The 111706-nt window shown below is 43.0% G+C and overlaps 1 protein-coding gene across 2 annotated transcripts; it reads right to left on the reverse strand.

The window, feature by feature from the left end:
* Positions 1-27650: 27650 nt before the first annotated feature.
* PTDSS2 (phosphatidylserine synthase 2) lies at positions 27651-93937 on the reverse strand. 2 transcript variants are annotated; one of them, XM_066631520.1, is made up of 13 exons: positions 93602-93937; positions 82871-82972; positions 60675-60757; positions 57975-58042; positions 55506-55640; positions 52182-52232; positions 49894-50007; positions 46329-46361; positions 45502-45620; positions 43245-43359; positions 41221-41366; positions 32817-33002; positions 27651-29910 (listed from the first exon to the last, which is right to left on the reverse strand). In XM_066631520.1, the coding sequence occupies exons 1-13, from the start codon at positions 93826-93828 to the stop codon at positions 29766-29768; spliced, it is 1524 nt and encodes a 507-aa protein (XP_066487617.1). In that variant the 5' UTR covers positions 93829-93937; the 3' UTR covers positions 27651-29765. The 2 variants fall into 2 exon arrangements, with proteins under 2 accessions (XP_066487617.1, XP_066487618.1); XM_066631521.1 differs by lacking the exon at positions 46329-46361.
* Positions 93938-111706: the final 17769 nt, after the last annotated feature.

The raw sequence follows: 111706 nt of genomic DNA on the forward strand, positions 1-111706 counted from the left end.
TTTGGGGGGAGAGGCGGAGAAGCTCTAGTCCTGCTTTTCCCTGTCCAATTTTGATTGGAGATGTTACATTTTTCCTTTCGGTAGTTTGGGCTCTTTGGAGTTGAGTTTGCTTATTAGCATGGTGTGGTTGGGGTTCTTGTAGGCTTTTTGGGAGGGGGGGTCCTGCATAAGCTTGCTTGTTCTTTAAGAGGTGTGGAGTTTAATTTGAATGGTAACAGAGTCTTAGGAAGGGTCTGTTTGCTGCTGGGTCACTGCCCACAGATTCAGACAGTGAGCTAGGCAGGCCAGAACTGAACCCAGGCAAGGGATGTGCACTGCTCAGCAAGGCTTTAACGTTTGCAAACTAAGTTGTTTGATGCTTGTCTCCTGCTGTGGCTGAGTGGTTTAGGGCAGCCTGTGGCCTGGTCAGGATGGGTTCTGGTTCTGTCTCTATCTCTTCTTTTCTGAACTCGTAGTTTTGTATTGCTGGCACTTGCAGTGGGTTGTGTGCTTGCTGTTTTGGCTGGCAGTCTGTTTGTTTGGGTGCTCTTGCTGCAGTTTTCTTTCTTTTTTGCTATTTAGGTGTTGCCATCTGGTTTTGCTTGGGGGGGTATCAGTCTTACCTCCTTTTATTGTTTGGATTACTTGGGCTTTGGAATTTGTTTGGCAATGTTGCCACAGCCTTCCATCTTCTACATTTTTAGAATTTCTGTTGCTGTGATAATGCCTAAAAGAAAGCTGAAATCTGGGGGCAATGCTGCTTGGAGGCTGGTTGGTGATCCCTTGGAGTTCAAGAGGCTACACTTACACTGCCTAAAATATTTCGGTAACATGACTTAAAAGAGCTTTATCCCCAAAGTTAACAACCACGTACCTAAAGAATTATGAAATGGAAAGGGCATTGAATTCTCCATAGGTTCAGGCAATCTCTAGGTGTTGAACATCTGTACATCTCTAGGATTACCTAGGTAAAAACAACAGACTCTGATGGCGGCAGCATGATTCTCAGTCAGTCAGGGATGTGGTCTGTGAACTTTGCAACTCACAAGAGCAATTCTTCTGCTTTATGGGCAACCCAACATATAGCCATGAACCGGAATCTCAGGAATTACAGCCCTTCTTTTTTATTGTTTATGTCAGAGCGTGTTTTTCACTAAGCATCAGACTGATTTGTTTAAATCTGATAAATTTAACTGGATTAAGCTATTCCACAGACAGACATTTTAAATCTTACCTAATTTGAATTTATTGCATTCATAAGTGAATTCAGATAAACTAAAAAGAGACACAATCTTAATCCAAATAATTCATATCCACATGGATGTATAATTTGGTTTTCCTAATCTATTTAAATTCACAGACCCATTTAATCTGCATTTGAACCTGCTTCTAAATCTCCATCTAATTTTACTTTCTTCCTAGGGGCTTGTGACAGTAATGCCTGACTACAAGAATCACTTTAACAAACAAAGCTTGTAGCATTATCTGGATGGAACAAGGCCTTGGCCTCCCCTCCCCACCCCATCTCAGGCACAACACCACTGTCAACTAAAGCAGCCAATCTATTTCTGCAGTGAGATAACCATTCTCTAATTTAAGGAACATATAAACTGCAAAATGGCACTCATGGTAAGGGATTGCAATATGACAATAGGGGACATGCTCATGGATGAGTCATAGATGGTATTGTTGCAAGGTGATTACGTTAATTGTTGTGTCCGCAGCAATTTTCAAACAAGCTCAAGGTGAGCTTGAAGAGCAAAGTTGAAAATAAACTCAAAAATAGACTCGGTAAGCAAGCTTGGTGAAAATGAGCAAACATTTATTCATTGCCAGCAATGGGCTTCTCTCGGTGGTTCAAAATGGGGAACACAGAGAGCTGTGGTCTCTCAGTGTCCCAGAGAAAAAGCATCTTTCCCTGCTGGGTTTTACCTTATATACCTGTAGGGTTCTTTGTCTTGAGAAAATCCCAATCTTATTCGTTAGAGCCCATGATGTCAGAAATGGGGATTTTTCATAACTCCTCCTTCCTAGTGCTATCATATTTCCAGAATGCACTGTTTTTCAGGACTCGCCAGGGGGCAGTGTGCATCCATCTTAATTTTCCTAATTACACTAATTTTGTAATTATGCGTTTTTTAATCAGTGTTTATACTTATTTTAATCATCATTTTATCCTCTTTTCCAATCTGATAATAAATATTTTATTTCTATTTTCCACACAAAGTTATAAAGTGATTTCTGATTTCTGTAAAATCTCAGTTCTTCTCTGATATAAGTTGCATTTTCAAGAAATATTTCTCTGGAGGCCTCTCTCTCATATTCCTGAGGCATCTCCCTTATCGGATTCTGCCAACATTGATATGTAGTTCCACTAGTTTCATATCTGTTCTGTCAACTTTGATATTGAACAGACTTTCTGCTAATGAGTCTGTGTCTACCAAGATTAACTATTCCTTATTATTAGAAATATTCTTAAATTCACTATCTATTCTGGCGCCTAGGAAAGTCTGGGCATTTTAGTTAGTTGTCAAATTTGAAATATTCCTGCTTAGATAAGAATTCCACATTCCAAAGTAGCTGTGTTGCCTTTATTTTGCAAGCCTCACTCTAAGGCAGACTCAAATCCTTTTAACTTAGTTTTCCCTTATTAATTTAACTAACATTCAGCAAAGAATATATTTGCTAACTTCTGAGTTTACAAACAATAAATTTTGTAACATTCTATGTGCTACTTTCCTTTTAAATGACTTTAGAACAGCTTTTAAGGTCCCTATTTGGTGCTGGAGCTTCTGAATTCAAACTGTTCAGAAGCTGGCATTTTAAACTCTCATTTGTGGACCTCATGTGGCTTCTGTTGACCTCTAATCTATTCTACTAATTGTTTTACACTTTTATACAAACAAAACACTTCTGCTGGTAGCAGAATCTGTCACTCTCTTCTCCTTTTATTGCTTGGCTAATTTGCTACTGTTTTAGAGATCATAAACTGTTTTAGGCATTTCAGTCTGCAGCCTAACTTTATTTTATTCTTAGTAGAGAAGCCCTACATAAATACAATTTGGAAATCCAAATTGCTTCTCTCTTGCCTATGAGGGCTGTCAGCTTCCAGATAATGACTTTATGACCTGAGGTATTAAGTTTTATTGATTCAGTAGCAGAATCTATAACTGATCTTAACTGATGGTCCAGCTACTTTGCTGTTTGCCTCAGAGTCTATAGAATGTCCTGTTTAAGCACTGCTAAGCCTCTCTTTAAATCCACATATTTGTTAATCTCTCATTAATATCTAATTCTCACATTAAACTTCCCTTAAAATTCTTCTAAAATCTCATTTTCCCCTTTGTTCTGAAAGCAGCTTTGAAACTGCTTTTCCTCTGTCTAAAGGGAGCCCATAGGTTTGGGGGGGGGGGGTTTACATTCTACTCTTTGAAGTCAGGCAGAGTCCTATATATTTCAGTTTGACAGTTAGCCTGCTAATTGCAAAGTCCCTAGCTTAGTATATCATCATGACAGCTTGTCTGATAACAGTTTAGGCACTGAATTTTACGATAATTGGGAAGGTCTCTCTCTGCCTTGTACTTTTAGAAAGTTCAATTACAGTTCATTCTGATTTTACTTTATTCCCTATTTCCAAACTTATTCTTTTATTCCCTAACTTATTTACCCATTTCCTCTACTTATTAAACTTCTCCTTTAATTTTGTTCTTATAAAAGAGCAATTGGGGAGGTATCCTTGATTCCTTCCCTAATAGACTTTCCCTTGAGGACTCCCAGCTTGCAGTCCTCCCTCTAAGGCTTCTGGGTAAAATGGATCTAAACTCTTCTTTTCTTGTGAACATGCTAACATACATATTTTCCCTCTAACATATCATTAGCATGACTATATCTTGCATCATGTACATTTGGTTCATACATACATTTGAACAAAACATCATGACATTTTACTATATTTACTTCTGGCCTGTTAGCATAAGTTTAGCTTCTCCCTTTGGCCTTGCCTTAGTATAGCTCAGGGCCCATGAGAGGGAGGTAAAGGGGGTAATTTGTACCTAAGCCCAGGGTCAAAAAGGGGACCCAAGAGCCAAAGGAGGGGGCCTGAAATTTCCTTGGATCTTAGATTTGCTGATCTCACCCAAACTTGCTGACTGCATGGGATACTGGGTATGCAGTGGCAGCTACCGCCGCTAGCCATATCTGCTTTTGCTTCCTCTCCACCCCTGTTCTGCCCATCCTCTTGTCACCCTCCCCTGCTCTGTTTCACCACCCCTCCCTGCCCCTCCCACACAGATGGCTATTGGGAATAATCTGCTCTATTGTTTCATATGCTATATTCATACAAAGTGTAATATTAGCAATTTGATTCTTAAAAAATAAATCTGCATTTCCTATATATAAAGCAGATCCTATATCTGCTTTGTACTTAAATGATATTTCTTCCCTCTTCCCAATAAGGAGATATCAGTCAACCCCTGTATCAGTGAGGATTCCATTCCAGAACCCCCTGTGGACAAGAGAAGGACCAGCAAATCTTTGCATCCACTGCAACAGAACATGTTAAAGCCAGCGCTAGTCCTCTGAGGGTACCCAGATCAGAGTATGGCCTGGCTTGGCTTAGGGATGGAACTGGGATTCCCACTTTCATGGTTACCCGGCTAAGGATGGGCAGAGCAATTTAGCTTCCTTGACCTCCTTTCCAGGACTGGCAGTGAAGAACCTGAGTGAGGCCAGGTTCTGAGCCAGGGTGATTCACCCAATGGGGTGCTCAGATAAGTCAACTGTCTCCTCCTAGTTTGGTGCCTGCACTAAAGGGGTGGAGTTTAGCTATGACCTGCTGCATTTGCCAACTGTTGACCAGCACTGTAATTCAAATAAACCATGGCCCTTTTTCACCCAAGATTTGTGTCAAGTGTGTTTTGTGGGGGTCAAAAGTGTGTTTTGTGTGTGTCAACCTGGCCAAAGGCTTCTGATTTCTCAGACCAAACTACTTCACTTGACCATACCTGATAAAACAAATACACACAGATAGGCTTTCGACTAACTAAAAAAACCACACACAACTCATTTATTATACAGAGACAGCAAACAACCAGTTATTCGACTGGTTTAGAACGGCGGTTGCATCTAAACCAAAAAAGCCTTACTAGTTCACACCAGCTAAACCAGTTGCAAGATCTGGCCTGTACATACAGCTGAAATGTAAATGTTTGATAAACTAAACCAGCCTGCATTGAGATGCATGCTGAGGTCCCAACCAAATTGGAAACCAGTTCAACGTGCCGTTCTTGTGAACAGTGCACAGGTGCAGAGAACTTCAACCTGGCCAGAAAAGGAAGGCTCACTCACCTTCTAAGGCAGTTTGTTGAGCAGCTGAATTTAATTCAACCTACAGTCTCACAGCATGCAGAGTAATCAATACGAGAAAACTGGTAATACACTGATGAGGTGATTGTTGAGTTATCCGTTTAATACACGTTCTTACATTTCAACACTACTTTGAATTTTCAGTCTGGGAGGGGAAAAAAATGGAACTAATATAACATGAAACATTCTATTGCCCCACACTTTAATTACAAAATACACTGACATTGATTTGATTTTTACATTTACTCAGGTTGCAGTTCTATCCATATTACTCCATTGAACACAGTGGGACTTACTTCTGAGTAGATATGTGCAGGATTGGGCTGTTAATGTCTTTAAACCAGTGGTTCTCAAACTGGTGGATCAAGACCCATGAGTTCATGTAACACTTCTCCCCATCCCTTTAAGGGGCGGGGGAAGAGGAGAGAGGTGTTAAGGGAGGTGAAGGGGGGTGCTTTCCACTTACTTTGAGCAATGTAGGGCTGCAGCAGGTGCTGAGATACCTGCACAGCCCTCTGCAGCGCTCCCCGACTCTTGGAATCTTCAGTAAATCGGGTGCAAAGCACTTCCATTTTGCAGGAAGTGCTTTGCACCCGTTTTTATTGCAGATTGAGCTCATGCAGAGTTCCTTTTCCTTTCCACTGAGCCGTACCTCCTGCAGCCCTATGTTGTTCAAAGTAAGTGGAAAGCACCCCTCGCCCCCCCTTAGCAAAGCGATCCTGGGGATTGTGTTGCTGCCCAAGCCCCTCCCCCACAGGAACTTACTGAGGGAGTAAAGCTCCCTCAAAGTTTGAGAAACGCTGCTTTAAACAAACCATTTATTTTAAAACATGCATCTGTGTGCGCATGTGCTATACAAAATGTAAGGACATTCACTAATATAGTAAAACACCACAATGTTGCACAGTTAGCATATGTACACTAGATTCTGTCCTGTCCCTTCCTCCTCCCAATCTTTGAAAGTCTCCCTGTATTATTACTGAATTCCACAAAATTATGATCAGAGATATTCATAAGTGTTGACATTTTTAGGCAGTGCTCCAGAGGAATAATGTTTTACTGGATTCTATAAGTTGTAATCAGTTATTGGAACTATCAGTTCCAATATTATAATCAGTTATAATAGCTATTGGAACTACATGTATCATTTTAGAATCATTTAACAAAGCACCTTACAGTAGCCATAAGCTATCAGAAGGAGGTTCTTGATTCACTTGCATTGCCCTGTAGCTCTCCTGATTTCAAAGCTGAAATTCTTGATCTACCCTGAAGAAAGCCCAGAGTTAGCCTGAAAGACTCAACTGTCCTTTTGCTTCTGCACTCTGCTTGGTGCAGCACAACTTAGTTTAGGGACAGCCCATATGCTGCAGGGAGGAAAGGTATGCATGTGGACAAAATCATGTTCCAGGCTTGGTGCTGCCTGGAAAACCCCTCCTCTGACTGAAATAGACTAACAAATGACTTACGGATATGGGGCATCTTGCCAATGTGAGGGGTTGAATTAGATGATATTTTGGTAGTTTTGAGCCAAGGGTATTTGCCAGGAACTTGTTTGCAATGCCAGGGTTTAGCTCTAGAATCAGTTAAGATGAAAGGAACCTGGAAGCATGTGTCAGATGAACTTATCTTGCTATGAAGTATCCACTCTAACCCAGAGATATCAAAGATTAGGGGGAGGGCTTCCTTATCAGACATCTGTGCAGGGAATACAGCATCCTTGCTATGTAGCAGGTAGCAAGAATATTGCGGACAGACAGACAAAACTGCTCTTGAGCAATGGCCACTTCGGACAAGATCGTGTTCCTACACGAGTATGCCTTCTGCATCAGAAAGTTATTCCCAAAGGAGTATCACATGTAGATCCAATAACACAAAAGTACAATTGGCCTAATAATATAAAACAGGCAGATATCCCTAATTAAAAGTTTTTTGTTTGTTGTTTCCCCCAGACAGGGCCTTCATGTGCCATCAGTTTCTACTGCTTTATAGAGACTGCAAATCTAAGGGTACAATACGACCTTCGTACATAAAGAAAACTAAGCAAATTCTATGCAATGTATTCCAGTGTTAGAATTATAAACATGAATTTTCAAAAGAGATACAAACTGATATCTTTCCAGAGATTCAACAGCTCAGAGGCTTGCTTGAACCAACGACACTTACAGCTGAATATAATTAAAGCTGCATGTCATAATGCCCTGACACAAATCTATGGTGCACCCACGCAAGGAATACTGTGTACAGTCCTGGTCATCACATGTCACAAAGGATATTGCAGCACTGGAAAAGGTGTAGGAGGAGGCAATCCAGAAGAGAGTTAGACCACTTTCTTTGTAAGGAAAACAGACAACCAAAGGGGACATGGTTGAGGCTGATAAAATGAGGCATGTGTGAAGAAAGGGATAGTGTTTTTGGTCCCCTCCTGCAACAGTAGAACCCAAGGTCATTCAATAAAACTGACTGGCAGAATATTGAGGGGAGACAACAGAAAGAATTTATTTGCCTAGTGCATCATTAAATTATAGAACTCATTGCCACAATGTGTGCTGATCGTCACAAGTTCAGATGACTTTAAAAGGGGATTAGATAAATTCACAGAGAAGTCTACCTATGGCCAGTAGAAATTATGACTTGGTCCTACCTCCTGGTTCAGTAGCAGTATGCCTCTGAATACCAGTTGCAGGTTAGCAATGGCAGGAAAGAGGAACACCTTCATCTCTTCCTTTTGAGGTCCCAGGCTGGAAATTGCGGGGAAACAAGATGCTGGTTTAGACAAGCCTTTGCTCTGATCCTCTGGGGCTAAAATAAGCAGGTGCTTTTCCTGGATCCAAACAAAGTGACAATGAGGATGGTGGATAGCCAAGGGGTATCCCTTGGTGAAAGTAGGTGACTTGGACCTCTTAGTATCTGGAGCTTTTTGTCCTGCAAATACCTTCATCCAGTTCATTTACTCTTTGGTCCAGATTGTATAAAACTGATATATTTGGGGGGGGGGGGAGAAGAGACTCACTGTTGGACAAAACCTAGTCCTATCTTTGGCCCATCCTTCACTTTTGCACTTCAATATCAGAAGCGTTGGTGCAAACCTGTTTAAGCCACACAATCAGCTAACAGTGGAAGCACCAGTTGTGGAAAACTGTTCCACAAAATTTTTGACCAATGTAAACTGCGGCCCCCCCTTACCGTATAAGTGGAGCAATACAGATTACCTGTGAGGCTTTATAGGGCAAAAAATGTAATTTAGTGCAGCCTCCAGTCTAGGGCCACAGTGAGTGATGGGCTTCTCTAAGAAAATGCAGACAGTCACTAGCACTGGTGACTGCTATGTATTTATACTGCTCTAATGTATTTATAATCTGTATAGGAGGCTTGTAACTAATCACTTGTAGCAAGTCAGACATGCCTCAGGTGATCATACAGGGCATTTGTAGTCAACAGGAATAGTGTTTTATTTGCTCTCTTTCAGATTTTTAAAATGATGTATAGTGTTGAGTTTGAGCAGCAGGTTAGTAAACCAATGTTGCAGGCTAGTCACTTTTGTGAACTAGTCTGCAAGCATCCTGCAGAGTATCAAAAAAGGTGCTAGGAGCTGTATCACAACTCGGACAGTTTTTACTAGTTTAAGAAAGTTCCCTATGGAAAGGTCCAAGAGTTCCCCCTCTGCCCTCCATCTAAGGTGTGTTACGTTGTGACAAGAGCATCATTGCCTTGGATCTCTTTCTAGAGGAGGAGGAAGGCAAGAAAAGATGGCATGAAGCCACTAAGACAAGTTTATATTTTACTTAATATAAAGCCAATATGGTGCAGTGGACACAGCACGAGATGGAGTGAGAAAATCCATAGTTGCCGAGGGTGGGAAAGTCTCAGATATGCTGAGCACCTAATGTGAGGGGTTGGGGAATAAAGTATTATTATTATTATCATCATCATCATCATCATCATCATTATTATTGATAAATTGCATAATTGCCGTGTTGAATGCTTGTCTGAAAAGAGGAGGACTCTAATCGGTAGTAAATAGTAAATTGTAATAAATAAAACAAACCTTAAGCGGGTTTTTCCCCCCATGGATTTTGTGGTGGGGAGTTCTTTCCCCTCCTCCCATAAAAAGCCTGTTCTTTATCCTACCAAACAGCATTTCTGAACATGGTCTTGAGAAATGCATTCCTATTCACCCTTGATGCCATATTGCACTTGCCTCCTCTCCCCAGGCAGCCAGTTTTCCTGGGAAGGCAAGAACTGTTCCTGAAGCCCCCAGATGTCCCCTGGGGAAACAAGCCATTGCGGGATGGGGGGAGGAGGAGAGGCAGCTGCATGAAATGTTAGCTTGAATGCGGAGGACACAGCGGGGTAAGCCGCTCAGACCCCAAGCCCAGCCTTCAGAAGGGTGGGCAATCCTGCAGCCAGGCGCTTCAAGGACCAAATGGTTTGATAGCACCTGCCCGTCCTGCCAGTCGCTGTCCCTTCCTATCTCGGCACACTTTGCTCTGTCCCCGAGATCCATCCACGAAGGGGAAAACGGCCCTGCAATCACATCCCCCCCCCCGGGCGAGAAAGGAGGGGTGGGGGAAGCCCTCGCCCTGCCAGGTCGCCGTCACCCTGACCTAGATCCCGAGGCTCGCGAGCTTCCCAGGACCAGCCAGAAGGGGCCAACTTCCAGGCAAGCTGGGCAACCGGCAGCCCAATCTTATGCCTGTCTACTCAGAAGCAAATCCCATCAATGCAATGCAGCTTACTCCCAGGAAAGTGTGGCGAGGATGACAGTCACAGAGCCCAATCCCATTACAGTCAATGGAGCTTACTCCCAGGAAAGTGTGGACTGGATGGCAGTCACAGAGCCCAATCCCATGCCTGTCTACTCAGAAGTAAATCCCATTATAGTCAATGGAGCTTACTCCCAAGTAAGTGTGGACAGGATCGTGGCCCAAGGGGGCAGTTGCTGCTGCCATTGCTGTGGTCCAACCAAGCTCAGGGGCTGGGGACTTCCCGGAGATGGTCCTCTTGAGCCATCCAAGGTGGCACACAAAGCATCCCCCCTCCCGGCTCAGAGTCGCGCGGCAAGGCGGGGTGCCCAAGCCCCCGGCAGCATCGGAGGGGTGCTCCTTGCACGCCACCCCGCATTCCTCCACAGCCTTGTCCCTGGATGCTGCCCACGCCCACGCCTGGCCCCCTGCTTGGCTCCGAAGCCCCCATCGCAGCCTCCGCCGCTCTAGGGCCCCCCAAAGCCCCCCTTCCCCGGCATCGAAAAGTTCTCCGGACCCCACTCTGGAAGCCCGGCTGGCAAACAGGCGCCCTCGGCTCCGCGGGCTGGACTCGTCCGGGGCAGCAGCAGCCGCACTCGCGGAAAGCAGCAAGCGCTCCCGCGCCACCCGGGACAGCATCCCTGCCTGCCTGCCTGCACCCCGGCAATGGAGGCGCGAACTTTACCAGGAGGCGCTGCTGCTCAAGCAGTGAGGGGGGAGGGCGAAGCAGCAAGTTTGGCAGGGAGCCTCCTCTCTGGAGCCATTCCGGGCGGCACCGCTTGCACGCCGCGGGGAGGCTCCCTGCCAAACTTGCTGCTTCGCCCCCCTCCGGCTACGCCACTGGTGGAAAGGCGGCGAGGGAGTTTCCAGCAGTGCCAAGAATGCAGCGCGCGCGCCTCAACGCCAAAGCAGCAGCAGCAGCAGCAATGCCCTGCCGACAGCCAGCTCCGCTCCCAGGGCTTTGTGTGCAGCAGCAGCGCCACTTACCTCCCCGGGAGTTTGGCGCAGCACTAATGACCTGCAAACTCTGCAGCTGGGCTCGTCCGGGCTCCTCAGCAGCAGCAGCAGCAGCAGCAGCCCGCCAGCGCTACACCGCTCAGCCCACGGCTGGAGGAGAGGCAAAGGCGCGCATTCTCGGAGCTCCTCCTGCCGCCGCCTGAGTCAGCCCCTCTCTCCTCCCGCTGGAGAGGAAGCGGCCGGCCGCCTCCCTGCCAGCAGCTGGAGTGGAGGAGGGCTGGCAGCGGGCTCAGGAACTCGGGGGGGGGGCGCCCCTGCTTCCGCCTCCCCGCCTCCCTTCCGAGACACCCCCTGCCTGACTGCGGGAGCGCCGCGCACCCCTGCAGTGCCTGGAGAGCTCGCCCGGCGCGCGCCTCTTCCCACCCCCAGGAGGGGGATCCCGGCTCCAGCTGCACGAGGTCCAAGGGGGCGGGGACAGTGGCCGGGGGCGGCGTGCCCTACGCCAGAGCGCACCCAGCCAGGCGCAAGTGTTCTGCCCGGGCAAGGAGCACATGTGCTTTGCTCCAGCTCGCCGCAGAGGTTGTGTGAAGGGCGAGGCGGGCGTCGCAGGGATGGGGCTGCTCTGAGGGCAGGGGCAAAGCGGAGGTCGGGGGTTGGCCGATGCACCTTTCCGTGCAAGAGGGAGGCAAGATCAAGGGAACTGCAAAGGCGCAGGCCCTCCTCTGCATCGGGTCTTCTTGGCAGAACCAGCTGGAGCCCCTGTGGCACTGACTGTACCTAAGGCAGAGAAACCACATGGCGCCCCCTGTGGTAAGCATCCAGTGATACTGAACCATTGACCACTGGTTGTCTTTTAATCACTCCCCCCCCCCCCCAAAAAAAAAAAAAATTGCCATGGGCGATTGGGACTCTCATCCTGACAATAAGGGCTGGCCTTGAATCTTGCCTGTTAGAAAGAGATGCTAACGTGTATACATTTATCCACACTTTGCTACTACTGTACCTTATTCTCATCATTTCTGCCCACCTTTGTGTATACGCAACAGGGACCAAATATGTACACCTGTGGGCAGGGCAAAAATGGGTTTAAATAACTCCCACAATATACCCCCTATAATTGGAGCTACAAATCCAGGCAGGCACAATAGCACTAGCAGTATGACATGTATCTTTCCTACTGTCTGGACCAGACTTTGGCTTTTCAGATGATTTCTGGGTGACACGTAATGGTGACACCTGGAAAGTTCTCAGTTCAAATCTTGCCTGAGCCATGATTGTACTAACTGGCGTAGCCCCCAGCAAACCACTCTTTTTCAGATTCACACACGCACTCTCTGTACACTATGCCTATAATAACACTAACCCACTTTACAGGATTTCATAAGAATTACTGGGACACTGGGAGGGTCAGGGGCAAATGCCCCAGGGCACCATCCAACAGGACCTGGCACCATGACCCCCTCCCTCCAGCGTCCCTTTTTTGTTTTTCTTTACAGGCCCATTTATAGGGGCTCAGAAGGTCTTCTGAAGGCCCAGGGGGGCACCTGCAGCCTCCCCGGTCCCCAGTCTTCTGAGGTCTACCAAAAGCCTTAAAATGTCACTTCCAATTTTCAGCAAAAACCTGAAGTGACATGTTTAACCACGTGACCAGTTGGGGTGGGGCACATGGGTGGGGCAGCATTTTGCAGTCCGTGCCCCACAGGGGCCAGAATCACAAGTGTATTGAGATTATGTATGTCAAACAGTTTGAATGCCCTAAACAAGCACTGTAGAAATACACATGGTTCTTACTTGACTATATTTATACAGTTTGGCTGTACTTGTCGTAAGAGGCGACTAAACAGCCACCGGGTAGATGAGACTCGTCAGCCTGGGAAGGCAGCTCATCTGAGAGAAGGAAAACTCTGATCCCAAACCTCCACTGCCTTGTGGCTACATCCAGTTATGGAAAAGGCTTCAGGAGTCAACCTCGAGGCAAAATCCGGAGCCGGAGTCCCTGAGGCAGTTCATGGCTGAACACAGTCACGTTCTGACAACTCCTGCGACGCTGCTGGAACCAACCCTATTGGCTTCTGCCTTTCCATTGGACCATTTCAGCGATGTGGAGAGGGGGGATTTGCTGCATGGGTAACAGTCTATCCTCCATACCTACTTTACCCAGGCTTCGCGCACTGGAGAGTACACTCTGTTCCAGAACCACCATTCAGAGCGTGACACCATAGTCTTCTGAGACTGAAGGATGCCAACAACATATTTTTATAGTTAATAAATTCATCACTTTTGGGGGCCAAGCTCCCACAGGCTGGAGCAAGGATGTCAAACTTATTTCATATAGTGGGCCAAGTAGTGTTTATGCACCTCACTTCTGCTGAGGTCTAGAAGTGACATCATTAAACAGGAAGTGATGTCATTAAGCAGATGATGACCAGAAATAAGCACAAGTAACTCATTAGCTGCAAATGACAGAACAGAAAATGTGCAAATCTTGATCATACCTTCAAGTTATGAGAGCCCAATTATCATGGTGGGAGACCCAATTATCACACAGGCTGCCCTTTTGGCAGCACTGCTTCTGCCACAGCATCACTTTGCAGTTCAGCAGCTGAGACGTGCTCTCTAAACTAACACCTCAGCAGAAGCAAGGCTGCTGAAAGTGGGAGGGCCCAATTGCAACAGGGACCAGATAGCTTCCAGGGGCCAGTGGCAGTCCTAAGCCCTGGTGCCACCCTCTCACCAATTGTGCTGGCTGCCTTCTAAGAGCTGGAGAGGCCATACACTGTGGGGCCATGACCACAAACTGCTGCCCCTCCCCACCAGTCATGCTCACTGCCTCCCAGCCAAAGGTCTTCTGAGAGCTGGAGAGGCCACATGCGGCCTCCCTCAACCTCACAAGGCCTTTGGAGGGCCTAAAAACATCACTTGTTTTCCCCAAGAAAATGAAAGTGACTTTTTAGACCCTCTGAAGGCCTTTGGAGTGTCAGGCTCTGCATGGGCTCTCCAAAGGTCTACGAGCAGGAGGCAGCTAGCACGACTGGTGGGGGGGGCACTGCCCCCCCAGACATTCTGACTGGGGTCACTTGACCCCCTGGACACCCCTAGGTACACCACTGCTGGGGGCCACATGTGGCCTCTGTCCCTTATGTGCAACACCCCTAGCTTAGAGAAACCGAGATAAAAGTTTAGTGTGAATGTTCTTCAACTCACCCACTAAGCCTGCTGCTGAGCACTTGGCTGAAATAACTTCCTGTTTTCTCCCCCCCCCCCCATACACAGCTCTTTATTGGCTCTTCCCTTTTAGATAAAAGGAAATGTGAAGTAGCTGTTGTGGTTTTAAATTGTCACTTTCAATTGCTTCTAAGCAAGGCACTGGGATTGGAGAGGCTTTCTACAGGATTTATTTGTCTAATGTTCTTCCACATGAATCTCTCCACCAGTAAGATGCTTCAGAGTAGCCCTCTTGCAGATTCTTACACAAATATTTTGCACCTGCTCTGTGTTTCTCACCAGACAGATGTTTATAGCTATGGTACAAGCCAGGGCAATTTCATTAACTTGAAGGAGTCTTTTGTATTATCTAACAGCACCAGCTCTTTCTGATAGAGAGTGTTCTCTCTGTTGTAAACAGTATTTATACCACATGACATTATTAGTAGCAGTCTAACATGTGCTTTTCAATTCCGGTTGGGTATAGCAATAATTCTGTCCCCAGAGTGTGGCAGAGAAGGAGGCAAAAATAAACTGTAAACACAGTATATTATAAAGATGAATTAAAATTGGCTATAAAGCTTTGTGCTTGTCAACTTTTCTTCTCCCAAACATTACACACAATCCTCACCATTCAATGCTAATGGTAAAAATGTCAAATATAATGCCAAGAAGTGTGTGATTTCAATTTACTGCAAATAAGAAAAGAGAGTTGATACCATCAACTTGAGAACTTAATGCTGGGTAATTGTTCATAGTTATTTAAATCAAATGCTTGTTGGCCAATACTTTCTCTAGATTAGATTTCCAGCATTTGATTTCTGAGGATCTGTAGTATCCACATAGCAAACAATCAACACCTGGCCATACATGTCATAATTCCAGCTGATGGATCCTACTCCATGCATTTTAAGTCTTTGTTTTTGGAGCTCTGCTTTTTCTGAAAATGTAAGCCTGTGTTTGATCACTGAGCCCTACTTGTTTCCAAAGAATTTTACTTTCTGTGAGTAGAATAGCTACTCCCACAGGGCCTTAAACCAAACCAACTGTTTTGCCTAGGCTTGCCAACTCTTGAAATAAAACCATTTGGTTCCTGGATAGGGCCTGGGGGTTTCACCCTCTATTTCAGGAGGAGGGTCTCAGGTTTGCAGCTGGCCAGAGAAAAGGTGAGCTGGTCTACTCCTGTGCCTTTAACAGATGTTTGTTCTATAGTACTGGTTCTCAACTTGTGGTCCAGGGACCACAGGTGGTCCACGAGGTCTCAGGAAAAAAAATCACCTTTGATCACTTCTAGTGTCTAGCCTTGTAAGCAACCTCCCATGGAAAGGAGGAAAGAGGATGGACTGCCCACAGCCACAATCACTGAAGTGTCAGCTGTGGCTGTGGGCAGGCCATTCTCCATCCTTTCTGACAGTCCATGGGGGAGCACTTGGTAGACAGACCACCAGAGAGGACAGAGACCAGACTCTTCACAGCCATGAGTGGTCCATGACAATTCCAATTTTTGTCTCAGTGGTCCATGGTCTTCTAAAGGTTGGGAACCACTGTTCTATAGAAATCAGCCTGTTTTTCATGACATGCATGGAACTAGTCACTTGCAAATTGCTGCAGATCAGATTGCTCTTAAAGGGCCAGCCACAGCAGCAGTTGATTAAAAAAATGGATTAGTTAACCTGAGGCAGAAGGAGGTCCCAGGGCAAAATCTCTCTTTCCCCCCCTCCCTGTACACAGAATTCCCTTTGCTTTTTTAAGGCAACTGACTCCAAAAATGACAGTTTGTAACCCAAGCTATAGCTTCTTGCCAAGGTATAGCTATCCTATCAAGAGGCTAATTCTTAATTCCTTGTTTCTCCAGGTGGCCTTGCCAAATTGTGACCAGGCAACAGCCAATGGCCAGCTTATAAAAGTTCATAGAATGTCCTCTGGACAATCAGGCTTCTCTTCTTATTTTTATGAGCTTTCATTCCATGTTTGAAAATGACAAAATGCCAAGATTTGTGACTGACATGCTAGGTTTTAGCCCCCAGGATATATAGAGGTTCTCCCTTGCAAGGAACATAATCCCACATTTGGCAAAGTCCTTTTTGTTCTTGAGGAATGAAGAGGCCCAAGCAGAAGAGTTTTGACTGAGCCACAGAGGGCCGGAAGGAAAGCGAGGAGGAGGCAGCGTCTCACCTTGCTTGCTGACTGGTGGCATAATTTAGTACTAGAGCAGAAGTGCGGAGCATTTGACTCAAAATGTTAGAGCCCACCTGTATCATACCAAAAGACCTTGCTAGCCAACCAGATGCCTCCAGGAAGCTCTCAGATCAGGGCCTGGAGGCAGTTACCCTTTCCCACTGTTGCCATCTACCAACTAGGGTTGCCAAATTCTGACTGAAGCCATAGATTTCCCCCCCCCCACACACACACACACATGATGGTATGTCATTTAGCCAGGGTGACCCTGCTAAAATTTATAGAATTGTTCACAGGTCTCTTCGAGATTGATGCTGATTCTGGGAGACTCCTGGCCACTTTTGGAAGATTGGCCACTAGCCTGCAAGTATCTTCAGATATGGAAGTTCCATATGGACATCAGACTTGTCCTTCATTAATTTACCAAATCCCCTTTGAAAGCCATCTTAGCTAGTAGCCACCATTACATCATGTGGCAGAGAATTCCATAAGTTAATCATGCATTAAAAGGAGTAAACACAGTGTAGGGTTTGCATCACAGTGTTTGAAATACTTCCTTTTCCTTTTTAAACCCACACTATATTTGTATTTTCCTTTTCATTATTATATAGAGCAGCAAAGCAACAGACAAATGTACAAAAAAAGGGCAGAGCAGCACATTTTCATAAAGATGATATCACAAAGGTCATAGAGAGAGACTATCAGAGCAGATCAAAATGTCCCATTTGACGTCCCATTTGAATCCTACTTCTGCTGTGAGCTCACTAGGTGACCTTAGACAATCTCTCAGGCCCAACTGCAATATGGAGGTGGTACCTTACAGAGTTTTTATATGAATCACATCCAGATAACATATGTGAGGCATTCTGGACACTTGAGAAGGTTATGCAAATGTTAAATCATGTTTGACTGTGTACTGTGAAATAAGCAGCTATGCTATATGTACACTGACCCTCCTATTCCCCCTGTTTTGACCAATAGATGCTGGCACCATTCCCCTGTGCTTTGGGAGGCAAGATTGGGAGGTACAGAATCAGCACACCTGAAGCCCCCCCAATCTCTCTGAAACTATTCATCTACAACCAATAATTGGAGGGTGTGTAGTTCATCAAGCACCGGATGACTGCCACAGACAATGCTTACAAACATAGCTTAGAATAAATACAATCAAAACATTGTAATGGGAAATGTGACTAATGGAAATTTTAATGGAAAATGGAAAGCCATTAAACAGAAATGTCTGTTTAGGTTTTTCAGCATAAAGATTATTGATTGATGTGGTTGGGAGGGAGCAGAAGAATAGTTTTCTGCCCACTTCTAGCAGAAATGCTATTTATCTGTTATTTATCCAAAAAGTTTTTAATTCCCTTGACCATAAGACACCAGGTCCAGACGAGTCACATGAGCATTAAGCTAAGTAAAGGGAGAGTGCCCCCCAGAGAGTTGAGGCCTTTAATTGAAACAGATACATGGAACTGTGCCTTTGGCAGACAAAACTGTAGTGTGAGCCGAGCGAAGCTAGAAATTTATAATCTGCAGTTGGTTCAAAAGGAAAAAAAAATCTTGTTTTGTCATAGCTCCTGTTCTCTAGAAGTGACAGAGCAACAATGCTGGAAACAAAGAGGGACCTGTTTTCAATTTTACTGCAGGTTGGGGCATGTGAAGCAGAAACAGAGAGCCAGAATAGTGTAGGGGTTTAAGTGCTGCATTTAATTTCCTGGGGAAACCTGGGTTTGAATCCCTGCTTAGCTACACAGTTTACCAGCTGAGCATGACTTAGTCACCATCTCTCAGCTGGACCTACCTCACAGGATTGGTTGTGAAAATTAAGAAGGGGAGGGGCTGTTGGAAGAAAGATAATACTTAGCTTTGTATAGCACTTTCTGAGCATGAAAAGGTGAATGAATTTGTTTGGCTTTCCAAGCTGTTTTTGCCTGATTTCCCAGTTCTGGTCACCACGGCAGGGTAACCACCCTCCACATTTGCAGCCTAGTTTGGGACTATCCCTGGCACCATGAGTGGAAGTGTATTATGACATGTGTTGGCATCCTTTAGTCTCGGAAGACTATGGTGTCACGCTCTGGAACAGAGTGTCCTCTCCAGTGCGCGAAGCCTGGGTAAAGTAGGTATGGAGGATAGGCTGTTACCCAAGCAGCAAATCCCCCCTCTCCACATCGCTGAAATGGTCCAATGGAAAGGCAGAGGCCAATACGGTTGGTTCCAGCGGCGTCGCAGGAGTTGCCAGAACGTGACTGTGTTCAGCCATGAACTGCCTCAGGGACTCCGGCTCCGGATTTTGCCTCGAGGTTGACTCCTGAAGCCTTTTCTATAACTGGATGTAGCCACAAGGCAGTGGAGGTTTGGGATCAGAGTTTTCCTTCTCTCAGATGAGCTGCCTTCCCAGGCTTGCGAGTCCCATCTACCCGGTGGCTGTTTAGTCGCCTCTTACGACAAGTACAGCCAAACCGAGGGCCTATTCTTATCCCCAGCCCCCAGGGGATATTATGACATACAGCAGTGTATTGTTTAAGAGATTGCCCTGCTCTCCAAGTGCCAGCTAAAGGACTAAAGAAGAAAGAATCGCATGCAAAAGCTTCATCTACCTTGTCTTGATGCAGTCCTTGCACCAACCCTGAAAGGTAAGTGTTATCCCCCTCTTGCAGTGGGGGAGGCTGAAAGGGAGTGGCTTGCCTAAGGCCATCTAGGGAGTGCATAACTGAAGTGTCTTCACTTAAATAATCACAGCTTGCCTGCAGACATATGAGAGCAGGGAGAAGGGGACAAGGCCTCCACAGCAAGGAGACATTGCTTTTCTGCCCTATCCGCCTGCATGTTCACTGCTGGAGAACTGCTGCACCTATAAACTGCAGCAGGCCAATGATTCCTCTTAGCTTATGTCAGCTGGGCATGCTTGTGTTCATGGTGTGACCGATGATTATACCTTAAGTTAAGAAGGAATTTTTGTCCAGGTCAAATTGATTAAAGAGGTTCAGGGAAATTTTCCTTGCAATCAATTCCAACAAGAATACACATACTGCAAAAAATGTGTTCACTACGGGGGGGCGGGGCTCAGCGATTCCTGTTTTGAGCTTTTCTTGGCAGAACCATATACTGCATCTTGCTTTTCCAACAAAAAGTTCTCAAAGGTGATTTTACACAGCAAAAAGGAATGAGATCATTCTCTCCAGAAAAGTGCACTATCTCAGGGGGAAAAAGGCATCAGCAACATACACTTGAAGAAGCCCTCTGCTGGGATGAAGAGGGACAGTTACTCTTCCCTTGATATATAGGAGGGCCACCACTTCAGGAGTTGCCTCCTGTGGAGTTAGTAGAGGTCAATGTTGCACCTAATTTCAAAACATAGTCTTTATCTGAAGTTGTACTTCTGAAATAGAGAGATCTCTTGTGTTCAAAGTGGAACACTGGCACAGAAAACAAGGCATCCAGTGATGTATCCTGGTTTCTACACAGGTCCAGTGCCAGGTGCATGAGGGCCCAGAAACTTGCATTATAAATCATAAACAAGTCTTTATGACGGGAGACATGAAACTTGGATTTGACAATTAAAGAAGCAGTTCACATCCACCACTGTTATAGAGACATCTCACTCCTGCAAGGGCACAATTGAAGCCTTAAGCTCAGCATTGGAACCCAATCCCATTCGCATCATTTTAGAAACCAGACCACCTGTGCTCAGTGTTGAATTTCTAAAAAGGGAAGCATGAAGTACACCCAGTGTCGAGAATTTGTACCCTCTATACTGGACTGGCCTTATGCTGCAAGGTACTCTTTCTCTAAACAGAACTACAGGCAGGGAGGACAAAATAAAATATACATTGTGCAGTCCTTTAAGGGCAAGGATAGGCTACAACATGCAATGGTACTAGGTGAATGACATGCATTTTCGCATACATTTCACATTCGTGCTTCACATACAGGTCCAGCCTATTTATACACAGATTTGACTCAACACAAATGGCCCCTGCAAATAAGAATGTGCTGATCCCTGGAGAAGGGGAAAAATGCACCCCTTTAAAATCAGTCTATGAAACTGAACAGTCCTTTAACAGCCTCCTTAATATGAGAGAGAGAGAGAAGCAGGCTAACAATCCATCAATCCTTCTCTCTCCTTTGGACCCCTCCCTTTCCCCAGCACATGAAAGAAAGGTGATCATTTTGCATTGGTGAAGGGAGGGGCTGAGTGAAGTGCTGATGGATTGTCTTCTTAATGACTCTTAGTCAAAAGGTTAGCAAGGATAATTTTCAATCACTGGAGCAAAAAAAACTTTTAAATTGATTTGCTATAGTGTGTTTTTTTTAATCCACGCAAGTGCTTGGAAAGGAACCCACACAAATAATTAGTCTCAACCTGTACTTCAAAGTGGAATACTGACACAGAAAACACATTTGGCTGTAGGCAGACTCCAGGGGCCAAGGATGCAGCAGCCCCACACTGTCCTCTTTGCACAACATCTTGTTAACCTTTTAAGACCATATGGGGGAATTAAAGGTTAATACTAACACACACCACTAAGGTGAGGTGAATCTTCAGATCAGCAAGGAAGGGCCATTTGCCAGACATTACAATTTGCTTCCACAGTGCAGCTCAGTAGTGCTTGCACTGTTGTAGCTAATCTTGGTTCAGTCGTTTAGGCAGTCTCATAGCATTGCACTTTTCCCCCAACTCCTAGGAGTTCAGTGCTTCTTAAATCCTTGTATATTAGCACCCCCTTGTGGGCGATGGGCACAATTGTTTACAGAAAATTAGTGATTATTTTTCAGTGAGATTTCAAACTGCTGCACTTGTCCTCATTCCTTAGAGATAAAAAGGTTTTAAATTGTTTTCCGCAGCAACTGATCTTATTACCAGTCTGACATTCTCACTCATTGGAGGCAATAAAAACTAATCAAAGTCACATATGTCCTCTGCCTGGATGATTGGAATGTTCATCATCACAATCAAGGCTGTAAAGAACAAAGCCGCTCCAACAGCACAATAAGTCAATTGCGCCTAGGAAAGAATGCATCTTCACAAAAGCAGTGACATAGTTTATCTTGACACAGTTTAAGTCTTTAATCTGGGAAGGGAAAAAGCAGGGGTGGGATAGGGAGGACAGTAGCATCCCGTCACCATCCCCCCCCCCAAAGCCTTTGGCCAAGAGGTAGCAGGGAATGGGCCCCTCCAGGAAACCACAATAGCTAGGGTCGATCCTGGCTAAAAAGGCTCAAGAATGTGTTCCGTATTTGAAATTTAATAGTGTGCCAAGGCCAAGTTCTTGATAATCTGTATGATTTGTTTCCTTGTTTTTATGCTATTATGATGGTTAGTTTTTAATACAACTGAAAGCTGCCGTGAGGACCTAAAAAGGAAGGTATACAAGGTTGAAAGAATGAAACTGGACTGTTCTAGTGCGCATTCAGGAAAATGTGTTGACTTCTGAAATCAGAACTCTACTTTCCCAAAAGGCCCTCTGCAGTGCAACATTTATAAGCTCTCAGTCCATAAGATTAATTCCCTATGGGACTGATTACATTCTGGCCAGCACCAAAGAGTGAACGGTAGGACGTGTTGTTTTGCAAATGACATTTTGTTTAAAGGAAAAGTGAGCATCTTCAGATTACGATTACAAAGAACACAATTCTAAGCAAAAGCAACTCGGAATGGCAACAAAATGGCATGTTTTCTAGATGACCTTGATACAAGTCAGGCATTTGGTGCAACCTGTCCATCAATTGAAACTGTATAAACATTAGTTGCAAAGTTTCAGTAGTCTAGTGTGGTTATTTGTATTGCCTCTAAATTATGGTATGCCTTCACAATAATTTATAAGACCTAGAATTTCTCAGGAAAAAACAGAATTCAAATTACATTTTGCAGATAAGCATGCATTTATTTAATCTGCATACTAGTATGACATAGTGATTGAGAAACTGAACTACAAACCCAATAGGCCCCATTCATAATTTGGCCTCTGCCAAGAATGCACTAAGTCGCTTTAAACAAGCAACTATCAGTGTACTGGTCTCAACATTCTTCTCTCATCCATTCAAAATATGGGGATGAGCCTGACCTACCTTACAGAAGTTTTGTATGGTTTAAGGGTGCAATCTTAACTTGCATTGGAAGTAGCGCGGGCCAGCAGGCCTGTGCTGCATCCAGCGCAAATTTGGGGCCGAAAGCAGCGCAGCCTGGGGCAAGGGGAAACGTTTCCCCTTACCCCATGCCATACCACAGGGGTCCCAATAGGTCTACTTGGATCTGCGCCACCTAATGAGGTGGTGCAGATCCAAGCAGAACAGAGCTGACAGGGGCCACTCCACACCGCCTGGGAACAGGGTTAAAATCTGGCACAACTGCCAGATCCTGGCCCCTCCTCCCACTCCCTGCCCACCCGCCCTGGGAATGCCCCCTGCCCATCCTCCCCTGCCCTAAAATGGCCCCTCCCGCCTCCTCCTTGCCCTCCCCATGCCCCCGCATTGGTTGACGCAACTCACCTCTGCTCCGGGGCCCATGTCAGCACAGGGAAGCCAGTGCACATCTATGTGCTGGCTTATCTCCCCTCAGAGTGGCACAAACGTTCCTTACAGCATTTTTGCAACACTCCCGGGCTAGTGCAAGGGACTTGCATTGGCTCAAGTTCAGGTTTGGATTGGGCCCTTAGTGAGATAGTGTATGTGAAGTAGTATACAATGCTAAATATTATGTATAATTATTATATTTTAAAATATAGCCTTTTAGGATTTGTAACTGGTACCTGAACTGGATCACTGGTTGAAAAGAATGAGTCTTATAAGACAATGAGTTTCAGTGGGTATATAGTAGTAGAGATGGGGCAGTAAATGACAGAAGTCATGGATCTTGTTTCTTGGCCATTACGCGCCATCCCGTAATCTCAAATCTTGGGGCAGTTTGCAGATGCTGTCTTCACATTTCCAAAATACAGTTAAAAACATGGTTTGCAACACATGTACCAAACACAGACACACTTGACCATGTTGCCGGGTATATCAGACACTGTATGGGGTACTTATCCCCAATATAATAATTGACTGTGGCTGGGGGGAGGAACCAGAAGAAGGTAGGGGCAGCCATGATACAAGGGGAGCAGGCTCTCTCGTTCATCCAGGAAGGAATGGATGCTTGATTGGCCAAATGAATGGCCTGATTTTTATCTCTGGACAAGGAGGGGGTTCCAGCAACAGTCTATCACTCTTTAGCTCAGGGAGAGGGCTAAGGAAGCAGACAAAACAGGGGGGATGCTTTTCCTCACTACAAAAGAGGAATGCCTTCCAAACTCATGGCTCATTTGAAGTGAAGGACTTCAGTATATCACTGATGGCAGATGGGATAGGAACATCGGGACAGTATTAAATGAGAACTCCAACACACACACACACCAGCACTTCCATTTTTTCCTGTGGAGCCCTGACTCAGACCGAGACTCACTTTTTGAAAGACTCTTCACTCAAGTCAAAATGACTCTAAACACAACTCTGGACAAGTTGTGATGGCCGCCCATTATGACTTGTGAGTGAGTCAAGTCAAAGAGCGGGAGGACACCCAGGACTCAACCTGACATTTGGCACTGTGACTCCAGCACACCCCTGCTTGGAACCCAGACTAGTTGTCAACTGGAACATTTCTCTTGCAGTGAGTAGACAGATTTCAGAGAAGTGCTGCCTTCTCTTAACACTTTTCTGAGAGGATCAGAGACCATCCCTTTACCTTTTCACAAAGCACCACTTTCCTAATGCAGCATGAAATCCTACAAGTAAATTGTAAGTAAGTAGCAGCTCCAGCCAAGTATTTCTCAATTCAAATTAACCAGAAAAGGTGCCAAAGCAGCAGAGATCATGAACATATTGCAAGAACATCTTGCAATATGTTCTTGGATTTATGGTCACTCAGAAAATGCAGTATCTCAGCTCTGGCACTGCTAAGGTTCTCTGCTCTTCCATCACTATTATAAGGAGATACTTACAACTACAGAGACAGTTTTTGCTAAAGGATGATAAACCAAGTGAGTTCTAGCACAGGGGATGTGGTTTCATTATGTCTCCCATCATTCGTAGACCCCATTACTATAGTGCTTACCTATAAAGTGCATCTCCTTCCATGCTGCCTTCTATGCCAGTCCATGCTAAACATTCTGTATTTTATAAGAATCTGAGGGTCCAATCCTATCCAACTTTCTAGCACTTATGCAGCCATGCCAATGGACATATGCTGTATCCTGCAGTGTGTGTGTGTGGGGGGTCATAGAGGCCTTCTCAAGGTAGGCAAATGTTTGTTCCCTTTTCTCAGGACTGCATTTTGGCTGCATTGAGGCTGGAAAATTGGATAGGATTGGGCCCTAAATGCCCAATTACTGAAATGCACCACTTATTCTGGACATGGTTTGAGGGCAGCTTGACCAGTCACTGCTCATCTTTGGTAGTGGATCTATTCGGCAACAAGGATAATTAAGGAGTACAAGATTCCAAGCTTGACCATGATTGTGCTCAGCACACTTTGGTAAGTCTCACTGTCTCCACATTTGATTCCTGATCTGTCAACAGGAAGTAGTACTGATCTCCTTCCACAATGCTGAGGAGTAAATAAAATGCAGAATAGCAAAAATGATTAGAAACAAGATTAACTAGGGCTCATTTTTTTTCTTCTATACATGCAGGTATTCAGATGTAAATGTTAGTACAATGTACAGATCTGTTTTTCTTACATTTCTAGGTCCCACTAACAATTATAGTACCCAAAAGTTATGTGGCTACTGGAACATCTTTAAGCAAGACAGAATTTCCTACCTAAAGTCACTTCAACGAAAGAAACTGATCTTATAAAATGGAACAAAGTTTCCTTTTGAATGGTTTAATTATAGCCAGAGTAATAGAAATATCAGCATTTATGTTTTCTTTCCCTGTATATATGTTCGGATATTGCTTGGCCATCTTAAAGTCATTTTCAATGAGCAAATACTAGACCAGTATCGTATACAGAATTAGAATTACTTTTAGTATTTAAGCAGCTTGATGTGGAAACTGGAATTTGTTGTTATATCAATTTCAAGTGACAGAGTGAAAGCCACATACTGACAAGATGCCAACATGCATTCATGACCTCTAAAGCAATGGCACACATAGCTATAAGAATTATGACTGTAGACAGATGGCAGCTCACACACATTTGCTTACAGAAGTGGCTAAATTAAAATCTGTGCAAGGTAATCTTAGTAACAAGACAGCTTCAGTTCATCCTGTACTCCTTTTACACCTATTGCACATTTTGTGGCATTGCAAAACACGTACCAGCTGAACCCTTAGAACATTAGAGAATGGAAAGCTGGCAGAGAGTACCAGAGAGCCTCAATAGGCAGCAATCAAATAATAAAAAACCAGAAAAGGTGTCAAAAGTTATAGTTCTCTTAACCACACAAAATAAAGAATTGCTCTTCCAGCAGAGAACTGGCAGGCAGTCTCTCAAGTCATGCTAGTCCTGTAATCGTCTGTCTAGACTAGAGCAAGAACTTGCAAGTATGACAGATTCAGTCTGAAGAACTGTCAAGGAACTTTCAAGGCTACTTTAAGGGTCTTTCCACACTAACCACCAGCTTTATTAGTAAGCAGTCTGAATATATTGATCTCACAGCGACTTAGAGCTTACATGTCTGTGATGCAGTAGCAGCAGCAAAGAAAAGGCCAGCCTTGCTTTGTGCAAGGCCTTGAGCTATTGCAAGACCTTCATTCATTCATATAAGTTCATCTTTAATATATTCATTTATGTAAACATGTAAATTTATTCAAATTTTAAATGTAAATTCATTCTTTTTTTCCCCCAGGCCCCTGACATAGTGTCAGAGAGCTGATGTGGCCCTCCTGCCGAAAACTTTGAACACTCCTGTTCTAGAATATCAAATCATTAAAAGAAAATGAGCACAAAGCTTGGTAAATGAAAGGTGCAAGTTTTAAGAAATGCTTTTTGTTTGCCCCCACTTCCTCTCTGTATGAGCACTCTTTCTATCAAAGTGCATTGGAACAGAAAGTTATATCGAGTTATATCATTATCTCACATAATACCAGAACCAGGGGACATCCACTAAAATTGAGTGTTGGGCAGGTTAGGACAGACAAAAGAAAATATTTCTTTACTCAGCGTGTGGTTGGTCTGTGGAACTCCTTGCCACAGGATGTGGTGCTGGCGTCTAGCCTAGACGCCTTTAAAAGGGGATTGGACACGTTTCTGGAGGAAAAATCCATTACGGGGTACAAGCCATGATGCGTATGCGCAACCTCCTGATTTTAGAAATGGGTTATGTCAGAATGCCAGATGCAAGGGAGGGCACCAGGATGAGGTCTCTTGTTATCTGGTGTGCTCCCTGGGGCATTTGGTGGGCCGCTGTGAGATACAGGAAGCTGGACTAGATGGGCCTATGGCCTGATCCAGTGGGGCTGTTCTTATGTTCTTATCGCCCAATCTCTGCAGGATCCATCTAAAACACTTTTTCTTTTTCATTTATTTTGTCATGTAAATCACTTTGAGTTTTTTGTTGTAAAACTGTATATGAATATTTAACACCATTCATAAGTTACAGCTCATAATTTACTAGGAAACAGGACAGTTTTGCACTATGACTGGAAAGCCAGCATGATTAGAAGTTTAGTAACTTGCATAAGTTTAGTCCTCAGAAAGTGATTACATACTTTTTCAGGGATGTGAAAAACAGCAGAGCTGCCAACCTGAAGAGAAAAAAAAAATCCTTCCCTCTAACATCTTAATGAAGCAAATGGTCTGACTCATTTTTCACTGCAAAGTACAGTATTATAGTCTGTGCATATTTCACAAACTATACATTATCCAACTTTTTTGCTATGAACAATTATATGCATATATGAACAATTAAATCAATGAATAATCATTTACTTTTATTTTCACATAAAACTGTGAGGCTCAAATAAACATTGTACTAAGTACCACAGAAAACTTGCCCCTAAAATTAAAAGTATCTAATTGTGCCCAGGATTGCACTCCACTACCTTTTGATGTAAAATGTCAATTCAAACTTGGATTAATTTAAAAGAATTTAGAAATACATTCTTGAACAATTACTTTGAGTCATGATAGTAAAAAATCTTCAGTAACCAAGCAAAATTTTCCATTGTCCTTAGAAAACAGTATCTATGGTAGCCAATGAGAACCACCACCACCCCACACAAAAAGTTTGTAACTCAGTATGCCAGCAAACATCTTTTTATTACATCTGTTTAATTATCCAGACTAACTGTAAAATTCAATATTTTAGTGAACATAAAGATCAATACAAAAGTAAATATTCTTAAGAGTAGGTCAACCAACATGAAAATCAGATTTTTCCCCCCCTTTAAATTTTACACAACCAATTCCTCAAAAAAAAAAATCCTATCAAACTCTTTTCATTGCACTTGTGACCACCAAAATTACATGAGGACATTACAGTACAAAATTGCAAGAGGGGCAAGTTGACTAGAACAAAAAGGAATATATGCCTATGAGAGCTTTGCAAAACTGGGTCCACACTAGCCCAGATACATTAGTACTACCTCTAGTCAGTTCACAAGATAGGTACAAAATGAACCTGAACGACTTCCAAAACCTACTGTATCCAAATGTGGGATAGGTTTGTTATGTGCATCAGCTCAACTCAGCATCTGCCCTTTAAAAAACTTTAATTACAGCCACTTTACTCCTTATTACTGAACAGCAAATAAGTTCCAGTTTCAGCCATTCAATGACTAGACAGCAGTATATTACACACAAATCAAGGAATAAGTTTCGTGTGACCTTCCTCATATTGATAATCATGAAGAGTTCCTTCACTCATCTGTATGATAAAAAATTGCTTCATTTGTTGAGCTTTCATATGTTCATTTATATGGAAATATTTTTATTTCACCCTGCTGAAAGAATTCATTGTTTAAGAAGAGAACATATTAGTGTCCTGAAAAAATAATGGCAAGGCAGATTTGTTTTGCCATTCAAGTATCAACATGAAAGGAAACCAAGGCCTGTGCATTGTGCTTTAACCAGCAGTATTTTTTGAGATCTTGGTGAAAGGTTGGCAAGAGAAAGGCTTGAATGTAGCTTATACTCACTTCAGAAGAAAAGCTAATTTCAAAACAAAATTCTAAAAGGTTCAACAGATCTAAGACTTTTGTTATAATGTTAAAATTAATTTAATGTCACTCACACAAAGGGAAACCCGCACAGCTGTTTTAGGAATGTACAACAAGTTCCTATGACAATGACAAAGAGGCTTTGATCATTGTACAAAGATCATGATAGAAGAGATGTTCATGTTACGAACATCATTTATCCACATTTTGTTTTGAAAAGTGAGTCACAAGTAAGACTGTTAGTGCCCTTGGACTGGAGGAGAGCTCTTATGTCAGCAGAAGCCTAGAAGCATTAGTGGCAACTGTGTATGCTGCAGCCACCTGGGTATGCTGCATATATCTCCACTTTATTTAGTGCAGATTCACCTCTAGAACAACAAGACCAAGGGGGTCCAAGACTAAAGAAAGTATAGTGTTGACAAGAGCAGGAAGTCTCTCTCTGATAGAAGATTAAGGCAAAGAACACACAGCTTTCGTGGACAAACACCTCTTGACTTTTGTAGCCTTCGCCTAACTCTATTTGATTAAGGGGCAGTAAACTTGAGCTTTCTGACCTAAAGGGATAACCAGGACAAAAATAAACTGAAGAGGTATTTGGTATCATTATTATGCAGTACAAAACTAAGAGGCAGCTTCAAGGTAACGCATCTTAGCTTTGTGAGACAGGCAGCGAGATCCAGGGACTGTTAATTATAGTATACTGTGCAAGTTATGCAGTTTGTTCTCATGCTTCAATTGCATTCCTCGTTTTCTCTTGTTGATTCTGTCCTAACTGGTGAATTAATCAAGAGGACATGGATATTACACAACAGTTCAAGGTAATTTGAGCAGAAAATACCAAGCTGTTCTTCACAGTGCACATATTAGTTATTCCATAAAATGTGTTTCTGACGTCCCAAGCAGTAAGAGTGCTCCAGAACCAGGGTTACTCAATTCCCTTTGCACCTATTTAAGCCTCCTCAATCCTCCTTTTTGTAAGATGACAAACATTTATAACACACTCAGATGGAAGTCTGGTTGTACATTGCTTCTAAGCACCTACTCCAAACAAGATCAGGTGGCACCTTTTTCAACAGAATTCTCACACATGAGAAAACAGTGAACTTACAAAACTAGGTAGGGTAAAACTTGCAAGTCAAGCCAACCAGAATTACTCAAGTAAGATTACCCTCTTAGCCCTTAATTTGTTTCTCAAGTTCACAGTTTCCTCTCTCTTAGGTTATTCCCAATGTGCTCATCTGCCAGTACAGAATGTCCATCACCATTACTTAAACACTTGTCCTTTCCATATCTGTGTTCTTGCTTTTGCCTTCTTATCTCTTTATACCGCAAGGTGATGTCACTAGAAAGTAAAAAGAAAAAAACTGAGAAAAAAATTCAAGCCATTCCAATTTTAGTTTATAAGAAAGACAGTTACAACACATTCAACAGCTCCATTCTGCTACCAGGCCAGCTGAAAGTGACAGGCTAAGTTTTCCTTTTCTGTAGCTTTCTCCCTAGCAAAGTGCACCTAATTTATGTACTGTTTTCTCAATTGGTCAAATGTTTAACGGCTCTCCTTTCCTACAACAAGTAAGAGGGAGAAGAAAATACATATATTTACAAATGGAACCCTGAAATGCACAGCTCCACTCTATAGCAGAGACTCATCCTCACCTACTTTCTACTTTGCCACTTCCAAGCTCCAGAAAACACTATAGTATGGGTATGGACAGCCCGAAATCAGTAGGAAATTTTTTCTGTCATCCAAGACTGGCGAGGGAGGGAAGGTATATTCAGTAGGTTTCATGCATTAAAAATCAATCACAGTGTTTAATAAAGTAGTACAAGTTAAACTCAATTGCAATAGATAGAGAGACCTAGAAAGTAGTAATTAGTTTTAATTAATAAATTAGTTAATAATAAGCAGGGTCCATTGCTCTTGAGGCTTCTAGAGACCTTGCATATAGTATGTGTGTGTGGACATTTGTTATACTCTCCCTAGAAACTGAGTTCAAGGACTGTTTCCCCCATATGTTTACAGCAGTGGTTCCTAACCTTTAGGACCCAGCAGACCACTGAGGCAAACACTGGAAGTGTGGTGGACCACATGCAAACTCCTCTATCCCCACCACTCAAAAAAGTACAATTCAATTTGGTAGCCCATGGGGGAGTGCTGAGAAATTCTGGGTGATTGATCACTTTCCATATTATTCAGCTGGAATTTTCCAAGAAAGTTACTATAGAAACAAATGAGCCTGCTTTAGCAAGAACAAAACTTTTCAGAGTTGAAAAGCTCTGCCCTCTGATTGACCCAGAGATAAGACAAAGTGATAAGTGATAATTGGAGCTTGATTACTTGGCAAAAATTTTACGTACTATACGTGTGTATCTATGGTAATAATTTTCTTCTGCGAACTGGCAAGAGTACCTGCAAAGTATTTTTTTTAATGTTTCAAAAACTTCTTGCAACCCTCCAAAAATGGGCTTACAACCCACTGGTGGGTCCTGACCCACACTTTGGAAGACACTGGATTATCATGGAGGATAGGGTCTTATATTAGCTATTGGCCATGATAGCTAAATGGAACTTCCGTATTAAAAAGGACAGAGTACCTTTGAATACAAATTGTTGGAGGCAAGTGGGGGAGGCAAAAGAGAGCGATTAAGGTGATTTCGGGGCTGGGGCACCTTCCTTATGAGGAAAGGCTATGGCGTTTGTGCCTCTTCAGCCTAGAAAAGAGACGCCTGAGGGGGGACATGATTGAGACATACAAAATTATGCAGGGGATGGACAGAGTGGATAGGGAGATGCTCTTTACACTCTCACATAATACCAGAACCAGGGGACATCCACTAAAATTGAGTGTTGGGCGGGTTAGGACAGACAAAAGAAAATATTTCTTTACTCAGCATGTGGTTGGTCTGTGGAACTCCTTGCCGCAGGATGTGGTGATGGCGTCTAGCCTAGACGCCTTTAAAAGGGGATTGGACAAGTTTCTGGAGGAAAAATCAATTATGGGGTACAAGCCATGATGGGTATGCGCAACCTCCTGATTTTAGAAATGGGTTATGTCAGAATGCCAGATGCAAGGGAGGGTACCAGGATGAGGTCTCTTGTTATCTGGTGTGCTCCCTGGGGCATTTGGTGGGCTGCTGTGAGATACAGGAAGCTGGACTAGATGGGCCTATGGCCTGATCCAGTGGGGCTGTTCTTATGTTCTTATGAGGCAACCAAGAGGAGAAGAGTACTACAGGTGCAGCCTATTTATCCATGGATTTTTTATTTGGGTGGGGTGTACTGAAAGTTACACACACCTTTGCCCTGCTCTGGCATCTCACTCCTGGTTTCCAGGCAGCCCAAAACACTGCAAAAAGGCGAATGGGGTGGGGGAACTGAAAGTCACACATACCTTTGCCTCCTTCACCCTGCGCTGCCCTTCTTGCTCAATTTCAAGGCAGCCCAAAACACTGCAAAAAGGCTCCGCCTCGCCCGGGCAGGGAAATAGCCCTGGAGCCCTAGAAGAGGTTCCCCTTGCAAGGAACAGTAACATTCCTGGAGTCCTTGAGCCAGCAAAGAGGCTGAAGGGGGGGGGGGGCGAAAATCTCTATAGCCAGAACACGTGCAGCAAGGTGGAGCTCACTCTCTCTCACTCACACACACACAGGGGCAGGTGTGGTAGCAAGAGGGGATTGCTTTAAAAAACCCAGGGAGTGTTTGCCAAATTCTCCGCCCACCCCCACTGAGATGCTGCAGGCTCTCCTGCTTCAGCCTAAAGCCTTCCCAGCAAACAAAGCATGTGACTTAGCCTACAATCCTCCCCACACTTTCCCATTGACTACAATGGGGTTTACTTCTGAGTAGAAACACATAGGGCTGGTCTCTTAAAAGCTCAGCAGGACAGCTGGCAATGGGGAGGGCTGAGTACAGAAGGGAGGGATTGATAACAGCTGCCTTAGTTTCCTTCCATCCAGAAGTGTCAGGCTGCAATGTATTTGTGTAACTTTATGGAATTTAGCACAATGCGTTTTTTGTTAATCACGCCCAGTCAAGGAACAGAACTAACATGGACAAATAGGCTGCACCTGTATTACCTTTGTTCGCTGTTTGTGGGCACCTTAAGAGCATTTGTTTGGCCACTGCTGGACCTGAAAGCTGAACCCAGGTTTGACCACCTGGTATTCTGGAATATACCTACGTTCTGGCATTTTAAAAATGTTCATGAAGACACAAAACAACTGAACACCTGGAGTTTAGATCTTGCTTACCGAATGAAAAAGCGCCACCCTGTCCATGTGAGCACAAGCATTATTCCAAGGATCCAGCACTGAGTAATGTAGAAAGGCAGTGACAATGTCAGAGTGTAGGGATCATATTTTACCACAATAAGGAATTCTGTAGCTGTAATAGCAGCAACCAGCCATGCCTGCTGTCCCAATTTCTTATGAAACTTCCTGCAACAAGAAAACAGGCATTATTGTATAGGTGCAGAAACTATTTTTATTCAAAAGTGGTCTTTACAAAGTTAACAAAATCTGAACTATTCCCACAAGTACAAGTACAAGTATTCCCACAAGTACAATTTAGTTGTACAAGTCAACTAAATTGCTCTGATAAACATGGATTATTGCACAGAGTCAATTATATCAAAATACAATTTCCAGGTATTATTTCACTGTTTAGTGAAGATCTTGGGAACCACTATGAAAGCTTCCATTCAGGTGGCATGTTTTTGGAAGTACCTGTCTGCAGATGCTGCCTCCAGGATGCTCCTAACATTTGAAGGAACTTTGGCCTCAGTGCAGCAAGAGAAGCCAAGACAAAAAATTAGGTAAGCTTCACTGTGCATGCAAATGTACTTGAAGGTACAGTTCAGTTCCTAGCTTTTATCTTTCAGTGGATCTTCAGAGAGTTTTAGCCTCTTACAAAAGTCTCACACACACACACACACACACACACACACACACACACACACACACACACACACGGATCTGTGATATATTTGCACATGTTGTCTAAGACCAGACTTTTCTGTTAAAGAGACTGGGTTCCACATACAAACTGTAATACCTATAAGCCACGGCATTGATAAACATACATTCTTGGCATGAAATCTTCTCTGAAAAGTTCTGTTTGCAAAGCAGAACTCTGGTATTCAATAGCCTGAAATTGCAAGTAACTATTCAAGTGAACTCGCACAATAAATCAGCACTAACAGAATTCTTCAAGTAGCATCCATTTTAATATCTGCTTCAGAAATGATCACTTTCAAGATTACTTTGTCGCCTCTCAAATGCACTTACTTCCTTGAAAAGTCAACAAAAGGTACTTTTGGAAACAATAGCCAATGGTACAGCTAAGGTGCAGCTTATCTTAATCATTGAGACTCACTGATTAAAGGCTGTGGGGCATGGGAGGGGGAGAAAGGATGGCAACCCCCCCCCCCAATTGCTTCATGTAGATCAAGTCCTGCTTCTCCAAACATGGGCTTATTTTCTAATTCAAACCACATACTGCCTTCAGGTCCCAAAAAGATGACACAGCAACTGTGTTCAGGGGTCAGGAAGAAGCAATCTGCTACAACACTGCCTCCTCTCCTTGCTTGAACCTGGATCCTCTTTTACAGGGAGGAGACAATCAGAAACACAATTCTTCCCTTGCTACAAAGGAGATTAGGCACTGTCCCATTTCTCCCACCTACTGGAATCCCTGTTGGTGGTAGCTAGGCCAGCAAAATTCAGGGTTGACGTGTTGCTCGTTTGGAATAAATGAAAGCCATTCCTAGAGTCTAAAGCAGTGGTTCCCAACCTTTAGGAGACCACGGACCACTGAGGCAAAATTTGGAATTGTTGCAGACAACATGCAACTCCCCCCATCTCTGCACTCAAAAAATACATTTAAATTTGTAATACAGGTGGCCCTCATTATCCATAGGGTTTCTATTCCCGGAACCCCTGCAGACAAGGAAAACCACGGGAATTCAAAACCTGTGGTTTATGGCCCCCTCCTGAATCTGACTGAAGCTGAGCTCTGTTCAGTCCGGAGACTCTTCTGAAGCCCACAGAGGCCGTGAGTGGATGCACATGGCCTTTGCGGGCTTCAGAAGAGCCTCTGGAGGTGAAAGCAGCACAGCTACCCTCACATCTGGAAGCTCCAGGTTGGCCTGCACCACGGTTTCAGGAACTTGCAGATGAACCAATCCACAGGTATTTTGTGGATAGTGCGGGCTGCCTGTAATTAGAAAAGATTTATTAGAGCAGTGTTTCTCAAACTGGGGGTCAGGACCCACTAGGTGGTTTGGGAGCCAATTTCAGGTGGGTCCCCATTCATTTCAATATTTTTAATATATTAGACTTGATGTTACCATGGTACATGACTGCATTTGGGGAAATATTAACTGGTAGTCAGTGGGGCTTACTCTTGGGTAAGTTTGGAAAGGATTGCAGCCTCGGATTAAGAAACCTTTTCCTGCTTGGTGATGTCATAGCTGGAAATGACATCATCTTCCAGATTAATGACATCTCTTCCAGTGGGTCCTGACAAAAGGTCATTCTAAAAGGTGGGTCCTGGTGCTAAAAAGTTTGAGAACCACTGTATTAGAGATTTATTATTTATTGAGAAGATTTGTGATTTGTTACTTTTGCTGCTGGTGCAGGAAGTTCGTTCTCCACCCTCTCTGGTGGTCCAGGGAGGACTACTTGCTCAGAGAGACGCTGGAAGTGATCAGAAGCAATTGTTTTTCCTGAGAACTTGTGGACCACTTCTCAGGTTCTCACGGACCACCTGTTGAGAACCAGTGGTCTAGAGCAGGGGTGTCCAAAGTTTTTGGCAGGAGGGCCACATAATCTCTCTGACACTGTGTCGGGGGCCGGGGAAATAAATAATTAATCTACATTTAAAATTTGAATAAATTTACATAAGTTTACATAAATGAATATATTGAAGATGAACTTATATAAATGAATCAAGGTCTTGCAATAGCTCAATGCCTATAAGAGGCCTTGCAAAAAGCAAGGCTGACCTTTCCTTAGCTGCCGCTGCTGCATCACAGATGTGAAAGAGCAAGCAGTGGAGGGAGCTCTCATCCCACAGCTCACACGAGAGGTCAAACAGTCGCCCTCACACTGAGAGAAGTTGCGTTGGGCCAGTGTGGGCTTCAACAAATCTCCGGAGGGCCAGAGGCTCATTGGAGACTGGGGGCTCCCTGAGGGCCGCATTGAGAGGCCTTGAGGGCCGCAAGTGGCCCCCGGGCCGGGGTTTGGGCACCCCTGGTCTAGAGTGACAAGAAACAAATCTTTTCTCAACCATGTTCCAGCCTGCAGAGCATTTAATCTGTTTCACTGAATTCAATGGGAACCTACTGAGGGTTCTCATAACAGATTACTGGTTCCACTTCTTTCCAGTTAACGTATGTTAGCTGTATAGCTTTTAAATCTCAGATCAGAGGGTTTAGAATTCTTTACCACTACAAATGCAACATGCAAAAAGGAATTCAGCAGTTGTTTCGAGATCTTACCAGTCTCAACTTCATTTTAAATATTTTAGCTTGCCTTCTGAAACATGTTTTCCAAAATGGTCTACAAATTTATATAAATATAGCCACAAACAATGTTCTTCAGACTTGGTTTGCAGCTTCCCAGGCAAAACTGTTTTACAGAGTACCAGTAGGAAATATCAGGTTTTTTTAAATTAAGAGAAAGGACCGAGAACTGCAATGTGTCTGGATATTTCAGAAAATGTGAAATGTAAGAAATGGGCTTAGTTTCATTGCTACATCAAACCATGATAAAGAAAAGCTATGGATGTTCCACACATAGCATTGTATTTTATTCTAGGCAATGTGATGTTCATCCCCTCTTTATTTTGTGACATAATAGATGGAACACTGCCCGTTTTCATGTCTTTCTTTAAGAAAAAACCCTCAACATCACCTCCCAATCAAACTTGGGGAGAAAATTCTTTCCTCAACCAAAAACAAAGGTGATAGGCAGAAATCATGTATATGGAACACTCACCCATTCAGTCTTCTGAAATGAGATATTATTCAAACAAGTCTATAACACTCAACATTCCTCTCTCTAATCATGGTACTCAATGCCCCACATGAAGAAAGACCCCTCAAAATCTTAAGTGGTCTCCTTATCAATGCCAACATTCTCCAGTTTAGCAGTCTTTCATCAACTACATAGTGACTGTTTCTCAAAATCTGTTGATTTTCTTCCTACAAGAAGCAAGTCTCACACAGTAGCTTTTTAACTACTTAAATTTCACCTTGAATGTCAAACATGGTAAAATGTAACTATCTTTAGCTCTCACCTTGTTAACTCAGTTTACAGTATTCTCAGTCTACTCTGATGCTTTGCTCAAAACTTTTGATCAAGCAGGCTAGTACAGACTACATGTGATACTCTTAGTATGCAATCCTACACACTTGCCTAAGTTCCCTTGAACTCAATTAGGTTTACTTCTGAGCAGATGTGCATGGAACTGCACTGTCAGGCCTTGTAGGAGTACTTCTATAGAAGTTCTCCTACAGCCTTTTCCCACAGATTTTGCTCAGAGCTCCAAGAGCTACTTCTGCATGGTCAACAACCTATCAGGCAACTTAAATGTTCCTTCTCTCATTGATGTATCTGCCTCCATCAGCTCGTTGGCAAGGGCTAACATACCCAGCTGAAATATGGTTTTGCTTCCAAGCTTTAAAAAAAAAAAAGAATTGTAAAGGATTTTTTCTTCCTTCTTCCACATACTGTGTGACTGACACAAATGAAAAGAAACACTGATACTTTTCCTTATCTTCACAATCCACTCTTCAATGCATTTTCAAGCTTTGAGCAAATCATAAACTGCAAAGTAAAACTTAATCATGGTAACCACACCTACGAGCATGAAAGACCTATTACAGATGGGGATGGAAGGCAGTATGGTAGTGAAAGAAACTAAAAATCTATCTAAATTTGAAGGGGTGGCGATGTACACATCAGTGATTACGTGAAAAACTAAAGGCAATGAATAGTCATAAAGAGCCTCAGCTTCCAGTGTCTTGCACTGCTCAAGAGAAGAGACTGAAATGTATAGACCTTAAGTCAAACACAATGCCTGCAGGCCAGTTCTGGCCCACATGATAACCGGGTTCTCCCAGTGCCATCCTTTCAGCAGCTCTGCTGAGGCTCTGGGAGGGAGAGACGGAAAGAGGCCTCACAAGGTAAGGAACAGTATAAATGAAGGGGTGACAGAGGGAGAAGCTGCCAAGTGCCAGGAGAGCCCAATTATCACATAGGCTGCCCTTTCAGCAGCACTGATTCTGCTGAGGTGTCACTTCACAGAGCACCTCTCAGATGCTGAGCTGCAAAATGATATGTTAGCAGAAGCAGTGCTGCTGAAAGGGCAGCCAGCATGATAATCCCATACCTTAAAAGTATGATCAAGATTTGCATTTTTTCCTCTTCTGTCATTTGCAACTAACAAATTCCTACGTGAGAAGAAAGTGCTTATTTCTGACCATCACGTCCTTAATGATGTTACTTTCAGCCCTCAGCAGGTGCCATGAATGCTATTTGACCCACTGAATGCTATTTGACCCACTGTATGAAACAGGTTTGACATCCTTTTTATATAGACAGAGGCTGGGGTGGGCTTAGTGCTCCCTCCTTCTCTTCTGTTCCAGTCTGGCAAGAGAGCACTTGAAGTATGATTCCTTAAAAACTAAGATGTTTTTTACATCAGACTATTCTGTGACAAAATAGAAGATAAACAATTGCATGCTTGTCAAAAAATTTTTTCTAACTTTCCGTAATTTCTCGGTTGTAATTCTAATAGAATGTGATGGAGGTTACAAGGAACATCTTGTTAGAGAAGCTGTTAAGGAAACTGCTTACCAGTTTCCCTGGAACTTTCTTGATACAACTGACAAGTTGGCTATGGGGATGGAGTAAAAGTGCTCACTCCCCAACAAAGCACACAGTCAAGAAGGAAACTGATTCAAGAAGCAACAGTGAATGGTTTTTGCATACAGCCAAAAGATAATCAGAAATTCCTATGCCCTAGTGAGGGTTATTCAACCATTCCTATTCCTGTGCCCTAGTGAGGGTTATTCAACCACCCGGTGAATTTTATCCATGGTCAAACAGCTGACCTTGAGAATTATGTATTTCAGTGCAGCACTCTACAAAAATATCCTAATAGGGAAATGAATTAAAAGGGCATAAATTAATTGTGATTTGATGTGCTTAAGAATGGCCACACTTGCAGAGAAACTTCTGGTCTGTAATTAACTTGTCTGGTAATTAGTCATCAGGCTCCAAGCCAAATGCCTTCAGTAGCCAAGTGAGATTGCCATTCTGCTGCTCAGGAATAGGTAGGTGCATGCAATTTTTGCTTTAAGTCTACCTGTTTTTCATAGGAAGTTGTGGCCATGGAAGGGAGGGAGGAAAGAGGTCAGGAAGGCTGACAACTGTAAACAGATGTACAAATGAAAGGTACAGAAAGCTGTGAAAAATCAGCAGGTCTTGTATATCTTGCTAATGCTAGCCTTGACCAGGAAGAAGAGGCAAAGAATGTTGTTGGCTGAAATGGGAGGTTCCTTGCCATAGCAGAGTACATTTAAAATCCACTCTCCATGCCATAAAGTGAATACTTCTCATGGACAGAATGCAAACTGAGTGCATTACTCAGGTTGCCCGTTTCATGTGATCAAGGAACATGAGAGTCAGAAGAAAAAAAATTGCACATAATCCAATAAGCACCTTTCTGGCCCCAACACCAGTGTCAAATGGTTCCTGTAACAAATGCATTATACTCTTATTTAAAGAGCTGTTAGAAAGATCTTTCTGGTACCTAACAAAATATTACATTAGGTAAAGACTTAGAAAAGTCATTTGAAGTTCTCTTATGAATTTTCAAAGCTCAGTTTTCAGAGAACAAAAGCAATACCTTGAAGTATATCTTAAAAAGAAAGAATTTTGCAGCAGGTTTGTTTATTGCTAGTAACTTTCTCAGGAACGAAAAGTGCTGAGGTGAGGAGATTCTTCATAATTTTACATGAAAGTGCTGACAGAAGTCACTTTACTCATAAGAAAAGCAAGAGGTAGGAGATGATTGGTCTTATTTAGAATTAATCTTTCTGCATCTTGGATGAAGTCCTTGATTTCTGCATTACATATTGGCAAAGAATGGCAACGAAATACTTGTGACTGATGGTGCTCCCCTGTTCCAATGTTATGCCATGTAATTGAACAGAGGGCAAAGAAATCAGACAAATGCTTTTTCAACTCAAACACAAGGACCAGAAAATGGGCCATGGTGTTAAGCAGAGGAGCTCACTAATAGAGACCTCTTCTTACCTTTAAGCAGGATGTACATCCCAAATCAGTAGATCCAACAGGAGGGGGCCTGTCACTGCTGAATGTCCTGAAATCCGACTAAGTAATCAGGGTTGACCCTTCTTCCCAGTTCTAGGAGTCAAAGACTTGCAAATGAAACTGATCTTGGAATCCTAGATACTGAATACAAACACTTTTTGTGTTGGTCAGTGAGACAGTAAGCTTAAAGTTTAGTGATCTGGTTGTTTATCACTAAGTTAAACCCTCTTAACTCTTGCTAAAACGATGAAGAGAAAAAAAAATTGAAATAAGACAGGTATTTGGGATATGCACTGCTGTATAAAGGCAGACTACAGAAAATGCATTACTCACTGTTATCGAATTATGGCATTGCAAAAGCTGAAGACTGGAGATCTGTTGGAAGCAGTGTTCCCTTTAAGCTGCATAGTTGCATTGCTATGCAGCTCAAAGTCCTGTGAAACCAATCTCCGCACAGCTCAGAGTTTGTGGAAGTCTGGCAATGATGTAAAATGTCATCACCATACATCCGGCACAGCAGCCAAAGGGATCCACACACTAGCATTAACTTCTTAGAGCAGCACTTCTCAAACTGGGAAACACAACTCACTGGATGGATCACAACTCAAGGCCAAATGGGTCATGACTTGGACCCTCCTACTTGTCCTTGCTTCAGTCCTGCTCTAAACTGGAACCTAACGGACCAACCAGAGGCCACTTCCAGAGTGTGACCCACCTCTGGATGTTGTCCCTACATTTTACCCAAGGCAGCATCTGGAGACCTTAGAACACCTCTAGATGTGATCTCTAGGTAACTCGCATTTAGTGAACACAATTTCTGGTTGCGTTCAGAGGCATCCCCAAGGTCTGTGGTGTGTCACAGCAGCAGAGCCAGATGTAGAGGTAGGTCACTGGCCAGGTAACTTTGAGAACCACCGTCTTAGTGAAATTACTGGTTGACAGATCAAGGAACAAGATTTTAAAAAGGGTATTGTGGCTAGACCCACCAGAAATAGTAATTTCCTCAAGGTTATAACATTTAGTGACATTTTAAAAGACAACTGAAATACTGTTTTGTGCAAAAGCTAACAATCAAGCTAATCTGAGTCATAATCATACAGGTCATTGTGTAATACCACATAGTTTAAGACTGTATACAGCAAAGCAACATTTGCAAACAATTATATATGCTGTGCGCAAAATTTTAAAAACACATATATTTAAGACCACAAATTTCTTTGCAGCAGACCACCCATCTGTTGCCCTAGTATTTTTGTCACCAATCCTCATCAGTTCTGAAAGTGAGCAATTGAGCTTAAGAGGAAGGACTTACGGATCATCCATGAAATCGTAGATTTCTCTCATGGCTACACCTCCTACATTCACAAAAAAGACAAGTCGCAGCAGGACCAAATAGTGTTCTGGAGGCATCCACAGGACAAACTTCAAGTAAAAAGTGTTCAACTCTGCCAATAAAAACTGACAGGAATATATCACTGAATCACTTAATGTCAGGAGATTTCCAATTATACAAATTCAAAATACACTATAAATTCCAAGAGTATAGGAATTTGAGTATACTTGTATATCTTCATCTAAAGTTAAGCAATGGTTCTGTTCAGCTGTTTTGCCTTCATTTTCATTTGAATGTACACCTCCCCCATCTTTTAGGTTGTAATCTTCTCATACAAATGTTAGGGTAACTAAACTGATTCCCTATAAAGCCCACCACCTAGGACAAAACTGTTCATTTCTCCCTCCCCCCCCCCAACTCCAGGTATTATGTTTCAAATAAATCTGTTCTTCCAAAACTGATTTCAAGTAGGCTGCTCCTTAAAAGTATTCCTGAAAAATGAGCAGAGGCACTTGTACTCCAGGTGGCAGTTTGGTACACCTTCTACAATGTCAACTCAAATTTTGTAATTATAGAAAGGAAGTATTCACTATCTGTAAATTAAATTCATAACAATTTCAGATTCAAAAATAAAAAAGAAATATATCTAGTCCTTTTAGAGACAGTGAGATACGGCAACAGATAATCCTCAGTTTAAACCTGCTTGGCTATTTAGATTGGCTGAATTCCAATATAGTATGAAATATTTTCTGCAAATGTTAAGAACTCACACTATGGTTAGAGCTTTCAGACATACAACAGGCAAACAATGGTTTAGAATTGTTGCTCTGCTATAGCTTCCTACCTACTCAGGATTTCACTTCAAAGTTCAGTCCTATCTCCATGGTGCAGTGAACTGTGGTTCATCAATCATTTATGAATGCTCAGACAGATTACCAAATATACTGTACTCATGTACAAGTCAAAAATTTATGCCTTAAAATTGAACATGAAAACCTGGGTTGGCTTATACATGGATCAATGCTGTAAGGCTTCCTCGATTCTAAGAACAGCTGCTTGGTGAGGTGGAGGGGACCAGGCTTAGAAACAGGATGCCCAGGAAAAAAAGGGAAAAAAAAAAAGCTGTATTACCTTGTTCTAAAGCAGCAAACAGATCTATTCTCCAAACAGGAAGGGAGATGAAGGAGCTTGTAGTCATTGTTGTAGTCATTGTGAGAGCTGCTGCTATGGAATCACTGTGCTCCTCACAAAGCCTACAACTCCCATAACCTCCTTCACCTTTCCTCCTATTTGGAAAATAACTGCTTCAGAATAATTACTGGTAAGATGTTTTGCAAGATCTGGCCTTGGGTAAAATCAGCAAAAATATCTAATTCGAAGACTTTCATACACCCCCCGTTTTACCCTTGGCCTATAAATGGGTCATAGCAAATGCCATGATTTTTGGCTTAAAGTTTGGACTTATCCATGAGATTAAATTATAACTGAGTACATACAGTAGACAGTGCAAACTGTAGTCTGCAAACCAACATGAAATCATGGTTTCTGATGCTGAGTTGTCTGCCCCAACAAACCACACTTTGTAGATGAACTGGTCTAGATGTTAAACCATAGTTTTGCATTATGTCTGAACCCAGTTACTGTCTCAGCATTACTACTTGTGTACAACAATATAGCCCACAGAAACTGCTAACAGATCCAACTTGCAACAATTTTATTCATGTGATTATATCAAGAACTTAGTCAAGCTGACGTATGACTTACAGATATAAGCTCAACTGGCCCCTTTCTTTTCATTTCCACCTCTGTGGATTGGCTCACTTCTGAGATAATGGCAGAAGTGCTACCAGATAGTCAATCCATTTGCTATGTCTTAGATTCTGGAAGGCTGCTTTGTGATTTAGGAAAGTGTCAGGATTTAAGAACTCTCATTTAAATACTAAATAAGCAACAATTTTGGAACAGTTAGGTCCATCAGTGACAAGAAAGAAGAAGTTCCTTACTACAAAAATAATACCACAGACTGCTAGCCATCTGCGAAGACTGGAGGCTGGCTTCCATTCAAATTTAACCCAGCTGTATGGTGTGAACTGGAAGGCAATTCTCTTCATTTTACCTCTAGAGAAAGAAAAACCATAAAGATTTCATTTCAGCAATCTCACGATATGAACTGTGTAGCTCAATGGTTCCCAAACTTTATGCTGCCACAACCCACCTTGTCATCTGCAGTAGGTCATGACCCAATGTTCAATGTTATGCTACAAAGCACTTTTGGGATCTTCTGGAGGCCACTTACGGGTTGTCCCAGACATGCAACCCACTCCATTGGCCTCTGCAGGCTCCAGAATGCCTCATGGAAGCATCCAGAAGTGAATTGAAGTTGCTTCCAGATGCTTTCACAAGGCATTCTGGAGTCCACAAAGGTCAATGGAGTAGGTAACGGGCCTGGCATGACCCAGAAGCAGCCCCCAAAGGCTCCCGAAAGTGCTTTGCAGTATAACATTGTGCATCAATCCACATCGCGATCACAGTTTGGGAAACAATGATGTAGCATATTTTAAATTTGGGCTTTTATTTCACATTTATTCAAATTACCAAATGCTGCGCCATATATGTGAAGAGAACTCTGGCTCACAACATTTGGAAATGAATTTCGTTTATTTTGGTCAGATACTCAGCTTTCAGCTAGGCCAGAAAGGTTTAAATTGAAAGGACTGCAGCATGAGCTGATAAAGCATCAAACATAGCTGCAAATTCTTGCAGGCATTTATTTCCACACTCTCATCTTACTAGTTGTAATATTAGACTAGTACAGAACACTGAGAAATGTAGCTCATATTTCAGGGTCAGAAACATCATCAAGAATGATACAAGGATTTGTTTTGAACTGAACATGATGGCTCCTGGCAGTCCCCATGACAAAAACTGAGGAGTCAGCTGTAACTGGGTACTGATGTATAATACTGGATCACTACATCACACGTCTACATTGTTAAAAGAATCATGCAGTTAATGCTAATTAACAGAAATTGGATGATGTATCAGAATGACAGCAGCTGTTTTCTTTGTGGAGAAAATGTTTTAATGAAATGGTCACTTTACACTATTGATATTAAAAATTAGTAAATCAAGCCTCTGTTAAATATTTTACAATATTCAATATTTATTGAAGTGGATACCCAATATTTGCCTTTGAGGGGAAAGAACTTATTTGCCTTTGAGGGGTGGCTGAACAACTTTTAAAAACTTGTTTTGAAAGTGTTTCACTTACTATTCATTTGCCAAACTGTATCAAAATAAATTGAATATACAGGTGGAGCCTGTTTATCCGCGGAATTTCCACCTGCAGATCTGGCTTAATGCGGGTCCCCTGGACCTGCGTGAAGCCAGACTTGGCCCCACCAGAGCCCACTGGAGGCGACCAGAAGCTCTTCTGAAGGTCATGGAGGTTGGGCAAAAACCAGAAATGCCTTTCTAGGACATATGGAGACCTTTCGAAGATCCACGGAGGCGGCACACAGTCTCCACGGACCTCAGAACAGCTCCGGACATGACCAGCGGAAGGCTCTGGTTCCGTTCAGAGTTCAGGGGACCCCAAAATCTTGATTTCACGTGGAACTCAGTACCCACAAGAGTTCCAGGAACCCTCACAGATAACAAATGTCCACCGCATTAAAGATTTGAAGCTTAATTTCAGATATGCTAATATATCCTAAAATTTACATTTTCTACTTCAGTTATGAATTACAATTTAACACACGGGTGTTCAACAGGTGGCTCACGGTGATAATGCCAACACCATTTAATTTTAAGACTTGGGCCTGCACCAAGCAAAATATCCTAGATGAAGCAAGTCCCATGAGAACAGGTTTTAAGAGATTGCTTTGGTCAAGACTCAACCTTCAGTGGGCCCCTTCAGACTCCACTAATCTACCTGCTCTTCTTGGTCACACCACTCCCACTGTTCTCTACCTTATCTTACCTTGTTTCTGCCTTCTCTCCCTTTGCCTGTCAAAACTGAGTGCACACTGTTGCTATGCCACTCTCTGCTCCACCTCTTTCTAGTAGGAAGGAAAGAAGGGGCAGACCACCGTAGTAGCTGACCAGGGGTCACAGGGTAAGAAAGGAAGAGGAACTGTGGCTGTTCACTCACCCACCCCTCTCACCCGCTGGGCTCTTGAAGGTGGGTCCCATGTTGCAAGCTGGGGTTTGAGGTGGGTCCCAGCTCGTGACAAGCTGAAGCCTACTGATTTAACATACTTGTATGTGGGAATGTTCCAAAGTCCTTGCCATTTGTATGTTTTCAGGGAAAGCCACCCCAAAGTCTTCATTCCACAGTAAATGCCAAGTCCATTGCATAAGAGTACATCCATAATCCACTGGAAAAAAAAATTGTTGAAACCACCATCATAATCCTTATAGAACAGCAATTTCATGGATTCACATACATCATACATGCTTTCACAATTAATAGTTCCAGAGTAGTCTGTGCAATTCTGAGATGCGCTTATGATAGCAAAACAGGATCAGATTCTGGTTAGATAATTTGGCTTATTTAACTGTAGTGGTTGTTTGAAACCAGTTCCCCAACTTTGGACAAAACACAAGATTACAGCTTCTAACAAACTGCTACAACAAGTTTTCAATCTCCTCTCCTTGAGTGCAAAGTGGGAGAATGCAGAAACTCAAGGCTCGTAACAAATTATGATTTGTTAAATCTAAGCCAGTTCATGGCATTATTAGCTCACATTCAGTATTAAGACTGTTACATCCAGTGCTTTTTTTGTAAAAGAAAAGGTGCAGGAACTCACAACTTGTTAATCTTTTATTTATTTATTTATTTATTAATTGACCATTTTTTATTGGAGAAATAAAATATTTTTTATGTGCTTCCCCCCTAAAGATGAACTTACTTCTGAGTAGACATGCATAGGATTGGGCTGTCAATCTCCACATCCCCTTCCCCCTAGCTACTTTTTCTACACATGCAGAAAAATACTGTACAGGTGCACTTGTAGCGGGTAGTATGTAGGGTGGTACTACTTCGAGGAGAGGAAGCAGTGAATGGATTCCGAAAAATGGCTTACATGAGTTCCATGTAGTAAAATTACTTTAAGCAACTGTGGGAGTAAGAACAAAAAAGGAATTCTTACACGAGAGGAGTCCTTAGGTGCACATAGAAACAGCTACGTTTGCAAACAAGCAATTAAATATGGTTTAATCCAGGTATCAGAATACTCTGTGTCTTTGGGAAGGCACTTGGCCTGCAATTGTATGTTCTCTGCTGCCTGAGCAGCTGCTGTGCATTGCTGGAAAGGAGCTGCAAACGCTGGCTGGTGGAGGGCATGCTTGTGGGGGAAGGATGAGGAGGATCTCTGGCAAGGCTGGACAGCACGTTGTACACACACAGAATCCCTTTTCACCTGACCTTAGCATGTGAAAATGGGTGCAGATATATATCTCTGCCAAGATTAAGAGCCCAATCCTAGGTATGTCTACTCTGAAGTAAGTCTTGTTCTAGTCAATGGAGCTTACTCCCAGGAAAGTGCCTAGGATTGCAGCCCAAGAGCCCAATCCTATGCATGTCTACTCAGAAGTCCACTTTAGTGAATGGGGCTTACTGTGGATAGGATGGCAGCCTCAGGGCCCAATCCTGTGCCTGTCTACTCAGCAGTCCCATTAGAGTCAATGGGGCTTCCTCCCAGGAAGGTGTGGAGAGGACTGCAGCCTCAGAGCCAAAGCTTATGGCTGTCTCCTCAGAAGTCAGTCCCACTAGAGGCAGTTGGGCTTCCTCCCAGGAAAGTGTGGACAGGACTGCAGCCTCAGAGTCCTTCCTCTGCCTGTCTCCTCAGAAGTCAGTCCCAGTAGAAAAATGGTTGGCAACCTTCAGTCTCGAAAGACTATGGTATAAGCCTACAGCACCCGGTATTCCCATGCAGTCTCCCATCCAAGTACTAACCAGGCTTGACCCTGCTTAGCTTCTGAGATCAGACGAGATGGGGCATGTGCAGGGTAACAGTTGAGGCAGTGGGATTTCCTCCCAGGAAGGTGTGGAGAGGACTACAGCCTCAGAGCCCCTCCTCTGCCTGTCTCCTCAGAAGTCAGTCCCAGTAGAGGCAGTGGGGCTTCCTCCCAGGAAAGTGTGGAGAGGACTGCAGCCTCAGAGCCCTTCCTCTGCCTGTCTACTCAGGCTGCAATGCTATGACACTTTCCCAGGAGTAAGCCCCATTGAAAACAATGGAACTTACTTCTGAGTAGACATGCAAAGGCTTGGGCTCTCAGGCTGCAAGGCTATGCACCCTTTCCCAGGAGCAAGCCCCATTGAGCACAATGAGACTTACTTCTGAGTAGACACGCCTAGGCTCGTGCTGCAGATTGGCATGGGGGCTGCACCAGCCAGCTTCCTTCCCCTCCTCCTCTGCTAAGCCAGTACCTGGGCGTTCTGTGGGTGCCGCAGCCCGTCTCCCTGGCTGGCTAGCTATCCGTCGTTGTCCTCCTCCTCTGTGTCAGCGCGTGTCTCCCTCCACCGGCTGGGAAGCAGAGCACCGGGGGAGGGGAGGCGGGCTGGGCTCAGGTGAGAGCTTGGGGATGGGGGCAGGAGGGGGTCGTTGTGCGGTCAGGCAGGGGCCAGCCCCCCCCACCCTGCACCCCCCAGCACCCCCCCACGAATGCCTCTGTTTTGCTCCCTCCCCCTCCTGGAATGCCTCCAAAGGGGAGGGACCCCTGCAAAAAGGTGCCAGAACTCCGTCCCCCCGCGTTCCATTAGCAAAAAAGCCCTGGTTACATCACACCCAGTTTTCCAATACCTCCCTTTGCTATGCTACACTGCAAAACATGTTACTGTGTCAGTTAAGGAGCTGTTGATAAAATTCCCATTTTTTAAACATGGCACATAGTATAGGAATAACTATGCATCTTGTGAAGTGTCCATTAACGAAACAAGTTCACTTCATGCATGCCACCCTTAAACAGTTGTATAAGTACAAACAGATTGCTTTACCTGTAAGAGTAATTATTTGAGTGGTCATCTGGGCAGACACATAGCAGAACAGTGCATGAACAGATCTAATCTCAGAAATGTGAAAGCTTTTTGAGTATTCTACTCCTGGTTCAGTGGTGAAAAAACCCCATGAACTTCAAGAGCATAAGAATGTCCAACCCCTTGGTTCCTTTGAGGTTGATCACCCAAGTTCAAAATACAGCATTTAAAGAAACATCCAACATAGCGATTTTCAACCTTTTTAATCTCAGCCTACAGACAAGGCGCTAAAATCATCAAGGTACACCATCTGTTTTTTGACAACTGAAAAGGCACACCATGCTGCTAGCGAAGGGCTCACATCTCCTAATAGCCCTACTAATAAATGACCCTTCTCCAAACTCCCAAGGCATACCTGTGGACCATCCACGGCACAGTGGTTGAAAATCACTGATATAACAATTGGAGCCAGACCTGCGGATGGGATGGTGGGAGGGGTCATATACCTGGACAGATGACCACTCAAAAAACTAAAGCTACAGAAAAGCAACCAGTAAACTTCTTCCGTGGTCTGTGTGCAGTCACATATAGTAGAGACTAGGTAGCTTGTTCCTTAACTAAAAGTGGGTATAGGTTAAAGTGCCATGCCCTTCAGCAGAGGAGATTTGTGACACTTCTAAAGGCAATCCTGCTTGCCATACAATGAAGCAGAGCTAGCTAACTTACAAACTACAAAATATATGTGTGGGCATGCATACGTATAAAAACATACTACTAAAGATAAGAAATAAAGATGAAAATGTGCATTTTGTTCTTCTGAGGGAAAATAAAAGGAAGCTTTCTGATGGTGCTACATCAACTGCATGATTGGATATTCTTCCCAACCTCAAGATACATGGTGTGCAAGGGGTTTCACCCACTTGAGTGCAGGGGCAGAAAACTTAACAAGCTAGAACAGGGCTGTACAAACTTTTTGGCAGGAGGGTCACATCATCTCTCCCACACTGTAGTGGGGGCCGGGAATAAAATCTGAATAAATTTACATAAATAAATATATTAGAGATGGAACTTATATGAATGAATGAATGGTCTTGCAATAGCTCAAGGCCTATACACAAGACCTTGCACAAAACAAGGCAGGTGTTTCCTTCGCTGCTGCTACTGCATCACAGATGTCAAACAGCAAGCAGCTCTTGTCACACAGCTCACGAGAGGTTGAACAGCCACCCTCACACTGAGAGCAGTTGCGTCGGGACAGCATGGGCTCCAGCAAATCTCTGGAGGACCAGAGGCTCACTGGAGACTGGGGACTCCCCGCGGGCCGGACTGGGAGTCCCTGAGGGCCACAAGTGGCCCCCGGGCCAGGGTTTGGGCACCCCTCCTCTAGATGTTTCTGAGGTCAACTCTGCACATGTACAGAACTCCACTACATGCAACAGCACAGATACTATGAAGAGGAAACAAAATTTCAAACCTGTTTGATGGCAAGTGAACTTCACACAAAGGATACAACACTTCAGAACTACATGGTCTTTAGTGTAAGGGAGGACGTTATTTCCTCAAAGCCATTAAGATTTAACTAGTAACAAAAGCCTATTAACTAACTTGTCAACTCAAGAATTTTAAGTCATTATATTGGTCCTGAAGATTTTTTTTAAGACTGTAGTACTCACATGGTCCCACCAACATTCACTGAAGTTAGGAAGCTGATGTTCTAGACTGTACTCCAGAAATTCAAACATTACACTGATGATCATGCACATCCACCAGTCACGAATCATAAGTGTCTAAGTTTTAAAGCAAACAAAACCAGTTAGTACTATAGATCAGACTACCTGAAATCTTGACTATGCAATCCTGAAAGTTTATTTAAATATTTACATTATATACCACAAAAATTCCAGAATATTCTCACTGAAGCGGAACTTGATAGTTAAGTAGCAGAGATTTGCAACCATGCTGAGTTATATTACACTGTTACTACACTCTATTTCCATTCTCCTCTGAAGATGAGTAGTTCTTGATCCGTTGAACATAAAACCTCATGACTACACGGCAAGCCTCAGTAGTCCAAACTGTTAAAACCTACTTTAAGGTAGGAACACAGCACAATTCTTTATGTTCTTAGTCCCCTTCAAAAACTTAGGCTGTATTTTAAGAACTATATTTTGATCTGAAAGTGCCATGTTCCTCTGCATATATTATATTCACCTTGTATCAAAAACAGCAGAAGAGAAAAACTAACCACTCACATACATCTGTAAGTCATAGAGTAGATGAAGCTCTAGATACCATACTACTTACTAGACACTACTTATCTGAAATAAGTTGCCATTAATGCAGCCGTTCCCAAACGCCTCAGGAGTTTGGGAGCAGAAAGGCCATGATGCAATGAAGGGGGGGTTGAAACTTACCAATTGCCACACCAGACTCCAGGGAGTGTGGGAAGCCCCATGAAGCCCTCCGCAGGACTCCCCAAGTCCTGGAAAGCAGAAAAATCACAATCGCAACCCACTTCCAGTTTCATGATTGCAAACCAGAAGTGGGTCACGATCATGATTTTTCTACTTTCCAAGGCTTAAGGAGCCCTGTGGAAAGCTGCATGGGGCTCCCCATACCTCCCGGAGCCCAACACAGGGATTGGTAAGTTTAAATCCCCACTTCCACTCCCATCAGCTGTGTGACCCTGGGGATCACATCACTGCCTTCCTCTCTCCCCCACCCCTTAAGGGGCCAGAGGCAGGGCTTCTCAGGCTGGGGCATTGCGACACTCCAGTTTGAAAACTTCAGCTTTAATGAAAGGGCAACCAGTTAACCGCTCTGTTGCTTTAACCAGTACTTTAATTAAGTACTGACTAGCACACTTAAGGGAAAACCTTGATGGCTACATAGTACAGAAGTTACTGAATTGTATTGGTATACTAAAGTATCTGTTGCAACACTATCAGATGAAGCAGCAACAAGAGAACACAAAGCAAAGTTGCTGAGCAAGCATTTTCCCAAAGTTGTAATAAAGATCTTAAACTATAACTTCTGAAGTCAAATTATTGACTGATAAAATTCCATGCCCATAACACTCAGAATTTTAGAAACAGAAGATGATTTGCAACTGCCTATAAGTGTACTCGATGAAGCTTTCTGAGAAACTACTGCAAGCTTCCTTATAGCAATATGAAACAAACATACTTCAAATTCATTTCCAGGCTTGGTAAAATAATCTAGTGTGCTAGATTCCCCCCCCCCCCCAAAATGGGTCTTAAGAATGTGGTACAGACACTTCTCAAGCTAAAGTGTCAGATTACTTTCTGGAACAAGCATAGGAAGGAATTTGACTTTCTAAGTAGAGTGCTGGATGCTGAAATGTTTATTGTGTGACTGATCACATATATGCTTTATCTGTTTATTAAAATATAAACACAAGAGGACATGAAAGTATTGCACTTTCCCAAGCCAAATGTCCAATTGACTTGGGCATGCCAATTTTCTTCTCTTCTTACCCTCCACCCCTGATATTAACTGAGCATGCTCAGTGGCCCTCAATTGGCAGTGGGGACACCTGCTGGTGCCTACCCTCCAATATTTCAAGATTTGGGCCCCTGAGTCTGTTCACATCAGTGTTTTGGTTCTCTTTTTAAAAATCTACAGATTCATCAACTTGGGCATACCTAGGGAGTTCCCCTTACATAGAAGACATCTACTAATCCATGTGTGGGGGGCACCATTTTGCATTCAACCTGAGGTGACTAAGTGTAACTGCACAACTTTCAGAATGAACTTGCATGTGTATGACTTACAGACAAATGAGTTAATGCAGTTGGAAAGAAATAGTTTAAAGTAGGGCAAACACAATTTAAAAATTTCATAGATGATTGCCTTACATAATTGGTTTTGAACACTGAAAAAGAGGCAGTCAAACTTCAAAAGCTAACTAAAGCCAAACTCAGAAATGCCCAAATCTCACCTTTAAATACCAGCCAAGGAAATGAGCAGGAACAAATCCATCCAGTTTATCCTGTAATTCAAGCAGGGAAAAATGAGGTCACACAAATTACACCAAATTTTTCCTCAGATAAAAGTAAATCAAGTACTTGACATAAAGAAGCATAATCTATGATAGGTTATAGCATAAACAATTGCAGTAAAATATATCAGTTACAGAATATGAAAAAACACTTGTTATTGCTTGCTTCTAAAACAAAAGGAAAAAATCTCCTGCAGTTAGAGACAGCCAACAATCATAACTTGAGAACATTCATTTTTTTATACTGTAATGGTATTCCTTAGTAACTTAAGGGCGTAATCCTACCCTGCGCTGGAACAGGCAAGCCAAGAGGCTTGCCCTGTATCCCACGTAGGGTAGGGGCCCAAGGCAGCACAGCCAGAGGCAAGGGGAAACTTTTACTTATGGTACATCTGCAACCCTCCTGGGCCACAAGGGACTTGCGCTGGCCCATGGGCACCTCAGGACTACACCCCAATCTCATCCCAAATAGTATTTGGATTTCAAAATTTAAACAATATAACTTAAGGAGAAACCTATCTATACAATGTTTACAAATTAGGAAAAGTTAACTTTTAATTGGGAAAATAATGTATGTCCTTAAACTTCCTCCAACTAAATCAAATCAAAGTGACTGCAAAGTGCTTAATTTTGGCTATATCGTGTTCTGTATCTTTTTGGGCTGAAAACCAGAAGTGCCCCTCTAGGACCGTCCGAAGCCATTCTGAGGCCCACTAAGTAAGAAAAGATAAGATTCTGATTTTATGCAGTTTTATTCCGTTATTAAACTGTGCGTATGACTGCAGTCTTAGAAAAGAAACAAACAAAATAGCACAGTTACAATGAGGCTTATTATAAAGTCTAGATACTGCTGCCAGCACACTTATCTTAATAATCTTACTTTTGTTGCAAGGACAGGGAATATTTTTCTTTACAGGACATATGATGGAATGGGTGGAAGTCTTATTTCTCTAGATTCTTGCCAGTGATAAAGATTGGTCAGGTGAGTCATTTAGAGAAGAACAAAGAAGCAAACACACTGACTGTAAAAGTGGGAAAGAAGTGGAGAAAAACCTCATGGCTGAGAAGCACATGTTGAGGGTAGGGAAGATGAGGGGTGATGTGAGAGAGAAGGCAAGGCAGGCATTCCTTCTATGTTTCACAAATGAGAACAAGGACACTCCTGTGCAAGGTAACTTATGTGAGCTATAGAGGTATAAAAAAACAGATCTAGAAGTGAAAAAACAGCTGAGAAAAGGTGACCATTTGCAACAGAGATCCTCTGGCAAAAACAACACCCTATTCATTCCCCACACTCTTAAAATTGAGCTGTGAGTTTTCCTCTTCAAATGGTAATGGGCAACTACAGTCTTTCCCCTTCCCACAAACTACAGAGAGGGGTTCTCAAACTGGTGAGTCAAAACTCACCAGCCTGGGAAGCCCTAACTCTAGCCCCTTAAAGGGCGGCGAAGGGGGAAAGACAGCAATGTGATCCCTAGGATCAAGCTGCTGCCAGGGACAAGGAAGGGGTTTATACACTTACCTACAGCCAGCTCCAGCCTCCTGGGGGGGGGGTGGTCCTGGGAACCTGCAGGGCTCCCTAAGTCCCCAAACTTCTGAAATAAAAAAAGCTCACTTTCAGTTTCGTGACAAACACAGAAAGTGATTTGCTTTTTTTCACAAGTTTAAAGGCTTGGGGATCCCTGCAAAGGGGTCCACAGGCTCCCTGGTCTCCCCAGGAGGCTGGCTATAGGTAAGTGTACAAACACCTTTCTGGGGATCACGTTGCTGCCTTTCCCCCCTCCCCCTCAATGACTTACCCCGGTTCTCAAACTCCCTGAACCAGTGCTGTAGAGCTTCTCTCAAGTAATGAACTTAGAGCGCAATTATCTCCCATTCAAATAACCATGCCCCAAATACCTTTCTTATGACCTATAAATAAATGCTCTGCCCACTACTCCTAAACAGTACAACTAGACTAGTGGCTCTCAAACGTTTTAGAGGTTGCTGCCAGGGGGTGTGGCTATAATGGTGATTGGGCAGCAGTGTTCCCTCTCCTAAGTAACAGCGTGTTTAACATGCACATGGCTGAATCTGACCTATCAGTTTTGCAAAGCACCAAAAATTGGGTCACAACTCAGTGGTGGGTCCTAGACTCACAATCTGAGAACAGCTGAACTAGACCACAAGTATGATTCCACTCCATATAAAAATCCACTTTTTTTTCCCTTGACTTAGAAATCCTCAAAGAAAACTCTCATTACTGGGTTACTGAAGTTGCCCTCCAAACAGTTTCTGGCAATAACCCCTTCCCACAACAGCCCCACCCCACAGAGTTTCCAAGGGCTCCTCAGGAGATTGTTCAAAGGCTCAGGAAGCTGCTAGGAGGGTATTATTTATAAGTGCAGCAGTATGATCACTAAATAGGACACAACTGTTAGAATTAAGGCATGGGATGCCTCAGAGCACCAATTCAACCTAAAAATCTGTTTTCAACAAGAACTAATCTGTAGTTCTTCCATGCCATACAGAAATCCAATCCTAGTTTCTGTCCAAACTCTCTTTGGTTTGGTTCAACAGCTTAGTTTCTTCCCTTCCTCCAAGGAGTTCAGGGTGGTAAGCATAGTTCCTCCCCTCCTTTTGTCCTCGCCACAACCCTGTGAGGTAGGCAATGTGAGTGACTGGCCCAAGGTCATTTCATGACTGAGTGAGGATTTGAACGTGGATCTTCCAGGTCTGAGTCCAATTCCTGAACCACTATACTATCCTGGCTCTCTTCCATGTTGTCCCTAAACCATTTTCCAGCAACTACAATGAAGCAGACATAACTGATTGACTGAGATATATTTGGCATATATCCTTAGTGATAGGGAACCTGATGCTGCAGAGGCTCATTAACTGTTAGGGGACATTACTGGGCAAGAAGAGCAAGACACTGGACTGTAACCTAAATAGTGAAACAGCACCTACACAATCTTCTTGCAAAGGATGGATCACTTGGGGGTACACTTCAGGCATGAACTAGAGAGAAAGAGTTAACACTTAGCACTAGGAGAAAGACTGAAAATTATGCTGCCACACTCACTCATCCCATCAATCACACACACAGTTTTGATTGGAAGGGAAGGAAAAAGGGCCAGAATTCAGAAACCTTTGCCAACCTAGAAAGCACTGACCAGTAAATAGCAATCTACATTTTGCTCACCCTTGCGATAAAATAATCCAAATATTAGACGATAAAGTATCAACACAGAATAATCACTACCGAGTACAAATGTCTCTCACCCAGATATTGTGAAATGGATCAGTCTCATTGCCTGGGTCATAAATAAGGCAATTTCCACCATAGTCCCTTTCTGGCAAGGGGACTCCTAAATTAGGATCGATGAATTTCATAAACTGTCTTCCATCATGTACAGTCTGCAGAATTAAATACGTTTATTAGAAATAAATTAAACATGTTCTAATATTTAACATAATGTAGAATGCTCCTTGAAAATGTTCATTTTTACATTTGGTAAGCTGACAGCACAGGCACAATCTTTAAAATGGAGACAGAAGAATCTGCACATTGGGTCTCATGTCTCCTGAAATAAACCAAAGAATGAAGTTCAAGTGTCCAGTTCAGTGCTCTTTTTAAAAAAAAGTTACAATTTACAGCAAAGACCAAGGACAAATTATTTTATATGACAAGAGTTCCAACTCTGGTGCCCCACCCTCAGGAATGCACACCTTTTAAATAGCCATCCTATGCAAAGAATGTGCTCTAATACTATACTGTACTGTAATATTGTTTCTGCTTGAAACAGAGAGGCACATTCTTTACATCTTCTAATACAGTGTTTCTCAAATGGCGGGTTGGGATCCACTTGGTCACAAGCCAATTTCAGGTGGGCTCCCATTCATTTCAATGTGTATTTTATTTTTAATATATTACATTTGATTCGTGACTACATTTGGGGAAATGTGAGTGATCTGTACTTTTAACAGGCTACTCTGTATGCGCTTTCAACAATGACAATTAATATGGCTTACTCCCAGGTAGGTGTGGATAGGATTGCAGTCTTTGGGATGTTTGGGAAATTTTTTTTAAACAGATCAGCAACTTCTTGGGAAGGTTAGGCAGATTCTTCCCTATTCTAAATACATTTTTAAACTTATACTTATTGTAAACTTTTAATTTACTTTATTTGATTTTGTCATATGGGGACGTTAAATTTTTTTGATGATGTCACTTCTGCCCAGGATATCACTTCCTGTGTGTCCCAACAGACTGTCATTCTAAAAAGTGTGTCCAAGACCTAGGGTCTAAGGAGTTTGAAAACCACTGCTCTAGCATTTTAAACAAAAGACAATTGTTCTGGGAAAATCTTGTCCCTGGCTTTAAGACTATAGTAATTTGCAGTGCAGGCTTGATGAAAGAGAAGGAAACTCTTCTAGAGAGAGATTTGACTTGCCAAAGTGGAACAGGCAAGTTACTAATTACAAGGCTAGTGATAGCCATGCCATTGTAATGGTTGAAGGAGAGACAATACTCATGACAGAAGAAAGTTATCTGACCAATCTCTCATGATTTCTTTTATAGGCCATTGACAGAAACCCAGTTTTAGATTATGAAGGCATTTCAGCAGAATCCCACACAATACCTTAGATTAATCATTTATACCAAAGTCTAGAACAGTGTCTCCATAGAAATGCCAAGTAGAACTTCTCTAGTTTAGCAATGTGAAATGAAAGCCGGTTTAGAACCCTGGAAGGGGGATTTAACTTTGTGCCATAAAGATCTGAGACAGACTGGACAATTTTTATCCTGCCTTTCTCCCACACCAAAAAGGGGACTCAAGGCAGCTAACAATAAAGTCAATACATTAAAACAATACAATATTAAAAGCGATTAAAACATTAACACACCCAGGATCTCAACAATTAAAATCATTAAATATGGCTGAAGGATATGGAGATAATTTTGTCTGACAAAACTTTCAAGCACATTATACACTCTGTTCTGTACAGGCACATTCCCTTAGGATGGACATAGCTTACAGGCTATGAAGAATGAAATTAAAAATATTTATATACATGTGAGTGCCGCTTAGCGACAATCCGGCTAGCGACATCCCGCATATACGATGGTGGGATGTTCACCCCCCAGACTCCGAAGCCAAGGGGAGCCAATCTCAGAGACTCAGGCTGGCTATTTTGGCTGAAAATATGTGACTTCTGGTCTCCTGGGAAACCAGGTCACGTGTTTTCAGCCAAAACGGGCATTCTAAGCCTCATAGAGGCTCAGAGGAGCCTCCGGAGGCAAGGGGAGAACGTTTCCCCTACTATCGGAGGCTTTGCATAATGTCAAGCCTCGCTTTGGCAATGGGGGTGCAGGTCCGTATCCCTTTTGCTAAGCGATGAATGATTGTACTGCTTTTCAACAAGGAAGTGTACAAAAAGGTGAATAGAGAAAATCAAATAACTAGATGGCTCCCTCTCCCAAAAGGGATCACAATCCAAAAACATGCATAACATCACTAGCAAACAGCCATTAGAAAAGACACTGTGCTGGGGTGAACAGGTACAGTGACTCTCCCCCTGCTAAATATAAGAGGCACACCAATTAAAGAAATGTCTCTTTGCCCAGTTAGCAGGGCACCCGTCTAATTAGATTAACCCAAGAGGCTGGTCACAATGCTAACTAGCAAAGAGTCACTGAATTTTACATCTAAGGCAACTTCTTTAAGAGACGATTTTTAAATTCCTTACCTGAAAAAGTATAAAGATGAGGAACAGCTCATAAACAACACTGACACACAGCCAAAACCTCCAGTAAGCTAGAGGAACAAACAAGAAAATCAGCACGCACACACACATGTGCACACAAAAAAACAATTTAATGGCTGGCATTATTACAGAATATACGTAATGTCAGTTATGAAGCGGTCAAATCCTCAACACTGAACAAGGTTAAATAGTGTGCTTCCAAGAGACAAGTTTTCAGTGAAGTCTCAGCTAGTAAATGTTTGTTCATGTAAAGATGGTGTTTGCAAAAGCAAATCTCTCTCTCTCTCTGGGAGATGGTTCATGGACATAACTAGTGGCTACCTAAAGATGTCAAATTCAGGAAGACAAGATTAACTTTATCAAAACTTTATTGAAAGATTTCTGAGTCTGATAGTAGTAGATAGTATAGTCTGAGTCTCAGTAGACTACTTTCTGAAAGTAGAAGAATGTTAGAATGCTAAACACTATTTCACATATTCAGTAGAAGCAGCTCCTGACAATATTTTGAAAAAGCTTCAAAAATCAAGTACTGCTGGCAGTAATATACCGTAGAGGTAAAATGTACCTCAGACACACATAGAAATATAGAACCAGCATCTTGGTTTTCCTAATATTACAAGACCCTGTGATGAACATGCTTGAATGTGCCCACTAGCACTAATTTCTCTACAATGACAGTTGGCTCCTTTTCTCCATTATTCTCAATGTTTTTTTCTACTTCAAGCTCAGCAGAGACCGATTCACAAAAGTAATACTTCAGTAATAATTTTGCTTATTCAACTCAAGACATCTTATTTTAATGCTTCTTAAACAGTTCTTGGAGCCATTTTTATGTAATTGCCAAAATGGCTGCATTGTTAGAAAATGGTGATCAACTCAGGAGGGACTGAAAATAGTCACTCCTTTGAACCATTTTCTGATGGTTCAATCGTTCAGAATTACAAGAGCATCTCCATTTTGCTCAGCTGGTTTTTGTTTTTCTTCCAACACAAGAAAAGGTCAAAATCCTGTTTATTCTAACAAGATCGCTATTTTGGAAGGTATTTCTTTTTAAAGAAAACACCATTGTGTTTAGCCAGATCATCTCAATACATTGGCATGAAAGTGCCACATTGTGACCAGATTATCTACCTACAAAAAGCTATTGGGGGGGGGCGGAGGGAGAATACCTTTGCAGGTATAACCTAACCTGGGATAGCTCACTGACATCTCTCAGGAGAGAACCTTTTATATTCTCTAATGCAGGGGTTCTCACACTTTGCAACACCATTACCCACCTCATCTTCTGTGGTGAGTTGCAGTGCACCTGGTGGGGCTGGAGGCCTCTGCTGGCTGGCGACCGGGTTTCAGAAGCAAACCAAAGTAGCTTACGGAGGCTTCGGAGAGTCATCTTGGGACCTGCAGAATGGGTAGCTGGGCCAGGGGAGGCCTCTGGAGGCTCTCATGAGTACTGGGACTTCTGCAATGGCTCATATTTGGAGCCAAACCAGCGAAAGGGCAGGCAAGAGGGTCCAGATCACAACCCACTGAGCTTGGGCTCCTGATCCACACTTTGGGAAGTACTGCTCTAATGAATGCAGTTCTTCAGGCATGCCACTGCAGTTGAACAAATCCTCTGTAGTCTGCAAACACCTATATACTTTTGAATTATTATGAAGCCATTGCACTTCTGACAGCCCAATCATGTAAGTATGTTAATTAAGAAGTCCTTATGGCATAGGACTATATGCATAGTCCTATGCCATAAGGACTTCTTAATTAACATACTATACTATATATGCATAGTCCTTACGGCAGCTGTTTTGCTGGCATAAATCAGAGGAAAGGCAGGGTACATGCTGGGCAGAGAAACCAGGGATAGGATCCAGCATGTGCTGCTGCCATCCAGATTCACCCCCATTCAGCCCCTGTCCTCCTTGCTCCCTGCCTCCCTGATCCACCCCTGAACCGCTCCTCATTGGCACCTTATCTGCTATAAAGTGGGCTGAGTAAAACTCTGACAGACACATGGAGCCTCTCTCTGTTAGGGTTGGCGACTGTGACACTCATGGTGGTGGTGAAGCTCTTACAATGCTACAAGAGGACTTAGGGCAGTAGTTCAGGATATCTGCTGCCATAGGCCCTCTATATGATTGGGCCATAAGTTCTTTTTTAAGATGTCAAAAAGCGAAGAAAATATTTAGTTGAGAAATTTGTAACTAGGTACAATTTAGAGTGAGGGCTTTTAAAACTATGCTAGATTCTCTTAAGGCGATCACATTCTACATGAAGGGTACCTTATAATATAATTAGAAATACCAACAGCAAACTCAGATGGCCAAGTGCCAATCAGTTTGTATGCAAAGTAGGAAAATGCACAAACAAAGTAGCTGTTTCTACATATTTGGGGACATCCTGGTGTACAAAAGAAGATATATTTGTAAATTAAGAAAGCAAACACACACACACTAAGCAAGCTTGGTGACTCTCAGGAACCATGGATACTGAATGTCACATGGAACACAAACCAGGGAAGGGGGCAAGGAGAGAGAATTAGCCTGCCTAAGTCAACTGAGCATTAGTGTTTGGGAGGTGCAACATTTTGTTCCTTGTTGGGTCCCATGAAACAGGAACGACCAGTTTACATATGATTAAGAGTTACTATTTTAGTCAAATCTTTATGCTATGAGAAATTACAATTACCTGGATGAGGTCTTGAAAATGGTCCATCTTTAGCCTGAGTGACTCCAAAACACAGGAAAACTAGAATGCTGGCAACGATACCTCTGGGGGGGGGAAGCACAAAAACCTTTCAGTGTTCAACATATTCTAGTTGGTATGCAGAGACAGTCCTGGGGCTTTTTCCGGTTGGGGCCACCTCCAACTTTGCTGTCCCTTCACCCCCTGGTCCAGAACTGAGTGACATCATCAGGTCATTGCAATCACCTCCAGAACTGTATAGGGAGTTGAAGCCACTACCAGCGCAATTCTGTGCTGCTTTAGGCTGCCTCCTTTTCTTTCCTCAGAGGAGTGGAAAGACACGGCCCAGAGTGGCACAGAATCGTGCTGAGAATGGCTGCAACTCCAGGCGTGATGATGCTCTGGGCCGCATCTTTCCTTCTTCCTAACCCCTTCTTCATCATGATTGATTTTTTTTTGAGACAGAAGTCCTTGGAGCTACCAGTTTCTTTTGCTTAAAAAATAGATTAAAATAAAGGCAGCGGGGGAGGAGACTAGCAGTGCCACACACCCCCAGGCATGGCACCAAGGGCATTTGCCCCTGTTGCCCTCCCAAGTATATGTTAAATCATTTTTGGATACTCATTGAACATCTACATTAGGAAGCTATAACTAATTTTAAAGCAATCTAATCAAATACCTATCCAACATTATTTCCTTGTTCCAAGAAACATCTCAGCCCTGATTTGCTGGTTCCTTGCTGACTCAAACTCTGATGTCACCTATAAAGTGGCTAGCTTTGCCCTTGTGGCAAAGAAAATCCGTGCCAATTTCCTGTTGTCTAAATCTTAAATTTTCCTGTACTCCTTATTAGCTGTTAAGAACTTGAAAATTACTGAAGTTTGTTCCATTTTGGAACCATTTTAACATTTTATGCTTTTATCCTACATTGGGTTTTAATGCACTCAGTTTTATTTGATGTGTCTGGAGGGTTGAACCACTATTGCCTGTTTCATATGTGCTTATATTGTAATGACCAATTGGATATATAATAAAATTTCTTCAAAGAGAAAGAGAGCAATCTAATCTGGTAATACTGAATAACTATGAATAAGTCTAGCTCATATTACATTCACAGTTGGATGTTTTAGGTATAGATTTTGAGCAGTCAGACATGGAGCAAGGATAGAGATAATTCTGTTTGTCCAATTTACCACTTATTGTGTGTTAGAAGTGAAATGCAAATACAGGTGCAACCTATTTATCCATGGATTTTTTATCTTTTATTTTATTTGTCTCAACGAGAATGGGGTGGGGGAACTGAAAGTCACACATACCTCTGCCTTCTTCACCCTGCACTGGCTTCTTGCTCAGTTTCAAGGCAGCCCAAAACACTGCAAAAAGGCTCCGCCTCGCCCAGGTAGGGAAATAGCCCTGGAGCCATGGAAGAGTCCTTTTCAAAGGAACAGTAACACTCCTGGAGCCCCTGAGCCAGCAAAGAGGCTGAAGAGGGGAAGGAGGGACCCAAAACTTCTGTAGCAGAACACGTGCAGCAAGGTGGAGCTCTCTCTCTCACTCACTCACACAGGGAGGTGTGGTAGCAACAGAGGGCATTGCTTTAAAAAACCCAGGGAGTGCTTGCCAAATTCCCACCCCCTCCCCCATGGTGCTCCAGCCTACGGAAACAAAACAGCCCAGCAAGAAAGCCTTCCCAGCAAGCAAAGCATTAGATTTAGGATACAATCCTCTCCACACTTTCCTGAGAGTAAGCCCTATTGACTAGAACGGGGCTTACTTCTGAATATAAATGCATAGGACTGGACTCTTAAAAGCTCAGCATCCCACCTGTGAAAGGGGGAGGTGGGGGAGGCAAAGGAGCGGAAGGGATTGATAACAGCTGCCTTGGTTTCCTTCCAGCCCCAAGTGTCAGGCTGCAGTGTATCTGCTTAACTCTATGGAATTTAGCACAACACGTTTTCTGTTAATCGCGCCAGTGATGGAACAGAACGCAGATAAATAGGCTCCACCTGTACAAACATTCATATCTACCAATCCCACATCCACACCCATTACCATTTGTCTTCCTTTACAGTGTGGTGCCAAGCACTCATGTCTCTTCCTTTGCAGAATGGTAGAAAAGGAAGGCAACAAGCAGGCAGCCTGAACGCTAGTAGAGGAGGACAGTCGGAAGCAGAAAGGTTAACTTTCTCTTAGTCTCCCTAGTCTAGTGTTCAGGTTGCCTGCTTGTCATGTTCCTCTTCTACTATTGTGGAAAAGAAGAGACATGAGTGCATAGAGCCTACAGGGTTCCCTTTTATCCGTGGTTTTGGTATCCACAGGGGGCTGGAACATATTCCCACAGAAACAGGGACACACACACCTGTAAATCCTTTTGTAATACATAAGCGACAAACTTGGTCTCTAAAGAAAGTGAGGGACAGGCTAATAAAAAATTTCAGATCAGCCTGAAGCAACCATAAGGGCCGAGGGCTAGATATAGCCCACGTTAGCTCTTTATCTGGACCCATGATATCTGGGCTCTCCCAGCATACTGTAGATACTCGCCTATAAGAGGAGATATTTCTGCCAATAGATCAACTGTAAATCATCTCCTCGCCTTATCTGTGAGTCAGAGCCCTTCAGGCAGCCAGGAGAAGCCCAGAGGAGAGCAAGAGGATAATGCAGAGATAATTATAGGGCAGTCAAGCTCCACTGCAACAAGGCTGCAAGTTGCAGCCAACCTTTACATTCCTGCTGAGAGGAAAGTAAGCAAGGGTTCAACACTTCCATTCAAATCAAGCACGCCTCATTGGCAGGATCACACCCAACCTGTCTGCACCCTTGTTCTGTTTTGCAGATGTTTGGCAGCGATCTGATTTTTAAAACACCAGGATGTAATCCTCATTTCCATAAGAAACAAAGTTTGAGAATACAATTCCATGGACCATTACTTAATAACACCCATGGAAAGCAATGGGGTCCATGTCTGAGTAAATAGGGTTGCAACTATGTAGACCTGCATTTGCTCACGATCATTCCTTGTTGCTTGTCTCTCTCCTGTGAATTGAACTGCACACTCCCAGTTATGTGCTAAAAGTTGTATGTTATATATTCAGCCTTTGGCTTCATACACTAGGCACCTTAAAGGATTTGTTTAATGGTTCTACTGGTTTGTTGTTTACAATGCACTCACTCTCATAGTGTTTACAAAAAAGGTTGTGAAGACCAGAATTTAAAAGGTTAATGAATAAAAATGCATTTTATGATCTTTTATTATTTTTTAATAAATTAGAGGCTGTACAGTTCGTAGGTAGCTCTTAAGTAACGCTTAAGTAACAAGACAAAATTATAGTCAGACACCCTCCGAAATTTAATCCCCCTTCCCAACTTATCCAAGAGTCATAAAAATTCCATGATTTTTGGCTCAAAACTGCTCTCAACATATCTGTGAGACTGACTTATACACAAGTACTGGCGGTGGCTTCTTTCAGCAACACTGCTTCTGCCAAGGCACTGGGAGGAAGAGATAGGAGACCTCAGAAGGCAAGGAACAATACAGGGGAAGAGGCAGACCAAGAGAGGTGAGAAAGGAAGAAGCTTCCGAGGAGAGCCCAATTGTAACAGGCCACACTTTCAGCACTGCTGCTTCTGCTGATGCAACATTTTGCTAAGCGTCTCTCAGCTGCAGGGTTGCGAAGTGACGCCTTGGCAGAAATGGTGCTGATGAAAGTTCAACCCATGTAATAATTGGGCTCTCCCATATCATAAAAATGTGACCAAGATTTGCATGATTTCTCTTTTGTCATTTGCAGCTAATCAGCTCCTGAGAAAAAAGTGCTTATTTCTGGTCACCACGTGCTTAATGACATCACTTCCTGGTTAATGATGCCACTTCCAGTCCTCAACAGGCTCCATGAATACTGTTCAGCCCACTGCATAAAACAAGTATGATAACTCTGGTCTTATGACATGCAACCTTACACAGGCAGGTCCATCCTGTTCACCATTTTTTTCTGGCAGCATTCAAATTCCAAAGCCCCCTTTTGGTCTCAGTTATATCAGCAAGGAGAAGAATTTCTAAGGGCCACTTATGGGATCTTGCTGAAAGGCAAATACTTTAGTGACTGTTGAACTCCTCTCTGGCTTCCCCCTCTGGATTCCCATAAAAAACATGATAGGCATCCCTATTCAGTTAGTTTCAGGAATAAATGTAGCAACTGTAGAGAGAAAGGTTGCCCCTCCAACTTTATGCTAGAGTTGAATACATATTGCCCGGGCAGAGGATCAAGACAGCTCCATGTAAGGAAACAGACACACCCTACATTGGGTTTGTAAGCTTCTTACCTGATCACTAATGGCAAGTAAAAAATTACCTCTAAGCAACTGCCTGGTCTCCATTTATCCTTCAAACCTTAAAAAAACAAAAAAACCTATTTGGGTTTAAAGAAGATACAGGCACCTAAGCAAGCAGTCCCTGTAAGGTGTTCAAAGAAAAAAGTGCCCAGGATTGAGGCTCAGCTGGAGGAGACAACAGTGTGGAACTACACTAAAGTCCTTGTCTACAACAAACTTTCTACATGAATGCCATTTGCATTCCAAAGATACAGCAAAAGGACTTGAACCACAAGCTATTTCTGTGTACTTGAGAAACAATGCAGAGAAAGTCAATCATTGTTACTTAAATGCATTCTAGACAAAAGTGGGCAAGGGCACACACACTCTGATGTGCAGCTCAAGGTCATCAACAGACAGAATGAACTGGAAATGTGCAAAGATAATAAGAAGGATCTGAATAGATTCTATCCGAATACTGAAATACAGTACAAGCTGAAACTTGGTGACAGGACTAGTAACTAATAATATTCTGTTGAAAGGCAGAAATTTCTGAATCACTGAAGTTCTGATATGTCTACAGGTTCAGCTATGTTTCTCATACCACTAAACTGAGCCCAGTTTGGTCACATGGGCTACAAAGGAGGTCTGTGTTGGAAGAGGTTGAAATTAAGGATAGCTGTAGAATTCTAAACGAATCAAATTTCCATGAGTTAAGGATAAGCAGTCTTCAGTGTGATACACTGTATCAAATACAATTGCCAAATAGGTAATTTGGGAAAACCAAAACCTTAAATTTCTATTTATTGAAAACCACCACAGCAGACTACAGACAGCAGTTAAAACAAAGTTGAATTGTATCCTAAGCTGACATGTTGTGACTTATCCATAAGTGTATTAGGTGGAATTATGGAGTTTGTGGAATGTTGGGTGGAATTATGTACTATTATTTAATCTTGTAATGCACATTCATGTACAGAGAACAATATACTCAATGCATTGTATATCAACATTGTTAAGCTAGCAAAACATGTGCATGAGCAGTGGCACTCCAGGGAGGGGGGGGGCAAGGGGAGCAAAAGCCCCAGGGCACTACACCACCTTGCACCCATTCTGTGTGAGAAGCTGAAAGAGCTAAATCACAAAGCAAAATCACTGCTGGATAGCATTATTAAAATTAACAGAGAAATATTGTTACCAAAGCTGACCTCACAAATAAAATCAGCTTTGTTTTGAAGGGCTACATTGACTCTGCCTTTGTTGCTGCTTTAAGTTCTGGCATAGCACCAGTTTACTGGAGGGCAATTCAGACAGGGTTGAGAAGTTAGAAGAGAAGCATTCCTATGCCCTCAAGGCCTCGTAGAGAGGGGTCCTGGTAAGCTAGGGACTGGTGACAGCAGAGGAATGACCAGCAGGTTGCTGTATCAGGTTAGGAACCATGACAGCATCAGTTATTTACAATGCTTAGTTTCAAAAATCATATTTTTTCCTCATGGCGCTTCTCCCCCACCCACCCCAAGAAAGCAACCTTTATGTTCAATGCCCAAAATTCCTTAATTCTCAGTGAAAACCTAGGGAGGCTGTGACTTCTCCCAACCTGAGGAAAGGTTTGGGATCATGTCTTTCATATTACACTGGGATTAAAGTGCAGCATGACTTCAGCTATGAGCTCCCCAACTTCTCCCTAGTCCTGGAACAGTGTCTCACTGTGCTCACCATCAAGTGAATTTAAGGAGCCTAGTTTAAGAGCCAGTTAATACTTAAGCAATGGCAACTACAAGCTGAGTCTCATTATTTGGTTCTGCTCCCAGAACTCACAGTGGATGGCAAAGATCACATTAAAGCAAGTCCATTTAAAAAAACAATGTCCTTTTGCTCAGTGATTTAAAAACAGCCTTGCTGACCTTTTATAATACACACAGAGGCAATTAGTCTCTCTCCAGGAGCTTAGAAAGGCTTCACTGGGAGACAACAACCCCCCTTCACCAGGAGCTGCAGTGAGGGAGAACAAATGGAGGTGGTGATAATCACTGCGATTTAGCCTTCTTTCACATGCTGGGGGGGAGGGGTCAATTGTTTCTGAGTGAAGCTGTTCTAAGTGCCTGGAGAGAGAATGTTTGATGGATTGTCAGCCAGCTGCCCTCTCTTGCATTAACAAGGCTATTGTTAAACAACCTTTCCCCTGTAATTTAAAGTGCCCTTCTCACTGCACTTTTATCACTGTTGAGATAAAATCACAGGTAAAAAATCTGTTGATAATTAGGTTATACATGTATACACCAATACTGTTCACCAAGAAGGAATCCAATTAACGCAGATTTAAGAAACCATGTAGTAATGGAAAAACAAAGGAACTAAATGAAGGGCTCACTGTCACTAACAGCCCAGTCCTAACCTGCACTGGTGCAGCAAGGCTACATGGTCTCCTTGGGGTAAGGGGATATTTTTCCCCTCACCAAATAACATTCCACCCTACCCTACTACTCCTACCCTACTAAGATCTCCACCAGCTATATAGCTGGAAGACGTCCAACAGCCTGGTGTAGTGCTGGCTGGCCCAGGAGGGGGTAGGAAACCCCCTTACCTGGAAGTAGGGTATGGATGCCACCACCAATCCCACCCCTTCCTGGACCTAGTCCACTCCCTGTCCCAACTCCCCCACCCAGACCCAGTAGTCAAAAAGAGCTTTAGGGCACTTTTATGACAGCTCACACCAACATAGCAACTGCCCTTCACAAGCATAGGATTACACTCTAAATGTTCTACAAAGCAAGATTTTCAACTACAGAGAACTAAGTTATATGTGCTACAAGTACTGCAGCTGTAACATAAATAGAAGCTTTGGGACACAAACACTGACACTAGTTAACAATGATTATTCCAGACTTCCTGAACTCAGTTGAAATATATCAGGAGCACAGAATCAGCCAATGGGCAAACTTAAACTCCAGTCTCTTTTAACTCTTAGCCCTTTAACAAATGATTTTTTTAAAAAATCACACATGGTGCAGCAATAGGTCTTCCAACTGCTATTTGTTACTGCTGCCTTTTTGTCTGTCAATTTTGTCATACACAATTATGCAAAACACAACATTACACCACTAGAAAATAAACAGGGTTGTGCGCAAGGCATGTATTCACTAATATTGATCCCTTTCATTATCTGTCATAACAAAGATCTTTTCAAACATTTTGCAACAGATAACAAATGAATCATTGTGCTGACTACTGCACAGAATTGAAAGGAAAACGCTGCAATGAATATCACATATTTTTAGACATCCAGTCCAAAATTTTATATTTTAGCAAAATGCCTTATGAAGTTAGGCTTATGGAAGTCACCAAAATTGCTCAAGATTACGTTCATGATGCCTTCTGAATCATGCAAAGGGCAGCTTCAGCACTGAAACACCTTATAATTTCCACTGGAGAACACAAAAGTATGAGTAGACTGCTTACTTATGGTTTACTATGCAGAACACAGATAAACAACAATTGCATTTAGGCAATTTAAAGCATGATGGGCTTTTTCAATAAAAAGGAACAGGGTTCCATTTTGTTTTACTGTGGATATTACAAACAATGCTAGTTTGCTTCCTTTTACAAAGCTTACAATTACAAGCCATTAGAGTTGAAACACACTAACAAGTCCCTAAAGAACATGATATATCTGGCTTTGACTGAGTGTCAAAGTTCCTATCTGTGATGCTGGTGGAACTCCTTTTACCTTTACACAGTCATCTTAGAGGCAATAGGTGAGCTTCCCTCAGGAGACAGGGCAGTTGCTAAGAAGCAGTCCAAGACACAGAACAAAGAATGGGAGGGGGGAGAGATTAAATTTAACAAAGATACAGGAAGAGAGGAAAAACAGGGAAATCAAAGACAATGGGTCAGTTCAGCTGTACCATTAAACCATAGTTAAGTACAGGTTGTTAAGGTTTAAGGAGGGCTTGTATAAAATTATAAGAGGATTGGTGTAGGTTCCCAGTCTTGCCCCAATATGAGCAGGTTGCAAGAACAACACTTCAACTACAGCAGAGTACTTTCAGCAGTTGTATTGGTCAAGGGATATCACATATAGAGTAGTCATTTAACAGTCCAAGAGTCAGCACGGAGAGCAGTCAGTTCCAGTATAACAAATCCAAATCAGTTCCAATAATACACAGTCAAAGGTTCAGTCCATAAGTCAGTAATATCACATACATACAGTATCCAGCCTCCTCAGTCACTGGCAGCAGTCTCACAGTTACTCCATCAACTCCCCTACTGCTGCACTTGAGGCTCCTCCTGACTATCTTCATATAGTCAGCTCAGCCAATCAGTATTTGGCTTGGTCACACCCAGGGTGTGCCTGTCCCAGGTGCTTGCTGATTCTACTGAATCATTGCTCTGCACCTGCTCCCTGAACCAATATGTAAGCTGTGGTTCTGCATCACTCAGAACTCAAGCTGACACAGGTGTACCTCCATATCCATGGATCTGGCAACCACAGTTTCAGTTATCAGCTGTCCCCCCCCATCCCCATTACACCTTCCATTTTCTTCATTAACAGGTAGGCATGATTCTTCCTTTTACAGGTACAACAAGATTGTACCTTGTTATTTTTAAAAAAATAAAATTTAAAGCCTAGATGTCTGGAGGAAAAATCCAATATGGGGTACAAGCCATGATGTGTATGCGCAACCTCCTGATTTTAGAAATGGGCTATGTCAGAATGCCAGATGCAAGGGAGGGCACCAGGATGAGGTCTCTTGTTATCTGGTGTGCTCCCTGGGGCATTTGGTGGGCCGCTGTGAGATACAGGAAGCTGGACTAGATGGGCCTATGGCCTGATCCAGTGGGGCTGTTCTTATGTAAGATGAAAGCAACAAACAGGCAGGCAGCCAGCACATTAGAGAGATACAATCAGAATTTTAACAAGCAGGAACTATCCTGTTTTCAGTTCCTAGCTGCAGGCTGCCTGCCCATTTATTGCTTTCCTATAGTTGCATCTGTAAAAGGAAGAATCATGCCTGCCTGTTAATGAAGAAAATGGAAAGTAACGATGTGGGGGTGTGTGTGTGTGTCACAGAGCACTGCATCTATACAAAATGAAAACAAAGATATAAAAACAAGAACAAGAAAAAAGAAAGCAAACTTCCTTCTAGAATAGGTCTCCTTACCACCTTTGTGGTATTTTCAAGTGCTTAAGCAGAAGCACACAGAAAGCCTTGGTGCGATCGCAATTACGGGCAAACCCTCCCTTGTTGGCAAACCGACAGGAATGCTAGTTCCCAGGCTTAAGTGTGACAATAGCTGATACAGCACTCTGTGAAGAAGCACCCATTGTTCTCACCCCTGTATGAGATTCTAATGTGGCTTTATCTGAGAACTGAATGTAGCTGTTAATGTTGCAAGTACAATAAAAACGCAGGAGGAGGCTAGTAGAATCAGCTTCTCTCTCTCTCTGCACTCTCAACCCTCAATATGTCTGCTGTCTCTTGATTTTCTGTCTGACCATTCATGGCTTCTGCTCTCGCACCTATATCCAGCAACCTGACCCCTGGGCTTTGGTTGCTCCCCCAGGGGTAACTGCAACATCTGGCGCCTCGAACAGGGACATCTAATCCTAGAACAGGGACCTCTAATCCTGGGACAGAGACTTCTGGTCCTAGGACAGAGACTCTCTGCAACAATCAGGTACAGTAGACAGGCTGTCTTGTTTTTTTTATTCAAACAGCTTGTCCGCTGTCTACCTCCCACCTATTGCTTTGACTTTCTATTGCTCTAGCCTCACTCTTACAGCCTTGTGTGTTTTCCAAGCGGCCTTGCGTCGCAACCTTTGGATTTCTTTTGTCTCTCTGACTTCTCACTGCATTTGCTTTTACAAGCATCTGATTTTGAGGTTTATTTGCTTCTCAGCAACTTTGTGGCTATGCTAGGTGCCCAGACGTGGGCCAGCCAAGTATGGCAGACAAATTGCTTTGCTTTCTGCTTTGCTTTATTCAGCAACCTGTTATAGACTGCTCCCATTCATTGCTTCATCTGAACCTGGGAACAACAGGGACCCTCTGCAACTTCTAGCAATGGCACAGAGACTTCTGGCACCCTGGCATAGGAACCCTTGCTTTTTCTTATTTCTAGCAGCCTGACTTTTTTTGTTGTTCCCCATTCGCAGCTACATCTAGCACAGCAAATGGGGATCCTTTCTTGCTCTGGCTTCTGCGCCCCATCAAGCAGTCCTTGACTTCCGGGGTCTCGGGCTGCTTCCCAGGTAGCATTATTGCTACATCTAGCGCAGCAGGCAGAGACTTTCTGCAATGAGCGAGTATAGTAGAGCCAGGTGGTCTTGATCAAACGGCCTGTCCTCTGCCTCCGAACTCATTGCCTTGACTTGCTCCAATTCTAACTGTCAAACCCTCAGAGTGCTTCTCTTTAGCACTCTCCCTCAGGCAACAAGGTACAGTCTTGTGTGTCTCCCATCAAGCACCAAGGCCCCAAAAAGCCTTGGGTGCTTCCCAGAGCAGCATTCTGCGCTGCTACATCAGGCGCCCAGCCCGTGGGGCCAAGAAAATCGCTTATCAACGCCCGGCAAGGGTTAAAAAGCTCATTCATCTTTCGAGATCCCAATGGTAAGCATAAGTACTTAGGTAAGTATAAAAATAGTACAAGCCTTCGGCTACACACTTTTTATACTCTTTTCTATATCAAGTAGCCTGTTTCAGGTTGCTTCCCATTCATTGCTTCACATGACCCTGAAACAGGGGCCATGTTTCGTCTGACCCTGAAAGAGGGGCCACGACAACAGCTATCTTACCCACCTTGCACAGGTTACTCATCCTGACTTCAGGATCCAGGTAAGTATAGCATTGGTAAGTATGGGTACAAGCTTATCAATACCGCAGCAATGATTTACTGTTTCTCTTTAGTAAAGCTCAGCACCATGTTTCCTCCCAAGAGGTCACAGACTTAATTTACCATCCAAACTTACGCTCTACAAGTAGAGCTGCAAACACAGACAGAGGAAATAAACCGTGCTACAAGCCCTCTTCCGCCAGACTATATATCAGCTTATATTTCTCTTTTTCCTCCTCTGCACCAACCCAGCTAGAACAAGCAGCCATCCCATATAGAAACCATGGCTCAAAATGCAATAGCATCAAAAAACTTAATAGCAAAAGAGTCTTTAAAGCTGTCCATAGTTTTCCCTGTAAAACAAGGTCAGAATGCCCAAAGGCAAACAGTCAAAAAAAGAAAACTCTCCCCCATTCTGTGCCAAAAGAGGTACAGATTACATTTAAAAACAGTTAGCATCACTAGCACAGATGCTAAAGAATTACAAAAAGGTACAAAACATACATATCTTTTGGTTCCCTATGGTTGGAAGTTCCTAAGAACCCCTGCACAGAATGCAGTAATATTCCAACCACTTAAAAAGAAAGCCAGAAGTATCATTAGCTAAGTTTTTTCCAAAAGCATGCTAAACAGCCCAAAGCATGTTAAATAGCCCAACTTCGTGTCAGCTGAGCGTAAATTGAGCCTTATAGCCATTTATCATATGGATTTTAATAGCAGGTTCCCAAGTAAATCCTTTTTTCTTATAAGACCTGCCTTAAATTTCATAACAGTTTAGTTTTTATATAGTATCAAAAAAGGTGCAAACACAAGCACTTTATTTGTAGTAAAGAGTATAAAGTGTTATTATTTCATGTTGTACCTGCAACACCTAAATTAAAAGTCCCCCAACAGTTAACTTTAGTGTAATTGCAACATTTGAAAGCAACATTTGCAACAATTGTTAAAACTACTGTTTGACCACCTTAAGAAAGGTCAAAATCCTGCAACACAAGCTATTTTCCCCCCAGATGTTTAAATAGCTTTATTGTTTATCTAACTTCTCAAAGAATGTGTTTTTCTATTAAAAAGCCATCATTTTCCTTGTTAGAAAAAGTAGGGAGCAAGCAATAAGACTTCAAAGTCAAGAAGTCTTAACAATCACTCTACCCATTATAAAAAACACAGAGTTAAGATTTTAAGCTTGCCCAAGTAACACAGGCAAATCTCTCTTTAAAACCAGTCAGATGCTCAATCCCCATTGCTAAAGTAGTTATATACCAAAGGGAAGGTCAGTAAAACCAGTTCTGATCCTCAAACTGCTACCAACAAGCTAAACTCACCCCTCCCTTTCAGCTTAGTTTGTAGTAGTTCCCAAATTTTTCAGTGTTTCTCATTCCACACACCTTTCAGAACAGCAACCATCAGCCATTTTACCCATCAGCAGCAGTTATCACAGCTCTAAAGTCAAACTAAACCATATTTTAGTTTAGTTTTAGTCAGAGTTATATCTTTTTTTTTTTAAGATGTTTATGTAAAGGTAATAACAAAGCTATTCAGGCTTTTTAAAAGTCTCCCTGTTCCCATAGCTTTGACTGATTCTATCCTGTTCCATCAGAAACCTTTTCTGATCCAAAGGCTTTCATCAGGCCCTTAAAGGACCTCCCTGAATTCACCAAGAAAATGATTTTCTGATCCCATTCTGCTTCATCAAAAAATTTCTCCTAATCCCATAGTTTAAATTCATCAGGAAAAAGATTTTTTGATCCCATTCTGTTTCATCAGAAAATGATTTTCTAGTCTCATTCTGTTCCATCAAAAAATTTTTTCTCTAGTTCCATAATTCTAATCAAGCCCTTAAGGCCTTTTTGTTTTATTCTTATATGTTTCTTAATTCCATACTGATACCATGCCTTTTTATTTATCAGTTTATAAAATGTTAGTTAAACAATTGTTTTGTAAAGTTAGCCAAGAATGCCATATTGATCTTTCTTTTGTTACCTGTATATATGCCTGTTTTCATTGTTTTAAGCCTTCTTTTGGTTTCCACATGTTAGAAAGTATGTTAAGTTAAATGTCCAAGCAAGTTCAAAACTAAAAGTCAAACGGATTGCTGAACTTGGCTGTGTGCCCAGTGTTCTCAACACAATAGATAAAATACAAACATAGTGAATGTTCCTTTGTTTTCAAACTACAAAAAACTTTTTGGTTTGAAAGCATCTTCAAACCACAGGAAAAAATATATATATCTTCCCTGTCCTGTGTGCTTTTAAAAATTAGTCTTTCCTTTTAACACACAGGCTCAGCAGCATAGTTTTAAGCTCAGACTTCATATACAAGTAAATAGCTATCCAATATTTTTCAGAGCAGCAAGCATGCATAACAGTATTCACACCAGCTCTCTTTATATTCTTATTCTTTATTTCAAATCAGTTTTAGTGTATACATAACTGGCAGATAATAATATTTTAAATTAGTTGTGGTGGTTTAACTATATCAAAAAAGCAACACAGCCAGTTCAAAGATCAAGTTCTCACAAAACGTGCAAAAGATAGTGTTTTAGCAACAGTTATGTTGCATTTCTAAGGCCAAAGTAAGTCATACGATAGTTATGGGACATGAGGTCATTGTGATTGAAAGTGCAATGCCATTTGCTGACTGCAGGAGGTATATGATAATTGTATGTGTAAGATGGAACAACAAAATTGTCTCCAGTAAAAAATGTATGTGTTTCCAGGAAAGAACCCCACATTGTAATAACACACACACACACAAGCTTTTCTCTTCTTCTCACTTCTGAATCTCACACATACTCAATGCTTAGATATAAATCCCTTAAGATGTTAATATGACTTCACTCACTCTCAACTCTAACACTCTCTCAATGCTTAGAAATGTTCCCTTAAGAAGCTGTGTTAACCTTTTATTGAATTCTAACTATTATATTCATTCTCAATGCTTAAAAATAATCCCTTAAGATGTTTAAACAACTAAAGGCCTAAGAATAATCACCACTTCTAAATAATCAGTTTGTTTTCAAACCTAAGCATATCTCCTATAACATCTTAGACCTTGCAACACACATACACAGTGCATCTTACAAATTTTCTATTTAAATAATTAAAAAATGAGGGATATGAGATCACTAAAATATATTTCAGCAACACCTTAGCAGGCTCAGAAGCCCCCTGTCTTAAATGCAAATATAATGTGCTTTTACCCCCCATGTGTTTTTACACATAATTGTTGGACCCAGAGTCAAAAGGCAAGCTTCATTAATAACCTAGCAGCAAAGTTCTGCTATTTTGTTTATTTTCACAGAAACGAAGATGCGTGGCACTAAAGTTTCCTGAAGACATCCAGTAAACCAAGAACCCCTAATAAAAAGTTCAATGTTGTTGTTTTTATGTTTGTTTTTGCTTTTTATAATTGTGTTAAAAGATAGTCATTTAGCACCCCCTTAAGGGAGTGCATAGTATGTAACCAAGTTTTTAAACTTTCCCAATGTTTGCATAGCTCATGATGCAATGTCTTATAATGTAAATGTAATTCATAGTGAAATCCCAATGTCCATTTTGCATGGTGTTATGACCCCACAATGCCAACCTAAAGTCTTCTTGTTTGGCTAACAAAGCCTACACTGATTTCATGAAATGCTATCTCAAAATTTAAATAAATAAAAAGGGGGACAATGTGGTATTTTCAAGTGCTTAAGCAGAAGCACACAGAAAGCCTTGGTGTGATGGCAATTACGGGCAAACCCTCCCTTGTTGGCAAACCAACAGGAATGCTAGTTCCCAGGCTGAAGTGTGACAATAGCTGATACAGCACTCTGTGAAGAAGCACCCATTGTTCTCACCCCTGTATGAGATTCTAATGTGGCTTTATCTAAGAACTGAATGTAGCAATGTTGCAAGTACAATAAAAACGCAGGAGGAGGCTAGTAGAATCAGCTTCTCTCTCTCTCTCTGCACTCTCAACCCTCAATATGTCTGCTGTCTCTTGATTTTCTGTCTGACCATTCATGGCTTCTGCTCTCGCACCTATATCCAGCAACCTGACCCCTGGGCTTTGGTTGCTCCCCCAGGGGTCACTGCAACAACCTTTTCCCACAATCAAGCAGAAGCACAATTATGCTTGTGATCTGATAAACTCTAAATATAGCACTAACATATTACAATGCTTGTTCCCACAGTAAAGGCAAAAGTGATTGCAATTTTCCAGTGAAATTAATAGATACGCAGAAGAAAACCCCATTCAGAGCAATATGGGAATTATTTTCAGAAAACCGTGCTTTAAACTGTTGCCTTTACAAAGTTGCAGGATTCTTTTTTAATTAGTTAGTACTTACATTTTTAAGAAACAATAGCTATTTTTTTTTAAAAAAATTTTATTGCTGGGAGTTTTGAGGTAAGTTGAATGGTAACAGGGTGCACTAGCCCAGATCCCAAGGATGTTTGCTTGGATAATTTAATTCCTGGTTTGCACATGCAGAAAAACTGAGGCTTGGCTGCAATATTGGTGACTCTAATGGTTTAAAATGGCTCACAGCCATACTCCTCACATTATTCAAAATTGTCATTTATTTTTCTAAACTGGTTCTCTTAACCTGCACTAACAGTTGATTCTTTAATCACTTGAAAATGCACACACATAATCATCCAAAGCAGTGATTCACAAACTTTTAGCACCAGGACCCACTATTTAGAATGAGAATCTGTCAGGACCCACCGGAAGCGACATCATCAAGCAAGAATATTTTTAACAATCCTAGACTGCAATCGTACCCACATTTACCCAGAAATAAGTCCCATTTACTATCAATGTTAAAGGCATATACACAGTAGCCTGTTAAAAGTACAGATCTGTAACATTTCCACAAATCCAATCATATATCACAGTAGCATCAAATCTACTATTTAAAAATATTGAAATGAATGGGGATCCACCTGAAATTGGCTCACAACCCACCTAGTGGGTTCTGACCACAGGCTGAGAAACACTAATCCAAAGGGTCTACAACCACCAGTGCTTCAACTGCTCCTTCCCAAAGAGTGGGGAAGGAGAGTGAGGAGGGAAAGACCCAAAATGGTGGTGCACACATTGAGTCAGGTTCAGTGGCCATTTGTGAACCACCTCTTTCTGTCCTTAGCAGCAATTCAGAGCAACAAAAACAGTGGCATTTGTTGCTGCTAGGAAGTCAGGTTAAGCTCATGGAAGTTTCTTCTTGGCTCTTGCAAAGGCTTCAAGAAACCTGAAAGGGATACCTTCCTGCAGCCCTCTCTGTCCCACTCTTCCTCCCCCTCATTCAAAGCACTGGCATGTTATCAACAGCACTTTGCTTATCTACACTGAATAGGTCAACCACCACAAATGCGTTTCTAATCAAAATAGTTTCAACTAATTAGGTCTGAAAGAACACAGGAGATTTACACAGAAAACAGAGCTTCCAAGAGGTTACAAATAATGGCAGGTGGCTGTTTCACCAAAGTGTGAGCAAATGTGAGCAATGGGCAACTTCCACAGCTAGTGTGGAAGCACTACAAAGTTACACTTCAACAAGACCTGGCCATTCCAGAACATTTCTCATTGAAAAAGTCTTGAAGCAGTTTGTGAGCATTTACCACAGCATTAACTTGGGGAAGAAGGGACTTGAGAAAGCGGTGGCAGTTAAGCTGACAATTAACAGATCTACTTTCCCATCATTGCTTTTATTATCAGCTACCTATGTTGTACTGAGGTTGGTGCCATGGTAGCATCATGGGATGTGAGGGCACAAAGCTCTTCAGAAATTAGATCAAGTACCCAGATCATGTTTATTCTTCCCTACTTAGTTTGAGAACCCTCTGTTCTGACATTTCTGTCCAGACTATAGCTTGAAATTTGCATTTTAACACCCCTTTGCAACTAGAAAAGAGGCCTTCCAGTGAGAACTTCAGGAAATGTGTCATCTTATTTTTAGACCTTTAAATCAACAGCACTAATTGACTACCAATTAAAAAATGCAATGTGTTAATTTGCCAAATTTTAAAAAATGACCTCAGATTAATTGCTAATTCTGGTTGTACTGAATTCTGAGGGGAGCAATCAGCCACAAATAATCAAATCATATAAGAACAGGCCACAAAATGCAGTGGGCATAGGGAGGAAATAATCAGTAAGGGCTTGCTTCCTTAGAAAGAAATACTTGTCTTGAATGCAAGGTGTTCCCTCAGTTTCAACCTAGACTTGAGAGTCCTTAAACTGATGACATTGGGTTGACGGGTCATTGGTCTTGTGGTAAACAGAAACTCTTCACCCTAATAATAAAGTCCTATATGTAAGTAACGTGGCTTACCTTAGTCAACTAGTAGTTTGCCATCATGGCCGTTGCAAGCTGCATGTTATTATTAAACATATTTATACACAGGCATGCCCTGGTATCTGCGGGACTTCTGTTCTGAACACCCCGCGGTTAACTGAAAACGCAGATACCAGGGAATGCACCCCCCCACATCCTCAGGAGGCAAGGGGAGCTCTACTCCCCTCACCTCCAGAGGTTCTTCTCAGCCCAGCAGAGACTGCGCTCGTCTATCCAGGGCCTCTGCCAGGCTCAGACGGAGACTTAGAGTGAAAAAGTTACTTCCGTTTTTTTAAACGAAAAAACCAGAAGTGATTTTTCATTCTAAGGTTCAGTCTGAGCCCATCAGAGGTGCGCACAGGGGTATCCTACAGATCCGATTTGTGGATAAGTGAATCTGTCAGTACAGGGGTCCCCCTGTACTGCTATCAACACATTCACTGGAAAGACTGCCTCTTGACTCTGTTAGGTCACAGAGAAGACAATGTCACTTCACTAGAGTCTGCTAATACCTATCCATTAGTCCCAAATCCATCAACATAACCATGGCCAAGGGGAGGTTCAGAGGGAGAGGGGGAGTTTCTTACCATTCTTTATTTATATCCCGCTTTACCTCCCAAGCAGGCATTCTAAGTGGTCATTTAAAGGGTAGCCAATGGAATCTCAATCTCTCTGAAACCTGTTGAGAGGGTGCATGGTTTATTCCAGCAAAGGTACCTGTATGGAAGTCCAACACGGGAAAGTCTAGTTTGTATTACAATTTTATTTCATTTGCCTCTAATTTCAAGACCCTGTTTTTAAATATTTACAACAGTGATTTTCAACCTTTTTCTCTCACGGCACACTGACAAGGTACTAAAATTGTCAAGACACATCATCAGTTTTTTGACAATTGACAAGGCACACCATGCTGTTGGTGGGGGGCTACATCCCCCAATAGTCCTAATAATAAATGACCCTCCCCCAAACTCCTGCAGCACACCTGTGGACCATTCACGGCACACCAGTTTGCCAAGGCACAGTGGTTGAAAATGGCTGATTTAGAACCTTGTCCAATTTCCTTCTTCAAGAAACCATTTCTAGTTTCAAAACTTCGCTGTCCCATTTCAATCCGATCGCAGCAGACAGCAATTGCCCATCACTTGCTTTCAGACTGCTCATGGCTACCACTACAAAGTTGGAACTGACAAGGTCAACTGGTACCCTGGATACTAATGTGGCAGCCAGCTCCCATGCCAGGAAACCCCAGTAACTGGAATGTCCCCAGATAGGAAGAAGTGTATAGAACATTACCCCCTTTTCTGGTGTTCCCTTAATAATGGCAACAAGTACCTTTTTAGTGTTTATCTATGTTAGACTGTCATATTTATTACAAGCATCCCCGAAAGTTATCTAAATGTGCATGGGATCAGGTGCACAAACTATTCACCTCATTTCTCCCCCATCCCACACAGTGGACTATGGTAACTTCACTGGTGGATCACCACAGATGTGACTTGGCATCTCCTTAGTTTACTGCTAACTCTATCAGATGAGAAATCAGTAGTGACACATGGTGTAACTACCCTTTTACTTCAAAAAGGGAACTAGGATGTTCATATCAACTTGAATATGTACTTACTCTGAGATTTTTCTTTTTAAATTCAGTAGATCTAACACACTTTTTTTTCTTAGATCCATAGTCATGGACACTCTTGATTTAGAGATGTAAAACAGGCACATTTCCTAAATTTCTCATTGGAAAGTCTTTCACCTGTTCATTAAAGAGTGCAGGAACTTCAACTTCAAATGCATTCACAGGCACCATTCAAAGTTACTTGTGACATCGGGACATTAATATTTCACCAAGAATTCACAAAGTTAACTGACATATTGAGGGTGTGTTGGAAGGAGCAACATTTGCTCAACAATGTTGCTGTTTGCTGGGGGAAAAAAACACACACGCAAAAAAAGAAACAATACCTGAATCCCTTCAGTGTAGGAGTAACGGATGCACACATACTGCACAAATAAAGCACTGGGACAAGACTTAAGCTATCCAAAATTAAGACAACCAAAATAAATCAAGATATAGGATGAGATGGAACCTAAGGAAATTTAGTAAACAGACTAACAGAAAAGATAAGTTAAACAACAACTAATGAGCATTTGTCTGTGCAAGCTATATAGCTAGGTTCAGATAAACACAAAACTAAGTCTGTAATAGTCTGAATGACAGGCATTGACAAATATGATTGCCATGGCAACTAAAGATTTAACTTGGATGCAATCTCCAGTCAGAAGCCGTTCCAGTGTTTTGCCCTTTTGTTTTTTTCCAAACTGCCAACATTTTTCATATTAGCATTTAAAGTATGTTGCCGGACAGACTACTCTCTGATGCTGTCGTTATTTCTGTCATGCCCCCGCAGTCCTCTCAGTGGGAGCTCACAATGGCATTCTAAATTTCTCCTTTCTAACTTCTTTCAGTCTGTTTGGTTCATCCCTCTACTGTGAACTGAATTGCACACTCCCAGTTATGTATTGTAAGTTGTATGTTATATATAGAGCTTCTGGCTTTACATACCAGGCACCTTAAAGGTGGATTTGATTCTTGGTTCTCCTGTAGAGATTCCCGACCTTTTTCACTTGCATATCCCTTGGCAGCCTATTTCCATAAATTGTACCCTTCATAACAGCAAAATGTTTGTAATTAATAGTATAAGCCCTCATCTCCTCTATAAGAAAACCCATACTTCATGTATTCACCACAGTATTTTCTCTTTTTGTCTGTTTAAAGAACAGAAAACTATGGCTTTGCACCATTTTGCCCCAGAAGCGTCCTGAGAAATTCTGGGGGACTGATCAGTTTCCATATTATGTTTCAGCTTTTTCCCTGTGCTGGTTTTCAATCACTAGTTCATAGATGAATTGATGACCAAAAACTAGCTATTGTCGGGGCTTTCACAGCCAACTAGCTACCTCCCTCCCTGCCTTGCTGGCCCTGCAAGGCATTCTGGAGCATGACCTGCCTTTTTCTGCCATTATGCCATTTTTTCAAGTACCCCTAAAGGTCCTGTTGAGTGTCCCTGGGGGTACATGAACCCCAGGTTGGAAACCACTATTTTACTGGCATGTTTACAGTGCACTTACTCTGATAGTGTTTACAAAAAGGTGGCAAAAACCAGAATTTAAAAATAATAAAAATGTATCTTATGATCTTTTATTATGTTTTTAATAAAATAGAGACTGTATAGTTCTTAGGTAACAATTAGTGGTAGGTTATTTTTCAGGATCTGGCCTTGGGTAAAATCAGACAAAACTATAGTCAGACACCCCCTTAAGTTTAACCCCCAACTTATTCAAGGGTCATAGAAAATTCCATGATTTTTTGCTCAAAACCTGCCCTCAACTTATCTGTGAGATCGACTTATAGGTGAGTGTCTGCGGTGATTTGTTTTTCCTCATGCTGAGAAACAACTGAAATTACAAACCATGACTAAGGAAGGTCATACACAACTATCTATAGGGACAAATCTATAAATCAGTTCCTGGCTACTAGTTTGAGAAAACTCTGCCTTCCAAGTCTAGTAGAGTAGTCCAGTACAGAAGCATTAGTGTAATGACTATCCAGAAATAGCAAGTTTTCTAATGACCACTCTAGAAGACCTCAACTGGAAATTGGAGATGTAAGGCACCTCCAGTTCTTGTGAATCCAGAGCACCTCAAACCCTGATGCTCCTGGGTCCAAAGGCCCTGGCAAAAAACTTGAAAGCAATAGTGCAGCTACAACAGCCAGGACTGGGTTTAGATATCAAGAAATACTCAGGTGATTAATCTGGGAACTCTGATAAGCCCTTCCTCCTTTACACAGCATTTGCCTACTACTTCAAATGGTTCCTGGCCTAACAAGATAAAGTTTAGCCATGGTAGATGTTCACCTTCTTCACAATTTTCACAATAACAAATACTGTTTCATTGAAATTAAAATACTTTTAATTTTGACTATACACACCAAATATAGTATGCTATAAATGCCAATTTGATAGCAGTGTGCTCCTGTACTACTCAGGCAGATTTTTTGCATATCACATTTATACAAAGAAGTCAGACTGAATCCAACAATATGTTTCTAGGACAAACAGGGATATTTTAATACCATTCCTCCAACTCCAAGTAGTACCAAGAGTTAGAAAATGAGTTTCTACAATTTTGCTCATCCTGTTTTGTGGTCACAGTCACACCACTGGTAGTGCCACCACTTTGCCTCACAAACTTGGAGCAGAAGTTTATGGAGATTGCTGGCAACCCCCCATGCATTCCTTTCTGCTCTTGAGCAGGAAAGGGAAAAATGGAGGAAGGGGTGGCTTTTGACAGGTGATCACAATTTTAGTCTGGCAACAAACACAAAGACAACTGTGGACCTCAGGTTGTAATCCTTAAACTGTAATCATGGTTGAGATTTAATGTCAAGGAACTATCTTATCAGCTAAAGCAGGTCTCTTTTTTTAAAACAAGAACAACGGTTGATGCTTTGATAAAGAAATACAGAATTTCTCAGTACAAAGTGTGCAACCATTAGAATAATGTGTGGTTTTTAACATAAAACTAGGAAATCATTACTAAGAATACAATAGCATTATAAAGTGATCAAATCCAAAATTTAAAAGTTTCAACAGGCAAGTTAATATAGTAGCTAGTTAAGAAAAAGTAGACAATATGAAATTCGTATTGCAATACATCCAAGAATATTAGTTACCTCTTTGTGTTGTAGGTTGTATCTTGTGGAGTCTCTTCAAGCAATGTCACATATCCCAGGGTACAGGTAAGGATAAACAGGACTGTTAAGGTGTGTGCTCGCCTGTTGTACAGGAAAACATAACAATAAATGCCATTTTTTCAGTGTTATTCACAGGCAATTTGTTAATAAATATAGATATGTAAATTTAGATATGTATACATCCACTCTCACTCAGGCTCAAGACAATTTACAAAAAAATGTAACAAAAGAAACTACAGCAAAACCCAAAAAATCCAGCAGCCAAAAAGCCATGATTCAGACAAGGCCAATCCCTTTCCATATCAAAGTCAACCTCCAAAAGCATCTGAAGTAGATGGGCCTTACAGCCCTTTTGGAAGGCAATAGTTAGCCATGACCTCTGCAGGAAAATCATGCTACATTCAAATGTCAGAGGCACTGAAAACAAATACCCTGCTCTTAGCTGTTGATTTTAACTTGCATAATGAGGGTAAATAAAACAATGCCTGATCAGAAGAACATAGATGGGTCACATATAAGTAAAGGCAGCCTCTAAGGTACTCAAGTCCACAGCCATGAAGGGATTTAAAGGTTAAACATCAGTACCTAGAACCAGGCCATAAGAACAAATAGCAAATGCAATTGCAGCACAACTCACTGAATATGTAGAGAATGAATATGTAGAGAGAGGGTAGAGAATGGACCACCCACAGCTGCATGTGGCACTGAAGTGTGGCTGTGAGCAGTCCATCATCAGAGAGGGCAGATAAATTGCTTCTGGGTTTTTATTTTTTATTTTAATAAAATAACTTAAATGAGACTCCAGCATAAAACTGCTGAACTAAAAGTTATCAAATTTATTCTGCTAAAGTTCAATCAATACTTTTTTTTTCTCTCCCACTAAAGCTGTTACATTTGCATAGCAAACTTAAGAAATCTATCAGGTTGCCAATTACCGCTATTAGAAATGACAACTGTACTTGTACGTATCTGAATTTTCCATAGGAACTCCCAGACCGCAATTCTCAACTTTTAAGTTTTGGCCTATTTATAATTTACTGAGGACAACACTACAAGAATCAGTGTTTGTTACCACACAGTACCACAATGTTTGTTGAAAAATTGAAACTGGTCTTTTGGCAGTAACAGATAGTACAGGTCATGCCTCTGGTTTCATTCCAGAACCCTCAGTGGCTTAAAAAAAAAAATCAGTGGAAAATAGCTTTAAAGACCTACTTCCAGGTTTCTTGCTTCTTCATTGTCACCCCAGGATGCATTCAGCCTCTTCAGTATATTTGACATTGTTTTTATTGTCTGTGTTAGATAAAGTCACTTAGGTGTGTAATTGATCAGGGATCCTGGGGGCAACAGCTGTCTCATCTTCATTCACTCTTATAATTCCTCACAGTTGATGATATGATTCCATATATTGTGTGTGTTGTATTCCCTTCAAGTCTTTTTGTAGATAAAGGTGATGACTTTACTGATTTGTACATTCTTTTGTTCTATTTTAATTATTTCAGTTATGTTTTGAACAGAAATACCATCTTAAATGAGTTCTTTATTACTGTTGGTTTTGACCAGGGGTGGGCAAACTTTCAACTTTAGGGATCCTGGACCTTTAACAATAGTATAGAAGAGGGAATTTCAGCAGGTGCAGCTTGTAGTCTCACAGATGACAAGCTGCACCTACTGAAGTTTTAACATATTATAAACTGCTTTCCTGGTCCCTGTGGAGGTGGAAGCCAGGGTATGAAATATTTGTAATTATTTTAAAGTTTTAAAACTAGATAGTATTAAAAACCCAACACTTGACCACTTGTATCCATTCTCCATTTAAAATGTGGTGCTATGCAAAACCTCAGAAAATCAAGTTACCTTGTCATTATTTCTGCAAACATAGCAAATTCCCAGTGTGATCTTAGTTCCTAAACTCCAAATAAATTATTTCCTGAGTTGATTAATTTGAGTTCTTCCAGCTCCAAGTTGTGAGATGCTATGCCAAAATGTAATAACCACAAAGCATTCACTCACTTGCTGCGCTGTAAGCTTACAGAATGTCTCACTAAGGGTACAAGCCTAAGCAGGTCTACTCAGAAGTAAGTCCTATTTTGCTCAATGGGCTTACTCTCAGGACAGTGTGGTTAGGATTGCAGCCTAAATCTCAGTGGATCCTTCAAGAACAACATACCCCTCTTTATGGGGCAAGATGGGGGGCAGAGCCAAGCTCAAGTCAAGACAGTAAGATCCACCTCAGTTTAGCCCAGGTTTTCCTCTCTTTATCAAGCCTCCTGAAGAGCCCCTCTGGTACCCATGAAGATCAAAATGGTAGACTTTAAAGTTAACTATTTTATCCTCTTTTCCAGAAAGAAAGGAGTACAAAAATGAAAAGTCATTTACAAGACAATTGGAAACCATGTTCCTGAATTTGACATACAGCGAAGACCAATTAAAACACTTTGAAGCGTTCTTCTAGGTTGGCACAAAATTCTCTTTCCTAGTTAAACTAGGATACCAAGTTAATCTTTAGATACTAAATCGTGTAATGTGGTGTTTTTAAGTGCTTAAGCAGAAGCACACAGAAAGCCTTGGTGCGATCGCAATTACGGGCAAACCCTCCCTTGTTGGCAAACCGACAGGAATGCTAGTTCCCAGGCTTAAGTGTGACAATAGCTGATACAGCACTCTGTGAAGAAGCACCCATTGTTCTCACCCCTGTATGAGATTCTAATGTGGCTTTATCTGAGAACTGAATGTAGCTGTTAATGTTGCAAGTACAATAAAAACGCAGGAGGAGGCTAGTAGAATCAGCTTCTCTCTCTCTCTGCACTCTCAACCCTCAATATGTCTGCTGTCTCTTGATTTTCTGTCTGACCATTCATGGCTTCTGCTCTCGCACCTATATCCAGCAACCTGACCCCTGGGCTTTGGTTGCTCCCCCAGGGGTAACTGCAACATCTGGCGCCTCGAACAGGGACATCTAATCCTAGAACAGGGACCTCTAATCCTGGGACAGAGACTTCTGGTCCTAGGACAGAGACTCTCTGCAACAATCAGGTACAGTAGACAGGCTGTCTTGTTTTTTTTATTCAAACAGCTTGTCCGCTGTCTACCTCCCACCTATTGCTTTGACTTTCTATTGCTCTAGCCTCACTCTTACAGCCTTGTGTGTTTTCCAAGCGGCCTTGCGTCGCAACCTTTGGATTTCTTTTGTCTCTCTGACTTCTCACTGCATTTGCTTTTACAAGCATCTGATTTTGAGGTTTATTTGCTTCTCAGCAACTTTGTGGCTATGCTAGGTGCCCAGACGTGGGCCAGCCAAGTATGGCAGACAAATTGCTTTGCTTTCTGCTTTGCTTTATTCAGCAACCTGTTATAGACTGCTCCCATTCATTGCTTCATCTGAACCTGGGAACAACAGGGACCCTCTGCAACTTCTAGCAATGGCACAGAGACTTCTGGCACCCTGGCATAGGAACCCTTGCTTTTTCTTATTTCTAGCAGCCTGACTTTTTTTGTTGTTCCCCATTCGCAGCTACATCTAGCACAGCAAATGGGGATCCTTTCTTGCTCTGGCTTCTGCGCCCCATCAAGCAGTCCTTGACTTCCGGGGTCTCGGGCTGCTTCCCAGGTAGCATTATTGCTACATCTAGCGCAGCAGGCAGAGACTTTCTGCAATGAGCGAGTATAGTAGAGCCAGGTGGTCTTGATCAAACGGCCTGTCCTCTGCCTCCGAACTCATTGCCTTGACTTGCTCCAATTCTAACTGTCAAACCCTCAGAGTGCTTCTCTTTAGCACTCTCCCTCAGGCAACAAGGTACAGTCTTGTGTGTCTCCCATCAAGCACCAAGGCCCCAAAAAGCCTTGGGTGCTTCCCAGAGCAGCATTCTGCGCTGCTACATCAGGCGCCCAGCCCGTGGGGCCAAGAAAATCGCTTATCAACTGTTTTGCCAAATCCCAAGCCACTGGGCCTTGCAAGCCAGTCCAATCAGAGTTGCCAATAAGCCAAGTTCCAGTCCAATGGTCAGGTTCCAGGTAGGTCAGTCCAATCCGTCAGGGTATCCAAATCAAAGTCCAAAGCCAATCACAATCACAATCCAGTCTTTCCCAATTCCATAAACCAAGTCACCTCACCACATTCACTCCTCCTACAACCCACCAACCCTTTCTGCCTCAGGTGCTCCTTATATCCCTGAGGGCCTTATTACCTTCCAGTGGCTCCAGCTGTGCAGCACACTCTGCTGGATGCCCAGGTCTTACCCTTAAAGGGGCCACTGCTGACACCACATCTATCTCCTCGCCAGTTCTTCCGCAATTCCAATACATCAACGCCCGGCAAGGGTTAAAAAGCTCATTCATCTTTCGAGATCCCAATGGTAAGCATAAGTACTTAGGTAAGTATAAAAATAGTACAATCCTTCGGCTACACACTTTTTATACTCTTTTCTATATCAAGTAGCCTGTTTCAGGTTGCTTCCCATTCATTGCTTCACATGACCCTGAAACAGGGGCCATGTTTCGTCTGACCCTGAAAGAGGGGCCACGACAACAGCTATCTTACCCGCTTTGCACAGGTTACAGAGCTCACTCATCCTGACTTCAGGATCCAGGTAAGTATAGCATTGGTAAGTATGGGTACAAGCTTATCAATACCGCAGCAATGATTTACTGTTTCTCTTTAGTAAAGCTCAGCACCATGTTTCCTCCCAAGAGGTCACAGACTTAATTTACTATCCAAACTTACGTTCTACAAGTAGAGCTGCAAACACAGTCAGAGGAAATAAACCGTGCTACAAGCCCTCTTCCGCCAGACTATATATCAGCTTATATTTCTCTTTTTCCTCCTCTGCACCAACCCAGCTAGAACAAGCAGCCATCCCATATAGAAACTATGGCTCAAAACGCAATAGCATCAAAAAACTTAATAGCAGAGGAGTCTTTAAAGCTGTCCATAGTTCTCCCTGTAAAACAAGGTCAGAATGCCCAAAGGCAAACAGTCAAAAAACAGAAAACTCTCCCCCATTCTGTGCCAAAAGAGGTACAGATTACATTTAAAAACAGTTAGCATCACTAGCACAGATGCTGGAGAATTAAAACATACATATCATTTAGTTCCCTATGGTTGGAAGTCCCTAAAAACCCCTGCACAGAATGCAGTATAGCTCAGTAATGTTCCAACCACTTAAAAAGAAAGCCAGAAGTATCATTAGCTAAGTTTTTTCCAAAAGCATGCTAAACAGCCCAAAGCATGTTAAATAGCCCAACTTCGTGTCAGCTGAGCGTAAATTGAGCCTTATAGCCATTTATCATATGGATTTTAATAGCAGGTTCCCAAGTAAATCCTTTTTTCTTGTAGGACCTGCCTTAAATTTCATAACAGTTTAGTTTTTATATAGTATCAAAAAAGTGCAAACACAAGCACTTTATTTGTAGTAAAGAGTATAAAGTGCTATTATTTCATGTTGTACCTGCAACACCTAAATTAAAAGTCCCCCGACAGTTAACTTTAGTGTAATTGCAACATTTGAAAGCAACATTTGTAACAATTGTTAAAACTACTGTTTGACCACCTTAAGAAAGGTCAAAATCCTGCAACACAGGCTATTTTTCCCCCAGATGCTTAAATAGCTTTATTTTTTATCTAACCCCTCAAAGAATGTGTTCTGCTATCCAAAAGCCATCATTTCCCTTGTTAGAAAAAGCAGGGAGCAAGCAATAAGACTTCAAAGTCAAGAAGTCTTAACAATCACTCTACCCATTATAAAAAACAAAGAGTTAAGATTTTAAACTTGCCCAAGTAACACAGGCAAATCTCTCTTTAAAACCAGTTCTGATCCTCAAACTGCTACCAACAAGCTAAACTCACCCCTCCCTTTCAGTTTAGTTTGTAGTAGTTCCCTAACTTTTCAGTGTTTCTCATTTCACACACCTTTCAGAACAGCAACCATCAGCCATTTTACCCATCAGCAGCAGTTATCACAGCTTTAAAGTCAAACTAAACCTTATTCTGTTATTAGTCAGAGTTACACCTCTTTTTTCTAAGATGTTTATGTAAAGGTAATAACAAAGCTATTCAGGCTTTTTAAAAGTCTCCCTGTTCCCATAGCTTTGACTAATTCTATCCTGTTCCATCAGAAACGTTTTCTGATCCCAAGGCCCTTAAAGGCCCTTAAAAGACCTCCCTGAATTCACCAAGAAAATGATTTTCTGATCCCATTCTGCTGCATCAAAAAATTTCTCCTGATCCCATAGTTTAAATTCATCAGGAAAAGATTTTTTGATCCCATTCTGTTTCATCAGAAAATGATTTTCTGGTCTCATTCTGTTCCAGCAAAAAATTTTTCTTTAGTCCCATAGTTTTAATCAAGCCCTTAAGGCCTTTTTGTTTTATTCTTATATGTTTCTTAATTCCATACAGATACCATGCCTTTTTATTTATCAGTTTATAAAATGTTAGTTAAACAATTGTTTTGTAAAGTTAGCCAAGAATGCCATATTGATCTTTCTTTTGTTACCTGTATATATGCCTGTTTTCATTGTTTTAAGCCTTCTTTTGGTTTCCACATGTTAGAAAGTATGTTAAGTTAAATGTCCAAGCAAGTTCAAAACTAAAAGTCAAACGGATTGCTGAACTTGGCTGTGTGCCCAGTGTTCTCAACACAATAGATAAAATACAAACACAGTGAATGTTCCTTTGTTTTCAAACTACAAAAAACTTTTCGGTTTGAAAGCATCTTCAAACCACAGGAAAAAAAAAAATCTTCCCTGTCCTGTGTGCTTTTAAAAATTAGTCTTTCCTTTTAACACACAGGCTCAGCAGCATAGTTTTAAGCTCAGACTTCATATACAAGTAAATAGCTATCCAATATTTTTCAGAGCAGCAAGCATGCATAACAGTATTCACACCAGCTCTCTTTATATTCTTATTCTTCATTTCAAACCAGTTTTAGTGCATACATAACTGGCAGATAATATTTTAAGTTAGTTGTGATAGTTTAACTATATCAAAAAAGGTTCAAAAAAGCAACACAGCCAGTTCAAAGATCAAGTTCTCACAAAGGGTGCAGAAGATAGTGTTTTTAGCAATAGTTATGTTGCATTTCTAAGGCCAAAGTAAGTCATAGGATGGTTATGGGACATGAGGTCATTGTGATTGAAAGTGCAATGCCATTTGCTGACTGCAGGAGGTATGTGATAATTGTATGTGTAAGATGGAACAACAGAATTGTCTCCAGTAAAAAATGTATGTGTTTCCAGGAAAGAACCCCACATTGTAATAACACACACACAAGCATTTCTCTTCTTCTCACTTCTGAATCTCACACATACTCAATGCTTAGACATGAATCCCTTAAGATGTTAATATGACTTCACTCACTCTCAACTCTAACACTCTCTCAATGCTTAGAAACGTTCCCTTATTCTCAATGCTTAAAAATAATCCCTTAAGATGTTTAGACAACTAAAGGCCTAAGAATAATCACCACTTCTAAATAATCAGTTTGTTTTCAAACCTAAGCATATCTCCTATAACATCTTAGACCTTGCAACACACATACACAGTGCATCTTACAAATTTTCTATTTAAATAATTAAAAAATGAGGGATATGAGAGCACTAAAATATATTTCAGCAACACCTTAGCAGGCTCAGAAGCCCCCTGTCTTAAATGCAAATATAATGTGCTTTCACCCCCATGTGCTTTTACACATAATTGTTGGACCCAGAGTGAAAAGGCAAGCTTCATTAATAACCTAGCAGCAAAGTTCTGCTATTTTGTTTATTTTCACAGAAACGAAGATGCGTGGCACTAAAGTTTCCTGAAGACATCCAGTGAACCAAGAACCCCTAATAAAAAGTTCAATGTTGTTGTTTTTATGTTTGTTTTTGCTTTTTATAATTGTGTTAAAAGATAGTTATTTAGCACTCCCCTTAAGGGAGTGCATAGTATGTAACCAAGTTTTAAAAAAACTTTCCCAATGTTTGCATAGCTCATGATGCAATGTCTTATAATGTAAATGTAATTCATAGTGAAATCCCAATGTCCATTTTGCATGGTGTTATGACCCCACAATGCCAACCTAAAGTCTTCTTGTTTGGCTAACAAAGCCTACACTGATTTCATGAAATGCTATCTCAAAATTTAAATAAATAAAAAGGGGGACAATGTGGTGTTTTTAAGTGCTTAAGCAGAAGCACACAGAAAGCCTTGGTGCGATGGCAATTGCGGGCAAACCGACAAGGCTGCTAGTTCCCAGGCTTAAGCGTGACAATAGCTGATACAGCACTCTGTGAAGAAGCACCCATTGTTCTCACCCCTGTATGAGATTCTAATGTGGCTTTATCTGAGAACTGAATGTAGCTGTTAATGTTGCAAGTACAATAAAAACGCAGGAGGAGGCTAGTAGAATCAGCTTCTCTCTCTCTCTGCACTCTCAACCCTCAATATGTCTGCTGTCTCTTGATTTTCTGTCTGACCATTCATGGCTTCTGCTCTCGCACCTATATCCAGCAACCTGACCCCTAGGGTTTGGTTGTTCCCCAAAGGGTAACTGCAACAGTGTAATTAACATTCAAGTTACTATTTATTAGGAAATACATTTGTATTCTCAAACAGGCTTTGTGCAAAGCAGTTCATTATGTTCATTAGCATAAGTATTACCTTATCAGTATGAAAATGAAGTTAGCCACATCTACAATAGTTAAACTGAACTATTACACAATAAGAACCCAAGAAGGCTAAAAAACAGATAAAAGGAAAAAAATAATCAAGCACAATTACCACATCTCACTCAATGTACTGTGCTGTATGTGTTTTGTTCCTGCACAAGTTTTTCGGCTCTAAAATTTGTTAGGTACAAATTTGCCTTGCATGCATTATCTTTTGATATAGTTCTATTTATTTTTGTATTAATGCAGCACTACCGAGATGAAAGAGTTTGCTTTCAGGATCTACTTTCAAATATACAGCAGGACAACTTAGTTGTGAAAAATGTGTCATTGAGAACAGAGTGAAGACTCAAAAAGTAGCCAAGTCTGTTAGATGAATATTATATAAGTGTAATGCAGATGCAGAAAAACTGAAGTCTCCAAGGACCCTTTTTTTCCTAAAGATGAAAAAAGCACACAAAAAACTACACAGTATATAATTGCAAATATTCTGCCTCTGTCTCTTCCTGAGGCTGCTTACCTATTGAAAGGATCCATAACACTAACACACGCACGCATGCGTGTGCACGCAAACACCCCAGTCCTTAGATACAATGAATTAATCCAGAAAGAAAGAATCGTGATACAGCAGTGGGTGGAAACCTGGAATACTAGCAGAACTCCTTAAATAGCCTTGAGGAAGTGCTCTAACCTCTCTCCATAAATTCCACCTCCAGCCCAGAAAAAAACCATTTCATTCACCTGCTGTCTGAAAAAAAAGGGGTGGAAGCCTATGACTTTCAACCATCTCAAGGAAACTGTTGCTTAGGAAAGATCATATCACAACAGATGCTAGAGGCTCTTAAAACATGTTTACTCAGAAATTAAGTTCCACTGAACTTCCAAGTGTGCTTAGGGAGGCAGTCTCAGTCCCTTTTCTCCACTGCAGATTAACAGTTACTTTGCTGAGATTTTACTAACTGGTCAAACACCTACACACCCAGTTCATGAGTGCCACAGATAATCAAAGCACACAAAGTCAGGAGAGATAACAAAAGCTACTCTTAATTCAATGGAAGATGAAAGAGAAAAAGAGCATCAAGAAAGAATATGACATGACTGTTGAGAAACAAAGTAATACAAGAAATATTTACTCAGGAAAAAGTCCCACTGAGTTTAGTCATATTTTCTCCCCAGTAACTGTTAGGACTGCAAAAAACTAGGAAACAGACCCTGAGGAGTGAAAAGTAAACTGAAGGGAGGTTGGTCAATAATGGTTTAGGAAGGAGGCTGTTTTAGGGCAGCAGCTGGGAGGTTCCACCATTCCCTTCAATGAAGGAAGCAGCCACAGAGATCAGCCTGGCCCTAAAGAAAATAAAAACCCTGTTAAAGATTCACTGCTGATTCTCCAGAGGAGTAGCCATGTTAGCCTGTTGCAGTAAACACAGGGCCCAATCCCATCCAGCTTTCCAGTGCTATGCCAATGGGGTGCACAGTGGATCCTGCAATTCGGGGGCAGTCACAGAGGCCTCCTCAAGCTAAGGGAAGGTTTGTGGCTGCAGACACTGTGGTTGCATCAGCACTGGAAAGTTGAATTGGACAGAGCCCAAAGACAGCACTTGCTGCTGCACTGTTGATAGGGTCTCTGCTGGCCCCCCCCCCAAAAGACTATACATGCCAACTGAAGATAGCAATTCATGGAGCGGGCTGTATAATGGTGCAGGGATGTGGGGTGGTTGGGGAGGCAGGTGAGGCAGAGCCTCCCCGCCAGAGTCCTTCAAAAAGGACCGCAGCTGTGGGAGATGTGCAAGAACATGCGACCCACGCACAACGACTCCGGCGGGGAGGCTCTGCCTCACCTGCCCTCCCCAACCACCCCACACCCCTGCAACGATGCTAGACAGACATTATGGTCCTCTCCTAGAACCACCTTCTGCCCTCCGTCGCCTGAAAGGCCAGCCTCTCACAGCCTGCACCTCCCAGGCTCCCCCAAGAACAGCCGCTCAGCTGGTCCACTGGGAGGCGAGAGAGCCGGGGGGCGGCAGCGGGGGGCAGGAGAGGCGGGTCCCCTCATCCCCTCACCAGAAGAAGGTGTTGGTCCCGTCGTCGTACACCTCGGACTCGGTGCTGCGCCGGCCGCCCTGAGCGGCCACGGCTGAGGGCGGCGGGTCGCTACGGAGCCCCAGCATCCCCTCGAAGGTCGGCGGGGCGAGGGGAGGGGGAGACTGAGCGGCGCCGTTGGGCTGCTGCTCCTCCAGCGCCGCCTTGCCGGGGGCTCCTCCGTGCGCTCTCCGCTCGCTGCGCCTCATGACTGGAGCGGGAGGGGGGAAGTCAGGCGACTCCGCGCGCGCACGGGGCGGGCCCCTCCATCGGCCAGCGAGAGGAGCGGAGGCACCGGCGACAGAAGCGAGCCCACCGCTCTCCCAAAGCGCCGCCTCAAATCCCCCTCGTGACCCCACGTAGTTGGGGCGGGGCCAACTCGAAGGCGGGACGCCATTGGGCAGCGGCGCGCATGCGCACTGGATGCTGCCACCCCGTGGGAAGCGCATAGGGAAAGTTCTGCGCGCGGCGGGAGGGCGTCGTCTTGGCGCAAGCGCCGCTGTGGTTGCCAGGGGCGTTTGCTCTGGTCTCGCGCAGGGTGTTACAGCCTTAAAACTGCAAGTCTCAGCGTGTGAACGCTGAAGGGAGTCCAGTCACTAAGAGTGGACTCGCAGCCACTTGATAGCTGGGAACTGAGCCACACTTCCCTGGGAAGAAGCCCCCTGGACTAGAATGGGACTTACTTCTGGGCTGCGAGTCCCTCTGAGCTTAGAGTGGAGTGTGTGTGTTGCTGAGGGTGCTTAGGATTGCAGCATTAACTGCAAGGGAGAGGAACTGGGTGGGGAGCAGGGGTGGATCCAGTGCTGGGGGGCGTGAGCACTCCTTAGCTCCAGAGCCAGGTCAACCAGGTGGGCACACTTGGGCTCCAGGCCAGACTTAGATCTACCAACAGGGTAGACCTGGGCTTCCAGTTGAGCTTATGGCCTCTGTGGCCATTTGCTGGGTATCTCCCGCCTGGACATAGAGTCCAGATCTGTCAGGTAGACTTGGGTGCCCGTTCCAGCTCTGCTCTGTCCGCCACCAGTGCCCTGCTCAGTGGGCATTCCCCTGGCTCCCAACTTTACTCCTCACTGGTGCAACAGTTTGGTAGGGGTCACACACCCATAGCCCCCCTTGGATCCACCAGTGATGAGGAGGGCAGAACAAAAGAAAACTCTGTTGCTATCACAGCACCTGCTGTGCTTACAGGAGGGGGATCTCTCAGAGAGCTAAGAGGAGGTGGCAGATAGTCACTTAAGTGGTTCCGATTCCTCTGCCTTTGTCAGCTGTGACAAGCAGAAATTCAAGAAATATGGACTGTTCTAGCCCAAAGCTGCAGAGATAGGAAAAGTCTAAATCGAACTTTCTTACAAGCAGTTCATAAAGGTGCAGACCTACTGCACAGATGGCATATCCTTGCTGTGTGGTGAAGGAAAAATGGAGGAGGTGGTGGTGGAAGTTAACTGGCATAAATCCAAGGAGACAAAAGGGCAAGTCAAACCTTGCAAGTCAAACCTCAGCCTTCCTGAGAGAGAATCAGCATGGCTTCCATAGGGGGTAAGTCTTGCCTCACAAACCTTTCAGAATTCTTTGCAAAGGTCAGCAGGCACATGGATGCGGGAAAACCCATGGATATCATATCTGGATTTTCAGAAGGCGTCTGACACAGTCTCTCACCAAAGCCTGCTAAGAAAACTCCACAAGCAGGAAATAAGAGGGCAGGTCCACTCATGGAACCCCCACTGGTTGAGGACCAGGAAGCAGAGAGTGGGTATCAATGGGCAATTTTCACAATGGAGAGAGGTGAAAACAGTGTGCCCCAAGGATTTGTCCTGGGACTGGTGCTTTTCATCTGTTCATAAATGACCTGGAGTAGGGTTAAGCAGCAAGGTGGTCAAGTTTGCAGACGACACCAAACTTTTCCACGTGGCAAAGACCAGAAGAGATTGTGAAGAGCTCCAGAAGGATCTCTCCAGACTGGGAGACTGGGCAGCAAAATGGCAGATGCGTTTCAGTGCAAGGAAGTGTAAAGTAATGCACATTGGGGCAAAAAGCCAAAACCTCATATACAGGTTGTGCCTCATTATCCACAGGGGTTCCGTTCCAGAACCCCCGGCGAATAAAAAAAATCAATGAATACCAAACCAGTGGAAAAATAGCTTTAAAGACCCACTTCCAGATTGGAAGACAGTGGGTAAAGACACCCCAGAATGGACTGGTATATAAACAGTATACTCCATTGAGCCACTAGATGGGGTGAATAATGGAATCTAATGGAATGAAATTATAATTAATAGTGCGAAGGTAGGAAATTGGACTTTGGTGCTTTTTTCCTTGTTACAAGGCATTTAAAGGTGGACCTATCAGCGGTGAGTCAAATCAGTGGATACCAAATAAATGGATACCAAGGTCCCACCTGTATAGGCTAACGCAGGGTTTCTCAAACTGGGGCGTCATGACGCCCCAGCCCGAGGGCCCTGGCCTCTGCCCCCTTAAGGGGTGGGGGCAGGAAAGAGGCAGCAATGTGATCCCCAGGATCGCATTGCTAAGGTGGCTGCAGGAACTGGCATTTACTTACCAGTCCCTGCAGCAGCATCCTGGGGTGCAGGGAACCCTATGCAAGATTGCTCCGCTTTCACTTTCTGGAGGCTGGCGAGTCCTGCTAATGCTTGCACAGGGCTCTCTGCACCCCCAGGACGCTGCTTCAGGGACTGGGAAGTAAATGCCAGTTCCTGCAGCCACCTTAGTGATGCAATCCTGGTGATTGCGTCACTGCCTTCCCCCCACCCCCGCTTCCTTCTCCACTCCCCTGCAAGGACTTACTGCAGTCCTCAAACTTCCTGAGAGTTTGAGAACCGTAGAGCTAATGGGTTCTGAGCTGTCTGACAGATCAGGAGAGAGATCTTTGGGTGCTGGCGGGCAGCTCGATGAAAGTGTCGACCCAATGTGTGGTGGCAGTGAAGAAGGCTAATTCCATGCTTGGGATCATTAGAAAAGGGATTCAGAATAAAACGGCCAATATTATAATGCCATTTTACAAATTGATGGTAAGGCCACACCTGGAGAATTGCATCCAGTTCTGGTCATCACATCTCAAAAAAGGTATAGTGGTAATGGAAAAGGTGCAGAAGAGAGTGACCAATTATTACTGGGCTTGGACATCTCCCTTATAAGGAAAGGCTGCAGCATTTGGAACTCTTCAATCTAGAAAAAAGGCACCTGAAGTGGAACATGATCAAGACGTACAAAATTATGCGAATAGAGTGGATAGGAGGATACTCACACAACACCAGAACTAGGAGACATCCATTAAAATTGAGTGTTGGAGAGTTAGAACAGACTAAAGAAAATATTTATTTACACAGCATGTAATTAGTTTGTGGAACTCCTTGCCACAAGATGTAGTGATGGTGTCTGGCTTAGATGCCTTTAAAAGGGGATTGCACAGATTTCTGGAGGAAAAGTCCATGGTGAGTCTGTGCAACCCCCTGATTTTAGAAGTAGGCTACCTCAGAATGTCAGATGCAAAGGAGTGGCACCAGGATGCACATCGCTTATTGTCTTGTATGTTTCCTGAGGCATCTGGTGGGCCTCTGTGAGATACAGGAAGCTGGACTAGATGGGCTCTCAGCCTTATCCAGCAGAGCTCTTCTTGTGTTCTTATGGGACAGGTCTGGACTGGAAAGGGAGATAGGATGCAGCATGCATGACTGCCACTGAAATCCACACCCTCCTACCCCGTCCCAAACTGCCCCCTGCCCTTCCCCCTCCCCAAACCTACCGCAAACACCCACGGCCCACTCCTGCAGCCGTCTTACCTGCTCTGGTGCGGATCGGGTCCATCAGTAGTAGATGCATGGAGCTGCCAACTGTTTGTGCCAGCGGCTTTGACAAATGCAAGTTCCACAGTCATAAACAGCCCATAGGATTGGGCTGTTAATTGCGTTGTGATGTTCAGAAAGTAAACCTGCTATGCAAACTAGTCCAGGCTCAAGATGATGGTAGAGTGATGTTTGCTGAAGTCTTGATAGAATTTCTCAGGGGCCTCCTTCCTATGGGTCCAGATGATAAAGATGTCATCGTATTTCATACAGAGGAGAGTGGCTGTGGAAGAATTGTTGAAAGTCAGACGTAAAACATATTGTCATACTGTTAAGTCATGCAGGTACTCATAGCAGGGCTGATTTAAAATGCAACTATTCCAGGCTTAGAGTCAGCTTGTAAGCAAGCAAACCGATGCTGTAGTTTTTCAACAGTATCAAAACCCAATATCAAACTTGCTAAGGTTCCACTAAAATATCCATTGGCCACTAAAAAATTCATACAATGTAACTGTTAGTGTACAGTTATCCATATAGTTCAACAAAAGATAATGACACATGTCAAATACTGGAACATAGCAGCCAGCTGCTCATGTGTTCCAAATAGGCTTATTTTAAGCTAGTTGTAGCCTGGAGCTGGATTCTTGGCTTGTCTGGATGACTAGAACATAAGAAGAACCCTGCTGGGATAAGGCTGAGGGCCCATCTAGTCCAGCTTCTTGGATCACACAATGGCCCACCAGATGCCTCAGACTGGAAATTTGAATCAGTCCATACTGATCACTGCAAGAAATTAACCATATTGTGATCCATGAAATTAACCATATCGTGTTGCATGAGTCAGTTTCACAATGGCAAAGAAAGGCACTGGCAAAACTTGTTTTCCTGAAAATGCTCAACTGGAAAAAGGGGGATAGGCTTACTATGAATTGAGTCATCATATAGCCTCAGAACTGTGCACTGTGCCAGCTGAGGAGAAATCTCTTTATGGTCACACATTGGTCACCCAGGATTATTAGATCTGAGACAGGACTGGAATATTCCACCACAGAGTTCTTCCACATTTTTCCATACAATGCAAAACCAACTGAACAGCCACTGCAGGTTTGCTTGAGGCTAATTCTCACACTGCTTTGGAGGGGTTCATAGAATTGTATACATTTTTCCAAAAGACATACATGGAACAATGCAAGAATGTGCCTCAGATATATATTTTAAGAGGAGTTCACCCCTTAGGAGGCCACTACACACACCTGCTTTCTGACATGTGCATTAGAGCCAAAGTAGACCCTTGCCTAGTGTTTTGCCAAATTCCCTTTCCAAGCTTGTTCTAGAGAACTTATGTCCACTTAAGCTGATTAAACATGGCTATCTCTAGCAGCATACAAACTACCACTGTATCCCAGCACCAACAGGAAGATAACCAGTAGGTAGCTTGCCTGTGGGGCTGCAGGGTCCCTCATTCCAGTCCTCAAAGCAGCAGTTCTTATATGTACAGCAGTGTCCCTTCAGCTCTCCACCACTCAGCAGCCTCCATTCAGCTAGTTTGCCAGGCAGTCCCTTAACCAGTTCCTTAGTCAGTTAGCTAGTCCATGCCTCAGTCCACTAGTTCATTGTTCATCCATCAGTCTACTGAAAGTGTGTGACTAGCCCAAGATCACCCTGTGACCTCCATGGTGAAGCAGGGATTTTAACCCTAGTTCAAGTCCAACATTCAAACCAATCATTCTGTGTTAAGTTTTGTGCTGTACCCAGCACAAAGGAATTTTTTTAGCCTGGATAAAGTAAGGTTAAAGCCATACGGTTACTTGGTGGTAACTATTACTATGTGTACCTATATGGGAGTAAATGTAAACACTATCTGTGTTTGTACCATGTGACCAAAAGAGAAAGGAGAAAGTGCTGAGTCACCATGATTCTGCACCTGTGATGTTCACTTGTGAATGTAAATGGTGCTGAGCATGATGGGAGCTGATGCAATACTGTGCAATTCCAGTCACAATACAATGAAGTTACCTATTTGGTGATTGGTAGGCTCCAGTATATAAGCAGACTTTAGAAGCTATGTGGTGTGGGTTTTTGTGGTTGTTGTGGTGTCTGGGAGAGGTGCTGTTGAAACAGGTGCTGGTTGTATCATTTCAACTCTACTGTGTCTATTTTGCTGTGTTCCCGATAAGCCTTTTTGTTTGCTGTAAACTCTTCTTCAATACAAATCTATTTTACTGAAAGGAACTTGCAGCCGTGTGTTTCTTCCTGGGACTGCTTCTTTCAAGCGCACTCCTACGTTCTACTACTCTGCACAGCTAGTGGGGGGCAAATCATCACACCCCTAGTCAGGGCATTTTTTCTAATAGAACGCACCGGAACAGCGTTCCGGCACCTTTTTTATGCAGTCCCCCGCAGCGCCGCAGGTCTTGGTGCTAAAAAGTTTGGGACCACTGCCATGGGTCATCAGCAAACAGGATGGATGGACGGATGGATGGACAGATGAATGGATAGATGGATGGACAGATGGATGGATGGATGAATGGATGTTGGGGGGGCAGGGAAGCCAGCAGGACTTGGCACCAACTTCTGGCTTCCCTACCCAGAAGCGGCACTGGGCTTCATCTCCCTCCCTCCCTCCCTCCCTCTCAGGAGTCCGGGTCCCCCTGCACCGAAGTCCCCCTGGAGAGGGGCTCTGCCTGCAGCCCACCTCCCCCTGGAGGGGCCCCGGAGGGCAGCACGCCTCTCCAGGGACCCTCCCTCCTTCCCTCCCGGGCACTGACCTCTGCCTGCAGAGCTGGTCCCGGATCGGGCTCCCTGCCCTGCGCTTGGAAGGAGGAAGCGAGCATGGCACGTGGTGGAGAGCTCTCCAAGGGGGCCCGGGATGGCGCCTCCTCCTCCCGCTGCACTGCCTCTGCTCTGGTCCTCTCCAGGATCCTCCCTCCGAGGCACTGGGGTGTCTGCTAGTGGCTGGGCTGCCCTCCCAGGCAGGTCTGGGGGGGCAATCAAGGGCTCCCTCTGCCCAGATTTAACCAGAAAGAGACAAGGGGAGAGAGGAAAGACCTCTTGGAGCCCAATCTAGGCATGTCTACTCAGAAGTAAGCCCCGTAAAAGTCAATGGGGCTTACTGCCAGGAAAGTGAGCATAGGACTACAGCCAGTGGCTTTTCCTCTCGGCCCCCCCAGCAATGAGATGCTCGGAAGGGAGATCTAATTCACTCCAGGTGGAAGGGCTTGGTTGCAAAGGGGTGGTTTTATAACAGCCACAATTTGCCCTCCACAAGTGGGGATGAAATTCATCATCACAACAGTGGGGTGGGTGGGGGGCAGCCAGGATGGTGTATGGGAGTTGGACCTAGCCAGGCTGACCTGATGTCAGAACCCCAAAAGAGGACCAGGCACCTCAAAAAGTAGGATATCCGAGAAAAATATAGCACACGACCAAATAAAAGCTAAAAACACCCATGGGGCACAATCCTAGCCAGGTCTACTCAGAAGTAAGTCCTATTTTGTTCAATGGGGCCTACTCTCAGGAAAGTGTGGTTAGGGTTGCAGTTAGGTTAACACTTTCCTGCGGTTAATTTCAACACTAGATTACTTGTGATTTAAGTTTAAAACTATATTACATAGAATTTATTAAGGACAAGAAGGCTATGAGCTAACTACAGGGTCACTGAAGTTCTTTTCCAGGACACAAGGCTAAAAAAGAGGACACATCTTGGAAAAAGAGGACATCTGGTTACCCTGGACTTAGACCTGGAAGATCCAGTTTTAAATCCCTGCTCAACCATGAAGCTGCCTGGGTGACCTTGGGCCAGTCAATCACTGTCTCTCAACCTCACAGGGTTGTTGTGAGGACAAAAGCAACAGAGGAGCTATGTACACCACCCTGGGCTCCTTGGAAGAAGGGCAGTATGAATAGCTATTTTATTTTGGATCTTCTTGTCCATCCAAACCACCAAGGGTGGCATGTGCGATTGTAGACTTACAACAACCTTGTGCAAGGGCGGCCCATCCACAAGATGGACTAAGGTAGCCACCTCAGGCACTGTGTGGCAAAGTTCCAATCCTCCCCCCCCCCACTTGCTGGCTTTTAAATAGAAGAGGGAAAAGAGAATGTGAAGGCATGCAGAGTGGTAGTTTCCTAGAGACACTCTAGCCTATCACTCACCTGTCCTTTCCTCTGCACTTCCTTTTCTGCTCTTTCCCCATTTCCTTTTCAAATCTAGGAACTACAATGGGAGGAGCAGTGGCACATTTTCATACCACTGGATAAAGGACCACTATAAAAGTGCATCCCATTTCATATCCCTGAGGATCATGGGATGGTCCTGATTCATTTGAAAAGAGTAAAGAAGTACCTTGCAAAAATAATAAGCAGCCTAAGTGCTTACTGTGGGTGGCAACCGTTATGTTTTGTTACACAACACAACTGATGTGTGTGGGTGTGTGTGTATAGTTATTGACTACATGCAAAAGGTAAATAAATTCTTTATTTTAAAAAATGATTGGTGAATAGAAAATCTTTTTAATAAATAAATAAATAAATAAAAGATTAAAAAGTTGTGAGTTCCTGCAAAAACCCCCCCTTTTTTTTTTTTTTACAAAAAAAGCACAGCCCCTAGTATTCCTAACATTCTGAACTGATTGTATACAAATGTGAATCCGGCAGGGAAAAGTTAGCAATTTCTATGGTTATAGCAGAGAATGTAGCCACAATCACAGAAATGTTACTGTTGTCTTCATATACAGCAGGGGTGTCCAAACTTTTTGGCAAGAGGGCCACATCATCTCTCTGACACCATGTCGGGAGGGGCCGGGGAAAAGAAGGAATTAATTTACATTTCAAATTTGAATAAATTTACATAAATGAATATATTAGAGATGGAACTTATATGAATGAATGAAGGTCTTGCTTTATAGGCTTTATAGGCTCAAGGCCTATAAAAGGCCCTGCACAAAGCAAAGCCAGCCTTTCCTTTGCTGCCGCTGCTGTATCACAAATGTGAAACAGCAAGCAGTGGAAGGAGCCTTCATCTCACAGCTCACATGAGAGGTCAAACAGTTGGCCATCACAATGACAGCAGTTGCATCAGGCCAGCATGGGCTCCAGCCAGTCTCCAGAGGCTCACTGGAGACTGGGGGCTCCCTGAGGGCCAGATTGGGAGTCTTCAAGGGCCACAAGTGGCCCCAGGGCCAGGGTTTGGGCACCCCTGATATACAGCTCTGGTTTACACTAATTTCTGTATGCATTTGTGCACTCATGGACACAGGGCGCAATCCTAACCAACTTTCCAGTACTGAGGTAAGGGCAATGCAACTCTGAGGTAAGGTAACAAACATTGCCTTACCTTGTCTGTGAGTGCCCCCCAACTATAGGATGGAGCACATGCCCCACTGGCACAGCTATTCCAGTGCTGGAAAGTTGGTTAGGATTGCGCCCAAACATGTTTTTAAAATCCAAGCACTCAGTTGTATGCACTTGCCCATATATTTTTTTGCCCAGCATTGTCTGTCATACTGAAGTGAACCATAGGAGAAGAAAGGGAGAAACATACACATGATTAAAAACACACAAACCAAAAACAATAAAATGAAAAAGACACACAATGCAGCAAACATCTGGTTGACAAACAAGATGCCTGCAACAGTTTGAAACATGATCACCACAGGTATTTGACCCTGGAACTGCAATATGAATGATATGCCTTGGGTGAAGGAAGAGGAGAAGGAAGGGAAGACAAAACTAGGCAAAAAACCTAATGGTTAATGGCTGCCCTTCCCCTTGCTTTTCACTTTGCCCCTCTTATTGTTCAGAGTGGAATTTACTGGGAAATTGGTCATTGTCTCACTGTCACTACTCAAGGCTAAGAAGCCCAGCCAGAAAGAAGCTGCCTTAGGAAAGTGTCTCATGGCACAATCCCAAAAAGGGCATAGGCTGGCTCAAGACCCTTGGGCTGGCCCAGCAGTGTCATGAAAGTGCCATAAAGCACTTTTGCATCACTGAGAGAGCAGGGAGGCTGGCCCCAGCCCCATTGAGCTGGCACAAAGGTAAGCCTGCACTAACCAAGTCTGTCTAGCATGAGGGTTGGGGGGGGCATGGGCAGGGCAGGAAGGAGGAATTTTGGAGTGGGCCATGGGTGAGCGGGGTGTGGGACCAGTATCTGACATTTGTGCTGATCCTATCCCCGGTTGCGGGCAGCCCAGAGCAGCTCTGGGCTGCTTGGATCTGCACCACCTCCTGAGGTGGTGCAGATCCAAGTAGCCCCATTGGGTCTGCTGTGGTGTTACCTGGGCAAAGGGGAAGGACTTCCCTTTCCCTAGGCTGAAGCAGCCCCAACCCCGCTTTGGATACAAGGCAGGCCAGCAGGCCTCCCTATTCCAGCACAGGTTAGGATTGGGCTGCTCGATTAATAAAGAGTCCCTAAACTGGAGGTAAATGTAACTTAGATGACCGAGTAGATGTGCCAGTCTGCTCCCTCACAAGTTAACAGACCAGGTAGGTAAATCAATAAAAGGAGTTTATTAACAGGCTGAAGCAAATTAAGGGTGGTAGTTCAAAGGTTCAGAAAAATGGCACATATCAAAAAGGAAATAGGAATGACAAGGGAGAGATTGTTGGCAAGAAAATTAGTGCCAAATAAAACATATTCCCTGATGCAACACTTGGAATGCTGTCCCTGCTCTAGTTGCTCGTGCTGCCCCAGGTGTCTGGTGCCTTCATGCACAATGTAGCCAGGTGAGTGGGCATGCCTTTTCCAAAGCAGTAGCTGCTTTCAACAACATTGCAGGGCAACACACTGTAGATTATTTGTGTGTGGTGTTAAAATAACCTAGGGCTGATGATGTCATGGATCCATCTGATTGGATGGTTTTCAGCCACCTGGGCATCCCAATCTCCCCTTTGACCTGGTCAGGTGGCCTTGGATATCCAGTCAGCTGGCACATGCCAATTCCAACAGGTGACCTAGTAGGGTTATTTTGGACCCAGACAATGAAGACAAACAATCCACAAAATGACCTGTTGGCTCCGCCATGCAGTCTTTCTTCAACAGCTCCTATTTCAAGTTGTTTCAGGAAAGCATCCCAGAACAATTGCTGAATTTTGCTTTTTTCCTTAGCTCAGAAAGCCTACTTATAGTAATTATTCCACTTATGTTGATAAAATGAAGACAAAATGTATGTACTGTGTACTAGTGGTTCTCACACTTTTAGCACTGAGACCCACTTTTTAGAATTAGAATCTGTCAGGACCCACCAGAAGTGATGTCATGACCGGAAGTGACATCAGCTGCAATCCTAACCACACTTTCCCAAGAGTAAGCCCCATTGAACAAAATAGGACTTACTTCTGAGTAGACGTGGTTAGGATTGTGCCCATCATCAAGCAGGAACATTTTTAACAATCTTAGGCTGCAATCCTACCCACACTTCCCAGGAGTAAGTCCTATTTACTATCATTGTTAAAAGTATATACATAGTAGCCTGTTTAAAGTACAGATCTGTAACATTTTCCCAAATTCAGTCACAAACCGTGGTAGAATCACATCTAATATATTAAGAATAAAATATTGAAATGTATGAGGATCCACCTGAAATTGGCTCTCGGCCCACCTAGTGGGTCCCAACCCACAGTTTGAGAAACACTGCTAAGAACTTAAACTTGCTGTTTTGTCAATAATACAGTAGATGGTGCTGCTAGACTATTCACTTCCAAGACATGTTCATCTCCGCACTACAGTATTTCAATCAGAGCTCAGCAAGTTCAGTTTCTGAACACCACAGGGCAACTATGCAATGGTCAGATGTAGATCCACACCTTAATATAAAAATCCATTGAGCACACCACATGATCCATTATCTACAGCCAGCCCCTATATTATTTCTTCCTGTTGTTTTGAGATATGAAAGATTCCTGAATTTACATACACAAATGATTCTAGGAGTTAAAAACAAAACAAATACTGTACATTCTTCATTTAAGAAAAGAGTTAAGTTTCATTTGCTGGGTTTCATTTGCAGAGCTGGGCCTTGGAGTCTGTCAAAATAGTTATATAGCATTCAATGTGTAATTTATTGCAGAATGCAATGAAACTAACTGGAGTGAAATATATTCATTCTGTCAAAAGTTGTGGCCTAAAAACCAGAAAACAAAAATGTATAACTGTCTTATGTAACAAAAAGTAGATTTCCTTAACTTAAAATGGACTAATGAGACTGTGTTCAAATTGCCAGTGAGATGTTATTATGACACAGCATGGTGTTAGGTGTTGGTAAGGTGACACCCTTGGGGGCTGGCTGACACCATTATGACCAAAATTGTGGAAATTGTGGCTTTTAGGAATAATACCGTCATGTTATATATCATTCAATATGTAATTTAATGCAGAATGTAATGAAACAAATCACACTGATATATCTGTGTTCTATCAAACGCTATAGTCCAATAACCATAAAAAGAAAACACAACTGATTTATGTAACAAAGTGGATTTCCTTAACTCAAAACTGACTAATGAGTCTGAGCATTCTGAGAGCTAATGAGATGTTATTATGACAGAGCATGGAACCTATAAGATGTCATTATGAGTCAGCTGCCTTTTCCATGTGCCAGAGCTAATACTCAAACTCCTATTCAGTTGTGTGAGTGTCATCAGGTTGGCCACTTTTTTTTGTTGGTTACTGATTGGTTGGGTACTGTACTGTTCTATAATAAAACAGAGTGAATTGGGGTGACACCATGAGTTACTAGACCGGGTGACACCAACTCTACCTACTGATGCCACTGTCGGGAAGGTTGGGTGTCGTTGGTCACTGACTTAGATGACTTTTGAGGTGGATTCTAAACATTCATGGTGGATGAATGTCTTTCAGTGGTTATTAACCATGATGGCTACATTGAACCTCCAGATGCAGGGACAGTATATAGGAAGGACAAGGTTGATAGATACAGGATGTAAAGAGGGACACAAAACTCAGGGCACCTGGACATTGTAGCAAAAACATCTATATCATCATTAGGTTATACAAAAGTCAGCAAGAGAATGGATGTGGTGAGCCCCATATTAAGGAAACATGCATAGAATTGGGCTTTGCAAGAGGGTGGGTTTAATGGAAATGAATTCATTAAATGTTTGAAATTACAATCAGATCAGAGCAAGCCTGAAGAGTTATTGTATTTACAGCCCAGCTGTATGCATGTCTACTAAGAAGTAAGCCCCATTATGTTCAATGGGTCTTACTCCCAGGACAGTGTGTACATTATAGGATTGCACTTTCCTGGGAGTAAGCCATATTGAGTTGAAAAGGACTTACTTCCAAAAAGACATGCATAGGTTGTACTGTTAGTTGGTTTTAGTTTTGATAAGTCCAGTGCAAGTTTGGGCTCTGAAGTTCAAGATAAGCTCTGCAAGAAATTGACTGTCAAATTTATTAATGTATAGTTTACAGCTATTTACAACTACGTGTCCTCTAATTGATATAGTATTGACCCCAGCTTCAGTAGTGCCCTCAAATTGCAGAGGACTGCAGAAGACTGTAAGCATTTTGTGCTCTCAAACAGTTCTGCCCAAGTTCTCTTGCTGCCTCCTTATATCCAGGACTTGCTTTGGCAGGTGCAAACTTTCTCAACCTTCAAAGCCCAGCTCCAAAACTCACATCTTCCAGGAAGCCTTTCCATTAATCCCTTAGGGCCCAATTCTATCCAATTCTTCAGTGCCAGTGCTGCTGTGCCTATGGGGTATGCACTGCTTCCTGTGTTAGGGAGGCAGTCATAGAGGCTTCTCAAAGTATGGGAACATTTGTTCCTTTACCTTGGGGCTGCATTGCGGTTGCACCAGTGCTGGAAAGTTGGATAAGATTGGGCCCTTACTCCTCCTCTCCAGTGGAAGAGACCCCCAACTCTGCGTCTAACTGGTGTGCTCGCATTTATCCTGTGTTGCCCTTGCCTCCTCACCCCCTTTCTGCGATCAAACTGTATGCACCTCGGGGCAGATACATTTGCTTTGTATTACTCTGTGAAGCCCAGTGCACACGAATAATCGCACCATAATGTATGCAGCACCAAATGGGGCAAACTCCCCCTAACCTTGCTGGATCCCTGTCCTGACTTCAAGGAAAGGCACTTTCCACGTGTCGCCCCCAGAACTGCAGTTCTGACATTCTGTGGGTGGAGTGAGTGGAGGCTGGGCTTGGCCCTCTCCCTTTCCAAGAAGACAACCTCCTTGGTTCAGCAATAACAATGAGCTGAAGCAAACAGCAATAGTGAGAAGCGCCTGGTTTGTCCCTCCCGGATCAGTGTCATGCACAGGTAGGGCAGCAGAGGGCGGGAGGAGTAGATCCCTCTCCATCGATGACAAGGAAGAGCAACAGGCGGAGGCTCATCGGGAAGAAGGGGGAGAGAGGCAGTGCAGCTGGGCAGCCTCGTGTGCAAGTCCAGCCTTCTGGATTCGCACCCAGAGATACAATGCCCAGGCGTCCTCTGGGTGCCAGAACTGCCCGATCGGCTTAGGGTCCCAGTTCAGGGGAGCAGATCTTCCGCCCATCTCGGTGCAGGAGGAAAGAGACGGAAGAGGGAGGGAGGCGCGGGCGTCTTTCCACCATGCAGGTAAGAAAAGCAAACCTTGGCGCAATGGGAACGCGCTGGCAGCCCAATCCTTTGCATGTCTACTCGGAAGTGAGTCCCATTAGAGTCAATGGGTCTTACTCCCATGAAAGTGTGGCTAGGATGGCAGCCTGAGCGCGCAGTCCTAGGCATGTCTACTGAGAAGTAAGTCCCATTAGAGTCAGTGGGGCTTACTCCCAGGAAAGTGCGGGTCGGCTTGGGCTGCGCGTCTCCTCCTGCCCTTCTGGGGGAGGCAGCCCGGCGGCGAACACGTTCCAGCAGTTCCTACCTGTCTTTGGGCTCGCTGGGGCTTTTCCCTCGAACGCGATTGGACAGGAGCAGTCGGCGCCGCCACTCCGGGCGCAGCGAGCTCGGGCTTCCTGTCCAGCAGCACCTGCGAGCGGTGGCAAAGCAAGGCCACCGGCGGCTTCAGTGGGTCGCTGCGGGAGGGAGAGTCTCAGCATCCCAGAGGCGGATGTCGGCGCAGTCAACATCATTGGCATGGCTGGCAGCTCCTGAACTGCTGCAAGGCTACATACATTTCAGCGGGGAGCTGGAAGACGGGGATTAAGTGCTGGGGGCCGTCCGGACTCTCCACGTGTCCTGCTGAGCCAGCCTCGTGCCCTGCCCTGCGCATTAGATCACTTCTTTTCTCTTTGGAAGACTCAGAAGTGTTCAGAAAAATCACCCTCCGATCAGGAATGATTTATTAGCTGGGTCCCGGAGAGGCAGAGCCCCCTGAATCTGCTGCAATTTAGGTACAAAGAACATGCAAAACCAGTCATTTGGGTCACCCACATCAGTAAGTTGATTTTTCTTTTCCAACATTACTTTGGATGTGAAAGATTTTTATCCCACTTTATCCAAAGCGCAAAGCAGTCTACAAATATAATACATAGTTTAAAATCAATAAAAACAAAATAGACAATACCAAGAACATAAACTGTAGCATTACTTTAATGCTCTAAGCAGGGCTGAAGTATCATTATAGTTAATGTTTATATGGGCGCTACATCATTTACAGTGTGCTTTAAAAGGTGATGATGAGGAATATTTATATTGTATGTATACTGCTTTTCAACAGCAGTAGTTCTCAAAGTGGTTGACATAATAAAATAAATCAGTAAATGGTTCCCTTTCCCAAAGGGCTCACAATCTTAAAAAAAAAAAAATACAGAAAAGACACCAGCAACAGCCACTGGAGAAGGCGCCATGGTGGGGTGAAGAGGAATAGTTGCTCTCCCCCTGCTATATATGAGGACACAATTTTGAAAGATGCCTCTTTGCCCATTTAGCAAGTTATGTTTGCCCTAACAACAATTAGAAGATTTTATTGGGATCTGCTGTTGTATTGCGTAAGGTTGAAATTGCTTCCCATTTCCTTGTATGAGCTTCATGAACAGCCTGAACAACTTTACATGCCTTTGCACTCCAATAGAAGCTTTGGGCCGGCTGCTCAGGCAGCCTTCCGTCAAATAAGGTACTAGAGAACAGGAACTAACTTCAGCTTCAGCAATATTTGGTTCCAGGGTTCTAACAGTTGAAATAAGAGGCAGTGGTGTAGCTAACAAGGTGCAGGGGCAGTCCGCCCTAGGTCAGTGGCGTAGCTAAGGCAGTGCAGGGGGTAGCAGTTGTACCGGGCATCAAGCTTTAGGGGGGCAACAAGCTGAGCTTGACACTAGTGATCAAAATTGTAAAAATATTGGTACGTATGAATAATACCATCATGCTATATATCACTGTAAAGGTAATTTAATGCAGAATGCAATGAAAGAAACCTCATTGGAATATCTGTATTCTATCAAAAGTTATGACCAATTAACCAGAAAATGAAAACACAACTGCCTTTGTGGAACACAAAGTGGATTTGCTTAACTCAAAAGATGTATGAGACTGATTGTTCTGAGTGCCAACGAGATGTTATAATGATACAGCATGGAACCAATAACTTTTTATTTATTTACTTAATTAAATTTGATTTTGTCATGGAGGGGGAGCTACAAAATTTTATTTGATCCCAGGGAGCAGATAGATGCCTTAGCTATGCCACAAACTGGGGGGAGGCTGCAGAGCAAGTGGGTGGTGAGCTGCTGGGGGGAGGAGGTGGGTTCCTCCCAATCTTCACTTTTTAAAAAGCCCGGGCATGTTGTCACTTCCAGTTGTGACATCACTTCTGGGGCAACATTTTGAGTTTGGCACCAGGCTGCATGATCATTAGCTACACCACTGCCCTAGGTACCAGCCTTGGGGGTGGGGCAACACCATAAGTGACCAAAATCGCTAAAATCACAGTGGTTAGGAATAATACCATCATGCTATACATCGTTGGATGCGGAATTTACAGTAGAATGCAATGAAAATACCAGAGTGAAATATCTCCATTCTATCAAAAGTTATGGCTGAAAAACTAGAAAACAAAAAATTCATAGAGCCCTGTGGAAAGTGAAACTGAGCCATATCATGCGTGTACCCTTGAGTAGGTGAACTTGCCTAACTCCTTCAGGAAGTGCAGCCTGAGAGGAATTCAACAACACCAGAATGGTCCCAATCCGATGAATGCAGCCCCCCAAAAACACCCGAGAAGGAAGTCCCTCCCTCCAAGGTGATGAATGTATGGAGCCCTATGGAAAACTAAACGTTTACTCATGAGTAGCCAACATGTCTTGGCACATGGTTAGGTCAAGCAAAGGGGAATATGAGGCCACCAGAATCAGTGGCAGACCTCCCATTCACTTGATGGGCCAAATACCCCAAATGCGGAGCCTCTTGCGCCTTTAGGACCCCATGGAAGCCTCTCCAAGGGGTCAGAAACTGTGCTTCTGGTTTCCCCGAAGCACAGTTCAAGTGTTGGCAAATCTTCAGGAGGCTTTCCCGACGTGTCCTGGAGTTCTGCTAGGCACTGCGCACTCTGGGTAAGTGGGGGGGGCAGATTTGCACGCAGGGGGCATTATCATGGACCTTTGCCCCAAGGCGCAGGGCTGGGGAGGTCTGCCACTGACCAGAATGGTCTCTATCTGATGAAAGTGGAGCTCAACAAATGCTCCACAAGGCAGCCCCCTCCATAAAAAGAATGAAACAGAGGCTTGAGCTGGTAAGGTGAAATTTTTCTGTTTTAGACTTGTAAAGCCAGGTTGGTCCTGATAATTATATGCTTGAAATATAAGAACATAAATTGAACTGGGCACCGGGTAGGGCTGAAAATCTCACTGATTGCGCGCGCATGTGTGTGTGGGGGGGTGTTATTGCAGGTAGGCTACAGAGAAAATTCACTTGATGGAACAGGGCTGGCTTCTCCTTCTTTAATTATTTGTTTTTCTTTATTTATAATTCTTTATTTTAATTTGCTTGATGATGTCACTCCTAGTCAAGACATCACTTGAAAAATTAATTATGTTGTATGGGGTGAAAAAAATTTATGGGCCTTGATGTGAAATGACCTCAGTATGCCACTGATAAGAGGATAATATGAGTTTTCGTGTCCCTAGTGCGAATGACAATTTATATAGTATATAGGTTGGGCATCCCTTATCTGACATGCTTGGGACCAGAAGCATTTTGGATATTGGATTTTTCCGTATTTCAGAATACTGTACTTGTATATTCATAATGAGAGATCTTGGGGATGGGGCCCAAGTCTAAACACAGAATTAATTTATGTTTCATATTCCCTTTATGCACATAGCCTAAGGGTAATTTTATAC

Source organism: Tiliqua scincoides, chromosome 1 (genome assembly GCF_035046505.1).
Source record: "Tiliqua scincoides isolate rTilSci1 chromosome 1, rTilSci1.hap2, whole genome shotgun sequence".
Classification (NCBI taxonomy): Eukaryota; Metazoa; Chordata; class Lepidosauria; order Squamata; family Scincidae; genus Tiliqua; species Tiliqua scincoides.

Excerpts from the sequence above, each read along its gene's own strand:
- PTDSS2 (XM_066631520.1), bottom strand. The coding sequence starts at position 93,828 with ATGAGGCGCAGCGAGCGGAGAGCGCACGGAGGAGCCCCCGGCAAGGCG. Across the intron at positions 58,043-60,674 it reads ATTTTCAAGACCTCATCCAG|CTTACTGGAGGTTTTGGCTG; the intron begins GTAATTGTAATT and ends TTGTTCCTCTAG. Across the intron at positions 46,362-49,893 it reads GTGAATGTTGGTGGGACCAT|TTGCTTAAAGTAATTTTACT; the intron begins GTGAGTACTACA and ends TTACTCCCACAG.